The sequence below is a fragment of the Phacochoerus africanus genome, chromosome 9 (assembly GCF_016906955.1).
Source record: "Phacochoerus africanus isolate WHEZ1 chromosome 9, ROS_Pafr_v1, whole genome shotgun sequence".
NCBI lineage: Eukaryota > Metazoa > Chordata > Mammalia > Artiodactyla > Suidae > Phacochoerus > Phacochoerus africanus.
The window spans coordinates 31,535,721-31,648,216 of NC_062552.1; the positions used below are offsets into that span (position 1 = coordinate 31,535,721).

At 47.5% G+C, this 112,496-nt stretch overlaps 3 protein-coding genes across 7 annotated transcripts; 1 reads left to right on the forward strand and 2 right to left on the reverse strand.

Moving 5' to 3' along the window:
• Positions 1–11,244: 11,244 nt before the first annotated feature.
• On the forward strand, positions 11,245–20,299 carry HMGA1 (high mobility group AT-hook 1). 3 transcript variants are annotated; one of them, XM_047795688.1, is made up of 6 exons: positions 11,245–11,374; positions 11,622–11,729; positions 14,943–15,121; positions 16,818–16,901; positions 17,590–17,640; positions 18,905–20,299. In XM_047795688.1, the coding sequence occupies exons 3-6, from the start codon at positions 14,987–14,989 to the stop codon at positions 18,956–18,958; spliced, it is 324 nt and encodes a 107-aa protein (XP_047651644.1). In that variant the 5' UTR covers positions 11,245–11,374; positions 11,622–11,729; positions 14,943–14,986; the 3' UTR covers positions 18,959–20,299. The 3 variants fall into 3 exon arrangements, with proteins under 3 accessions (XP_047651644.1, XP_047651646.1, XP_047651645.1); XM_047795690.1 differs by having other exon boundaries at positions 14,943–15,088; XM_047795689.1 differs by having other exon boundaries at positions 14,940–15,121; positions 18,905–19,126.
• A 136-nt stretch (positions 20,300–20,435) lies between these two features.
• On the reverse strand, positions 20,436–22,945 carry SMIM29 (small integral membrane protein 29). Of its 3 annotated transcripts, none has more exons than XM_047795685.1 (5): positions 22,835–22,945; positions 21,625–21,748; positions 21,375–21,513; positions 20,968–21,073; positions 20,436–20,818 (listed from the first exon to the last, which is right to left on the reverse strand). In XM_047795685.1, the coding sequence occupies exons 2-5, from the start codon at positions 21,673–21,675 to the stop codon at positions 20,605–20,607; spliced, it is 510 nt and encodes a 169-aa protein (XP_047651641.1). In that variant the 5' UTR covers positions 21,676–21,748; positions 22,835–22,945; the 3' UTR covers positions 20,436–20,604. The 3 variants fall into 3 exon arrangements, with proteins under 3 accessions (XP_047651641.1, XP_047651642.1, XP_047651643.1); XM_047795686.1 differs by lacking the exon at positions 21,375–21,513 and adding an exon at positions 21,349–21,374 and having other exon boundaries at positions 21,565–21,748; positions 22,835–22,943; XM_047795687.1 differs by lacking the exon at positions 21,375–21,513 and adding an exon at positions 21,349–21,374 and having other exon boundaries at positions 20,615–20,818; positions 22,835–22,944.
• An 11,126-nt stretch (positions 22,946–34,071) lies between these two features.
• NUDT3 (nudix hydrolase 3) lies at positions 34,072–111,996 on the reverse strand. The gene is made up of 5 exons (XM_047797015.1): positions 111,599–111,996; positions 90,178–90,288; positions 48,943–48,987; positions 47,220–47,304; positions 34,072–42,275 (listed from the first exon to the last, which is right to left on the reverse strand). Exons 1-5 carry the CDS (start codon positions 111,695–111,697, stop codon positions 42,097–42,099), a joined length of 519 nt encoding a protein of 172 aa, XP_047652971.1. The 5' UTR covers positions 111,698–111,996; the 3' UTR covers positions 34,072–42,096.
• Positions 111,997–112,496: the final 500 nt, after the last annotated feature.

Here is a 112,496-nt window from a genome sequence, read left to right on the forward strand (position 1 = left end):
AGAAAAAAAGGGATGCATAGGAACTGTGGGCAGAGCCCAGGGAGCAGAGGTGGAGGAGAGAGGCAGGAAGGGTTGGGGATCACCTTGACACCCCCCTCCAGGGCAGGAGACCCACAAGCCAAGGGGAGGATCAACAAGCAGCCAGTTCCCCAGGGCCTCTGGGGCTCCTGAGGCCTCAGCAAGGCTGGAAGGGGGGGATGGGAGCAGGGCCCAGAAGTACCCAGACAAAGGAGGCAGCGGGGGTCTGGGCTACAGATGCAGACCCACCCTCACTCCACCCCACTCCCAAAGCCTGGGAACTGGCAGGGCACCCTGGATGGTGACCCAGAAACCTGGCTGTCCGCAGCTCCTGCCTGGCACTGCCCACATGGAGCTCCACTGCTTCCGGCAGAAGTCCCTGGCGGCTGCCAGCAAAGCAAGCCTTTGGTTTTCTTTGCTCACAGGCTCACCCTCTACCCCTCAAGACCCACCCCAGACGCTCCAAGGCTGCCCAGATCCCAGCAGCAGGATTTCCCGCCATCAGGACCTCAGAGATAAGGCCGGGTGGGGAGAGGGGAGCAGGGAGGAGGGCCTAGGCCTGCGATCGCCCGTCGGAATGACAATGCCCCCCACCAGGGGCCACTCAGGTATTCGAGTCCCAGAGGGCCACCGACCCCCTAGTGGCTGGAAAGTGAGAAAGTAAGAAAACAAAGCAGCGGCCACTCCGTATACAGTGAGCACAACGCCCTGGAGGACTTAAGACCCCCAGGATTCGGTTGGTTGGAGACGACCCGGGGGCTGGGTGAGGAGGGAGTAGCCAAGTTGCACGCCAGGCCGGTGGTGCGGAGGGGAGCCGCCTGGGCCCCTCCCCGCCGCCACCTCCTCTTAGCCGGATTCTAGCCCAGCAGGCTCGCCCAGCTCTGCCCGCCTCCCGCCTCCTCCGCTCTCCCGCCAGTGGCTACCTCCCCTCCCCCACCGCGCTCCCCTCCCCTCCCCCAGCTGCCCGCTTCCTCCGCCCCTCCCCCGGCCCCCATCGCTCTCATTCATCCATCCATTCACCAAACTTTTGCAGAGCGCCAAGGCCCCCCTTAGGCCTGGTGCGAGGCTCGCGGTGTGGAGAAGAACCAAACAAAGCCCTGGAGGATGCCGGCGGATCCCGGGCCTCGTGTGGGCTCCTCCCCCCACCCCCAGCCCACCGCCTCCTCAGCCCGGGCCCTCCGCCCTTCGACCTCCGTCCACCCTGCCTTCCCGGGCACGTCGACTCTGCTGCGCGGCCCCGTGGGGCTCTGAGCCCTGCGTGGCGTCCCACGTGCTTCCGGGTCGGGCGGCACCCTCTCCTGCTCGTTCCCAGTGTGGAGACCCAGAGCCACGCTCTTAACCCTGAGAAAGGTTCACGGGGCAGATTCAGAGTTGGCCTGGAGGAGACAAAGCCCCGTGAACCAGGGCAAGTCTCCCCCTCAGAGGCAGAAGGAACCAGGCAGGACTGGGGCAACTCCCAACTCCGGAGAGCTAGTTATGGAGAACAGTCCCTTCTGAAGGCCCCAGGGGTCACTGTTCCCCTTCCTCAGCCCGCGACATCATCCCACTGGGAAAGCAGGCAAGGAATGGACAAGAGAAACGGAAATCAGAGCAGATGAGAATCTCCTGAAACTTGCGGGCCTGTTCCTAACGTGTGACATGGGTGGGAGCAGGTGACAAACCACAGGACTTCCCAAGTCAAAGGACTTGGTTAATGAGTTGACGTGGACATCCAATCTGTGGCTGAGGGAAGCAAACCCAGAGAAGGCCCTCAAGGACTCAGGAACACACCCCAGCGCCCAGGTAACGAAGTCACAGGCCCAAAGTCACTACACTTCCTTCCAGCGGCTCACATGCACAGGGCTTTTAAAGGCTGCGCAGCATCTATTTATTTGTATTGCTTCTTAGGGCTGCCGCCAGCATATGGAAGTTCCTAGGCTAGAGGTTGAATAATAGCTGTAGCCGTTGGCCTACACCACAGCCATGGCAACCCCAGACCCTAGCTGCATCTGCGACCTACACTGCAGCTCACAGCAACACTGGATCCCCGATCCACTGATCAAGGCCAGGGATCGAACCGCATCCTCGTGGATCTTAGTCGGATTTGTTTCCGCTGATCCACAAGGGAAACTCCCTCCACAGTCTTTAAAGTGTGTGTGTTTACAGCCATTCCTGAGTGGGAGGAGGCAGCTTGCGTGGGGGAGCATTCTACCTGCAGAATCGGTTGCACTGGACATTGTCAGAAAGTTGTTTAGGGGAGTTCCCGTCGTGGTGCAGTGGTTAACGAATCCGACTAGGAACCATGAGGTTGCGGGTTCAGTCCCTGCCCTTGCTCAGTGGGTTAGCGATCCGGCGTTGCCGTGAGCTGTGGTGTAGGTTGCAGACGCAGCTCGGATCCCGCGTTGCTGTGGCTCTGGCGTAGGCTGGTGGCTACAGCTCCGATTAGACCCCTGGCCTGGGAACCTCCATATGCCTCGGGAGCGGCCCAAGAAATAGCAACAACAACAACAAAAGACAAAAAAAAAAAAGAAAAGAAAGTTGTTTAGGCCAAAGGGAAACCATTTTGTTCCATGCAAAGCATAAATCTTACAGAATCCCAAAGCACACACTGGTGAGCTGCCACCACTGCCCAGTCACCAACAAGCCACCCAGCCAAGGGGCCAAGATGGTTGTCAGGGAGCTGCCAGTTTCTGATGACTAAACCTGAGATCGAGGGGGGAAAATCCCACACTTTCCCATGGTTGGTGGCAAACTATAAAACCCAAAGGTAATGCCCACTAGAAATGAGTCTGGGCCCCGGGGGAGCACTTGAAAATGATGGTGCAGCAATGTTGACTTTCTGAGACAAAATAAAACAGGTGGGCCTATAAGGAGCAAAAGCCCTGACTCCCTCTGTGATGGGCCACTCCATCACTACTACGAGGATCTGCTGGATTCCTTGCCCTTTTTTCTGCCTTGAAATCTGGGGACAGAACCTAAACCCCTGCCCTGTGGCCTGAGGCCAGGCCAATCACTGGGCTAATCGTTCTTTATTCAACACTTTTTTTTTTTTTTGTCTTTTTGCGATTTCTAGGGCTGCTCACGCGGCATATGGACGTTCCCAGGCTAGGGCTGTAGCTGCCGGCCTACACCACAGCCACAGCAACTCGGGATCCGAGCTGCGTCTGCAACCTACACCACAGCTCATGGCAACGCTGGATCGTCAACCCACTGAGCAAGGGCAGGGATCAAACCCTCAACCTCATGGTTCCTAGTCAGATTCATTAACCACTGTGCCACGACGGGAACTCTTTTTTTTTTTTTTTTGTCTTTTCAGGGCCGCACCCGTGGCATGTGGAGGTTCCCAGGCTAGGGGTCTAATCGGAGCTGTGGCCGCCAGCCTACGCCAGAGCCACAGCAACGCGGGATCCGAGCCGCGTCTGCAACCTACACCACAGCTCATGGCAACGCAGGATCCTTAACCCACTGAGCAAGGCCAGGGATCAAACCGTATCCTCGTGGATATTAGTCGGATTTGTTTCCGCTGCGCCACGACGGGAACTCCCATTCAATACATTTTTTGAGCTTGAATACTGTGCTAGGCCCTGGGGATACCCAGTGAACATAAAAGATAAAATTCTCTACCTTCATGGAGCTGGCCTTGCAGTAGGGAGAACTGAAAGAAAATGTAATACATTATCACTTTTATTGATAATAGTTCAGTAGAAAAGTTAATTATATAGCACGTTAGAAATTGGGGTTCTCCTGTGGCACGGTGGGCTAAGGATCTGGCATTGTCACTGAAGCAGCTTGGGTCACTCGGGTCACCAGCAGCTGGGTTCAATCCCTGGCCTGGGAACTTCATGCCATTGGCCCAGCTAAAAAAAAGAAATTGCTAAGTGTTACTGGGGAAAAACATTCACCCCACTTTACAGGAGTAAAGTAGGTGAAGGATTATTGGAGGAGATGTGGAATTTTAAATAATACGGACAGATAAATTTTTTTTTTTTTGCTTTTTTTTTAGGGCCACACCCACAGCATATGGAGGTTCCCAGGTTAGGGGTTCAATTGGAGCTACAGCTGCCGGCCTACACCACAGCCACAGCATCGTGGGATCTGGGCAACATCTTCGACCTACACCACAGCTCACGGCAAAGTCAGATCCTTAACCCACTGAGCAAGGCCAAAGAGGGAACCCGAAACCTCATGGTTCCTCGTTGGATTTGTTTCCACTGCACCACGATGGGAACTCCTGGACAGGTAATGTTGAACAGAGGGTCCTGAAGGCAGTGAGAGGGCAGGCCCTGAGGATGTCCAGGGGGTGAGCACGTCAGGCAGGGGGCACGGTTAAGTGCAAATGTGGTTCTGAGGTGAACTCATGCCTGGCATGTCTGGAGAACACCATCAAGGCAGTTCCTGTGGCTGAAACAGAGCAAGCGGTAGGAGAGGAAGAGGGTGAGAGGGGGTCAGATCTCAAGGCCTTTGTGAGGACTTTGTTTCCACACTGTGTTAGGTGGGAGCCCTGGAGGATTCTGAGCAGAGGAGGGACATGCCCTGTGTTTAACAGTGTGAATTAGGAGCTTACAAAACCACTGGAGGAACTGGAGGAGTGGGCTCTGGGCTGAGCCTCCTGGAACAACACAACCAAACTGCCCCTCTCCGTCCTGATGGAGGTGGGTGGGACATCAGGAGGCCCCACCTGAATGGCTGAGCAAGAGGCCTGCCACCATCTCCGCCTTTTTATTTTTTTCATTTAATTAAAAAAAATTTTTTTTTGGCTGAGGAGTTCCTGTTGTGGCTCAGTGGTTAACAAATCTGACTAGGAACCATGAAGTTGCAGGTTCGATCCCTGGCCTCATTCAGTGGGTTAAGGATCCGGCGTTGCCATGAGCTGTGGTGTAGGTCGCAGACGCGGCTCGGATCTGGCGTTGCTGTGGCTGTGGCGTAGGCTGGTGACTACTGCTCTGATTAGACCCCTAGCCTGGGAACCTCAATATGCCTCGGATGCAGCCCTAGAAAAGACCAAAAAAAAAAAAAAAATTTTGGCTGAGCCTGTGACATGTGGAAGTTCTCAGGCCAGGGATTGAACCTGCGCCACAGCATTGATTTGGGCCGCTGCAGGGACACCACCAGATACCTAACCCGCTGTGCTAAAGGGAACTCCCCCATCCCTCCCTCCTGACCCTCACAACACTGGTGGGGAGATCTGTGCTGTAGAAAACATCACATCTCCAGGGACCACACAGCAGTATCTCCGTCCCCCAGGCTTCCTCCCTCCAAATTTCAGTCTTTCAAAGGGGGACCTAATTCATCTCCCAAACTGCAGCTTCAAAGGAGTGTGGGAAATGGTGCCGAATGCCAGCCCACCGTATCTGCCAGATGCCCTGCTCCCCCACTCACTTTCCAAGGCCTCCCGGGATGTTCCAGCCACAACCCTGTGCTCCCCAGGCTCCTTGTACAGCAGGTACCACACTGATGAAGCCATGTATTTGTCTGTCTCCCCAACTCACTCAAAGTAAGCCCTCTGAGGACAGGAAATGTAGCTACCTAGTTCAAGGTCACATTCCCTCTACTGGTGCTTGAAGGATCAACCTGGCCGGCCTGGGAGAAGGCAGCAAGCCTACCCAGCCTAGGAGAAAAAGCAGTGAAGAAAGTGGTAGAAACCCAAGCTATTTAATCTCCCTGAGCCTCAATTTTAAAACTGTGGCTACAGCATTACTGACCTGATAGGGGTTGAGGGATCTGAGAGAACCTATGCATTTATTTTCATTACTTTTTATTTTTATTATTATTCTTAACCCACTGAGCGAGGCCAGGGATTGAACCTGCGTCCTCATGGATACTAATGAGATTTGTTTCCGCTGAGCCAAGACAGGAACTCAAGAACATATGCATTTAGTGTGTGCTCATCAATTCCCCCTTCTCCTGAGTTTTTTCTGGAGGTTGGAGAGGAGCTGGGCTTCCTTGGGTTCCAGCCCTGAAGAGGGCTGATGAAGCTCATGGTGTCCTGGGGCCATGCAGGGTGGGCTGCTGGCTCAGGGCAGAGGGATAGAGAGGTGCCCGTCTCCTGGGCCCTCCTATTCATTGGAGAGTCTTTCCCTCGAAAGTTGGAAGCAGAAAAGGCCCTCCTCCACTCTAGGCCTGCCAGGCTTCCTGGCAGCAGAACTTGTGGTCAGCAGGGCCTGGAGGCCGGATCCTGCCAGATGACCAGATGTACTAGTAGCTGGGTGACTCTCCAGGAGAGTGGTCAAACACTGTATCACGCTTCCCTGGGCCAATCCTGTTGATACGGTCCAGGTCAACCTCGTTAAGCTGCTAGTCTAGTCCTAACTAATAGTAGCTGCTTTCGTTCTGAAGTGCTCTGCTTATCTGTAACAGCTGGGCATACAGATCCTATGATTCAGAAATTCCTCTCCTAAGCATGGACCCAACAGAAGTTTGCATATCTCCTCACGAAGGAATACACTGGAACATTCACAACAGCACTGTGTGCAATAGCCCCAAACCAAATGTCCTTCGGCAGAATGGACATGTAAACTGTGGTATATTCAGGCCACGTAACTCTGCAGCAATGAGAAAGAACATTCTGCAGCCACGTGCAATAATGTGAATGAACCGCAGACATAACGTTGAGCAAGGGAAACTAACCCACACGAGTACCTGCTATATGATTCCATCCATATAATGCACCTGAAAAGTGAAACCAGAAGATGCTATTAGAAGTTGGGACGCTGGTGACATAAGAGGGTCTGGAGACAGTCTCTTCATCTGAGTGCTCATGACACAAAAGTGATCACTTTATAAAAAGGCCTGAACTGAACAAAGCATCTGTGCATTTCCTTTTTATCTTTTTAGGGCCACACCCACGGCTTATGGAGGTTCCCAGGCTAGGGATCCAATCGGAGCTATAGCCACCAGCCTACACCAGAGCCACAGCAACTTGGGATCCGAGCCGCGTCTGCAACCTACACCACAGCTCACGGCAACGCTGGATCCTTAACCCACTGAGTGAGGCCAGGAATGGAACCTGAAACCTCATGGTTCCTAGTTGGATTTGTTTCCACTGCGCCACAGCAGGAACTCCATCTGTGCATTTCCTGTATGTATAGTTTCCATCAGTACAAGGTTTACTTTAACATGTATCCTGGTTTGGACAATGGGTTAAAAATTCCTGGAGTTCCTGTCATGGCTCAGTGGTTAATAAATCCGACTAGGAACCATGAGGTTGTGGGTTCCATCCCTGGCCTTGCCCAGTGGGTTAAGGATCCGGTGTTGCTATGAGCTGCGGTATGGGTTGCAGACGTGGTTCAGATCCCGTGTTGCTATGGCTCTGGCACAGGCTGGTGGCTACAGCTCTGATTTCACCCCTAGCCTGGGAATCTTCATATGCTGCGGGTGCGGCTCTGAAAAGACAAAAAAAAAAAAAAAATTCTTGTCCTCCTCTGCCCACCTCCTCCCACCTACCATCCATGTTGGGCTGGACACATGCATTTTGGGCTGGACCTCATACCTCACCTCTGTGCCTTTCAGAAAATCCCAACTAACCCAAACGCTAAATGGAAGACCCACTCATACCAGTCTTTTTTTCTGACCTTTTTAGGGTTGCACCTGCAGCACATTGAAGTTCCCAGGCTAGGGTTGAATCAGGGCTGCAGCCGGCAGCCTACACAGCCACAGCAATGCTTGATCCTTAACCCACTGAGTGTGGCCAGGGATTGAACATGCATCCTCACAGATACTAGTTGGGTTTGTTCATTACCCCTGAGTCACAATGGGAGCTCCCACACGAGTCTTTTCCTCTGCTCTTCTAAGAGCTGCAGTTGACTCGGAAGCAAAAGGTGAACTGATAAGCAACTATACTGACTGCAAGGATGAAGACATGAATCCCCAAAGAATGCTCAGGGACACCCCAGCCTCCCCAAACCTCTGCATTTCCAAGCCACAACTGAGAGACTATCAGGCTCTGCTACTCTACTTAGCAAGGCAGGAAAAGAACTAACAGACATCAGGAAGAATTTTCCTTTTTTTTTTTTGTCTTTTTGCTATTTCTTGGGCCGCTCCCGTGGCATATGGAGGTTCCCAGGCTAGGGTTCCAATCGGAGCTATAGCCACCAGCCTACACCAGAGCCACAGCAACGCAGGATCCGAGCCGCGTCTGCAACCTACACCACAGCTCATGGCAACGCCAGATCGTTAACCCACTGAGCAAGGGCAGGGACCGAACCCGCAACCTCATGGTTCCTAGTCGGATTCGTTAACCACTGCGCCACGACGGGAACTCCAGGAAGAATTTTCAATAGCCCAAGTGAAAATGAGCTTAACCTTCAGCTGTCCTGAAAAATAACGTTGACCCGAATTCCCCATTCCCTGGACATTCCTGTTGGGTTCACTGAAGTTCATTGGGTTGTCCTTGTGAAAATGGTATAATCCAATTTGGACAGTAAGAAAATGCTTCCTGTGGGGAAGCCTCCTTCTGATATGACCGATTCCCCTGGCACCCCTGGCTTAGGCCTTGACCAAAGGGGTGGATGCCCCAGGCCTAGAATAACTCCCTCTCCCAGCCTGCTCCCCATGCCCACCACCCCAGTCCCATTAAAGCCAGCCCAAGTCCATCTCCTCCAGACTCCTCTGACTACCGGAGCTCCCCTCGTCTCTCCTCCTGCAGCACCCGAGTCTCTCTTTAAGCATCCAATCCCTGAATTCAAATGTCAAGAGTGTAGGAAACATTACTTTGTTCACTGATTGTACCTCCAAGAGCTTGGACTAGTCTTTGGCACATAGTAGGCCCTCAATAAATACTGACTGACTGAAAGCTTTCCCCTCACAGCATCTCAGGGACTGTTACTCAGCTTTCTCTGGTGTTTCTGGTTTTGATTCCTCTAGATAAGAAATCTGCTGGGGCAAGAACCAGGTCTTATTCATCTTTATCCCTGCCAATCACCCTTCTGTTTAATATATACTTAGAGCGAAGGAAAGGAAGCCGGTGCCCAGCATTTGCAATCCAGAAAGAATGGAGGTGGGGGTCACTGGGTAGAGCTATTTGGATTCAAGGGTGTGGGTCATCCTGCAGAGGCACAACCTCCTATATTTGCCTATGATTTATGAGTTATTTATACCTGCCTCCTTCCAGAGGGTTTGAGCTGGCTTACAAAAACGGACATGACACAAGGTAAAGAAACGAGTTGGGGAAGAAATCAGAACGAGAGGAAAATAAGATCAAGTCAGATCCTTAGACGTGGGCCAAAAAGTTGGCCAAGTTTTCCCACAGCCATCGGAGGGTCGGACGTCCCTCCTGCTCAGAGACCACCACTGGGCACGCGAGGCCTGGAGAGAGGTCCCGAGGCCAGCAGCACCCAAGGGAGAGGGCCTTGGAAGGACCGCCGGCCTAGAAGCCCGGGCGGCCTTGGGGAGGGCTGTGGAGCGGCGACGGGCGCTCGCTCTGGGCGGCCTCTCCCCGCCCAGGCGTGGAGGCCCGGGGTGGCCGGCAGGGGCCCGCGAGCCGAGCAGGTAGGGTAAGAACTTAAGGATCGTTCTTCCACTCAACGCTGCAAAGGTTCTCCAGCCAGCAGCTCAAGGCCCTCCGGGCACATCGCCTCGCGGCCTACTAAGCGCGCGCTCGGCACACGGGGCACAAAGATGGAGGGAGCAGCGCGCCTTCCCCACCGCCCCACCCCCACCCTGCGCTCCAGACAAAGGGGCAGGCCGCCCCTCCCCCAGCCTCGCCCTCGCGGTTCCCCGCCACCCTCCGCTCCCTTCAGGCCGCCCTTCTGTGACTTCCTCTCCCCTCCAGGGGCAGCCCGGGGACTTCAGAGGAACTGCCTTTCACCTGGGCGCGGGGCGGGGAGCCGGCGCGCGGAGGGCGGCCTCCCGGCCCACCCCCTAGCCCGGTCCGGCCCCAGGCCCGCGCCCTCCTCTTTGAACCCACTCCATTGGCCCCCAGCGCCTTCCTGCCCCGGCGTCCCCGCCCCCACCCGGCCGAGCACGTGCTGCCCCCGGCCCCGGGTGGGGGCTGGGCCCACTCCCGACTGGGCTCCCCACCCCCACCGGAAACATTCCTGAAACATTCCTGAAACTTGGAGGCCCGGCCCCTCTGGTTCCCCACCCCGCCTCCACGCCGCGCTCAGGGTTTTCCTGGCGTTCCCCCTCCGCCGCCGGCTCGCCCCCTGAGGAGGGGGCTGGGCCGGGGCCTCGGCCGACCCGGGAGGAAGAAGGGGAGCAAAGAAAAACATGAGTCACAGCCGTGTGTCACTGGGCCGCGTTGCAATTCCCTGCCTCACGGGAGGTGTGGAAGGCCGCCTCGGGGATCAGGGGCGGGGAGGTGCGCCCGAGGAGCCCCCGGCCCGGCCTGCAGGGTGCGCCTCTGACAGCGCCCTTTCTTCTCCCACCGCCCTCCCCGCCATCTTCCCACTTTGGTTTCCTTCTCGTTCGTGCAACAAGTCTTTGTTGCGCCGGGCGGGCCAGGCGTGGCGGGTACCGCGTGCGTAGACCCAGTCCCTGCCCTCAAAGCGCTTCCACGCGACCACCGGCTCCCGCTATTTTAAAAATGAGTCACGGCGGAAGGGGCCAGGGCACCAAGTAGGACCGCTTGTATCCCAAACACCATCCGGGTCACCTAAAGGAATGACTCCTTCAGGTTTGCCTGCAAACGAGCCAATCGTTTGCCTCGCTTTTAGGGCTGCACCTTGATTGTGGTTCACTCGGGCCCATTAAAAAATTTAAACTCTGGATTTCACAAGTTTCACGTGTCAATTTCACAAGGCCCCTATTTCACCAGCCAGCCAAACGCGGATTGGCCCCGAAATGCACAGGCTGACACCTGTCCGCCCAGGGGAAATCTAGGAGCCGCGTATCTGGGCGAAGGTGGCAGCGAGTAGGCCGCGGAATTCTCCAGCCTGCGCGATTCTCTCCACCCTTGCCACCCGCGCACGTCCACGCGCCCCGCGGGCGCCGGGCCCACACGCCCGGCAGGCCCCTAGAGGTGACTCTCCCCGGGACACCGTTTCCACGAGTGAGGACGCCCTCCCCCGGCAAAGGGCTCCTTGGTGATTCCTCTCAACAGCCCCCCACGTCTCCCGGCCCGGGTCCGTGAAGACTGGGCCGTGGCCTCGGGTTCGCAGCCCAGGCCTCCCGCGCGCCCGCCCCCAGACGCCCAGCACCGCACGCCCCTCCCCGCAGTCAGCACCCACCCGCGCGACGGCGGCTGGCTGGCGGCCGCCCTTTTAAATCTCCGGGCTCATTTGCATGGTCCCGCCCCCTCAGTGACACGGCTGGCGCGGGCGGGCCCGTCCCCCCTGCCCCTGGGTCGCTCTTTTTAAGCTCCCCTGAGCCGGGGCTGCGCTCCTCTAATTGGGACTCCGAGTCCGGGCTATTTCTGGCCCTGGCGCGGCTCCAAGAAGGCGTGAGTTCGCGGCCCCTTCGGTGGCTTCTTTTTTTTTATATCTATCATTTAATTAAATTATTTATTTATTGAGGCCGCGCACGGGCCGTGCCTAGCTTCCTGCCCCTCGCCATCCTTCGGGGGAGGGGGAATATTTTTGTCCTCCTGCCTGGATGTGACATATAAATACCCCGCGGGGGCCTGGGCGGCGAGCACGCGGCGGCGGCGGCGGTCTCTTGAGCGCCTCTGCTCTCTCTCCCGGTTTCAGATCCGCATTTGCTACCAGCGGCGGCGGAGCCAGGCCGGTCCTCAGCGCCCAGCACCGTCGCTCCCGGCAGCCCGGAGCGCGCACCGCAGGCCGGCGGCCGAGCTCGCGGTGAGTCGTCCCCGGGGCCCGCGGCGGCGGCGGCGGAGGGGGGCGCCCGCGCCCCCGCTGCACGCCGCCCCTCCTGCGAGCCGCCCGGGGCTGCAGCGCGCGCCTCCGGCTTTATTCCCAGGCCGGGGCTGCGCGAGCCGCCGGCGGGGGAGGGCCGCGGGGGCGGGCGGCTGGGCCCGGCGGCGCGGGGCGGGCGCCCGCACCCCTTCCCCCGCGCCGCGGGCGCCCTGCGGGGGGCGGGGACCCGGGAAAGGCGCGCGGTGGGGGAGGGGGGGCGCGCGGCTGCGGCGAGCGCGAGTTCTGCACCCGGCAGAGCCCGGTGCACCTCGCGCGGCCGCCGCTCCCGCCCGAGCCCGAGCCGGGGCCCGGGATGTGGGGGGCGGGGAGAGGAACAGGCTGCGGCGCCGCAGGAGAGCGGGGGGCCGGGCGCCCCCCGCAGCCTTGGGAAGTTCTAGAAGTGAGGCGGATAGGCAGGAACCCCGCAATTCGGCCTAACTCCAGTTCGGCCTTACTCCGCAGATGAGGCCGAATCGTAGGAAAGGGGGGTTGGGGCTTCACCCCGACCCCACCTCTGGCCCGGCCCGCGCCTCTTCAGCCCCCAGGGCCCGGCCTGCCCTCCGCCCCCACAAACTGGTTTCTCTGCTTTGCTGGGCTCTGTTGGAACTAGTCCCTTTGACTCCCCGTTTCCATTTTTTTTTTTCTGGGGCTTTTATTTTGCGGGGAGGGCGCAGAGGGAGGTGGCTTTCTTCCTCTCTGCGCGCGCCAGGTTTCCTGCCCCAAGGCGGGCTTGGGTGCCCCCTCTGGCAGGAAGTGGGGCCGGGTGCACCCGCGTGGCGGTGCATGCTGTCGGGGTGCACCGATTTCCCGCGCCTGCAAGAGCGGCCTGTGCCCCTCCCCCCGCGCGCGCTGGCCCCTCGTCCCGCCGGCCGATCTGCAACCGCCGGGCGCAGACACTTGCAGAGTCACCCTGGGCCAAGGTCTGGAGCAGGGGCCACAGGGACTTAACCAGCCCCCCGAGGGGTGAGGAAAGCGGCGGGCTAGGAGTGTCGCCGGGAATCCATTCCATCCTGCTGGCCAACTTGCTCCGTGACCTTGGGCAACTCAGCAGCCCTCTCTGGGCTACTTTTTTGGGGAAAACAAGGTAGTTCCAGGCTGGTTTCCTAGGGTCATTCCTGCAGATGGCCCTGGCATTTGTGGAGCCCACATTGCCAGCACAGTGTGTAGGGAGGACAAGCTGGAGGCCGGAAAGGCCTTAATGTAAATCAATAAGGATTTAAGGAAGGATCGAGGTTGGGCCCTAAACGTGGCTTCACCAAGCCAGGCCTCTCTGATGTTCAGAAACAGGTGGAAGAGACAGAGCATTTGTCGGTCTCACCAGAGAGGGCCTCAGGCCTTCCTTCAGTTTCCTGGAAGCCTCCATCTGGGGTGAGGGCGAGTGGATTAAAGGGTCCCCAGGAGCAAGAGGTGGGGGAAGCACCAGATGATGCAAGAGCTTCCAGGGACACCCACCAGGATCCCCAGGCAGGCCGGCCCAGCCTTGCTGGGATTAGGGGCTGGCTTCGCCCAACTGGAACCCCCTCTCTGAGGGGGCCTTCAGCAGACCTCATGTGAGGTCAGCACTCATTTAGCTGATTAATTTTGATGTTTAGTTCTGAAGGGGGTCCTGTGGTGTAATATAAGATTCTAATCACTGCCTGTAATTACAGAGCAGGCCAAGCCACTAATGATGGAGCAGGGTAAATCACCAACCACCTTGTTTAAAAGGGTCTTCAAGTCTTGAAATATTATAAAATAGAATAATTACCAGACAAAGTCTCACCGTCTGGAGCATTTCGAATCTTGAGGATCTGGGCCTTGGGCCCTGTGAAAATCACGAGTTTGCAAAAACGGTTTTTCCTCTCATTGGGTTAAAATTGGAAATTGTCTGAATCTGAAAAGGGGGAAGAAGTCATTTTCAAATGTTGGCCTTCTCGTTTTGATTGGAGTGAAGATTTCCCTTGTTTAAGAACTTTTAACTTCTACTTGGTTTGACCTGCAGTCTGGAGAGGGAGTTGAGGCAGGTGCATTATCGTTCCCCCCATTTGACAGATTGAAGGGTTTTCAGAAGTGGAGCCATTTGGGCCCACCCTTCGTCAAGGGCAGGAAGGGATTGGTTATCAAGGAGGAGTGGGACCGTAGGCCTCCCCAAGACACATCTATCTGTAACTGGGGCTAACTGGGAGGACAGGGATGGGGGTTGGAGTCGGGAGGACCCTCACTGTCCTTTCTTAGCCTCTGGAAGAGACTCCCAAACCGAGAGATTTTAGGTAAACTCCGCTAGTAGAGCTGATTAAGCCCAAACAGGCCTCTAATGAGGGAGAGGATGCTAGAAAAGAACCAGGAAGCTTTTAGGATCAGGCCTGCTAGGGCTTCCGGGGGCCAGCTAGCATCTTTTAGGAGGGTCCCTCTCAGGAGAAATCCCCACCCCGCCTGTAAGCTCGCATCAAGGAGAAAGATCTTGCCTGACTCCACATGGGTGGGGCGATGGGCAGGAGGAGACTGTTGTTTCTTTCCTCCCCTCACCCACTATGTTTTTAGCCCCCTCCTCCCTTCTCAAATTGTCCCCACCTTTGAATCCCCAAGGCTTTACCCAGGGAGAGGGCAGCAGAGAGAACTGGTGGGGCAGGCCCCAGCCCTGGCCGTGCTGTGGTCCTGAGGCTGGGGCCCTGGCAGATGGGCGGTACTGTGGACAGGGTGGGCTTGTGGTTGATGTCCATGGCTGCGGGGGGTGGTCCCGGGGCTCCCCCTCTGCTGCCCCCTTGTTCCCTGTGAGCCACCCAGGCTCGGCTTTCTCTTAAACAGGAGGGGCAGCTTGGTGGAGGGAGGGGGCTCTGGCAGTGTGAGGACCCCCATCTCACCCACACCTTTGCGGGGGGGGGGGCGCCCACCCATGGCCAGATCTGAGCTGGCCCGGGCCCTGTGGGGGTGGCAGGACAACAAAGAGCCCTTCTGAACAGGAGATAAGGAGCTGATTAGGGCCAACGGCCGGGCCCGCCCTGCGGCTGCATTCTGGGACTGGGCAGACCCCCCCCATCAGCCGGAGTGGGAATCAAGGGTCCCCTTGGGAGCAGGCATCCTGTTGGGTGTATGGAAGATGGGAGTGGTGAGGGGGTGGGTAGGAGGTGGTTAAAGCAAGATGCTTTGTTTCAAACAACTTTTCCTGTCTCCCAGCAGCATCCCAGCCGTCGCTCCTCCACCTGCTCTATAGACAAGGGAAGATGAGTGAGTCGAGCTCGAAGTCTAGCCAGCCCTTGGCCTCCAAGCAGGAAAAGGACGGCACTGAGAAGCGAGGGCGGGGCAGGCCGCGCAAGCAGCCTCCGGTGAGTCCCGGGACTGCGCTGGTAGGGAGTCAGGTGGGTGTCAAACCTTTGCCTCTGTTTACCTCTTTGGGCTAGGGAGGTGCTAGGCGTCTTGGCAGCTGAACTGGCGGGGTGCAGAGTCCTTCCTATACACGTGTGTTCCTTCCACACGTGCACGCACCTCTCAGAGGAGTGCGAGCCTCTGCCAGGGTCCAAGCCAAAGGGACCCTGTGGTCAGGCAGGCCAGTGCTCACACCGGGGTAAAGCACCCAGCCTTTGTTTCCAGCTCATCGGGGCACAGTGCATTTGTGAAACGTGGTAAAGGTGAATTACAGAAACGCGAAATGACACACGTGTAAGCCCGGGGTTTTCACTCGTTATATTCCTCACATGCAGTATTAGCCTATTAGTTTACTCCGAAGGTTTCTAATTACTTAACTTACTGTCCATTTCTCTAGTTCCTCATTCCAGTACAGTAAAAAGTTTCTGGGCTAGCACCTGTTCATGGGCCTCCTTGAGTGGCCCTGGGTTGGGCTCTGCCTCCACTCTCTAAAAGGAAATTGAAGCCCAAGAAGTTGACAGTGTTGAGGAGTTGCTGCAGAGTGACTCAGAGCCCTGGTTCTGTCCCACCCCTCCCCCCAAAGGTCACGTGAGGTTAAAAGGCCACCCTGGCACTGTGTGCGCCCCAGGGAGCTTGGCCCGTCAGGCTGTGGGGACCACCTGTTATATGGTGGGGATCTTGGTGTCTGTTACAGGGGGGCAGCTGTCCCCAAGTGAGGGGCAGCGGCTGGTGGTGAAGCCCAGTTACTTCCTTTTCAGGGGGGAGAGAAAAGGAATTGAGGTCGACCCCTGGCTTTTAGATGGCAGGCAGTTTGTGTACCTGGGCCCCGTAGGTGGAGAGGCCTGGCGGAGCCAGGGGTCATGAGAAGTCCAATGGGTGCTGGACTCCAGCTGCCTCATGGAGGGCCCTCAGCTCGTGGGGAACTTGTCCTCTTCATCTGGTCCTTTGGCCTCCCCCAGCCGCCTGTTAGCTGCAGTCATGGTTGGGGGGGGATCAGAAGGGGTGTTGGGTTACTGGACCACGCGCAGCCTGGGGAAACCATAGCTGACGTGCCTTTGCTGCCCAGCGCCTGTGCTGCATGTAGCAGCTTTTTATTCTGTCTTGGGCTTAGTACAATTTCAGTGGCACTAATGGGCAGGGATCTGGGGCTCCAAGATCTGGACAGAATCCTCTGGGGGAGGCAGCCTGGAGGGTCCCTGGTAGAGGCTGGCGGTCCCTTCTGTTTGGGGGGATGTCCTCTCCCACCTCCTGCATCGCCCTGGACACTGGCACATCCTTCATTGTACATTGTTCAGTTTTCGTGACTCTGCAAGGTAGGTCTTGTCACCTTTGACAGATGAGGGGAACTGTAGCTCAAGCATAAAGCGTCTTGCCCAAGATCTTAGACCTAGGCAATGGCAGAACTGGGATGCGAACAGAGCAGCCTAAGAAGGGGTTTCTGTCCCCATGACACCCTTCCCAATGGGCTTCTAGCCTCTTGTCATTTTACTGTCACAGGGAAGCAAGGGGAGAGGCCTTGCAAAGGCTGTTCAGACTGGGAACCTGAATCCCCAGGGCTGTGCCTGCCATGGTTCCTGTGGATTCTGGAGTGGGGCTGTGGGGGTAGGGGTGGGGTGGGGCAGAGACTGTCTGGTGAAAGAGACGGGACACTGGTGTCTATGTCCCTGACCATTCCATCTGTCTTTGCAGAAGGAGCCCAGCGAAGTGCCAACACCTAAAAGACCTCGGGGCCGACCAAAGGGGAGCAAAAACAAGGGCGCCGCCAAGACCCGGGTGAGGCTTGAAGGGGTGGGGGGTGGCTCCTGGTGGAGGGAAGTGGGAAGTAACCCCCCTGCCCCCCCGCAAGCAGCTGAGGGAGGTCTGGGAAGGGGTGGGCTTGTCCTGATTCTCTGCATGCCCTTTCTCTGGTACGTGGGCCCGATGGGTCTTTGCTAGTTGAGGAAAGTGGGGTGATGGCCGAGGCCTAACTTCTAGGGCCTTGTCTTGCCCAGGACACTGGGGAAGTCAAGTCAGATGTCCCAGAGCTTTCCTGGTCTGGAGGGAGGCCAGTTGGGCAGAATGGAGGGCTGTTCCCCCTGGGCTGAGATGTCGCCTCCCCCCCCACCCCAGGCTGCCTGGGTCCTGAGGGCGGGGGAGCAGGCAAGGCCAGATCTACAGTGGCATCGGCCTTTGGAGAAGTTGTTTTGTTTTTTATTTTATTTTTTCTAAGACACGACTCATATCCTCTGAGTCACGGGTGAAGGAGGGAGTGGGGGCGTGTGTGTGTATGTTGGGGTGGGGGGCGGTGTGGCGGGCCAGTCATCCCCAGCTGGACTCCGGTGGGCCTGCTGGGCTGAGAGTCCCGGCTGCCCCTCCCTGCTCGCCCTCGCCCTCCAGGGCACTGGTCAGTGCGGGGCACCCGCCATTGGGTGAGCACTGTCAGGGACATTTTTGACAATGGATCTTTTCTCTGACCATCTAGAAAACCACCACAGCTCCAGGGAGGAAACCAAGGGGCAGACCCAAAAAACTGGTAGGTGAAGAGGCTGGGAAAGCAGTGGCGGCAGCTTGGCTCCTCTGGGGAGGCTCTTAAGACTGGGTGGAGCCCCCCGTCTTGTGTGTCCGATACAGAGAGACAGACTTTTCTGACCTGTAGGGCCAGGAGCGCTGGGACTTCGCACTTAGCCAGGCCCGGGAGGGAGGATCTGCCCAGGCCCGGGCTGTTGGGGGGCTGTGTCCACGAGCAGTGAAGCGGCCCAGGTGCAAAGCAGCCCGCAACTCCTTGCCCTGCCCCACTGGGCCTGGTCTCACGCTCTCTTCCCTCGACTTCTAGACCAGGCTCAGAACTTCTAGGGCGAACGAAATGAGGGAGGGATCAGGTCCATTTTGACCCTGGGGCAGGAGGAAGCAGCAGCAGTGGAGCCCCATCCTGGGGCGGGTGGTGTCTGGGTTGGGTGGCAGCTGAGGTGGGACACCTCCTCACCAAGAGGCACCATCCACTTCTGGGCCCCAAATAGCTGAGGCCGGAGGCTGCCTGCAGGGGGCGTACTGCAGTGAGGGCCACCAGGGCCTTCCTCTAGGCCTCCCCTGCTCCCCACCTGTGCTCCCTGGGGCCTTCTTTCCTCCACCGCCACCACCATCACTGGGTGCAGGGGGTGAGGGGGTGAGGGGATGCTGGCAGGGCCCCAAGAGTGAGTAACAGGAAACAAGTTGTTTTGGAGTTTGTGCCTGGCACGGGGGCCCCCATGTGGTGTCCCAACATTCCGGCCCAGTGAGTGAGCCCCACACTTCCCCTTCCTCCCCGCCCTGGCCTGGGGTCAGCCCGCGGCCAGCCTGTTGTGGCCGCTCCACAGCCCAGCAGCTGCCCCTGCGGGCCAAGGCCACCTGGGTCCCCGGCACCCACCAGTGCAGTGAGGGGGCTCATTGCACCCTCCAGGCACCCTGTCCCATTTCCTCCCCTGACCACCTCCCTGCTCCCCCCACCGCCCAGCCAGTCACTTCCTCCAGCCTAGTGCTGCCCTGGGCCCTGCCAGGTCCCTGCCTTGGGCCTGGGGGCCAAGGGCCTGGCTCGGTGAGAGCAGCCCATGTGTGTGGTTTTTTTCCCTCCCTTTAAATTCTTCCTTTTTTATGAATGAAACTGGGCCGTGGAGGTTGCTGAGTCACCCACACACTCAGCCCTGACTCATCCCCCTTCTGGAGAGCCAGGGAGTGCAGGGAGGGGTGGGGGCCAGCTTGGCCTCTGGGGGTGGCGGGGGGCAGGCCTGGCATTCCTGCTGATGGCCCTGCCCACCTCGCAGGAGAAGGAGGAAGAAGAGGGCATCTCGCAGGAGTCCTCAGAGGAGGAGCAGTGACTGCACCGCACCGCCTGCTCCCCCGCCCGAGGAGCAGTTTCCTCCTGGGACTGGACAGCTCCGCTCCGCTCCCACTGCCCCCCCTCCCCCCAGGCCCGCGCATCCCCGCCACACACCTGCACCCTCACCACCACACTACACTGCACACCAGCCCGGCCCACCAGCCCACCAGCCGCTGCAGGGCCCCGGCCCAAGAGGGAAGCAGTTTTCCTTGGAGAGATTTCGGTTCCCGGCAACCCCTCAGCCACGCGTGCCACACCTGCCCCCGCCCCACCCCAAGCTGACTTCCCACTTAGCCACTCCCTGTGCTGCTGCCCTCCCTGTCCCTCCCTCGGCCGTGGGGACATTGCTGGCTGGGCTCTTGGTTTGGGGGCCCCTTCTATCCCCAATTCTTTCCTCTGGCTTCCCACTGAGGGGCCTGGGAGGGCTCCCCTGGCCTTAAAAGGGGCCCAAGCCCCATCTCATTAGACATGCCCCACTCCCTACCCACAGCAGCAGCAGCAGGTGTGGCCACTGCAGAGGGGGGACTGGCCCCAAGATGCCCCCGGCCAACCTGGGTCTCCCCAGGTGTGGCTCACCCACTTCCTTCCTTCCCCGCCTTGCCTAGTCCCTGTGCTAGGCTGGGCAGCCCCTCTGGGGGCGCAGGAAGGCAGGCAGGAGGGGTTTAAGCCCCCTACCCCTGTCTAAGCAGGCTCCAGCCCACCCTGCCCTCCCCTCCCCCTGGAATCTACTGCAGTGATGGAAGTGCAGAGTCATCTGTATCCAGGGGAGGCCCAGGTTCCCGGGGCAGCCACTGAGGGTGGGCTTGAGTCCCTCCCAGTCCCTGTCCGCTTCTAGGCCTCCATTTCCCCTTCCCTCACGGGGCACTAATAACAAGGAGCTAGCCTTGCCCACTCCCACCCTTCTGCTCCTCCCCCGCCCCCCAAGGTTCTGGTTCCATCTTTCCTCTGTTCACAAACTACCTCTGGACAGTTGTGTTGTTTTTGTTCAATGTTTCATTCTTAGACATCCGTCATTGCTGCTGCTACCAGCGCCAAATGTTCATCCTCATCGCCTCCTGTTCTGCCCACATTCTCCTCCCCCAAGACCCTCTTAGGGGAAGGGGCCTGGGGCAAAGCAGGCTGGGTCACAGACCACCCCGGTCCCAGGGAAGGTGGGGCCCTGCCCCTAGGATGCTGCAGCAGAGTAAGGAGGGGGGCCTGTGTTGACTGTCAGGTGTAGGGGCCGCCTTCTCCCCGTTCTGTCAGGGAGGAGGCAGCCGATATTTGTCCCAGCCTGGGGGCCCCCCCCCTCTGGTTTCCTATTTGCAGTTACTTGAATAAAAAAATGTCCTTTTCTGGACTGAGTCTCTTATGTCTCTGGGCAGGGGTCGCTCCTGAAGGGCTCTGCCCAGGATGGGGGAGGAAGGGGAAAAGCACTGGTGTTGGCTCCACAGAAGGTACCTTAAGCCCCCCAGAAGACATCAGCTGCACCCCTATAGCCACAAAACATTTTATTTACAAAATATACATACAGAGTTCTATACATGAGGCCCTGTCACCACAGAAGTGGCTCCACAGCTGGGTCAGGGAGGGCGAAGCTCTGCCCTTCGGCCCCAGACAACTGAAGGCCTAGCTGAGGGTGAGATGATACTTGGGGCTTGGCTGCTATGTGGGGCTGAGGGAACAGGTGCTGCCAGGCACAGGGGGGTGGGGGGCGTGGAGACCCAGGAAGGTGAGCTGGGAGTTGGGGGGAAGCAGCAGGCTGCAGGGTCCAGGACCCCATGGTTCTGAAGATGAGGGCAAGGGGCTTGGGTCACGTCTTGACATCCAGCAAGGGCATCCGCTTGTGCTGGTAGCCACTCTGCCAGCCATGTACCACCTGTGAGGGAGATCATGCCACGGGCTGGGTGCCAGGAGTCTGCCGCACAGCCTTGGAGGAGGTAACCCTCTAGCCACAGCAAGGCTCTGGCTTCAGGGGTGCAAACCGTGGGCCCACCTCTCCTGATTGTGCCTGTCCCAAGTGCTCACCTTGGGGTCTCCCACGTCAGAGAGCAGCTCCTGCTCGGCCTCGTGCAGCTCCTCGGCGGGGTCATAGCTGTACATAGGGAGCAGGTGATGGCGAAGCCGGTCCACCCTGGGGAGCATGGGATGGGTTCAGCCCCGGGGGTCCGCAGACACCTGACTGCCCCGTCTCTACTGCTCCTGGCAGGGGCGCTTCCAGTGGGTGCCTTTTGGGGTACACTAGAGCTCTAATACATGTCTGGGTGTGAAAACCGAACAGTGGAGTGTAGGGAATTCCAGTGGAGTGTAGGGAATTCAGAATGGCTGAGGGGCGTCTTAACCTGCGCAGGGAGCTGAGATGCCATGGGGAGAACTTTAAGCAGAATGTTCAGGGGTGGGGACACTCACCGCTTTTTCTTCTGGACATACATTACCTGTAACAGAGACACAGCACTGTGGAGGCAGCTGAGCCCAGCATGGCCCACGAGTGAGTGGGGCCCATCTCCACACCCTCCGCTCCCGTAACAGGACAGCTGAGATGCCCTGTGCAGGCTGGGCCAGGCCCACCCAGCCCTGCCTTAGCAAAAGTGTGGGTGTTTATGAGTGGATGTGGGGGCTCCTTACCACAGCCACCACCACCCCGACCAGGGTGATGAGGAAGAAAGGCCCCAACACATAGCCCACCATGGAGTCGCTGTTGGCCTGGGGGGCATTGGGCACTGTGGTGTTACTCATGACATCGGCAGCTGGAGGGCTGGGTAGTCAGCATGGGCAGTGCTGCCTCGGGAGGGCGCCTCCACTGGGCTCCCTGGGGAGGAGGAAGGAGGTTGTCAATGTCACCCAGAGAGACACCTAGGCTCTGGATCCCTCCCCAAGAGCCAGTAATGTGTGAAAACTTAAGTCAGGCGCTGGGACAAGGGATCTTCTAGGTCAGTGTGCTGGGGTTAACCCTCCAGCAACTCTGCAAATCCTGGGTGTAAAGGGCACCCAGGGAAGGCCCAGAGTGAGGGCCTGAGGCCCTTTCAGCTCCTATCCCCAAATCAAGGTGAGGCCCAGCTCAGGGTGCTGGCCAAAACATCTACAGCTATCAATTTCTGGGGAAAGGTTGGGTGTATGGTCCCAGCCCCTGCCCAACCTTCTAGGGCACTGGGCTGCCAGCAGCTCCAGGGGAGCAAAATAAGGAGGTTAAGATTAAACTATGAGGGTCCTGGACTGTAGCCTAGGGGTGAGGTAGGGGCTTCTGAAGGGGCGCATCTCCCTCAGTCCCGGTCCAATTCCCACACTTCAGGCCATAGGTCCTATATGCCCTCTTTGTCCCTGGTGTCACTCCAGACATATCTCCTGGGCACCATTTCCCCCACTGGTCTCGTGCCAGGGTAGACACAAGTGGGCAGGACTGGATTGCATCTGCGAGGTGATGTCACCTTCCCCTGATCCCCACTCGGGGCTCCGCCCTAGTCCCTCCCCTCCTGGCCCGGGTTTGACAGGCGGAGGTGGAGAGGGTCAGTTCCCATGACAGAGGGAAGGAGATTGCCCGTGGAGGCTCAACGCCGATGCCCCGAGGTCTGCGACCTCGGTTCGCCTCGGTTCCCATCGGAAGGCAAGGTATGAGCTTGGGCCTGTCCCGGGGCCCGTGGGGGCTGCGGGCTTGCCCAGTCGCATCGCACCGTCCCACAGTCGAGGGGACATGCCGAGATAGGGAGAGTGACAGGCCGTTCTTAGGACGCGGACCAGCAACGGCGTGCGGGAGGTAGTTGCCATGGCGCTGGGAGGCTCAGGCCGGGGGAGGGGAACTTGGGAGCGCAGAGGGGCCCGGGTATCCCGGAATCCCGACACCCCGAGGCGTGGACTTGTGCCGGCGCTCTGCAGCCCATCCAACCCGGCCATGCCTTACCTCCCGCCGCTGCAGCCCGGAGTGGAACGCCCTCGGTTGGCTCCCGGGCCCCGGAAGAGCCGGCAGGCGCGTGATCAAAGGACCCGGGGAAATGGGCGGGGCCACAGCATCGGAAGGCAGAAGGCCCGGAGACTCCTGGAGCGGCCAATCAGGAAGCGGGGAATGGGCGGTGCGAAGGCGGAGATGGCCCGGGCTGCAGGGACCACCACGCGACGGCAGGGGGCAGCCGAGGGCTGCGCAGCGGGGAGGGGCGGGGCGCGCGCGGCTTCCCGGCGTCCCCCGGGGCGGGAGCGCTTGGGAGTTCACGTTCCAGGCAGAGCTTGGTCTCCTTCACGTGCTGATCTGGTTGGAGCCCTGGCCCCACAAGCGCCCCCGTTAGTCTTTTTTTTTTTTTTTTCAATCTTTTGGCCTTTTCTAGGGCCGCTTCTGCAGCATATGGAGGTTCCCAGGCTAGGGGTCAAATCGGAGCTGTAGCCGCCGGCCTACACCAGAGCCACAGCACCGCGGGATCCAAGCCGCGTCTTCGACCTACACCACAGCTCACAGCAACGCCAAATCCTTAACCCACCGAGCAAGGCCAGGGATCGAACCCGCAACCTCATGGTTCCCAGTCAGATTCGTTAACCACTGCGCCACGATGGGAACTCCGCGCCCCGTTAGTCTTTATAGAACTCCACAGACCGTAGTATTGCAGCCTGGCCCTCTGTGCTCTGCCCAGAGGGTAGAATATGCAGGTCTAGAGTCGCACCTGCCCATCCCATGGACCTTGGATACACCCACCCAGCCATCCTCTCTGTGCCTCAGTCTTAAAGTTGGCAAAACAGGCTGCTGTAAAGATTACACAGTGACATGGGTAGAGCCTAGCACATGGCATACCCTGTATTTTAAATTCCCGGTTAACCTCCTTCCAGTTTTCTGAGGCACAGACGGAGCTATGAGGTGAAGTCCCCCTGGGTCACAGGTAACTTGATCAGTAGGTGAGCTTGGTTTGGTAAGTAAAATGTCACAATGTCACACACTTAACTGGAGAAATGTGAATAAGATTGTTGGATTTTACCAGTGTCAGTGTCCTGGTTGTGGTGTTATACTACAGTACTGCAAATGTTAGCACTGGGCATAGCCGGGCAAAGTGTATGAGGGATTGTTAATATTTCTTACAACTGCATGTGAGTCTAAAGTTAAGTCAGGGGTTCCTGTTGTGGTGCAGCAGAAACAAATCCGACTAGTATCCATGAGGATGCAGGTTCGATCCCAGTTCTTGCTTAGAGGGTTGGGGATCTGGCATTGCTGTAAGCTGTGCCGTAGATCGCAGAGGTGGCTGGGATCCCATGTTACTGTGGCTGTGGTATAGGCCGGCAGCTGTAGCTCCAATTCAACCCCTAGCCAGGGAACCTCCATATGCCGGCAGTGCGGCCCTAAAAAGTAAATAAATAAATAAATAAATAAAGTTATGTCAAACTGTGTGTGTATAGTTTATACCACACCCTCCTCTCCACCACCACAATCACATGCAATTGGGAAAACTCCAGATTGGCAGGTGATGGAAAACATCCAAGGACATAAAAGTTGTGGCAGGTTTAGGTCTCCTGAATCCTCAAGTGCTAATGGAGATACAGGGGTGGCATGGGTCATTGTTCTTGCCAGGGGCAGCCAATGGCATGGACATGGTTGAGCCACCTCACTTCCTCAAGTCCTACCAGCGGCAATTAATTGAGGGCAGATCTGAAGGAGCAATACCCAGTTAGGAACCAGAGGACAGGTGAGAACTCTGGCCTTTTGCTTAGAATTGCCACCATCTGACTGATGGGGAATCAGACAAAGGGAAAGGAATGAGAGAAAAGCTTGGGTTTGGAGGCTGCAGGTAGATTTCCTGGGGTTCTCAGGCTTTTGAGTGTGGAGAGTAGGGAGACCACTCATGCCAGGCTTTTATCAGAGCTGAGGGCAGAGGAAGGAGGCCCCTACCCATGTAGTGCCTCCTTCATCTTACAAGGAAGTGGGAATTAAGTAGTAGGTTTTAGAAACCAGGCCCCCTTGTCTGCCCACACACCCAACCTTTGTCCCTGTTCTCAGGACTTCCAACCACATAAACTGAGGGTCTAGTGATACTGGGATGATACTCAGCATGTATTTACTTCCTTTACCCCAGAACACTATTCAAGGTAGTGGGGGCAACTTCAATTTAAGGAGTTCCCGTTGTGGCGCAGCAGAAGCGAATCCAACTAGGAACCAGGAAGTTGCGGGGTCAATCCCTGGCCTTGCTCAATGCGTTAAGGATCTGGCATTGCCGTGAGCTGTAGTATAGGCCGGCAGCTGTGGCTCTGATTAGACCCCTGGCCTGGTAACTACCATATGCTGTGGGTGCGGCTCTAAAAAAGACCAAAAATAAATAAATAAATAAATACAAATGAACAAGCTGAGGCCCTGAGCAGCTCAAAGACTTTTGAGAACCCTTGGTGTGATAGACAAGGGTAGGGCATAATGGGAGGATGGGTGGGGCGCCTCTTTCTGACCAGCTGTGTGCTGGCAGCTGCTCTAGGGCTGCATTTGAGGCCTGGTTTGTTCCTATGATGACATAAACTGCAGTAAGTTAAATCCACATACTGTAAACCCTTGCAACTAGTAAAATAACAGAGTTATAGCTTACCAGCCAACAAAAGAGACAAAACAGAAGAGTTCTCTTTTGGTGCCTCAGGTTAAGGATCCAGTGTTGTCACTGCAGTGGCTTGGGTCACTGCTATTGAGTGGGTTTAATCCCTGGCCTGGGAAATTCCACATGCCATGGGCATAGCCAAAAAAAAAGAGATAAAATAGAGTAAAAAATTCTCAGAGTTCCCACTGTGGCACAGTGGGTTAAGAATCCGATTGCAGGAGTTCCTGTTGTGGCTCAGTGGAAATGAACCTGAACCTGACCTAGTATTCATGAGGATGCAGGTTGGATCTCTGGCCCCACTCAGTGGGTTAAGGATCTGGCATTGCTGTGAGCTGTGGTATAGGTCGCAGAGACAGCTCAGATCCTGCATTGCTGTGGCTGTGGTATAGGCCAGCAGGTGTAGCTCCTATTCAACCCCTAAACCGGGAACTTCTAAATGCTGCAAGTATGGTCCTAAAAAGCAAAACCAAAACAAAGAAAAACTGACTCAAGAAGAAATAGAGACTCTCAACAGACCTGTAATAAGTAAGAAGGTTGGATCAGTATTCGAAAACCTCCCAAAAAAAGAAAAGTCAGGACTAGACTTCTCCACTGGCCAATTCTACCAAACATTTAAAGAATTAATATCAATTCTATCCCAACTTTTCCAAAAATTAAAGGAAGGGGAACACTTTCTAGCGCAGTGTGTGAGGCCAATATTATCCTGATACCAAAGCCAGAGAAAGATTCTGTAAGAAAACTAAAATAGGCGAATATTTCTTACAAATATAGATACAGAAATCTTCAAAAAATACTAATAAACAACATCCAATGGCACTTTAAAAAGGATTATACACAATGACCAAATGGGATTTATCCTAGAATGCCAGTGTGTTTCAGCTATAGGAAAATCAATACCACACAGCACATTAATAGGACAAAGGAGGACAAAGGAAAACAGCCACATAACTCAATGGCTGCAGAAAAGCTGACAAAAATTCAACATTCGGAGTTCCCTTCATGGCTCAGTGGTTAATGAATCCAACTAGGAACCATGAGGTTATGGGTTCAATTCCCTGGCCTTGCCCAGTGGGTTAAGGATCCAGCATTGCTGTGAGCTGCAGTGTAGGTTGCAGACGTGGCTCGGATCTGGCATTGCTGTGGCTGTGGTGTAGGCTGGCGGCTGTAGCTCTGATTCGACTGATTGGACCCCTGGCCTGGGAACCTCCATGTGCCATGGGTGCGGCCATGGAAAAGCCAAAAAACAAACAAACAAACAAAAAATCAACATTCTTTCATGATAAAATCACTCAGCAAACTAAGAATAAAAGGGTAGCCTTTTCAGCAAATGGTGCTGGAACAACAGATATCTATATGCAAAAACTTGGAGTCCCTGCTATGGCTCAGCAGGTTAAGAACCCAACTAGTATGCATGAGGATGCGGGTTCGATCTGTAGCCTTGCTCAGTGGGTTAAAGATCTGACATCGTGAGCTGCAGTGTAGGTTGTAGATATGACTCGGATCTGGAGTTGCCATGGCTGTGGTGTAGGCTGGCAGCTACAGCTCTGGGAACTTCCATATGCTGCAAGTGCAGCCCCAAAAAGAAAAAAAAAAAAAAGAAAGAAAAAAATTATCAACTTGAATTTATACCATGCAATATGGTATATACATTATGATGCATGATTTTATTATATGAAATTCTAGAAAATGCAAACTAAATTATAGTGACAGAAAGCAGATTAGTGTTTATTTGAAGAAAGTGGCATGAGGGTCAGGAGAGACCCTCACACACAAAGAGGCACCAAAAAACTCTTGGGGGTGATGGATAGGTCTCTTTGTATGAACACATATGTCAAGCCTTATTATACACTTTAAATATGTGCAGCTTATTTAAGTTACTTATATCTCAATACAGTTTAAAAAAACATGAGTAAGGAATGCCTTAATGGGGAGTTCCCACTGTGGCTCACTGGGTTAAGGATCTGGTGTTCAGTGCACATTTACCTGATAAACGAGATAATGGACTGAGTGACAGGTGGGACAGTGGGCCCCTATCCAGGGCTTGGGAAGGGGGAGACACATAAAGGAGGAACCAAGACTGTAGCAAAATCTGTCGGCCACTACCATACCGGCCAGGTTCAACCTTGCCAGGCTGGCCCAACGTGTCCTGACCTCATTACTAACTACTCTGTGGCTTCAAGTAAGTCAATACCTTGGAATATCAGCATCCCTAACTCTAAGATAATACCCACCTCAAAAATAACAACGTTTATGAGATTAAGTATTAGGTAAATGATAACATGGCCCAAAAATGTAAGGGACTATTTCCTTTTGACTACAAAAATCAAATTGCTATCAAGAGGTGGAGGAGTTCCCTTTGTGGCACAGCCAGTTAAGGATCTGGTATTTTCTCCATGGTAGTGTGGGTTTGATCCCCAACCCAACCCAGTGAAGTGGGTTAAAGGATCTGGCGTAGGATGCAGCTGTGGCTTGGATTCCGTCCATGGCCTGGGAACTTCCATATGCCTTGGGTGTGGCCATAAAAAAAACAAAAAACCCCCAAAGAGTTGGAAAAAATACAAAATCACAAGAAAATTCCTCATAATCCCAACTTCAGAGGGTACTTCCTTCCCAGCCCTGTCTCACACAAGTTCACTTACTTTTGTGCACTCACCTGGTGTTCTGCATGCAGCCCCTGTCTTTCCAACTCCAAACCTTTACTCCAGCTGTTCCTCCACTCCATCCAGAAGCCCACTGGCCTCTTTCAGGAGGGCGGGGCTGCTCCACAAGCAAGGAGAAGTGGGGGACGAGCTTCACTGAGACGTTGCCCCCTAGAGCCGGGGGGCCCCCACACCATTCTGGGATAAGGGTTAGTGGGGTTGAGGAACCATAGTTCCCACGGCTGCTGCTCCCATCCCGGCAGTCTGAGGAGGGGAGGCGTGGGGCTCTCTCTACTTCAGGGTACCTTGGGGTTGTCATGGGTGTTGCAAGGAGTCTTAGGAGCAGGGTCCCTCTCCACGGGGCCCCCAGCCTCTCTCCAGCCCTGAGCTTGCCCTGACTTTGCCTAAGTTCTTCCATGGTGGTTCCAGCCCAGGGGTCCCCTTCCACCCCGGTGGTTTTTCTATAACAGGAGGCTCACCTTCCTTCCAAAGCTGGGCAGGGCCAAGGACAGCAGGGGTGAGGAGCGAGGAGCTCCCCTTCTACCCCCGTGGGTCTGCATATCCTGAAGGAGTAAGTGAGGAGGGCCTAAGTGAGTCCTGAAGAAGGTGGGAAGGAAGGGGTGGCTGATGGGGAGGCCCTGCTGACCAGCCCCTGACAGCAATCTGAGGCCTGACCTGCAGCTTTCCTTCACCTGCTCAGTGTGACCCCCGCCAATCCTACTTTCCTCTTGGCCTCTCGTCTCCTCCAGGCTTCAACTCCCTCAAGAGTGAGGTGAAGATCACAGTACCTGCCTCTTAAGGTAGATTCCGGGGTCAGGGCCCTGGTCCCTAGCCCTGTACACAGTAGGGGGTCAAGGAATTGTCTGATCTGATGAGAGGACTCGCTAAAGCGGAAAGCACTAGTCAAACAGTATTAGCTGTTATAATTGGTCCACTCCACTTCTTCAGATCCAGTCCCCTCCAAGTAAAACAAATTCCCCTCGACTCCACCCCAGCAAACTGCAAACCGCACCCCCCCTGCCCCCGCAACGGCTCCTCCCTTCTCCAGTCTCAGCCCCAGTTCGGCTTTTCTCGCCTGTCTCACTCAGGCCCTGCAGGAAGTGACCAGCCTTCCACTAGCTCCTGCCCAGGCCTGGGAAAGTTCACAGGCTCCTGTGCCGAGAGATAAGGGGGTGGAGGAACTGGGGCTTCCTTCCCACTTCCCCTCTCTCGGACTCAAGGCAGGAAGAGAGAGCTGCAGAGGGGCCTCGGACAACAGGCTTCCCTGTTTGTTCGGACTGGTCCGTGGGCACCAACAGCCTTACACCAGAGGGAAGAGGCTCTGCCCCTCTACCTGCTCCCCAGCTCCCTCCCCGGACCCCCAAGGGGACATTTGCTTCTAGGTTTTGGGGGACAGTGAAGGTGTGAGTGTGTGGCTGTGCACTGATGAGAGGACAGAGTGACACTAGGTATACGCTCTTTGGGCTGTGGACACTGCCCCAAAGCCATGGCTCTCTGCTCCCTTCAGCCTGCACTCCTAGGCGCCTGCTCTAAACCACTCAGCTGGAGACCAAGCAGTCTCCCTGCCTTCAGAAGACGGGCTCTTTGACCTTTCCAGAAGGATGCATAGCACATGTGCATTGTGAGCCGTGCAACGGTATATGGTGCATTCAGAAAACCGCAAAAAGTCTACGAGGCTCAGGGAAAAGAAAGGCAAGGGTAAGTGGTAAGAAATGAGTCTACTGAGGTGGGCAGGGGCCAAATCCCAAAAGGTACTGGGTACTACTCTAAGGTCTTAGAGCTTTACTCTGAAAGTTGTGGGTACGAAGAACCAGATTGTGGCCAGGACTCTGGTGGCTGGGGCGGGGGGTTGTCAGTGAGCCACAAGGGGAACTCCAGGACAATCATTTTAAAAAAGGTATTTTTGGAGTTCCTGTTGTGGCTCGGTGGTAATGAACCCAACCAGTATTCCTGAGGATGCGGGTTCGATCCCTGGCCTAGCTCAGTGGGTTAAGGATCTACTTGCTGTGACCTGTGGTGTACGTCCCAGATGTGGCTCAGATCCTGCATGGCTGTAGTGTAGGCCAGCAGCTGCAGCCCCGATTTAGCCCCTAGCCTGAGAACTTCCATATGCTGTAAGTGCAACCCTAAAAAATGGCAAAAAATAAAAAAGATATTTTCATGTCAATGGAGCCAGAAGAGCTGGCTATTTACACATGGCCAGAGATCCACATTCTTTGCTCAGGGTTCCAAACTGGAATACTGGTGCAAAGGCCCTTCTCACTGTGCCTGTTTCCCAATCTGTAAAATGAGAGGAATGGACTCCATGATCCCTAAAACCCTCCCAGCCTACCACACAGTGATTCACTACTGTTGCCTTATTTTTATCCTCTTTACACCTCCGCCAGTGCATGACTACTCATACACCCTCGATAAATATTCATGGGGAGTTGCCATGAGCTGTGGTGCAGGTGGAAGACGCTGCTTGGCTCCCATGCTGGCAGCTCCGATTAGACCCCTGGCCCGGGAATTTCTATATGCCGCAGGTGTGACCCTAAAAAAAAAAAGGTGGTTTGCTTTCCTAGGACTTCGCTTTCTTGACCATACAAAGGCGATGACCACAGGTCCTCTATGTCACAAGGATGGCAAAGACTAAATGTAAAGCAGTGAACACCTCCTGGCACCGTGGCCTGGCACACAACCCGGGAGCGCTCAGTAGGCAGTAGTGTCGTCTTCCCCAAATGCCCAACCAGATGTAGTCACTGCTGTTTTAAAACCTTTGTTGGCTTCCCAGTCATGCGGAGTAAAGTTCAAGCAGCCAGCCAAGCCACCTGACCCCAGCTGACCTTTTCTGCAGCACCTCCTGCCCCTCCTCCTCCCTCTCCAGTACCCCTATCATGTTCCAGCCCCAGCAAACTCACTGTTACCCGAGCGCAGCGCCCTTGCACATGCCGTCCCCGTGGCCGAGAATCCCTTCACCCCTCGTGAAAGCCTTTCAGATGGTGGTGGTGGCTCCTCTGGGAAGGGGTTAGTCACTCTCTTGGCCTTTTTTTCCCCATTTCTTGGCCATGTCCGTGTCATGCAAAAGTTCCCAGGGCTGGGACTGAACTGGCACCACAGCAGTGACTCAAGCCACATTGGTGACAACCCTGGATCCTTAACCTGCTAGGCTACCAGGGAACTTCCTGGCCTTCTTTTGATTGCATTTGTCACTTTGCACTGTGCTTGCTTGTGTCTGTTGTGAATTGTCTTACTTAGTGAACTCAGTACAGACCTTGGCATTTCCCAAACAAGTGTTCACTCACAGCCACTCTAATGATCACACACACTCCTTCACTTATTTAACGCTCAAGACAGCCCTGCGAAGTGGACTTCTTCCACCGAATAGGGAGGAACACGGACAGTAACTTCTCCAAGATCACAGAGCTTGCCCACGGCTGAGCGGAGACCTGAACCCTGGTCTTGTTCCAATGCTCACAGCTTCTGTTACGGCGGGCGGTTTGTCCTGTCCTTCCTCGCTTTTCTGAACCCTTTACTCATCTCGCCCTTCTGGGTCCTCTGGCCCAAGCTCTCTCCTTTGGCCCCTCTTACCCCACCCCCTAAAGGCTCACCTCCCCAGGCTGCCACCTCCTCCACTGCGTGCCATCTGTCACCCAAGCTGGTGCCTCTGTGAGGACTGCATGTCCTGGGCTTAACACACTGCTGGTATTCAGGACACAGAACATGGAGCCTCATGGCAGCATCGCAGATGCCGCGATGTTAGCTGGGTGTCACAAGACCAAGGAGATAAAATAAACCTTTCACACCTCAAACGTGTCTGAAACCAGAAAGTAAACAAATCCATGGTTTATAACAACAGGCTTTCCTGGGCATGATTATCAGGTCTCCTGAGAGGGTGGGAGCCAGCCTGACTGGGGTTTGAATAGGAATTCTGCCAACTCAGTCTGGCTTGGGTGGTCAAAGCTGCCACCTGCAAATGACAAAGGGTGTAGGAAGTGCAATGCATGTTGCACCACTGTCCCTGGTGCTGGTTCCAGCAATGTCAGAGCTGCATTCACTTTCTTTCTTTCTTTTTTTTTTGTCTTTTTGCTATTTCTTGGGCCGCTCCTGCGGCATATGGAGGTTCCCAGGCCAGGGGTCTAATCGGAGCTGTGGCCGCCAGCCTACGCTAGAGCCACAGCAACGCAGGATCTGAGCCGCGTCTGCAACCTACACCACAGCTCACGGCAACGCTGGATCGTTCACCCACTGAGCAAGGGCAGGGACCGAACCCGCAACCTCATGGTTCCTAGTCGGATTCGTTAACTACTGCGCCACGACGGGAACTCCTGCATTCACTTTCTTTAGGCTAACTTCCTCTTGTCACTCATGCTCAAAGCTTTGGGGCCTCTTGAGTCTTTCTCTCTCATTTGTTTTCTTGCCACAAGTCCTGCAGGCAGGCTGTTGGGAGACTGGGCTGCAGCGAGATAATCCCAAAGTTTGCATTTACACTCTGAGAATGAAGAGCAATCAACATTAGAGAACGTGCTGGTGGTGGGCCACCTTTCGAATGGCCCACGATGGTCTGACATGAGCCAGTGGAGTTTCTGGAAATCCAGACCCCAAGCAGAGGTGGCTTCCTGATTCACTTGCACCAGCATTCAGAAGCTCATAGGCTCATTACACACACTAAATCCGGCAAAACAAAGGGTCCTTTGATAGAGGAAGGAAACTCATCATAGGATAAAGGAATCAGAATTTCAGGAGGAGAGGGCGCCCTGAGCAGCTGATAGGCAATTTGCCCTGTGGCAGAATGAAGTCATCAAGTTGTCACTGTTCAGCAACCCACTTTCTGCTTATTTTTGGCCACCCGCACAGGCAGCTGGTTCACTAACCAGATAACTTGGTTTGACATTTATCATCATATAAATGAGCCAACTGTCATCCAGGCACATACACTTCAGTCTCCTGTGAGTTAAACTCATGTGAATCTTGCCCTGGTCCATGGACCATTAGGTTTCTTGGCCCCTGGTGGTGCCCATTGGGGTCCCCAGAGGTCAGCTGCCCTGGGTAGATGAACATGTTCATCTGAGTGTGATACCCCTTTTATTCTTGCTTCTCTAGCCTTCTCTTCATCCCCAGGCCTACTCCTTGAGTCTGCATGGCTGGCATCACGAGCTTCCAGAAGGCTCCTTTCTAACCTCTCCTGCTGCCTCCTCTCCAAACACAGCGATTTTCCATGATGGCCTTGCTCCAGAACACGTCACATGTACGCAGCCAAACTCTCTGGCCTGGCTTGTGGGGTTTTCCACAATTTGGCCTCATCTTGCTTTATTTTTCTTCCAGCCCATAATGCTTGTCATCCACCTCTGGCCTGGGGGAAACAGCTCACTCAGTGTTGCTCTCCCTCTCCTGCCTGTTCTCTGCCTGCAAGTCCTACCAGTGTACATCTTTAAAATGCCACTCCAGGGAGAGTTCCCTGGTGGTCTAGTGGTTAGGATTTGGCACTGTCACAATTGCCACCCAGGTTCAATCCTGTTCTGGGAACTGAGATCCCACATCAAGCTGCTACGTGCTGTGGCCAAAAAGGCAAAAACAAAACAAACCAAACTCACCACCAACACTGTCCCAGCCCTTCATGGCTCTACCACGTCTAACTCCTGTTTCTACACAGGGGAGCAACCTCTTGTGCTCCTCGTTGTCTTGGGTGTGGCCCACCTTTGTTTCCCCAGCACTGGGCATCTGCTGAGGGCTCCCTGGCACCTGGCGGCAGTGCTGACCAGAGGAAACGACACTGACCCTCACTGCCTGCCTGCTGCACTTCATTCCTCACTTGAATTCCCTCAACAGTAAATCTTCTGTGGGGCCACCTCTGACCTCTGCGGTAATCCCAAGAACCCAGCAGGGAGTGGGGGTAAAATCAAAAGGCGGCTAGTGAGAAGGACTCGAGCAAAACTTTTAGAAAGAAGAGACCAGACACTGAGCAGGAGTATGTGTGCAATACTGGTTTTTATTGGTTGGCACAAAATTACAGCCTACAATGCAATGCCCTCCCTCCCACACAGCTCCACTGGAGAGACGCCGACGCACACAGAGAGGACGAGCACACTCACGGGTGAAAGCATTTGTTTTTACAAAAAGGTGGGGTATGAGGTGGTGGAATTGCAGGCGGAGTACCAAAGCTCCACATGGTCTACAGGCGAGGGCTCTGTCCTCTACTGCTGGCATCGGGGCGGGGGGGGGGGGGGGGGGGGTTGGTGAGGAGAATGGTTACATATCGCTGGCGTGTTACGGAAGGGGGAAATGGGACGCGCATCTGTTGTGCACGTCTCGGACCCAAACCTGGACCTTCTTTCCAGCCCTCCTCCTCCACAGCCTGCCTGTGCCACGGGAAGAGGTATGAAGGGAGCCTAAGCACACAAGAATATTCTCCTCGGGACAGGGACACGGGAACACTTTCCTTCTACCTCCTCTGAACCAACTCTGCCCCCATCAGCACCTAAGAGCCCCGGGCAGGCCTTCCTTACGAGCGCTTTGGAGATGACGGGGAGAAGCCAGGCCTGCGCAGAAGGCTTTGAGTGGGCAGGCAGGACAGTGTATTTCCCATACAATACCAAGCAGGGTAGTTTCGGAAATTGAAGAATGGAAAACAAGACCACGCACCCATGGGCTGCAAGACCCTAGTCCTGGAGGGGCTCTGGACTGCAGGAGGGGTGGCATTATTCCAAACCCTGGCTGCATGACACAGTACCAGGGCCTAGGAGGTTAAAGGACCACCACCAACCCCTCTTCCCACAAAAATGCCATTCCCTGGAGTCGCCAGTTTTGTTGAGCTCATTCGGAGTTGTTTCTGCCATGCTCGCTCTCCAAGGATATGCGTATTCAGCCCACTGGCTGTTCCATTTTCTACCCTTTCTACAAATATAAAGTGCCTTGTCTAAACTGGTGACAGCACCTCATTCTGCAGAACAGCCACCAAGGAATGACGTGATGGTGGAAAGGCCGAGCTGTTAGCTTTTCGGAGTGGTCCTGATGGAAGCGGACAGCAGCAGAGCTCTGGTGGGATCACAACAGTCTAGTCTGAGTCTGTGAGGTCCCCAGGGGACTGGTCCCAGGTGTGCGAGCCCCCGGCTCTCGGTCTCAGTTCTGGAGACTTGGTCACTTAAGCCCGAGCTAAAAATGTATGAGCATGAGGGGGAAGGTGCAAAGACGTCTGTCCTTCAGAACAAGGTAAACTCAATTCATCTTGGCTCCTTTGCCTCCATCCAAAGGGTTCCCTGGAAATACCTGTTGACCTTGGCCAAAGGGAGACTGCATCTGGACAACACACTTCAAACAGGGGAGGAGGAACATCTAGTTCATGCGTTTTAGAACCAGACTGGTCCCAGGCCTTTCGGATGCTGATGAGCGATGAGTGGAGTGGAGGTGATCACAGCGAGCAAAGCCCTCAGATGAGCCTTATGCTGTTTGGAGACCACACACTGCAGCTCAGCAGACAGAGCTGGGGCCTCGCTGTTTCCTCAGAGCCCACCCCGACCAAGGCCACTGGATAGGATGGGAGAGAGGTCCTTGAAACAGACTGGGCTCCTTACACAAGTTGCCACTAGTGGGCTTCCATTTCCTCTCTCTTGACGCTGACACACTTGGGCAGGTGGAGACACCTGCTCTATCTACCTTTACAACAGCTCCCAACGTCCTCAAATGCTCCCGATTGCATTAAACACATGGCAGACTGGCAGCTATCTTTCTTCAGAGGCACTAACTGGAATTTTACGTATTCTAATCACCAGGTTTTTCTTCAATCATCAGCCAGTTTGAATGCTTTCAGACCACGAAATAAAAAGACCCGACATTTATAAAACTGCACCACACACTCTTCCTCTTTCACAAGAGAGCAGACCAACTATTTTTCTAACTACGAAACGCAACACTATGCTCCTGCAGGGCCCCGGACTTCCTCATGCATCTGTGTCCTGCTTGTGCAGCATGTCTAGGCCCATGCAGGGTGAGTGAAAGAGCGAGGTCTTCAGAGGTTAAACAAAACATCTGAAGCAAACTGGATTTTGGAGGAGAGAGCTGCCTTGGATTCTGAGCAAAAAGTACCCTCATCATATGGGAGGAGGCAGAAGGCAGGGTTGTGTCTGCGCCCCGTGGCTTAGATGCTCGCCGCTCCCCTCCAAATCCTTCCTGTCCTCACGGCCCTCCCCTCCCCCAGCGTGTGGAAGCTCTCTAGGACCTAACGTCCACCTGCCCCCATGGAGGCTCAATGTGGGGCAGGTCTGTCCACTCCGGTTCTGAGGTCCTGATAATCAGCCTCTATCTTCTCTGGAAAAAGTCCTATCTGTTATGTAGCCGGAAACGAGGAACCAAACTAGGTGTTTTCTTTGGATCATTTATTAGTGATATATTTTCTCCACAACGAACAGATACACAACAGACCAAGGTTTAACCCTGAAATGCTGTTTGTTTGTTTGTTTGTTTCAGTGGGACAGTAATGAGGTGAAAGAGGATACCTGATCTTCTATTGCAGCTTTAGGTTAATATTTTCAATCTAGCACAAAAGTGTTCAGAAAGATAGGCTTACTTCTCGTAGGGATTTATGGTCAATCTTAACTGGAAAAATGATTTCCTTAAGGTGAGGCACCCCACCCCACACTACGAAGAGGGGAGTACAATCTCAAGGTCCAGTATTGAGATTGAGGCAGCTTGCTTTTCTCCTAAGGAGTTCCAAAGACTTTTAAGATTTTGATCTTAATGCCCGATTGGGACCTCAAACTCAGAAGAGCGATTTCACTGTATCGCTAAAATATTCTCTGAAAGGTGCACCCCACAGATGGTAAGCAATTTAGTTGGTAATTGTTCCAGAACCCAAATTTATGTTTCCCAATTCAATGATTAACAGAAACTTCACATCTGGCCTGGCTGCAGTGGGGAAAGGATGGGTAGCAGAGCAAAATGGTGATGAACCTGGAAAATGACAATGCTGCTGTTTCTGTATCTTTTAAAGCCCATCTTCAGGGGTTTAAATGCCTTTTTTGGTGTTCCAGTGGCCACTGTTTGGGGTTAGAATTGGGAATGTAAAGCAAAGGAAACCTAGAGTATTTAATTAAACAACTCATTGCTGGCGGAACAGAAGCAATGACTCGCCACCTTCTAGATATTAATCTTGCTTTTCCAGCCAAAAGCACTTCCTTCTCCAGCAGAGTCCCCCCTGGTGTGCTGACTTCTGAATTAAAGTGGCTTCCCTTTGCACTCCCCTAGCCAAATGGATGGGCTCATTTTCTAAGACAATCTCAAGCTCACCAAACCATCACTATAAACAAAGCTTTAGGGGAGAGAGATGCCTTTTCATCTGGAAAGCTTCATACTGCAGGGACAGAGAAAACCAGATCATGTGACGGCCAGCCTCTGCTCAAGGGATCTGTTCAAAGCAACACCAAATGGGATACTCTCCTCTCTCTAATTTTTAAGGGCACTAAGAGAATTGATTAACCTGAAGGTGAGAGGTATCATTTTTTCAGATGTCCTGATTAGGCTTCTCATATCCCTGAAAGGTTATCAGCTAAAGCAAAAATATTGTCAAAATGTGAAGCTGCCTTTTCAGAGGCCAGAGTCCTTTCAGAGGCTTCTGGCCTCCAAAGAAGAGTCTGCCTAAGCTCTCCAGGTTCCCAGGACCCCTGGTGACCTCAGTCAACCTGATGCAGTATCTTCTAACGAACTGCAATCAGTGGATAGCACTTCATGGTTACCTGAAGAAAGCAAATGTCTCACTGCTTTAGGTAACAAACAAGGTGACATGGAAAACACAGCTCTCCTGGAAGGTGGGGTCTCCCTCACCAGGCTCACTCCAGAGCACCGAGGCTGACTCTGGGGTGCTTTCTCCCACATTCCAGTTGAGGTGGGTGCCCTGATGACCAAGGCTAAGGCCACGCTGCCAGCTGCACAGCCTTAGGGAGATAGGCTCCATCCTAGCCGGGCTCAGAAAAAATGACCGCCACCCTGCTGGACACTATGAACCACAAGGCCTCAGGTCTGACTTGGAATCTTCAAGAATGAGAACTAGAAGAGGCATTTGCATTATCTAATCATCATTAAATAATCTCTCCCCAGGGCTGCTTGGGTTGACTGTCTTGCATGTCTCCTATTTTTTTGTGAAATGCGGATGGGACCAGGATGAAGCTGTATTATCAGTCATAGCTAACTCTCATTTCTCTTAAAGCAAAAATTCATCCTACTATGGAGATTTCACCAGGTATTTCTTCTAATTCTAAATCTACTCTCAACTCAACTAGGTCGGGCTTAGAGAATAATTCAGAAATCTAAAAATCATAAAGTCGTGGCAAAAATCACATTGTGGTTATCAAATCTTCTTTTAAACTAAAAAAAAAAAAGTGGCTCAGGCTAAGCTCTTTTAAAAAAAAGATCAAAGTAGGGAGGCAACAAAGGTATTAACGCACAGCACTGAGACGGAAATGACAAATACATTAAGTTCAATGTGTGAAAAGCACACTCAGGTGCAACAGAAGACTGATGACTTGCTGGTGCAAGAGGTTTAGAATAAACCCCTGCACAGGGTATGGGAGGAGGAGAAAGGGGAGGGCGAAGGAGCAAGCAAAGTTCCATTGGGAACTTTTTCCTTCTAGAATTCTGAAAACAAAACGTGACCTTTTTTCTTCTAAGCAAGTCTAAGAGACTTTTACATGGGCCAACTCCTAATACCAAAAGAGAGAACAGTTCTCTGCCATGAAGGAAGCTGACTATGTGGCAACGCGTGTGCAAAACTTTAAGCACTCTCTGAGGGCGGTGACCCGCTCTGCTCCCCGGAGGCCACGGGTAGTAGCAAGGCCTCAAGTGCCTCACTTTGCACAGGACTCGCAATGCAGTGCAGAGGGCAGAGGTCCTGCCGCCAGGCCACTGTCCAGGCCTTCCTCGGCCTCCCAGGGGGTGATACCCCCACCCTCTTTGATCCCTCCAGATGGCCTCGGCTCAGACTCAGTGAGGGAACTCTCCGAGCAGGGCACAAAACAATCCATTCATTAACTTTTCCATCCGGTTATGTCTGCTATGAGAAAAATCAAGACTCCTGTGTCACGGACTGCACTGTTCTGAGAGCCTACCTAAAGATCTAAACCCTTGGAGCCCTTACCCACCCCCCACCTCCCGCCACAGTCCTGGTCCAACAACAACAAAAAAAGAAAGGCATGATCTCACTAGTGTTTCCCAAAGGGCTGTAATTTATAAACTAAAAACAAATTTTAATTAAAAAAGAAATCCACAGCTCTCTTTCTCTATCCTGAGTATGGTGCACTTTGAAGGACACTCCGGTAACAACCAAGAATCTACGACATGCAAATTCACTGTGGGAAAGACTTTATATCTGCCCTGAACACAGGAACCTGCTTCTGTCAAGCCCAAATAAAATGAGTACTTACAGGATTAATGGCAAATCAGTGTCACTGGAATATTCTGCAAGTAGGGTAAACTTTGTGCTTTCTTTTGTCTCTCCTCACTTTCTCCAGGGGAGACAGAAAGGTTGCTGCAATCACGGGTCTAAGCAATCTACCCCGGAAAGTGGTGCCTGCTACGCCGGTAAAGATAGCCATGGTGTTTATGGTGCCAGGGAGGGAAAACACCAACCCCTGCTCCTCAGGATCCCAGTGCAACAGAAAACAGCACCAGTTTCAACAATTCTAGTGTTGGACAAAGCCTCCTTTTGTCAGTTAGGAAAGCATCAGCACAATCTCTCCAGTAACTGCATTAATGGGATCCATTCACGTCACTAAAAAATACTTGGCACAGTTCACTTTCCTGACCCAAAGACGCCAACAACAATCCAAACTGGATTCTGTAGGGTGGTATACTGTTACACCAGCCCAGTGAAAACATCTTCAGATCATTAAAAAAAATGCACAAACTATTATTAACACTGCAATTCCTATTTCAGGACCACTGACTGTTTTCCTGCAAAGCACTTTCAATTCATATCACAAAGGAAGAATTTGTTTGGAAGAATGTGTTTTTGGGGATTGCATTTAGTGCTCAGTTGAATTTATTTTATTTTCCTCTTTATTTGGCCAGAACCTCAGAATGCCCTACATCAGGTAATAAGCAGCAGTGTGTTCGTTTTAAAGTAGGACATGGGAACAGTGAGCTGGCATTTAGACTCAAATCCCATGGTGCTATCTATCCACTGGGACCCTTCCTTGGGAGCAAAATTTCATTCCCAGAGGTAGAGCGGTGTCCTAAGGAAACTGCTGGCCCTGTTTCTGGCTCCGTGTTTCAAGACTAGGAAAGAAGATGCAAACTGAGAGCAGAGAGCAAAAATTAAAAAGTTCATCAACTGATGTCCCCCAAAATGCTGAACGTTAAATGACACAGGCCTACCACATACATACATTTTAGTGGGAGGGAAGAGCAAAAAAGCTTTTCAAAGTCTGAGTATTTATTAGAATTTTTAAATAAAGAGAACTACGATTTTAATTTCACATCTTGGCTATGTTCTGACAAAGGAGGTGCCACTAAGAGTATAGCAACAAACTCCTGTCCCCAGCCAGGGACCGATCAGTGCCCCCCTCCCGCACCCGCCCCACCCCAAGACCCTTTTCTGCATATTTTTCAACTAAACAACACAACTGGCAAATGAAACCAGCATCAAACCTGTAGCAAAAACCAACAAGACAGTTTGCAGTGAGCCAATGCACTATGTAGCTGTTCTGGAAAGGGATTAAGCCTCCTCCCATACCACTTCTCAGTGGAGGACGGACCTTTCACATCCCAGGGGGGAGACAAATTTACTATTTCTGAGCATGCTCCATGGTGCAATTACAAGTGTTGTATACCTGACAAAGGCAAGCAAAGACCTGAATTCTCCTCCTGTGTACTCCTTAGGAACTTAACACGGTTACTCAGAATGCGGACGGGACTGTACAGCTGCACTCACCAGGTACAGCCGGATGCTTCGGAGCACAAGGACAACATCCAGTTCAGCACGATGTAAGGCATGTATGTACAAGGAGAGAGGCCGCTGTCAGCGGTAAGTAGCATTATGGAAAAAATTCCAAACCAGCAGGATAGAAACAGTGCTCGATGCTCCAGTTTTTTAGATAGTAATTCCAAGAATCCAGTTCAAATCCCTATGGTCAACACGTAGGGAGGAATACAATTTCTATCATTGTTTCTCCAGATCTGAGCTGAGGCTTCGGAATAAAAAAGAAAATGGGTTTCTTCCTGTTTCTTTCTTGGCGTGGAAACAGCGTCGGGAAGAGAAGGCCATGAGTCCTGGGAGCACCTACATGAAGGTAGCGAAGCTCTCCCTGCACCCACATAACTACGGCCAAGGCCGGGGGAAAAACAGAGGACGGGGAAACTCACCTAGCCACTAGCATCAAAAACAAAAAAGGTGAATTAATTGTGAGGCTCTCCAGAAACACCCCAAATGTAAAAAACAAAACCTTTAAGAAGTAAACAGTTAAATTCCCCTCCTACAAGCCATTTATTTACATATTATATGCCCAGTATATAATGTGTAGATAAATGTATCCTGCAGTGAAAGTGACCAACCTACCAGACTTAAGAGCACATTATAGGACAAATTCTTGAAAGGTTTCATCTCATATTGGTATCTTTTAATTAAAAAAAAAAAAAATTAAAAATCAAAGAAAAATATCTGGCCAGGATTGGAATGAGGCAAACAGGAACACTTCAGAATCCAAGGCAGAAGGAAGGCTGTTTGCCTCTTCAGAGGATTGAAGGGGTGTGGAAAGGGAGACAGATCATGCACAAAAGTACTTACAAATTACATACCCAACCCCCACCCCCTCAATAAAAAGAGAAGAAAAAGCCCAATCACTTAACACCAAACAGCAACGTTATCAATAAACCCTTTCTCTGCTGCCCATCATGCCTTATTTGAAAGAGGAGGCCTGTGAGGAGAGGTGAAAAGAGCAAGGGTGAGAGGGAAGATCTGCACTTCAGTCTAGTTTCCAATTTCCATTTCTCTTACAGGAAGTCTTCAGTCATCTAATGCCTGGCATCGAGCTCTGAGCAGACACTGAGTACGTGGTGGCCACGACCGGGGTGCCGTTGTTGGCTGAGTAGCCTTGCCTCAACGTTTCAAAATACGACGCCTGCACCGGTTTGTGATACTGCAACACTTTTATGGCATCTTCTATTTTAAACCATTCCCTCTTCCTTCCTGTAGAGGCAGTGAGAAAAAGAAGTTAGTACAAAAGGGAAGCAGTGAGGGAGTTCCCCTTGTGGCACAGTGGAAACGAACCTGACTAGCATCCATGAGGTCTTGGGTTTGATCCCTGGCCTTGCTCAGCAGGTCGGGGATCAAGCATTGCTGTGAGCTGTGGTGTAGGTCACAGATGCCGCTCAGATGCTGGATCCCATGTTTCTGTGGCTGTGGTGTAGGCCAGCAGCTGTAGCTCCAATTTGACCCTTTGCCTGGGAACTTCCATATGCCGAGGGCGTGGCCCTATTTAAGGAAGGAAAAAAAAAAAAAAAGGGAAGCAGTAAAAGGGTTCTGATCTGATAACACTTCCCCCCCCCCCCCCCCCCCCCCGCTTTTTAAGGCCACACTCTGCATGCGGAGGTTCCCAGGCTGGGAGTCTAATGAGAGCTACAGCTGCTGGCCTACACCACAGGCACAGCAACTTGGGATATGAACCGCATTTGCGACCTATACCACAGCTCATGGCAACACCGGATCCTTAACCCACTGAGTGAGGCCAGAGTTCGAACCTGTGTCCTCATGGATGCTAGTCAGGTTTGCTAACAGCTGAACCACTATGGGAACTCCTTTCTGATTTTATTTTTATTATTATTATTATTTTGTCTTTTTGTCTTTTTAGGGCCACACCTGCAACATGTGGAGGTTCCCAGGCTAGGAGTCGAATAAGAGCTGTAACTGCTGACCTACACCACAGCCACAGCAATGTCAGATCCGAGCTGCATCTTCGACCCACACCACGGCTCACAGCAACACCAGGTCCTCAACCCACTGATCAAGGTCAGAGATGGAACCCGCAACCTCACGGTTCCTAGTCGGATTCATTTCCACTGCACCATGATGGGAAATTCCTCGATATTAAATTGAAGTATAACTGACCAACAACACTGTTAATTCTAGGTGTATAACATAATGATTTGATATTTCTCTACATTACAAAATGATCACTATGATTATTAACATTTAAAAAATATGTATTATAAATACATTTTTCCTTATGTTCTTTTCTTACAAGAGTGATGCAAGCACAGTTTTTTTTTTTTTTTTTTTTGGTCTGTTTAGGGCCGCACCACAGCTTATGGAAGTTCCCAGACTAAGGGTCGAATCGGAGCTGCAGCTGCTGGCCTACACCACAGCCACAGCAATATGGGATCCGAGCCGCGTCTGCAACCTACACCACAGTTCATGCAACACCATATCCTTAACCCACTGAGCGAGGCCAGGCATCAAACCTGCATCCTCATGAATACTAGTCAGATTCATTCCCGCTGAGCCACGACAGGAACTCCTATTTTCCAGTATATTTAAAAAATTTTTTCAAATGTATGCTTTAAAATCCTTTATTATTTTTTCTCTTACAAAAGTAATAAAAGAACATAGGTTAAAACTGAGAAAACAGGGAAAAAAGGTGTAAAGAATAAGATAATTACCTGTAATCTTATAAACCAGAATACCTTAGTGTATTTGCCTTTCTTTCATTTTACTTGAAGACACAGTAAATCAACAACTATGACTAGGATCATGCTGTAAGGTGCTCCACATCCTCGGAGGCTCTGCTGATGGAGTGTTGGTGCCCGAAACATGGACACTGAAGCCAATATGCTGGGCTCCGATCATATCACTAGATCTAATGAACTGTGTAGCTTTGGGCAAGTTACTGAACCTCTCTGTGCTTCACTTTCCTCATCTAAAAATAGAGATAATTATTTCTATCTTGTGAGATAGGACCTATCTCACAGAACTGTTGTGAGAGCTAATATGTAAAGCATTTGAGGAATTCCCGTCGTGGAGCAGCAGAAATGAATCTGACTAGGAACCATGAGGTTGCGGTTCAATCCCTGGCCTTGCTCAGAGGGTTAAGGATCTGGCGTTGCTGTGAGCTGTGGTGTAGGTGGCAGACGCGGCTCGGATCCAGCGTTGTTGTGCAGCTATAGCTCTGACTGGACCCCTAGCCTGGAATCCTCCATGTGCTGCGGGTGCAGCCCTAAAAATAAATAAAGCAAGCAAGCAAGCATTTGAATAACACCAGGCACAGAGTACAAGCTGTAAGAGTTTGCTTTATTATTATTACTGTTATTGCTTCTTTTCTCCTTCACACTGTTCCTCAGGCATTTTTCTATGTTGTGAGAGTATGACATTTAATAGCTGCATTACATCATAATATCTAGCGTGGATGTTATGTCATTCACTTAACTATTTCCCTATCACTGGAAATCTATAGCCTGCAACTTTAGTTATTATTTTTTTTTAAAGCTCTCAGGGAAAGATCCCTAGAACTGAGATTATAAGAAAAAGACATCTGAACACTCTAGGGCTTGTATATAAACTGCCAAACTGCTTTCCAGAAAGGATCTCCAATCCTGACTGTGTGTGTTGAAATGTAGGTCTCACCACACTCCTGCCAGCCCTGTTAATTTTCATTTGTCATGGCCATTTCTTTCTTTCTTTCTTTTTTAGGGCTGCAGGTACAGCATATGGAAGTTCCCAGGCTAGGGGTCCAACTGGAGCTACAGCTGCCAACCTACACCACAGCCACAACAACACAGGATCCAAGCTACATCTGCGACTGATACCACATCTTACGGCAATGCCAATCCTTAACCCACTAAGCAAGGCCAGGGATCGAACCTGTATCCTCCTACTGGCAGTGATTGTTACTGCCACAACGGGAGCTCCCACTGTCATGGCCAATTAGTTATGTGAAAATCAATACCTCATCTTTGTTTTCATTTCAAGTTTCTATTCTAATGTAGCTTTAAGTAACGTATATATAATTCTATATGCTGTCTTCATTCACCAACACAATTGCATAAGCTCTTTCCCGTGGTATAGCGCTTTCATAAGTATGTATTTAATAGCTGCATAACATTCTATCAGGTAAATGGAACTTAGATCACTTATTTCGCTAAGATATACATTTAGGACCCAATTTCTCATCTGAAAAAGGCTTATCTGAAGGAAGGTTCACAGGCTTATTCCCCATATTTTAGAATATTTCATTAGGGTCAATTCTCAGAAGTGGGAGTTCAGGCGAAAGGCTTGTTTGGATATTAAAAGAGTAATGGTACCTTAAAAATTAGTATCACAAGTGTGTGACTCCTGCCTGAAAGAGCACTCTGAGGACAGGACCATGCCACACTCATCTCTGTCACTTTTTCAGGCCCCAGTACCAGCTGTCAAGGAGTCTATTTTTAATACCCTCACTGAATTTATTTATACTTAAGCTTACTGCATTCTTAGCAAATACAAAGCAATTAAGAGCTGAAGGGCTAGGAAATAACCAGATCAACAGAGAGGCATGGTGGCAAAGCACATACTAACAATAAAGGGAGAGGTTGGGCAAGTGAATTACATCTGTCTGCCAATTTATAACATCAATTAAATATCACACCTTTCTAGAATATACTTTCCTTCAGAGCCAAAAGATTAAACTATGAGCCAACCACTAAATCACAATTTCTGCCCAAAAGACAAAATACACATACCACATAGTGATCCGAGATCAAAGAAAACAGCTCCTTGGGAGTTTCTGTCATGGCTCAGCAGAAACGGATCTGACTAGTATCCATGAGGACGCAGCTTCCATCCCTGGCCTTGCTCAGTGAGTTAGGATCCGGCGTTGCATAGGTGGCGGATGTGGCTCGGATCCCATGTAGGCTGGTGGCTACACCTTCAACTAGACTAGACCCCTAGCCTGGAGACTTCCATATGCCACGGGTGCAGCCCCTTCCAAAAAAGAAAAAGGCTCCTTGGGAGAAAGCTGGGTGCATCTGAGGAGTAAAATGAATACAGCTGGAAACTACTGCCACTGCTCTGTACCCGCTATGCAGCTCTGGAGGGACGGGCTATACCACCAGACCAAGAGTTTTCTCCAACAATATGAATAAGCATAACAAGGAACAGCCAAGGTTCTGCTCTCACTTGGGGTTGGTGGCCAGTGGGGGGCCCAGCATTGTGGAGGCCTTGAACAGTTTCTGCTCAGGGGGACCCAATTTATTATTTTTATTATTATTTGTCTTTTCTAGGGCCGCTCCTGCAGCATATACGGAGGTTCCCAGCCCAGGGGTCTACCTGGAGCTGTAGCCGCCGGCCTACACCAGAGCCACAGCAACGCCAGATCCGAGCCGCATCTGCAACCTACACCACAGCTCATGGCAACGCCAGATCCTTAACCCACTGAGCTAGGCCAGGGATTGAACCTGTAACCTCATGGTTCCTAGTCAGATTCGTTAACCACTGAGCCACGATGGGAACTCCCCAATTTTTTTTTTTTGTCTTTTTGCCTTTTCTAGGGCCACTCCCACGGCATATGGAGGTTCCCAGGCTAGGGGTCTAACCGGAGCTGTAGCCAGTGACCTACACCAGAGCCACAGCAACACGGGATCCGAGCTCATCTGCGACCTATACCACAGCTCACGGCAATGCCGGATTCTTAACCCACTGAGCAAGGGCAGGGATTGAACCAGCAACCTCATGGTTCCTAGATGGATTCGTTAGCCACTGCGCCACAACGGGAATTCCCTCCCCAATTTATTATTATATTTTTTGGCTGCACCCACAGCATGAGGAAGTTCCTGGGCCAGGGATCAAACCTGCACCACAGCAAGTGACCCGAGTCACTGCAGTGACAACACCAGATCCTTACCCTGCTGTGCCACAAGAGAACTCCCCAATTTGGCTTTAGAAACTACAGGTCTTACGTTTATGGGCTGTTTTTCTAATTGTTGACTATGTTCCCAACTTTTAAAGACTTCAAAAGACCACCTTTCAGCAAGTTCAAACATGGATACCCTTCTGTCACGTCTTTTCTTTATCAGGCTCCCATCCATGGCTCTGGGTAATGGCTGTGTCATGGCAAGGGCTGGTTGCGGGGAGCTCTTTGGAGGTGATCTGGGGACGACTTACCGATGTTAACTGAATCTTCCCAGTCTTCCAGCACTTCCGTGACAATGAGCACATAGACATACGTTCTGTGCTTCCTTTCCTGGTTCTGAAGGGCAAAGAGAGAGGAACAGAGATGTTTTTCTTTAGAGAGCTGAGATTTTGTCAATGGAACTCACTCTAATGCATGTGTCCAGAGAGCTTAGGACCAAGGACTCCTTCTACTGCCCTACAATCAGCTATGGAATAGTGCCAGCTGGCCTACTGAAAACATGCCACACTTGAACTTGAGGGTGTGCTCTTTCGCTGGGCTTCTACGGTGAAGGCTTTACTCTCTTTTTTCTTCTCCTTCTCTAAAGTGCAACTTCTCAGGAAAACTGACAGAAGGATTCAGGACTGCTTCAGAAAAAGGCACCAAGTAAATTTAACTATTTAGAACACGGGAAGGAGAAAAGACTGGGTGGGCAAGGGCCCCGTCGATGCAGGCAAGCTGATCATCTCATATACCTCCTCTTTTCCTGCTAACCCTGCTCATCTCTAGTCTCTGATTTCTTACTTCCAAACCTCTACTCCAGTCTACATCCCTGTTCCCTCTTTTGTTATAGTTATACAGCTTTTATTTTTCCTCTGTTGCCCCTACACTTACCTACCCCTCCTCACATCTTTTTTTTTTTTTTTTCTCCCTTTTTTGGCTGCCCCGAGACATATGGAGTTCCTGGGCCAGGGATCAGATCCAAGCCTCAGTAGCGACCCAAAGTGCATCTGCAGCGAAGGATCCTTAACCCATTGTGCCAGGCCTGGGATCGCACTTGCGTCCCAGCACTCCCAAGACGCCACCATTCCCATTGTGCCACAGCAGGAACTCCTACCCCTCCTCATATCTTAGGAGGAGAGAAAGATAGGTAAGGATGGGAAAAATAATCCATACAAATAATTTTAGCCATTTTGAGGAGATTATGGGGTTTTTAAAAAAGAAAGCACGTTATTCTCTGCGGATGCTGCGATGTTTTGAAAACTGGGTGAAGATGGCATCTTTCCTAGACTGAGACTGAAATCAGAGTTCCGGTTGTGGCTCAGTGGTAACAAACCTGACTAGGATCCATGAGGACTCAGGTTTGGTCCCTGGCCTCACTCAGTGGGTTAAGGATTTGGTGTTGCCATGAGCTGTGGTGTAGGTTGCAGATGTGGCTCAAATCATGCATTTCTGTGGCTGTGGTATAGCTGCAGCTCCGACTGGACCTCTAGCCTGGGAACTTCCATATGCCACAGGTGTGGCCCGGCAAGAAGGAATAAAGGAAGAAAGGCAGACAGGCAGATAGACAGACAGGCTGACTGAAATGGACAATGTTTATGCTCCCCCTCCAAATCCAATGCTGAAATCCTAACTCTTGAGGTAATGGTATCAGGAAGTGGGGCCTGTGGGAAGTGATTGAGTTATGACAGAAGATGCTCATAAAATGGAATTAGTGGTCTTACAAAAAAGACCTCAGAGACACTCTGCCGACAGGTGAGAAGACAGAGAGAAACAGCTGTCTATGAATCAGGAAGTGGGTCCTCACCAGACCATGAGTCTGCTGGCACCTTGATCCTGGACTTCCCATCTTTTAGAACTACAAGAAATCAATTTCTGTTGTTTATAAGCCACCTGGTTTCTGTGTTTTGACAAAAGCCTTAACAGACTAAGATGAAGATATATGCGGTTACTTAACATGATACCAATTGCACCAAAGATTTTTAACGGACTTACCTCAAAAATTCCAACTAATCTTCCCAATGTCCCTTTTACTCCAGCCTGAAAAGTAAAAACGAAAAATCATACATTTGTAGAACAGAAATTAAAAAAACACGAGGACACAGCTTGGGTGGGCTGGAGGTCTGTGGAAGTCACGCCAGTGTTTCCTGTGTCACAGACTGCTAGGAGCAGAGTACGCTGGGGGGAGACAGAATTCCTTTCATCTCTTGTCTCTCTCACCACTGCAACCTGGCCAAGAGAGCAAGATAATCGAGGTCAGAGCCATGCCAAAGATTATTTTGAGGTATGAATTACTTCTCTCATTTACTCATTCATTCAACCAATATACACCGGCTGCCTAACTTGAGCCAGATAACAGGTGCAGGTGCCAGAGGATAGTAATGAACAGGCTAGAACACAAGGTACACGAGAGCAAGACCCTCACCTGACTCGTTCTTGGCTGTCTGCACACAGTATACCCAGAACGGAGATCAGAACTCTGTAGGAGCTCAGTAAAGCGTAAGTTAACTAAAACATAAACCTGGCAAACTTCTGCTAAATGACAGTTTTTTGGTTTTTTTTTTTTTTTGGTCTTTTTTGGTATTTCTTGGGCCGCTGCCACGGCATATGGAGGTTCCCAGGCTAGGGGTCGAATCGGAGCTGTAGCTGCCAGCCTACGCCAGAGCCACAGCAACTCGGGATCCGAGCCGTGTCTGCAACCTACACCACAGCTCACGGCAACGCCAGATCCTTAACCCACTGAGCAAGGCCAGGGACCGAACCCGCAACCTCATGGTTCCTAGTCGGATTCATTAACCACTGCACCACAATGGGAACTCCCTAAATGACAGTTTTTATGACAGAAATGCACAGAGCATGTGATGGAGAGAATGATGGGGAGAGGGGCAACTTTATACAGTGGCTAGGCCTCTGTAATATATACTCTGTATATTCCTTCAGCCCTTTGGTGTCTTTCTGATGCATTACAGGTGAATTTTTTTTCTCCTCCCTCCCTCCCCCCCACCCCCTGACCATTTTTGGCTGCCCTGTGGCATATGGAGCTCCCTGGCCAGGGATGAGATCTGAGCCAGAGTCTCCACCTAAGCCTCAGCTGTGGCAACACCGGATCCTTAACCCACTGTGCTGGCCCAGGGATCAAACCTGAGTCCCAGCGTTTCCAAGATGCTGCCAATCCTGTTGCGCCACAGCAGGCGCTCTGTTGAATTTTTCACTTCACTCCAATTTACCAATTTTCTTTTCAATCATATCCACTCTGGAGTTACACATTCTTAGCCCACTTTATTTGATATTTTTCATCTCTACTTTTTCTTTACATATCTATTTCCATTATGTACACCTTTATTTCCATGATTTTTGTCTTTTATTTTAATTAATTAATTTATTTATTCATTTAGTCTTTTGTCTTTTCAGGGCCTCGCCTGCGGCACGTGGAGGTTCCCAGGCTAGGAGTCTAATCGGAGCTACAGCTGCTGGCCTACACCACAGCCACAGCAACGCCAGATCCGAGCTGCATCTGTGACCACAGCTCACGGCAATGCCGGATCCTTAACCCACCGAGCGAGGCCAGGGATCAAACCCAAAAACCTCATGGTTCCTAGTTGGATTAGTTAACTACTGTGCCACGATGGCAACTCCTATATGTATTCTAAAATAGAAGTTATTCCTTCATTTACTTCTTGAACATCGTGAACATATTTAAGTTCTTTGTCAGGCCATGCTATAAAATTAGACCAAAGTCAGGCCTTAAAAGGATAATTTAGGTTTGCTCCAAGGCAAACTGAGGAATAGTGCAGCTAGAGCTGCACCATCCTTTATTGAGCACTGCACCTGTGTCCTCTTCCTACCTGAAAGTCTCAGCTCCTGGTGTCCTTTCCACTTGGCATGTGGACTGCCCCTTGCTCCAAAGGCTCCAACCATCAGCTACCCAAGGCCACACAGGCCGCAACTTTCCTGTGCTATTCTGTAGCTCTGCTCTGTTTCGGCTCTCTGGAAGTATCCACCTTGTTTCTGAGTCAGGCTATGTCTTTTTTCTTTGTTTTTTAGGGCCACACCACTGGCACACGGAAGTTCCCAGGCTAGAGGCTGAATCAGAGCTGGAGCTGCTAGCCTACACCACAGCTCACGGCAACACCAGATCCCCGACCTACCGAGTGAGGCCAGGGATCCAACCCGCATCCTCATGGATACTAGTCGGATTTGTTTCCACTGAGGCACAATGGGAACTCCCAGAGTCAGGCTATGTCTTTTTAACCTTTGTCTTTTATGTCTGTCTCTGCTAAGAGAAGATGGGCTGAGAGGCAAAGGAGAGTTCTCTGGAAGTGCTTGGGGGATGCAGGTACTCGTTTCCTCTTACTACTGCCACATTATTTTGTATAGTATGTTAAAAAAATAAGCCAAATATGCTTTCTAAAGACAGTAGGTGCTCAGTAAGTTTGTACAGAATGAACAAAAATTTTAGATAAGTACTCCAAAAGTTCTTTAGAAATACTTAATAGAGACAACAGATGCAATTTAAAGGTCTAGATTCCTGGGTGAGCTGTATTTTGAAATTAATTTTTGCTAATTATCTGTCAAGGAATTCTTTTTCTTGCCAACATACCTGTTTCTTTTCCCATTTTTCCCCATCTATTCTTTCTTCATGTGGTTTTTGGGCTACTTGAATGGAAATGTCTACCTTTTCTTATTTACATTGTTTTACATTTTTAAAAATAATTGCACTCCACAGCCAGCTAAGACTAGCTAGATTGTACTTCATGAATTAACCAATGAAGCTGCCTGAACTAGTGGGATGAGCTGGCAGGCTGTCCTCATTTAGAAAAGCCAATTCCATACTCTGATCCAAACACACTAAGATCAGCTCCTGAGATGGTGTCACTTGTGCTCCTGCCACAGGTCTCCACAGACAGGGCCTGGGCACAGAGCTGTCAGGCTTCTGTGGAGGGAGGCCTGGAGCAGGGAGAGGGAGAGGCACAAAGAATGATTTATAGAGGCTCACAGAAGACATTGTTTACATTTCTATACTGCACAGTGGAGGAGGTCTCTTCAGCAGGTATTGTCCAATTATTTATTTTTCTTAAGCCAAAAGTGCAGAAAAGGGAATAATCTCCAAATTTTAAGGGCATAAATAAACTCAATATTATGACAATACAACTTATTTAAAAATTTTGGCCACAACCATGGCATGTGGAAGTGCCTGGGCCAGGGACTGCACTCACACCACAGCAGAGACCTGAGCCACAGCAGTGACAAACGCCAGATCCTTAACGTGCTGAACCACCAGGAAACTCCTAAAACTTTTAATTATAGTGATTTCTTTCTTCCTCTTTTTTTTTTTGCTTTTTAGGGCCACACCCGAGGCATATGGAGGTTCCCAGGCTAGCATTTGAATCAGAGCTGCAGCTGCAGGCCTACACCACAGCCACAGCAATGCCAGATCCAAGCTGTATATGTGACCTACACCACAGCATACAGCAACACTGGATCCTTAACCCACTGAGGGAGGCCAGGGATTGAACCTAAAATCTCATGGTTCCTAGTTGGATTTGCTTCTGCTTCGCCAACACGGGAACTCCTAATTATAGCACTTCCTGCATCAATACCAACACATACCTATGATGTACTGGGTATCAGAGGCAGCTTAGAAAATATAAAAGCATTTTTCTTAATTAAATAAATGCATTTGATTTATTTAGTGTAAGTCAAATAATACTGCCATCTGTACACTGAAACTCAGAGGCATTTAGTTTCACTTTTTTTTTTTTTGTCTTTTTGCCTTTTCTAGGGCCACTCCCGCAGTATATGGAGGTTCCCAGGCTAGGGGTGTAATCAGAGCTGTAGCCGCCGGCCTATACCAGGGCCACAGCAACGCTGGATACGAGCCGCGTCTCTGGCCTACACCACAGCTCACGGCAACGCCAGATCCTTAACCCACTGAGCAAGGCCAGGGATCGAACCCACAACCTCATGGTTCCTAGTTGGAGTCGTTAACCACTGTGCCACCATGGGAACTCCTATTTTCACTTCTAATTAATCACTTCTAATCATTAATAGTTCTATTTGTTCTTTAATATTTCTTTCAAATTTTATTTTAATATTTGGGGGATCTACTTGGGGAGAATGCTAGAGTGATTTTACCAATGATTATCTATGGTAAAAAGCGAAAAAAAATTTACTACATTTATCAGTTTTTAAAATTGGGGTTTATGGGAGTTCTCTAGCAGCTTAGTGGGTTAAGGACCTGGTGTTGTCATTGTGGTTCAGGTCACTGTTGTGGCATGGGTTTGATCCCTGGCCTGGGAACTTCAGCATGCCATGGCCAAAATAAATAAACAGGAGTTCCCACTGTGGCACAGGGGGTTAAAAATCTGAATGCAGTGGCTTGGATTGCTGCAAAGGCATGGGTTCAGTTCTTGGCCCAGTGCAGTGGGTAATGATAAATAAATAAGTTAAACTGGGCTTTAGTAATTTTCTTAGGAGTTTACTCCAGTAAGAAAGAAGATTTCAGTTCTTTAAAGCCACATTGCTGATAAGAGAAAGATTCCTCATAGGTAAACATTCTCCAGGACAGAGTTCACTGTAACCATTTTTACTTTTTCACAATCTTCCACAGTCCAACTTTGGTCTCCCAGCTCTGTCTCAAATGCTGCCACCAGCGACAGGAGAGATATTTTTATCTCTCACATGACTCTTGCACACAGGTTGGGGTAGGTGTCAGAGGCACAGATGACAGATATTTGGCTCAGACATTTGGCAATAAGATTTGATTCAGGGTATATATAAATTCGGTCCAGTGGGGGTGTTGCCATAGACCTGTTTTTCTCAGAATCATACAAAAACAGTTACAATCAATCTGTATGGCAGAAGTCCCTACTCCAGAGACTTTATTTATATAAAATCCCATCTTAGTTGTAAGGATTCCAAATGATAATATCTACTGCCCTTCATTTGTCAATCATATGTAGGCGACTGCTTTCTTTTTTCTTTTTTTGGCCTCTCCCGCAGCACAAGGAAGTTCCTGGGCTGGGGATCGAACCTGGCCGCTGCAGAGACAATGCCGGATCCCTAATCTGCTGTGCAGAAATTCTGGGGAATGCTTTCTTGAAATTCAAAGTATGAAATACAACATCAATTCTTTTTTTTTTTTTTGTCTTTTTGCTATTTCTTGGGCCGCTCCCTCGGCATATGGAGGTTCCCAGGCTAGGGGTCGAATCGGAGCTGTAGCCACCCGCCTACGCCAGAGCCACAGCAACGCGGGATCCGAGCCACGTCTGCAACCTACACCACAGCTCACGGCAACGCCGGATCGTTAACCCACTGAGTAAGGGCAGGGACCGAACCCGCAACCTCATGGTTCCTAGTCGGATTCGTTAACCACTGCACCAGGACGGGAACTCCCACAACATCAATTCTAACACTTGAGGTCTAGTTAGCAAAAATTATCTAAGCAATTGCCTACTTATTTATTTATTTATTTATTTATTTAGTCTTTTTGCTATTTCTTGGGCCGCTCCTGCGGCATATGGAGGTTCCCAGGCTAGGGGTCGAATCGGAGATGTAGCCACCGGCCTACGCCAGAGCCACAGCAACACAGGATCCGAGCTGCATCTGCGACCTACACCACAGCTCACGGCAATGCTGGATAGTTAACCCACTGAGCAAGGGCAGGGACCGAACCTGCCACCTCATGGTTCCTGGTCGGATTCGTTAACCACTGCGCCACAACGGGAACTCCTGCCTACTTTTTTAAAAGAAAAAACCCACAAATGTCTTTTTTGCTTTTGAAGTGTTTTACTGAGATTGCAAGTACTGACCTCTAGCAGACTCCTGGGGTGTGTACTCGCGGCCTAGGCAGAGGCACTGACTTGACGTACCCTAAAATGATATCCCACCACAAAGAACCTGCGCTTTGTTACTTACTTAGGACGAGCATAACGCAGATCATGCCCTTCTGAAACCAACTCTTCACACTAAGGTGGACACTGTGGCAGACACTGAGGGCGATCTAGCCCACAAGCTTTCTCCCTCCTGGCTACCTGAAGACCTAGATTCTGTTCAGGTGAGGGCTATGGCACACCTGGATCTGCACAGGGAGTTCTGCTGCCCTCTGCAGTGACAGATTCAGGGGTGCTGTGTGACCCAACTCTGGGTCAATGGCTCCTGAGAGGATGTCTCTTGGAGGCTTCTGGGAAAGATTTCCCATATGATAAAAAGAGCTGCATAGAAAGACACCCTATCCCTGCTTGTCAGGTGGAGACCTGAAACTTGGAGCTGCTCATCATCTTGTGATCCTAAGGATAAGGCCAAGAGAATCAATGAGAAGCTGAACCTAACTGCTACGCTGCTGAAGCCATGGGGTAATGGCCAACCTCTAGACTTTCTATGTGAGAAAAATAACCAGTGCTATGAAGCCATGTGCTGGTACCTGTATCTGAAAGCTCTCTGCTACTTGCCCTGATTTAAAAGGCAGCTCTATGCGCAAAACTGCTCATCCCCAAACAAAAACTCTGAATATCTGAGGGGGCTGTAGAATAAAAGTTTCCTCTACTAAAGCAATAAGCCCAGGCCCAAAAGCAGCTTGGCAACAACTCTCTAATGCCACTGTCTGTATGAGGCAACCCATGAAGAAAAACCAGACAGTGTTCAATACAAGTTACTTTCTGGAATCCACCAAACTTAGCACTTATAGAAGGAAAGGATCACAGTGAAGACGGATGGATGTAGATAAGGAGATAGTCCAGTGAAATCCTATCCCAGGATTTTTTGTTTTTTTCTTTTTTCTTTTTATGGGCACACCTGCGGTATAGGAGTCGAACCTGAGCTGTGGCTGAGGTCAATGCCACAGCCACAGGGGTTGAACCCACATCGTCACAGACACTATGTGAACCTGCTGAGCCATAACAGTAACTCCTTGTTTTATTTTTTAAATGAAATACTTTAATATCACAAAAGTAAAGAAAATGATAAAATTCAGGTAGTCACTAGCCAGCTCTAGTTATGTATCATTTTGTGTCTTTTTTTTCCTTAAGAAATAAATCTACTAGTACAATGGAAGTCTCTCATGCACTGCCCACCCTCTGCCAGCGGTAACAAACTACTCACTCCCCGCCCCCCTTTTTTTGGCCACATTCATGGCATGCAGACATTTGGGGCCAGGGATTGAACCCCACACCACATCTGCAATCTCAGCTAAAGTAGTAACAATGCCAGATCCTAACCTGTTGTGCCACTAGGGAACACTGCTACTCACCTCAATTTGGTGTTTATCATTTTCTTGTATGTTTTTATACTTCCACTACCTAGGTATATATCCACTAGTAACAGTATACAGTATTTCTTGCACATGTCTCTACTTGATTAAAAAAACATTATAGGAGTTCCCGTCGTGGCGCAGTGGTTAACGAATCCGACTAGGAACCATGAGGTTGCGGGTTCGGTCCCTGCCCTTGCTCAGTGGGTTAATGATCCGGCTTTGCCATGAGCTGTGGTGTAGGTTGCAGACGTGGCTCGGATCCCGCATTGCTGTGGCTCTGGTGTAGGCCGGCGGCTACAGCTCCGATTAGACCCCTAGCCTGGGAACCTCCATATGCCACGGGAGCGGCCCAAGAAATAGCAAAAAAAAAAAAAGACAAAAAAAAAACCATTATATGGGAGTTCCCGTTGTGGCTCAGTGGTTAACGAATCCAACTAGGAACCAAGAGGTTGCGGGTTCAATCCCTGGCCTTGCTCAGTGGGTTAAGGATCCGGCGTTGCCATGAGCTGTGGTGTAGGTTGCAGACACAGATTGGATCTGGTGTTGCTGTGGCTCTGGCGTAGACTGGCAGCAACAGCTCTGATTACACCCCTAGCCTGGGAACCTCCACATGCTGCAGGTGTGGCCCTAAAAAGACAAAAGACCAAAAAAAAAAAAAAAAAGATTAATTATACTTTCAACTTTTTCCTCAATATCATGTTTCTGAGTTTCGCTTATTATTGATACATGTGGTTTTAATTCATTCTAATTATTGATCAATAACCTTTTTTTTTTGCTTTTTAGGGCCACACCCATGGCAAATGGAGGTTCCCAGGCTAGGGGTCTAATCAGAGCTACAGCTGGCGGCCTACACGACAGCTCACAGCAACATCCGGATTCTTAATCCACTGAGCAAGGCCAGGGATAGAACCTGCAACTTCATGGTTCCTACTCGGATTGGTTTCCATTGCGCCATGACAGGAACTCCCCCCCCTTTTTTTAAAGGCTATACCTGAGGCATTATGGGAGTTCCCAGCCTAGGGGTCAAGTCAGAGCTGCAGCTGCCAGACTTCACCACAGCCAAAGCCATACAGGATCCAAGCCTCGTCTGTGATCTACACCACAGCTCATGGCAACATTGGATCCTTAACCCACTGAGCGAAGCCAGTATTGAACTTGCATCCTCACGGACACTATGTTGGGTTCTTAACCTGCTAAGCTACAAGAGGGACTCCCAATAATCTATTTTAAGACTTTATCACAATTTACGGCTCTGTCCACTTGTTGGCAGACATTTAGTTATGCTATTATAAAACGCTGCTGAAAAAAACCAAAACAAAAAAACACGCCACCTTTTCTTATAGACATCCTTGTTACTTACCATGTGTGGGAGTTTCTCTACGATCTATTACTAAAAGTCAAATTTCTGGATCACAGGGTAAAAGTACCTCCAATTTTCCCACTTATAATCAGATTACTCTGTCCAGTAGATCAGCTGCAGAAATGGTTGCAATTCTCCTCTCCCTGGGTCCACGTCCTCCGAAATGTAATTTTACAGCTCCTCCTATCAAGAGATAGAATCTATTCACGCATCCCTGGTCTTGTGACTTGCTCTGGCCCACAAAATTCAGAAGGATATACACCAGTTCCAAGCCTTGGCCTCGAGAGGCCTTGAGATTTCCACTTTTTCTCTCAGAACTCCACTACTGCCATCTGGTCTCCTAAAGGATGAAAGACCAGTCTCAGCTGAGGATATCACAAAGCAGCCTACAGCCAGCTAATCTCCAACTGAGACAACCTAGCCAAGATCAGCACAGCTGCCTCGCAGACGCAGAGACGGCTGTAGACAGCTGAGTCGTCCAGCCGACACAAGAGGCTGACTCATGGGCTTGTGAGCAATAATTAATAATCAATAAAGTTCTCATCATTCTTGTTCCTCTTTAACATTTGGTGTTTGGGGGAGTTCCCGTCATGGCGCAGTGGTTAACGAATCCGACTAGGAACCATGAGGTTGCGGGTTCGATCCCTGGCCTTGCTCAGTGGGTTAACGATCTGGCATTGCTGTGAGCTGTGGTGTAGGTTACAGACGCGGCTCGGATCCCACGTTGCTGTGGCTCTGGCGTAGGCTGGCAGCTACATCTCCGATTTGACCCCTAACCTGGGAATCTCCATATGCCGCGGGGGCGGCCCAAAAAATGGCAAAAAGACAAAAAAAAAAAAATTTGGTGTTTGTAATCTGTCTTTTCTGTTTTGGGTCAATATAATCAGTGTAAAATTATAATGCAGAATTTAAAGGTTGAAATTGTGTACTTTTTCTATGTTAAATGGACATTCAGATTTCTTATTCTGGGAATTCATACTCTTCATCTATTTTTTATGTGATCATTGACCATCTGAATGACCTTTAGAAATTATTTATATTTTATTCTCTGTGGTATATACCTTCTCCCAATCTGGCACTTGTCTTTTCTCTCTATTTTTTATTTTAAAATTTTTATTCTGGCCATGCTCACAGCATATGGAAGTTCCTAGGCCAGAGACTGAACCTGCACCACAGCAATGACCCACACCGCTATGACAACCCCTGATCCACATGAGAACTCCTATTTTTATTTTTATTTATTTATTTGTCTTTTTACCATTTCTTGGGCTGCTCCCATGGCATATGGAGGTTCCCAGGCTAGTCTATAGCCGTTGGCCTATGCCAGAGCCACAGCAATGTGGGATCCGAGCCAAGTATGCAACCTACACCACAGCTCACGACAATGCCGGATCCTTAACCCACTGAACAAGGCCAGGGATCGAACCCGCAACCTCATGGTTCCTAGTTGGATTCGTTAATCACTGAGCCACGACGGGAACTCATTTATATTTTATTTATTTTTTATCTTGTCTAGGGCTGAACCTGAGGCATACAGAGGTCCCCAGGCTAGGAGTCTAATCGGAGCTGCAGCCATCTGCCTACACCACAGCCACAGCAACGAGGGATCTGAGCCGTGTCTGCAACCTACACCACAGCTCACGGCAATGCCAGATCCTTAACCCACTGAGCAAGGCCAGGGATCGAACCCACAACTTCATGGTTCCCAGTTGGATTCGTTAACCACTGAGCCACAACGGGACCTCCCCATCTTCATTTTTTATGTCCTTTGTTAAACACTTTTTTTTTTTTTTTACCAGATGCTGCTGATTTTACCTATGTTTTCCTTTGTGTGTGTTTAATACGGTTTTAAGACATCTACCCCAATCTCAAGAACATAAAGTTAGTTTCCCATATTTTTTCTAATAGTTTGATAGTTTATAACTTTGGGAATTTATTCCCAAATAGCCAATAGTCTAAAGACTCCAAAAGAGACCCATGGATATTATTCTGTTTTACTGATATAGTGGTTAACTTATATACTAATATCACATGGTTTTAACTAATACAGCTTCATACCTAGAAAGATAGTCTCCACCTCTGTTCTTCTGCAAAAACTTAAAAGCCATTTTATATCTTTCTTTTTTTTTGGCTGCACTTGTGACTTATATAAGTTCAGCTGTGGCAACGTTGGATCCTTAACCTATTGTGTGGGGCTGGGATCAAACCCGTGTCTCAGCAGCAACTTGAGCCACTGGAGAGACAATGCCAGATCCTTAATCCACTGAACCAAAGTGGGAACTCCTATACCTTACTCTTCTATACAAATTTCAAAAATCAGTTTGTCAAGATCTCTTGAAAAATCCTTTTGGGATGTTTGTTTACTTTTTAGGGCCGCATCTGTGGCATATGGAAGTTCCCAGGCTAGGGGCTGAATCACAGCTGCAGCTGCCAGCCTATACCACAGCCACAGCAAGAACAATGCCAGATCCAAGCCATATCTGCGACATATGCTGCAGTGCTAGATCCTTAACCCACTGAATGAGGCCAGGGATCGAACCCTCATCTTCATGGATACTAGTTGGGTTCTTAACCTGCTAAGCCACAATGGGAACTCCAGGATATTTTTATTATTGAATTTTTGGATTAATTTGAGAAAAACAGATCTTTATGACACAATCTTTTCATTCAAGAACACACACTATCGCCTATGGAAAGCAGTATTGGGGGTTCCTCAAAAAACTAAATATATCCAGCAATCCCACTCCTGGGCATATATCTGGACAAAACTTTCTTTCAAAAAGATACACATACCCCTATATTCACTGTAGCACTACTGACAATAGACAAGCCATGGAAACAAATTGTCCATCGACAGAAGAATGGATTAAGGTGTGGTACATATATACAATGGAATATTACTCAGCCATAAAAGAACAAAACAATGCCATTTGCAGCAGCATGGCTGCAACTAGAGATTCCATACTAAGTGAAGGAAGTCAGAAAGAGAAAGACAAATACCATATGACATCACTTATATCTGGAATTTAAAATACCCTATCTACAAAATAGAAACAGACTCACAGACATAGAGAACAGACTTGTGGTTGCCAAAGGTAGCAGGCAGGGAGTGGGATGGACTGGGAATCTCAGATTAGTAGATGCAAACTATTGCATTTAGAATGAATAAGCATTGAGGTCCTACTGTACAGCACAGGGAACTATCCAGTCTCTTGGGATAGAACATGATGGAAAATGATATAATATCTCTCTCCATTTGCTCAGGTCTTTTTTAATTCCTTTAATGAAGTTTTATTATTTTTATCATAAAGATTTTACACCCAAGGTATTTTAGTTTTAGTACACTTCTGTTGGTATGGTGAATAACATTTTTTAAAGTTACATATTTTCTATCTGCTGGTTTAAAGAAACACGCTGGTTCCTGTGCATTTGTCTTGCAACCTTTTAAAATGCTCTTACTAGTTTCTGTTGTGTTTTTTTTCTTATTTTTTAGGGCCACATGCACAGCATATGGAAGTTCCTAGGCCAGGGGCTGAATCAGAGCTGCAGCTGCCAGCCTAAACCACAGCAACACCAACACAGGATCTGAACTTTGTCTGCAACCTACACCACAACTCACGGCAATGCTGGATCCTTAACCCACTGAGCGAAGCCACATCCTCGTGGACACTGGTCGGTTCATTTCCACTATGCCACAAGGGGAACTCTAAGTTGTTTAAAACATTTTTTCTGTTCTTTTCTTTTGTCTTTTTAAGGCTGCACCCGAGGTATACGGAGGTTCCCAGCCTAGGGGTTGAACTGGAGCCACAGCAATGCCAGATCCTTAACCCACTGAGTGAGGCCAGGGGTTGAACCTGCATCCTTACAGATGCTACTCAGATTCGTTTCTGCTGAGCCACCGAAGGAACTCCTAAAACATTTTTTTGTTTCCAAATATGTTTCTTTCCGTCAAACCATCTCTAATTACTTTTTTTGATTTTGTTTTTTTTTCTTTTTGGCTGCGCTCACCGCATGTGGAAGGAAATTCCCGGGCCAGGGATCAAACCCAAGCTGCTGAACTAACAATACCAGATCTTTAACCCATTGTGCCAAAAGAGAACTCCATGCTGTCTCTATTGCTGATTTCTAATTTTACTGTATAACTGATGCTCTAGGACTTTTAAGACAGACAACTTTTATGGCTTTATAGGGTTACTTTTTTTGTAATCCTTTCATGTGTTCTTAAAAATTTACATATTCTTTGTTGAATACAAAGTTTTCCCTCAATAGAGCTCTTTGCTCAACCCTGTTAATTGTGTTACTTAATCCTCTTTGTCACTTTTTCCTTTCCTTTTTTTTGGCCAGGCCTGGGGCATGTGGATGTTCCTGGGCCAGGGATCAAACCTGTGCAACAGCAGCACCCTCAGCCACTGCTGTGACAATAATGGATTTTTTTTTGTCTTTTTTTTTTTTTTTTGCTATTTCTTGGGCCACTCCCGCGGCATATGGAGGTTCCCAGGCTAGGGGTACAATCGGAGCTGTAGCCACCGGCCTACACCAGGGCCACAGCAACATGGGATCCGAGCCACGTCTGCAACCTACATCACAGCTCACAGCAACGCCAGATCGTTAACCCACTGAGCAAGGGTGGGGACCGAACCCGAAACCTCATGGTTCCTAGTCGGATTCGTTAACCACTGCGCCACGACGGGAACTCCACAACACTGGATCTTTAACCCACTGCACTACAAGATAATTCCCTTTGCCACTTTTCTCACAGTTTCTAAATGAGATGTTTTAAAGTTTGCAATATGGTTGTAGATTTGTCAGTGTTTCCTCATAAGTGTCAATTTGCTTTATGCAGATGAAGAGTTTGTGAGGTACACACAAGTTCATGACTGCTATACTGTTTGGCAGACTGTTCCTTTTATCAGTATTAAATGTTCCTCTTGTACCGCTAATGTTTTTCAGTTAAATTCCATTTTGCCTGATATTACAATTACTAGCCCAGCTTTCTTTTGGTTAGTATTTGCCTGATCTATCTATTCCCAGCACTTCATTCTTAGTCATTCAGTATTACTGAGTTTGAAGACAACATATGGCAAATTTGATTTTCTTTCTTTTTTTTTATGGCCACACCCATGGCATATGGAAGTTCCTGGACCAGGGACTGAATCTAAGCTAGAGCTATGACCTATACCCCAACTGTGGCAATGCCTGATGCTCTAAGCCACTGCACTGGGCCGGGGACTGAGCCCACACCTCCCACCTCCATAGTGACCCAAGCCACTGCAGTCGGATTCTTAACCCACTGTGCCACAGTGGGAACTCCTATTTTCTTTTAAGTCCAAGTATGTGTCTATTAATTAGAAAGGTAACCAAGTTACATTTATTGTAATTTAACCTGGACTCCCTAAGTATAATTTTAGTGTTAAGCTGAGCCACATGGGGTATCTTTGAGATGAGTTAAGAATCACAATCCTTAAATTTACTTCCTGAAATAGGCAGTTTGCATTTGTAAATTCACTGAATTCAGAGCAAGCTGGTTTTTTTCCATTTGTTTGTTTTTGGCTTCGCCCACAGCATGTGGAAGTTCCTGGGCCAGGGATAGAGCCTACGCCAGAGCAATAACCTGAGCCATTGCAGCATCTCAAGCCACTGTAGTGACAACGCTAGATCTTTAACCCTCTGAGCCACTTGGGAACTCCAAGAGCAAGCTGTTAAATGGCACTTCAGCCATATAAGATAGACCTGCCCAGATCCAGTGGCTGTTGGTAGTTTAAAGACTGAGGAGTCTCCAGGTGCAAGGACTGAACTTAGTATCGGCTGAGGTCACTGTAATTTGTATTGGAGTCAATGGAATATACTTTCTTTTCTTTCTTTTTTTTTGTCTTTTCTTGGGCCGCTCCCGCGGCATATGGAGGATCCCAGGCTAGGGGTCGAATCGGAGCTGCAGCCACCGGCCTACACCAGAGCCACAGCAACATGGGATCTGAGCTGTGTCTGCGACCTACACCACGGCTCACGGCAACGCCCGATCTTTAACCCACTGAGCAAGGCCAGGGATCAAACCCGCAACCTCATGGTTCCTAGTTGGATTAGTTAATCACTGAACCACGATGGGAACTCTTGGAAGATACTTTCTAATGACTAAAAATCCTTTCCTGGAATGTGGAGCTGGATGGGATAGCAAATACAACTGTTTTGGGAAGAGTCATCTGGAATTAATTCATGGCAACTGGCACCTATCCCAGTAATTCATCTCTACTCAGGGTTCCAACACAAACCAGCTCAAATACAGTATTATATTCTCTAACCGGGCAGATTCTAATTTCCACATTAAACCACTGAATTAACTATTCATCAATGTGTAGCATTCAATTATGTGTGACAATGTAGACAGATAAATTGAGTAAAAAGATACCTTCTTAAATTCCAGTTTTAAAAAACAATAGTTGAAAAGATAATTTAGGAGTAGTTATTTGCAGCAAGACAGTTAACCTTTAACTTAGGTTCTCCTAATAAGTTTAATATAAATAAATTCCTTGACTAGAGACTAATTCTTTTAAAAAGCTGCTAGTGTTTAGGATAAGTCATAAATAAAGATAACTGAATTTAGGAGTTTCCGTTATGGCTCAGCATTAACGAATTGGACTAGTCTCCATGAATCTAGGGCCATACCACCCTGAACGCGCCCAATCTCGTGTGGCTAGTCTCCATGAGGGTGCAGGTTCAATCCCTGGCCTTGCTCAGTGGGTTAAGGATCTGGTGTTGCCGTGAGCTATGGTGTAGGTTGCAGACATGGCTCAGATCCCATGTTGCTGTGGCTGTGGTGTAGGCTGTCAGATGCAGCTCTGATTCAACCCCTGGCCTGAGAACTTATGTATGCTGTGGGTGCAGCCCTAAAAAAAGACAAAGAAAAAAAAAGATAACTGAATTTATAAAACCATGACCTACTTGCAATTTTTTTGAGGAGCGATATATATTGAAAGCAAGATACTCTTGCTTATTAGCATCTTAGATGATTAGCATAAAGAAATAAATATATTCATAGTATCACTTTAGAGTTAAAGGAAAAGAGAAAAGACAGAATCCTAAAAATAATTTTTTAAATTGTCAGAGTTCTCTTGTGACTCAGTGGGTTAAGGATCCAGCATTGTCACTGCTAAGGTGTGGGTTTGATCTTCGACCTCGAACTTTTTTTTTTTTTGGTCTTTCCAGGGCTACACCCATGGCATATGGAGGTTCCCAGGCTAGGGGTTGAATCGGAGCTGCAGCTGCCGGCCTACGCCACAGCCACAGCAATGTGGGATCCAAGCTGTGACTGCAACCTACACCCCAGCTCATGGCAACACTGGATCCTTTAACCCACTGAGCAAGGCCAGGAATCAAGACTGTGTCCTCATAATTGCTAGCTGGATTCATTAACTGCTGAGCCATGATGCGAACTCTGGGAGCTTTTATTTTATTAAAAAAATTTTTTTATTATAGTTGATTTACAATGTTGTGCCAATTTCTGCCATACAGCAATGTGACTCACTCATACATTTATATACATTTTTTTCCTCATAGCATCCCCCCATTATGTTCTAGCTCAAGAGATTGAACACAATTCCCTGTGTTATACAGTAGGATGGCCTGGAAACTTTTCATATGCTGTGGGCACACCCCCCAAAAATTGTTAATGTACAACCACATCTTGTTTTATTGTGCTTTGCAGACACTGTTTTCTTTACAAAATGAAGGTTTGTGGGAACCCTGTGTGAAGCAAGTCTATTAGTGACGTTTTTCTAACAGCATTTGCTCACTTTGTGCCCTCTGTGTCACATTTTGATAATTTTTGAAAGATTACAAACTTTAAAAATTATTATTATATTTGCTATGGTGATATGTAATCTTTGATGTTGCTCCTGCACCTCACTGAAGGTTCAGATGGTTAGCATCTTTCAGCAATGAAATATTAAGGTCTGTACATTGTTATTTATTTATTTATTAGGGCCACACTCTGGGCATATGGACGTTCCCAGGCTAGAAAGTGAATCAGAACTATAGCTGCCAGCCTACACCACAGATGCAGCAACAAAGGATCCAAGCCGTGTCTGACCTACACCACAGCTCACGGATTGCAATGCTGGATCTTTAACCCACTGAGCAAGGCCAGGGACCGACCCTGTATCCTCATGGATACTAGTCAGATTTGTTATTGCTGAGCCACAACGGGAACTCCCCATACATTGTTTTTTAAAAGACTACAAGACAGTATAAACATAACTCTTACATGCACTGGGAAACCAAAAAACCTGTGTGACTTGCTTTATTGTGACATTTGTTTTATTATGTGGTCTGGAACTGAACCCACAGTATCTTTGAGGTATGTCTGTAGTGGGAGACTAAGCACAGCATTACTTCTTTTTCCTCAGACCTCATTACAATGGGCGCAGGGGAATATACTGGAAGGGAGCTATTGGAAGAAAGGCAATTAAAAAAAAAATTCCAAAAAGGTGAAAGTGATGAATAAGGGTTGAAAATGAAGGAAAGCAAAAGAAGTCCGCTTAGATTCCAAACTGTGGAGAGGTTCCAGAATAGGACATGGCAGGAACACAGATAATGGAAGTGAGAGGGGGTCTTGAAAAGCCAAATGTCTAAATACCACACAAGTATCCCGTACATGGAGAACCGTCTGAACCCAGGCACCCCTGACAACTCTGAGGGCGCTACTTAAAGCAGGAAAAACAAAACAAAACATAAAAACTGGGAAGAACTACTGAAGCTTATATATCTATAAACATCCCCAGAATAAAGTCCTCCTATTGTGGCACTCTTTCAGAAAGGCCTTGTCACAACTGCTCCACTTCCTTCCAGGTCACCCCACACAGCCACCTATTTACACAGAGCCCCCCACTCAGTGCTGCTACAGCCTCAGCTCTAACTGTGATGTGACAACCATGGATCACCAGACATCCAAGGAAAGTGGCAAAAAGAAAGATGAAAATAAGCAAGTGAAAATTAGCTCTGGTCAAAAGAAAAATCTAAGGAACAGAAGAAAACTTGGGGAAAATTAGTTATCCTTTAAAGAAATATGAGGAGTTCCGTCATGGCGCAGTGGTTAATGAATCTGACTAGGAACCATGAGGTTGCAGGTTCGATCCCTGGCCTTACTCAGTGGGTTAAGGACCCGGCGTTGCCGTGAACTGTGGTGTAGGTTGCAGACGCGACTAGGATCCCATGTTGCTGTGGCTCTGGCTATAGCTCCGATTAGACCCCTAGCCTGGGATCCTCCATATGCCACGGGAGTGGCCCTAGAAAAGGCAAAAAGACAAAAAAGACAAAAAAAAAAAGAGAGAAGTTAAGGCATCCTAAACAAGAATAAAATGTATGTAAAAGCAAACAAGAAGCAAGCACAAAGTATGATTGCTGAATTAAAACACTGATTAGAAGGGTGGAGTTCCCATTGTGACTCAGTGGTTAACAAACCTGACTAGTACTCATGAGGACGCGGGTTCGATCCCTGGCCTTGCTTAGTGGGTTAAGGATCTGGTGTTGACGTGAGCTGTGATGTAGGTCATGGATGAGACTCAGACCCTGCGTTGCTATGGCTGTGGTGTAGGCCAGCAACTATAGCTCCGATTCCCCACCTAGCCTGGGAACCTCCATGTGCTGTGGGTGCAGCCCGAAAAAAAAATTTAGCAAAATCCTCAGTGAAACAATGAAAGTGTGAGGTAAGAAATAAGATATTACTTACTGTGTGTTTTTCCTTAGGAAATTACTTAAGGAGTATTTCTTTTCATTCTAAGTCTTCCAGTCCTATTTTATTTTGAATCATGTACCAGGCACAAATATTATTTTGATACAATTTTAGAACTCAAGGGGAAAATCTACCTTAAAAAAGACATTCTAGATGGACAGGTATATTATGTCCATCATATATTTGACTCCGTCAGTCTTTTTTTTTTTTTTGGTCTTTTTAAGGCTGCATCTGAGGCATATGGAAGTTCCCAGGCTAGGGGTTGAATCGGAGCTGCAGATGCTGGCCTACACCATAGAGACAGCAATGCAGGCTCTGAGATGCATCTGTGACCTACATCACAGCTCATGGCAAAGCCAGATCCTTAACCCACTGAGCGGGGCCGGGAATCAAACCCGAGTCCTCAAAGATACTAGTTGCGTTCTTAACCCCATAAGCCACAATGGGAACTCCTTGACTCCATAGGTCTTAATCTCCTTCTATAATAAACAATATAAAAAAAACACTGAATCTTAGCCTTGTATAATGGGAATACGAGAAGAAAGACAAAGGAATAGAAGCAATATTTGAAGCAATAATGACTGAGAATTTCCCCAAATTAATGTCAGACACAAAACCACAGGTCTAAGAAGCTCAACAAGGACAAATACACAAAAACCTACACCTAGCTAGACATATTATATACAAACTACAGAAAATCAAAGACAAAGAAAAAAAGATCTTGAAAGAAGCAGGGGTGGTGGGAGTAATTCAACTATAGAGGAATAAAGTTAAGAATTATATCCAACTTCTCCTCAGAAACCATGCAAATGAGAAGAGAGTCAAGAGAAATATTTAACCTACTGAAAAGAAAAAACCATCAGCCTAGATATCTTTTAAAATGAAGGAGAAATAAAAACTTCCCCCTCAGACAAACCAAAGTTGAGAAAATCTGTGGCCAACAGACCTGCCTTGAAAGAAATTATTTTAAAAAATTCTTTAGTGAGAGGAAAAATGACATAGATCAGACACTCAGATCTAGGTGTTCCTTTTATTTTATTATTGGTGGCATCTTTGCAGTGCCAGGAAGCAGGTTTGATCCCTGGCCCAGCACAGTGGGTTAAAGGATGCAGTGTTGTTGCAGCTGGAGCATAGATTGAAACTGCAGCTTGGATTTGATCCTCCCTGGCCCAGAACTCCATATGCTGCGGGGCAGCCAAAAAAGAAAAAAAGAAACTTAGATATACATAAAGAAAGAAAAGCATCAGAGAAGGAGTAAGAAGTAAAATGAGTTCTGGTTGTGGTGCAGTGGGTTAAGGATCTGGTGTTGCCGAAGTTGCAGCAGCTCTGATTCAATCCCTGGCTGACTTCCATATGCCGACGGTGTGGCCATTAAGGGGTGGGGGGGGTTTGCAGAAAAAGGGTGGAAGACAAAAAAAGAAATAAAGAATAAAGGCAACAAACAGAAAGCAGTTATCAAACATGGTAGCCATTAATTCAACTACATCAACAATAACTTTAAACATCAATGATCTAAATATATCATTAGGAGATCCCGTCGTGGCGCAGTGGTTAATGAATCCGACTAGGAACCATGAGGTTGCGGGTTCGGTCCCTGCCCTTGCTCAGTGGGTTAACGATCTGGCGTTGCCGTGAGCTGTGGTGTAGGTTGCAGACGCGGCTCGGATCCTGAGTTGCTGTGGCTCTGGCGTAGGCCGGTGGCTACAGCTCCGATTCAACCCCTAGCCTGGGAACCTCCATATGCCGCGGGAGCGGCCCAAGAAATAGCAACAATAACAACAACAACAACAGACCAAAAAATAAATAAATAAATAAATATATCATTAAAGGACAGATTGTCAGGATGAACCAAAAAATAATACATTGTCTCCAAGAAACCCACTTTAAATATAAAAACACAAATAGTTTAAAAATAAAGGGATGGAGTTCCTTGGTGGCTCAGTGGGTTAAGGATCCAGAGTTGTCACTGCTGTGGCTCAGGTTCGACCTCTGGCCCCAGGAACTTCTGCTTGCCATAGGATGTCCATATTAAAAAAAAAAAAAAAGTAAATAGATGGAAAAAGATATCTCATGCTAACACAAATCAAAAGAAAATATGAGTAGCTATATTAATTTCAGAGAGCAGATTTTAAAGCCAAGGAAGATTATCAGGGACAAAAAGCATTTACATAATGCTTCATAAGAGCATTACATAATGATAAAGGGATCAATTCTCCAAGAAGAAGGCAGACAATTCTTAAAATGTATGCATCTAACAACAGAGCATTAAAATATATGAGGCAGGAGTTCCTGTCGTGGCACAGTGGTTAACGAATCCGACTAGGAACCATGAGGTTGCGGGTTCAGTCCCTGCCCTTGCTCAGTGGGTTAACGATCCGGCGTTGCCGTGAGCTGTGGTGTAGGTTGCAGACGCGGCTCGGATCCCGAGTTGCTGTGGCTCTGGTGTAGGCCGGTGGCTATAGCTCCGATTCAACCCCTAGCCTGGGAACCTCCATATGCCGCGGGAGCGGCCCAAGAAATAGCAACAATAACAACAACAACAACAAAAAAAGACAAAAAAAAATATATGAGGCAAAAACTGACAGAACATCAAGAAGTAGATGAATCCAGTATCACTATTGGAGACTTCAACACTATCAGAAATGGACAGATCAGCAGGTAGAGAGGCAATCTGATATAACTGATATCTACCAACTACTTAATCCAATAACAACAAAATCCACATTTTCTCAAATTCACACAGTACAGCCACCAAGACAGAAAACATTACGGGCCATAAGTCACACCTTAACAAATTAAAGAGTATAGAAATCATACAGTATGTTTTCAGATTACAATAGGATTATATGAGAAATAATAGGAAAGATAACTGAAAAAACCAAAATACTTGGAGATTAAACAACACAATTCTAAATAACACATGGTCAAGAAATCACAAGAGAAAATTTAAAAATACTCTGAATTAAATAAACCTATACACACAACTCACCAAAGTTTGTGAGACGCAGTAAGAGTAGTGCTTAGAAGGAAATGTACAGCACTGAATGCACATACTAGATAAGAAAAGAAAATCTAAGGAGTTCCCACTGTGAAACAGTGTGTTAAGAATCTGACTGCTGTGGCTTGGGTTGCTGTGGAGGTGTGGGTTTGATCCCCAGCTTGGGACAGAGGGTTAAGGATCAGGCATTGCCACAGCTGCTGCATCTCTGGTTTGGTCCCTGGCCTGGGAACTTCTATATGCCACAGGTTTAGCCAAAAGAAAAGAAACTTAAAAAAAAAAAAAAAAAAAAGATCTGGAGTTCCCATAGTGGCTCAGTGGTTAATGAATCTGACTAGGAACCATGAGGTTGCGGGTTTGATGCCTGGCCTTGCTCAGTGGGTTGAGGAGCCGGCATTTCCGTGAGCTGTGGGTGGGTCGCAGACACGGCTCGGATCCATGTTGCTGTGTCTCTGGCATAGGCCAGCGGCTATAGCTCCAATTAGACCCCTAGTCTGGGAACCTCCATATGCTGTGGGAGTGGCCCTTAAAGGACAAAAGACAAAAAAAAAAAAAGATCTAAAACCAATAATCTAAGCTTCCACACTTCAGGAAACTAGAAAATGATGAAGAGCAAATTAAATCCAAAGAAAGCAAAAGAAAACGCACAATAAAATTAGAGCAGAAATCAATGAATTTTGTTCACAACAAAAGATCAACAGAGAAAAAACAAAACTGAAAGCTGATTCTTTCTATTGGAAAGATCAATACAGTCAACAAGTTTCTAACTGGGCTAACCAAAGAACAAAAGAAGACTCAAATTACTAATATTAGAAATTAAAGAGAGGAGTTTCCGTCATGGCACAGTGGAAACAAATCCAACTAGGAACCATGAGGCTGCGGGTTTGATCCCTGGCTCAGTGGGTTAAGAATCTGGTGTTGCCATGACCTGTGGTGTAGGTCGCAGATGCAGCTCAGATCTGGCATTGCTGTGGCTGTGGTATAGGCAGGCAGCTGTAGCTCTGATTAGACCCCTAGCCTGGGAACCTCCATATGCCGTGGGCGGCGGCCCTAAAAAAAGGCAGTTTTGTATATAAAATGGATAAAATAGATAAACAACAAGGCCCTAATATATAGCACAGGGAAATAAATTCAATATCCTGTGATAAACCCTAATGGAAAAGAGTATACAAAAGATATGTATGTATAACTGAGTCATTTTGCTGTATAGGAGAAATTAACACATCATTGTAAATCAACTATACTTTAATAAAATTTAAAACAAATTATTTCTCTGTGACAATATGCCTGAAAATTGTTATAATGAAATATTGGAAGGTGTTCCCATTGTGGCTCAGTGGTAACAAACCCAACTAGTATCCAAGAGGATGCGGGTTTGATCCCTGGCCTCACTCAGTGGGTTAAGGATCCAGCATTACCACAAGCTGTGATGCAGGTCACAGATGTGGCTCAGATCTGGCATTGCTGTGGCTGTGGCTTAGGCTGGCAGCTGTAGCTCCAATTCCATCCCTAGCCTGGGAACTTCCATAAGCTGCAGGTGTGGCCTTAAAAACCAAAAAAAAAAAAAAGGAAAAACTTCACAAATGAAAATTTTCAGGACAAATAAAATCATTTTAGAATTGAAAAATAAAGTATTCCCCTTTCCACTTCAACCCAGCTCAGATTTGATCCCTGGCTGGGAACTTCCATATGCCGTGAATGTGGCTGAAAAAGAAAGAAAAGAAAAAAAGGAAAAAGGGCTTAGGAAAAGCTGGTCTAGCAATTTTAAGCAGTTCTGTTATTCTTTACTTGATAGGCCCCTCAATTTTTTAACAATGATCTAGCTTTTATTTTAAAGGCAGAACTGGCAATATCAGTTTGCAATGACAAAAAATCTCATTTTGGCACTGTAAAGGTGATCTTGCTCTTTCTGAAACACTTAACACTGCATATATTTAATTCACTCAACAGAGATGAACAATTTGAAAGCAACAAGAACCTACATTTTTTACTCTCAATCTGCTGATGAATGGCATGCATTTTAATTAATTTATTTATATTAAAGTATAGTTGATTTACAATGCTGTGAAAATTTCTGCTGTACAGCAAGATGACCCAGTCATTCATTCATACATACATACATACATTCCTTTTCTTATATTATCTTCAATCATGACCTATCCCAAGGGACTGGATATAGTCCCCAGTCATTCTTATTCCCCCCCTCCCCGGCTTTTTTCAGCCATACCCACAGCCGTCATTCTTATCCCCCCCCCCCCGGCTTTTTTCAGCCATACCCCAGGAGTTCCTGGGCCAGGGATCTAAGCCAAGCCACAGCTACGACCTATGCCACAGCTACAGTAATGCTGGATTCTTAATCCACTGCACTGGATGGGGATCAAACTGGTGCCTCCAGAGACAAGCCATATCATTAACCTACTGCACCAAAGCAGGAACTCCTGCTTATGCATTCTAAATGTAATAGCTTTCATCTACTAACTCCAAGTTCCTAGTCCATTCCACTCTCTGCCCCCTTCCCTTTGGCAACCATGAACTGTTCTCTATGTCTGTGAATCTGTTTCTGTTTTGTAGACAGGTTCATTTATGCCATATTTTAGATTCCACATATAAGTGATATCATATGGTATTTGTCTTTCTCTTTCTGACTTACTTCTCTTAGGATGAGAATCTCTAGTTGCATCCATGTTGCTGCAAATGGCATTATTTCATTTTTTATGGCTGAGTAGTATTCCACTGTGTATATGTATCACTTTCCTTAAATCCATTTAGCTGTTTTTTTTGTTTGTTTTTTTTTGTTTTTTTGTCTTTTTGCTATTTCTTGGGCAGCTCCCGCGGCACATGGAGGTTCCCAGGCTAGGGGTTGAATCGGAGCTGTAGCCACCAGCCTATGCCAGAGCCACAGCAACGCGGGATCCGAGCCGAGTCTGCAACCTACACCACAGCTCACGGCAACGCCAGATCGTTAACCCACTGAGCAAGGGCAGGGACCGAACCTGCAACCTCATGGTTCCTAGTCGGATTCGTTAACCACTTCGCCACGACAGGAACTCCCCATTTAGCTGTTGATGGACATTTAGGTTGCTTCCATGTCTTGGCTATTGTGAGCAGTGCTACTATGAACACAGGCGTGCATGTATCTTTTTGAATTATAGTTCTGTCCAGACACAAAATGGCATGAATGTAAAAATTTCAGCTGTTCTCAGAGTTCCCGTTGTGGCTCAGCAGTTAACGAATCTGACTAGCATCCATGAAGATGCAGGTTTGTTGGCCTTGCTCAGTGGGTTAAGGACCTGGTGTTGCCGTGAGCTGTTGTGTAGGTCGCAGACATGGCTTGAATCCCATGTTACTGTGGCTGTGGTGTGCATAGGCCTGCAGCTACAGCTCCAATTCCACCCCTAGCCTGGGAACCTCCATATGCTGCAGGTGTGGCCCTAAAAAGCAAAAAAAATTTAAAAAAAAATTTTTAGCAATTCTAATGTATGTAGTGGTTATTGCACTGTTGGATGGCATTAACGGTAATTTTAAAAATTAAACAAAAAATTTAAAAATGGAGCATGAAATTACTCATTTAGATAACGTATAACAGTATCTTTTAAGCATACATATTAAAAAAAAAAAAAAGAGGAGGCTTGAATGATTTCAAGGCTTGGCTCTGCTTGACCAAAAGTGCAGATTTAAACCAGATAACCTCTTAATGTCCTTTTCAACACAGTGATTCTATAACCCTATAAAAATTAATTCCACTTAACATCATAGTCCCTACATAGACAGGCACACCCCCGGTTAAAGAGCTTCCCAGAGAGGTCCTCACTCAGTTTCGCACCCAGAACTTTGCTGGTCATACAGCCATAAATAACTAGTTGATCGTCTTTCTTTCAGATCTCATAAATCTCAACAAAAGCACGTCATGGAGGAGCTCTTGGTTGAAAATGATACTCTTCCGCTCTTTAACTGCCTCACTCTCCATTCTAAAAACCCACTTCAAAAGCTCAGCCCTTCTCGGTATTTTTATGGCTTACTTTGAAACCAAAACTATATCTATTCTAGGGTCTGACATGGAGTCCTACCAAATCTCAACTGATAAAACAGGCTATTCAGATCGTGTCCGAGATTGCCCACTAGTCACTCCTCAACCCAAAAAGAGAGTAAAGAGAAACAAAAAATCAAGCCAAATGAAAGGAACAACTGCCTCCTCACCCAAAGGACAGGGCTGTTTAGTCTGTAAGAGATCTAAATAAGCAAGAATGGCAGGAAGACAGATGGAAAAGGTATTTCACTTGGCACAGATGTAAATGCATAAGACTTGCTGGCTATGATACAAACATTACATCAGTTTTTTGAAACTATTAATTTCCCATCCTCAATATCATGGCATTTCTTCACCAACATAAGACAATTACTACATAAGCCATTAGGAAAAGCCAGTAGGATGGAGTTCCCTCTCCTTCAGATTCAATGTCTAAGACTGTATATACCATGGTGATTAGGCAACAGGAATAGCCAGCAATTCTGCTGTTAGAGAAGCAGCAACGGTGTTACCATTATTGATGGAGGACAGAGAGCAAGAGAGAAATGAGAGATGAGGTGACAGAAGGAGCCGAATCACAGGCCACTCTAAGGGCTTCAGCTAAGAAGGCCTACAAGTGACAATATCCGATCTGGTTTTTTCAACAGGATCATTCTGCCAGTTGTGTTGAAAATAAACGTAAAGGGATAAGAGTGCAGGGAGGAGCAGAGGAATCTCTGTGAGAGGTGATGGTGGGCTGGACCAAGGTGGTAGCGACAGAGATGGTGAGAAGTGGCTGGGTTCCACATACCTGTATTTTTAAAGTACAGCCAACAGAACTGGCTGATGAAATAAATACTGGATGTAAGAAAAGAAAATAAATCAAGGATAACTCCTAGAGTTTTTGGTTTTGTTTTAAATTTTTTGGCTGCTCCCGTGGCACGGCATGTGGACGTCCTTGGGACAGAGATGAAACTCTTGCCACAGCAGTGACCCGAGTCACAGCAGTGACAATACCAGATTCTTAAGCTACTGTGCCACAAGTAAACCCTGCTAACTCCCAGTTTTTTGAGTTAAGCCACTGAAAGGATGGAGCTGACATTTACTAAGATGGAGAAGACTGTAGAGGAGCAGCTGGGAGAAGATAACGGGATCACAGGTTTAGTTTTATATATCTTAAGTTTCAGATGCCCACCGGACATCCAAACAGAAACACCAAAGGAAGCAAGTTAGGGTAAACTTTGTTTGGGGAGGAATGGGGTCATCCATCCGCCATCCATCTATCCGTCAATTTACCTACCTACCCACTAACCCAACCACCCACCTGCTGTGTTTAAATCCTTGAAGCTGGATGAGACCACAAGGGGTAGATGAGAGACAGACAAAGAAAGAAAAGGACTGAACTTTAGGATAGTCAACCTTTAGGAAGGAATCAGCAGGTAACTCAGACGCAGAAGAAAAACCAGAAAAGTGTGGAGTCCCAGAAGCCCAGTAGAAAAAGTTATTCAAGCTTTTGTTCCCCAACAACATTCTGTTCCCAGTCTTTGGTTCTTCCTGCTGAGGCACCAGACATAATGGACAAACCATCCCTGCTATACTTGGTCTGCATTCGTGTCTCACAGGAACTATGAGATACCATGATTATTCTTGTTTTAGGTTGTGTGAGGCAGCAATAAGTAACTCACACTGTTTCTGAATACACAATCATGTCAGCATCACCAATAAAAGAGTTCATATAAATATGTCCAAATGCAATACGCTTTAGCTCTCAGGGAGATTAGCACACTTGATGCTTCTTCATGGACTACTTCTAGTCATCCTCCTTCGAGGACTAAGCTAGGTAGTCATCTGCCAACAGTACAGTGCCCTGATGGTCTCCATATGAACCATCCCTCGCTCCACTAACCTTATCTCCACCAGTCATTCAAATTTACGCTAAAACAAACCAAACCAAAACAAAAAACAAATAGCAAGATCAAGTTTCATAGCTAAAAATAAGTTTGTATCAAAAGGAAAAATAAAAACTGTTAACTGAAGCTTTGCCATCTGCCCCCAGGGATGGCTTTGCTTTCATTTCCTTGTACCCAAGGAGAAGACAACAAAGAACAAAATTTTAGCAATTCTAATTTTAACTTTTCTAAACTCAAATATATCCCCTTAGAATTCCTTGGTAGACTGAGGCTAAACCATAACGTTCTTTTTTTTTTTTTTTTTTTTGCCTTTTTAGGGCTGCACCCATGGCATATGGAGGTTCCTAGGCTAGGGGTCAAATCAGAGCTGTAGCTGCCCGCCTACACCACAGCCACAGCAACAACAGATCCTTAACCTACTGAACGAGGCTAGGGATCAAACCTGTGTCCTCATGGATGCTAGTCAGATTGGTTTCCACTGAATCATGAGAGGAATTTTTTTTTTTTTTTTAATGGCACCTGCAGCACAGAGAAGTTCCTGTGCCAGGGATGGAATGTGAGCTGCAGCTGCAATGTGAGCCAAAGCTCCAGCAACACCAGATCCTTTAACCCACTGCGCCAGGCCAAGAATCGAACTTGCACCTCCATAGCGACCTCAGCCGCCACAGGTGGATTCTTAACCCACTGAGCTACAGCAGGAACTCTTTTTTTTTTTAACAGCCACACCTATGGCACATAAAGGTTCCCAGGCTAGGGGTCAAATCAGAGCTGCAGGTACCGACCTACACCACAGCCACAGCAACACAGGATCCAAGCCGTGTCTGTGACCTACACCACAGCTCACAGCAACGCCGGATCCTTAACCTGCTGAGCAAGGGCAGGGATCGAACCTGAGTCCTCATGGATGCTAGTCAGATTTGGTAACCACTGTGCCACGACGGGAACTCCTCTTTTTTTTTTTTTAATTAAAAAAAAAAATGTTTTAACCTCCTAGTTGACTCTCCTATCTGATATTTGAGGATACTGTTGAGAAGTCTACAATCAAGTAGGAAGGCTGACAGGCAAAAATAAAGAATACACCAAAATGTTACTAGTAGAGAATATGATGATTTAAAATTTTGTTCTTTCTATTCTGTTTTTTAAAATGTCCACACTGGGAGTTCCCATTGTGGCTCAGCAGTAATGAACCCGACTAGGATCCATGAGGATGCAGGTTCGATCCCTGGCCTGGCTCAGTGTGTTAAGGATCCAGTGTTGCTGGGAGCTGTGGTATAGGTCGCAGATGCAGCTCAGATCCTGCGTTGCTGTGGCTGTGGTGTAGGCCAGTGGCTGCAGCTCCAATTCAACCCCTAGCCTGGGAACTTCCATATGCCATGGATGAGGCCCTAAAAAGCAAATAAATAAACACAAAATAAAAATAAATAAAATGTCCACACAGAATAAAAATACTGAGAAAAACATACTTGGAACTTATGTTCCAACTTATGGGATGGTGGAAAAAAACACTTACGTATCAGCCTGAAAGTCACACAAGCATTCATAAAATGTGGTAACTGAGCTGAAAACTCAGAGATGTTCCCAGGGAGCAAATAAAGGAAGGCTTTCTAGCTGGACGGAACCATATGCCCTGTGAGATATGCAGGGTGTCCTAAAGCGGACCGCAGTTGGAATGACTGGTGTGCACTGTCCAAATAATACAGACACTCCTTCATCATCATGAATACAGTTATTCCATCCCAAAGGTTCATGGGCAGCTGCAGCACTGATTCAGCCCCTATCCCAGAAACTTCCATATGCTACAGGTGTGGCCCGAAAAAAAAAAGGGCATGAACCCTATGCCTGGCTTATAATTTCTTTAGGAAAACAAAAACTTCAAAGAATTGTAGATGAGTGTATCAGTTTTCCATGCAACATAATCAGGCTTCGCTCAGTGGGTTAAGGATCCAGCATTGCTGCGAGCTGCAGCGTAGGTCACAGATGGGTGGCTCAGATCTGGCAATGGTGGATCCTTAAACCACCGAGCGAAGCCTCGGATTGAACCTGCGTCCTTCGTGGATACTGCTCGTGTTCTTAACGCACTAAGCCACAACGGGAACTCCAGGTTTGTAGCACTTTTATAACACCAAGAAGTGCCTTTTTGGAGAAGGGTGACTTTCAACAGTTTGCTAACTTGACATCTCTGTCATTTTACTTTCTGGGCACATGCCATGTATCAATGTCGCCTACCCGCCCTCCTGTTTCGGCATGAATCATAGTGTTTGGTGGAGGTAGAATCTAAGTGTGTATGTGTTCATTTTGCTTTGCCTGGACAGCCCGTAGCTGCTCCCGATCAGCATTTGGTGCATAATTGGACCTTGAATCAATAAGTGTAAAAAAAGCTTTGGATCTATTATGCTTTTATACAAAGTTTCTTATTTTAACAATAAAACATTTTGTTAAAAAAAAGGAAAATCACTGTTTTTCAGTTTCTCGTGTAATATCTGATTTGGTAAGGTTCAGCAGTAGATGCTAAAACTATTAGTTGAAAGATTGTTGGGAGATAAGATATTCATATAGTGTGGAAGAAGTGTTCAATGGATTATTTACAAATTTTGCTGCATAAGGAGAAATGGACATTTACAATGGAAAGACTGTCAGTTATGACCTGATTAAACATTTTATTACTAATGACAAAGCGACCTGACATTAAGTGCCTCCTGACATTAAGTATTAGCACATGGCATCACTTATGCAGCAATTTGTTAAAAATGCTTATCATGGAGTTCCTGTTGTGACACAGCGGAAATGAATCCGGCTAGTATCAACAAGGACTAGAGTTCGATCTCTGGCCTCACTCAGCAGGTTAAGGATCCTGTGTTGCTATGGCTATGATGCGGTTCTAAAAAGCAAAACAAAAACAAAAACAAAACAAAAAAGGCACCTGTATATTTATTTATTTTTGGTTTACAGGGCCACACCCATGGCATATGGAGGTTCCCAGGCTAGGGGGTAATCGGAGCTACAGCTGCCGGCCTACACCGCAGCCACAGCAATGCAGGATCTGAGCCACATCTGCGACCTACACCATAGCTCAGGGCAACGGCAGATCTTTACCCCACTTAGCAAGGCCAGGGATGGAACCTGCAACCTCATGGTTCCTAGTCGGATTTGTTTCTGCTGCACCATGATGGGAACTCCAGCACCTGTATATTTAAACTAACATGGTTACTAACATAAATATGTAATAACTTTTTTTTTTTTTTTTAGCTTTTTTAGGGCCGCATGTGCAGCATACAGAAGTTCCCAGGCTAGGGGCTGAATCAGAGCTGCAGCTGCTGGTCTACACCACAGGCCACAGCAACCCAGGATCCAAGCTGCATCTTCGACCCACACCACAGATCTCGGCAATGTTTGATCCTAAACCCACTGAGTGAGGCCAGGGATTGAACCCACAACCTCATGGATACTAGCCAGGTTCGTTACCAGTGAGCCACAGCAGGAATTCTGGTAATAAATAATACTTTGAATATCACTTTTCATAAAGCCAAGAGTATGCATTAAGTATTTTTACAAAAGCCAAAATGACAGTCACACAAAACTCTCAATCATTTTAGGGCTGATTCCAGAAGGAACTGTGGAGCAACCTCCCCACAGCCATTTGCTACTGCATGACAGTGCCCAGCAGAGAGGCCCTCCTCTGAAAGAAGAGCAGGGCCTCCCCTGCTCTGGGGCCATAGCTGAATTACCCTCTCGGTCATGTGAGCACAGAGCAAAAACTGAGCACGGGGATTATCGCAGCTGCCTCAGGCAACCCTTCACTGGAGGCGGTGTCTATGTCAAGGTCTCCTTTCATCCCTGAACTGTAACTGAGAGGAAAGGCCCTTTCTAAGTTCTCAGCTGCCAGAAACAGGAGATTCAATCCGGATTTACTCAGGGCCTTTGCCAAAGATCCACAGGATTCAATCTGTCCTCGAACACAGAGCGGCCTCACACCAGCTTCCATCTAAACACATGGTGTCTTTTCTCCGTTCACTTTATATATTCAAAACGATTTTTCCTGAAGAAAAGCTCTTAACTTCTTTTGTTTATATTTTTGTTGTATGTACTTTTCTAAGCGGGCAGAATAAATACGTTTCCACACAAACATGTTATGTTCATGTTAGGTGAACAAAAGGCTTTCCTGAAATGTTTTATCACTCAGCCACGTTTCCTATTAAATTCTTAAAGAAGAATAAATTACCAGAATACGATAATTATATGTAATACATTAAGAGACATGAATCTTACATTTTATAATGCTGTGACCAAAGAAACAAATATATCTATCTTCTTACCAAGTAAAAATAAAGGCATGTTAGTACCTATAAAAACACAATTTATTCTAGGGAAAGTGGCATCCATCATACTGCTGTACTTCATAGTTTGCCCCTGAAGATTCTGAACGTAGTTGGCAAATAATAAGTATTCGTGTTTACTTTCTTCCCAATTTTTTACTTAGAAAAATTTCAAACATACAGAAAAATCCTTTGCCTATTTTTGTACCGATTTTAAAGATAAATCTATATAGTTGCATATAGCTGTACATGTACATTATTATTGATAATTCATATTCATGTGATTTTTAAATTCCTCAAAAAGTAAATAATGGAAATTCAGAAAATGCTATCTAATTAAAGCCTGCTTTTCGACAAAAATGGAGTTGGTTTATGGTCTCTGCTGATTTCTAGTAATTGACATCTGGATATATTTCCTCATAGTAATAACACTTCCAGTAAACAATGCAAATATTTACTTGCCTTCGTTTATCATTTAGGAGACTAAAAACTGCTACTGCTGTTTAATCTATTATGAAATACTATCTTTAACTTTTTTTTTTCAAATGGCCACATCTGCAGCCTATGGAAGCTCCTGTGCTAGGTAGGGACTGAATCTAAGCTATAGTTGGGACCCACACTGTAGGAGCAATGCTGGATCCTTTAACCCACGGCACCAGGCCAGGAATTGAACCCACACTGCAGTCTCTTTTTTTTTTTTTTTTGGCTTTATAGGGCGGCAGCCACAAGATATGGAGGTTCCCAGGCTAGGGGTCTAATCGGAGCTATAGCTGCCAGCCGACAACACAGCCACAGCAACTAAGGATCTGAGCCGCGTCTGCAACCTACACCACATCTCATGGCAATGGTGGATCCTAAACCCACTGAGCAAGGCCAGGGATCAAACCGGCAACCTCATGGTTCCTAGTCAGATTTGTTTCCGCTGTGCCACGATGGGAACTCCTGTAGTCTGATTCTTAACCCACTGTGCCTCAGTGGGAACTCCTTGATTAACATTTTAAAAGCAATCTTAAGGAGTTTCCTGGTGTTTTAGCAGGTTAAAGATTTGGCATTGTCACTGCTCTGGTGTGGGTTGGATCCCTGGCCCGGGAACTTCCTCAGGCTATGGGCGTGACTAAGGAGAAAAATTTATTTTAATTAGTAGCCTATATGTAATGTATTAAGAGACATGATTCTTACATTTTATGATGTAAATATCAGGAGAACTCACGTAAGAATCCACTTCACGCTTCTCTTAAAACATTATAGACATAATGGGTCTAAACTGCCACATGAAAACTATCGGCTGGAGAGTTCCCACTGTGGTGCAGGGTTAAGGATCCAGTGTTGCCACTGCTGAGGCACAGGTTGCAGCGGTGGCATGGATTTGATCCTGCAACTTGAGAACGTCCATATGCCATATTCAGAACGTCCATATTCAGAAAAAAACTGAAACCACTGGCTGGGCCTGAGCAGGGCAGCCACTGGACTAAGGACTAGGGCAGTCTCTTTCCCCTTTGTAGAGGCACACCACCATCAGCTGCCTGTCTGCATCCCTACAAAATTATGAGCGGGAGGCCCCTGATCTGTATTACTTCCCCCTGTTTTATTTATCATGTTGAAATGACTGAAAATATTCTTAATATATGTATTTGATGGTTAAAGTTCTGGATTTTTTTTTTAATTTATTTTTTTTTTGCTTTTTAGGGCCACACCCACGGCATACAGAAGTTCCCAGGCTAGGGGTCAAATCAGACTGTAGCCGCCAGCCTATGCCACAGCCACAGCAACACCACATCTGAGCCTTGTCTGCGACCTATACCACAGCTCACGGCAATGCCAGATCCTTAACCCACTGGGCAGGGTCAGGGATCGATCCTGTATCCTCATGGATAATAGTCAGTTTCATTATCACTGAGACATGATGGCAACTCTGAAGATATAAACTTTTAAAATAAAGTTCACTATGGCATTTTCCATATTCTTACCTGAAAATACAAATGAAATCAAGAAGGATTACAACAAATTCTTGATAGTAAGGCTACAGATCATCAGGAAGCAGCTCTGTGCTCTTGAGGCAACCATGATCCTTGATACTGTATCAAGGCATCTACACATTCAAAAAACTTTCTTAAATGAAAAATGCTGTGAATGTTTACTTTATGTAAGACAGTACATCAAAAGCTTGAGAAAAGATACAAACTATTGCCTTTGGAATGGATTAGCAATGAGATCCTGCTGTGTAGCACTGGGAACTGTCTAGTCACTTAGGATGGAGCATGATAATGTGGAAGAATAGAATGTGTACATGTATGTGTAACTGGGTCACCATGCTGTACAGTAGAAAAAAAAATTGTATTGGGAAAATAACTATTAAATAGTAAAAAAAAAAAAAAAGCTTGAGGGACCGAGGGAACCACCTTATACCAGCCAGAATGGCCATCATGAAGAATCTACAAACACTAAGTTCTGGAGAGGGTGTGGAGAAAAGGGAACCCTAATACACTGTTGGTGGGAATGTAAATTGGTGCAACCACTGTGGGAAACAGTGTCGAGATTCCTCAGAAAACTAAAAATAGAATTACCATATGATCCAGCAATCCCACTCCTGGGCATCTACCCAGAGAAAACCATGACTCGAAAAGACACGTTGTACTCTGATGTTCATTGCAGCACTATATACAATAGCCAACACATGGAAACAACCAAAATGCCCATCGACAGAGGAGTGGATAAAGAAGATGTGGTACATACACACAATGGAATATTGCTCAGCCATCAAAAGGAAAGAAATGACAGCATTTGCAGCTGTTATTGGATGGACTTAGAAATTATCATGCTAAGTGAAGTCAGATAATGCAACACCAACATCAAATGCTATCACTTCCACGTGGAATCTAAAAAAAGGACACAATGAACTTCTTTGCAGAACACGTACTCACAGACTTTGAAAAACTTACGGTTTCCAAATGAGACCGGTTGTGGGGTGGGGGGATGCACTGAGGGTTCGGGACAGAAATGCTATAAAACTTGGTTGTGATGATCATTGTACAACTATAAATGTAATAAAATTGAGTAATTAAAAAAAAAAAAAGCTTGAGGGAGAGCAGTAGGTACAGGAAAATCTGAAGAGACATCATTGAGCTGAAAAAATTTCCAAGGTGGTGAGTTTATAGGCAGCAACAGGTGATGAGAGACAGAAGAGCAGCAGAAAAGTATGATCATTAGGACCCAAGTCAGGAAATCTGAGAACATGATACTTTCTTTTTAAGCTAGGCCTATGTCACAGGTTAATTACCAAGCTTCTACAAATACTCTATAGTTTATATGCTAGAAATGGATATGGATCTGGGCCTTGCCCAGACAGGAGGCAACAGAGAAAAGGAACTGGCATGTGGCCACATTCTCCATTATCGTCACTGGCTACATTTCTCTAAAGCCAGAAGGAGCCTGTCTTGGTCATCCTTGAAGACAATGCCGACGAAGGTACACACATAATTTTCTCCTGTTTCTGTTCTCATATGTTCTGTATCTCTGTGATAACTCTTTTGGTTTAGCTGAGGTGAGAATGGGTGAAAGAAATGAAAATGTAACAGCTGAAGAGAAGACAGAACAGGTTCAGGTCCAATCCAACTTCTCTCTTTCCTGTCAGCCAACAGTCTTACCTTTCCCATTGATTTAACAAGAAACAGCTCTGAAAATCGCATCAAGAGGGGCTTTTCTTTTTTACCTCAGGGAGAGCATGACACGGCTGGCTCATATAAGCCTTTGCTGTCCTCAGCTAGAGAGGTCCTGTTACCAAGGCCTATGGCCCGCCCTGGGAGACCACCCTGTCCCTCTCCCCCTTGGAGGGGTCACTATCACAGGACTTTAACTATAAGCAGCTAAAAAATGGAAGGGAGTTTCCACAAGGGAGTATTTCAGCCCTTTAAATGTGACTGCTAATGCTTCAAGTGCTACAGACTTACCTCTTTCTGAAATTCAGCCAATACGCTAATTTTTTTTTTTTTTGGTCTTTTTGCCTTTTCTAGGGCCACTCCCGTGGCATATGGAGGTTCCCAGGCTAGGGGTCCAGTCAGAGTTGTAACCGCCAGCCTGCGCCAGAGCCACAGAAACGCAGGATCTGAGTTGTGTCTGCGACCTACACCACAGCTCACGGCAACGCCAGATCCTTAACCCACTGAGCGAGGCCAGGGATCAAACCCACAACCTCATGGTTCCTAGTCGGATTTGTTAACCACTGAGCCACAACGGGAACTCCCAATACGCTAAAATTTTTTAACTGAGTTCAACAAAACTTCAAAAAAGGTTGAGTTTTATGGTACCCAGGACTGTTAATGCCATGATAAACTACTTAACAATCTCATCCCATTCATCTTTATATAGAAAGTTTTCTAGTAACAAAATAAATACATGCTCAATGAAGAAAACCTGATAACCTAAGACATAACCCAAAGATAACTGTGAACATTTGGTGATCCATATGCCGTGGGTGTGGCCCTAAAAAAAAAAAATTTGGTGGACATTCTTTCAAGGCCTGAGGAGTGCAGGTGCTAAGACTACACGTTCTGGAGTCAAGTCTCCCCTGGAGCACTTGAGCACACTGAGCTGGGCACAATGCGTTTGGACAAATTACTTGATCTCATTGGGGCTCAGTTTTTTCTCACCTGTAAAATGTAGACAATAACAGTTCCTATTTCACATCATCAGGCGAGGAAATGAGGCAACATATGCGAAACACTTAAACGGAGCTTGGCACATAGTAAGTGTGCAAGTAGTGTTATTTGTTCTTTCTGCACAAACAGACGCATATGTTTCTTCCCCACTAAACAGTTCTATACCGTAAACACTGTTACATAACCTGTTCTGATCTGATCACTTAGGAATGTATTGTATTTTTCTGTGTTAGTAAATATCTTTTTACTACACACACAAGACCTGCAGTAAAACTGCTGAAGGCGGTACTTAAGCACAGGTTGCCCTGCTTTCACAGCACACGAACTCGCCACTCTGAGTGCAGTTAGAGGAAGAAGAAACCAGCAACTCATGCAAGTTAAGGCAGACATCTTCAAAATGACTAGAAGCTCTGGCCACAGGTCATAAGTGGGTAAAAGTAATTAAGGCCTCTCTTGGGAAGGCTGAAGGTGAGTCAACAGAAGATTAGTGATGCACAGGGAGGTAAAACATAGAACAGAAAGTAAGAAGCAGACACCCAGAGGCTGAGAAGAGGTTAGAAAGGCAGCTCCGGAGTTCCCGTTGTGGCTCAGCAGGTTAAGAACCTGACTCATGAGGTTGTAGGTTCCATCCCTGGCCTTGCTCAGGGGCTTTAAGGATCCAGCATTGCTGCAAGCTGCAGCACAGGTCGCAGATGCAGCTTGGATCCCTCGTTGCTGTAGTGTAGCTCAGCAGCTGCAGCTCCAATTCAACCCCTAGCCTGGGAACGTCCATATGCAGGGGTTTCCCTGAAAAGAAAAGAAAAGAAAAGAAAAGAAGGAAGGAAAGAAACAAAGGCAGGCAGGCAGCTCCTCCACAGCAGATGAGAGAGGCTGGGCTGCTGGTATGGTGACCAGGCTCCTGAGCTACACACTGTGCTCCCAAGGTCCATCCACCCACTGCGAGTGAGGCCTGCCTGGGCGCTGTGACCAAAGTTTTCCATTCTGTAGCCTAACCGGGCAGCTGCTGTAATACTGTCATGTCCTTCTCCCTCAATTAACTGAGGGCCCTAGAGATGTTTATCTACTCCCGACAACCCAAAAGGACCTACCTCAACTGCCTTTATGTGGCTGCTCTAGTGGTCACGCCAGAAACTGTAGCACTTACTCTGTCAAGCACTTGTTATGTGTTAAGCACTGGGAATTCAACAGTGAGTAAAAAGAATGGTACCCAGCTATGCAGAGTGTAAAGCCTAGTACAGAAGACAACTAGACAAGCACTATCAATAAAACATGATAAAAGTCTGCTACAAGTACAGACTGCAAAGGAAACACACAGGAAGAACAAGTCTGCAAAGAGGAAGCCACAAAAATCAAAGACTTCATGGAGGAAAAGACCTGAAGGCTGGAACACAGTCAGCCAGGTGTGCCAGACACACCAGACCATTCACTCAGTACCACTGCCACCCACGTGGACTCCCTGACGGCCAGTCAGCCTTGTGAGGGTACAGTCTTATTCGAGCTACGTGAACTGGATCAGCGTTCCCTATCAAGCCACTTGTGAGTCCTGGCCTCATTTAACAGGAGGGGTGAAGGAGACCAGACATATTTTATGATTTGGTAATGTTTAAAATAATTATTAGCGGAGTTCCCATCGTGGCACAGTGGTTAACGAATCCGACTAGGAACCATGAGGTTTCGGGTTCGGTCCCTGCCCTTGCTCAGTGGGTTAAGAATCCGGCGTTGCTGTGAGCTGCGGTGTAGGTTGCAGACGCGGCTCGGATCCCGCGTTGCTGTGGCTCTGGCGTAGGCCAGTGGCTACAGCTCCAATTGAACCCCTAGCCCGGGAACCTCCATATGCCGCGGGAGCGGCCCAAAGAAATAGCAAAAAAACAAACATAAAAAATTATTAGCTAGTAACCTCAATTTTGAAAGTATAATTGAATAACTTATTTCTGACTTGTGATGATAAGTTGAAAATCTTAAGTTTATCCACACAATGGGAATATTTAAAGACTCCAAGACTTGCCTTATTTGTAAGTTTAATATATGACATTCACAGTACTTTTATGTCAAAGAGCTTCATAAGATCTTCATTTTTTTAAAGTCAGATAATTGAAGTTCCTTAAAAAGCAATCAAATAAATTTATAAATGCAATCTGAAACACCTGAAGTCTTCAACAAACTAGTCTAGGCCCCTTAAAAGTGACTAGTAAAATCTCTGATGCTTATAACAGTCAGATATGTAAGCATTAGGAAAAAAATTAGTTTTTGACTGTGTGCTTTTAAAAAGTCATAACTTTTTTTTTTTTTGCTTTTTGCTTTTTAGGGCCACCCCTCGGCATATGGAAATTCCCAGGCTACGGGTCGAATTAGAGCTACAGCTGCCAGCCTACGCCATAGCCACAGCAATGCAGGATCCCCGACCCACTCAGCGAGGCCAGGGATGGAACCCGAATCCTCACGGATAATAGTCAGATTCATTTTCGCTGTGCCACAACGGAAACTCCAAAAAGTATAACATTTTGAAAACTAAATAAACCCCTGAATAGTGGCTTTCACTTACAAAAGCTACCCTACAAGTGCAATAATAACATCTATCTTCATCCTCTCTGATTCCAAGTCTTCTTCTCTGTTGACAGACATGGAACTAGGAAAAAAACAAACACCCCTTCCATTTCTTTTTGATGTAAGTCACGGAAATGCCTCTCTTTGTAATGACACACTTCTCTAATTTTTATTGTTTGTACAAACATTGAATTTATTTGGTAGCTTATTCTTTAGCCTCTCAATAATGCTGGAATAAAATACAGTATATGGTATGACTCTCTTTTGAAAGGAGGGGAAAAAATTTGCTCAAAGTCAGGCAGGATTTTTCAGAGCTGAGAATGGCAGGCAGGGTTTAATTTCAAGCTCACTGTCCCTTTCAAGTCAGGAGGTCGGTAAGATACTGAACACGTGAAAAGTATGCTTTAATTACTCTGCTGCATTGCTCACCCTCTCACATCCCAGCACTTTATTCCAACTCCACTCTAGTCTCACTTTTATCTCCTGAAGGGTGGTATGTAAGTTCCTGGAAACAAAAGGGTAACCCCATATCCTTTCCCATAGCTCCTTTTGCAATCATCTAGTTTTCTACATCTTAGCTGCACTTGTATAACCCAGGGACAATTCAACCATCACACTCAGAAACAAAACCGCAATGGTAACAACTGACATAAGCCCTCCTGAGACAAATTGCAAACCCAAAAGTGCTCTATGGAGGTAAAGCTGGCAGATTTCCCCACAAATTTAAAACCAACCAGCAAGTTCTGCCCAAGGTCTCTGAATTATTTCCTTCCTCTCTATTCTAAAACCATCAGCCTGTTTCAGGTCTTCCAATAATCTATCTGAATCCAAAGGGCCTCAGTAACTCGGCCAAACATCACTGCTGCCTTAGGTGCCTTAGAGCCCACAGGAGTCAACTGGATTTATATCAAAATTATGCAGCTTAGGTCCACCAACTGGCCCTGCCACACTTATGTGAACGGTCAACCTTTTGAGATCCTCCAGAAAAAAACACTGATAATTTCCAATTAGGGTATTTCTTCAGGACTTTTATGTCTCATCCTTTGTTCCATCTGTCACAGAGCGTACATTAATTACTTTCTATTCACTTCACTGTATACTGGGCATAAGAAGGGAGAATTTAAAATAGGAAACATAGGAGTTCCCATTGTGGTGCAGGAGAAATGAATCTGACTAGTATCCATGAAGATGAGGGTTCAATCCCTGGCCTCACTCAGTGGGGTGGGGATCTGGTGCTGCCATGAACTGTGGTGTAGGTCGCAGATGAAGCTTGGATCCTGCATGGCTTGGATCCTTGGGGTGTAGGCTGGCAGCCGTAGCTCCAATTTGACCCCTAGCCTGAGAACTTTTATATGCTGCAGGTTTGCTTCTAAAAAGCCAAAGGAAAAAAAAAAAAAAAGAAACACTATCTTCATCCTCTGAGGTTACAATCTAATTAAACATACCAGATATATGATAAAATGAGAGTGATACAAGCCAACATGAGTCTGCAGGAGTTCAGGGCAAGAAAAGAATTCCTTGGGTGTTCCCAAGTAAAATTAGTGTAAGAAGACTTCAGCAAGGCCTTAACCCAAAAGAAATGCAAAATTTAGAGTATTTCTAGGCTCTGTTTTATGTGCCATTAGAATCAGCCTTAAGTCCTTCTGGAACAAGGAAATGAATCTAAAAAGCACGTGTGGCCAGGGCAAATTCGCATGGGTAGTGAAACTTACACACTGAGTTAGGACTCCTTAGCAAGGCAGCAGAGCAGACATAGCACCATGTTGACACAAGAGGCTATGGAGAAACATTAGTTCCTTCACCCTGATGTGAATTGTAATCGATTTCTCAGTTTCCCCAACAAAACTGTAAGCTCCTGAAGTAAGGGAACCAAGACTTGACTTTTTCTGTTTACTTTCGAGTATCTAGGAGGCTACACTGGGCACGGCCCAAGAACTCAATACGTGTATGTCGAACATCATGTGACTAAATAAAAAAGATACTATTTTCTCTCAGGCTGCACCATTAATGGCTGCTGGCTATGAGAAGTGTTGCTTTAGCCACTGCTCTATTGCCAGGACCCAGAAAGCAAAGGAGAACAGCGCTGCCTCCTCCTCATCCAAAGGTTAATGAGAATAAGCCACTCACACCAATAATGCCTATTCCTCTTACTTCTGAGGGCTGAGGAACTATCTGATTCTCGATCTTCTGCCAGAGGTAACAGAGGCGGTGTTGGAAGAGATCAATGGGTGACTACAAAGGACTGTCTGGCACAATCACACAGTCACTGCCACGAGCCCTCCCCACGCAGAAAGGGCGGGACAAACCTTACCTCGTCACAACCTGCTCACCCCTTTAAGCAAGGAGGCATGTGGTAGCTGTAAAGTGCCTTCTTTCTATGAGCATGAGTCCGTTCATCATTCAGTGAGTGGTGATGAAGAACTACACAGACACGACAGGTTCGAGATGACAAGGGACAGTCAGCACATACCTCCTCACAGACTTCACGGACTGCTGCCACACCTGGCTCCTCCTCGGGCTCCATGCCTCCTCCAGGGACAATCCATCGGTCTGGATGGCGACTACTGCTCACAAGTAGCACCTGAAAGTCACAGAAGTCATGTAGGCAGTTTAAAACTCAAAGACACATTCATACAAATTCAGAGTTTAAACACCACAAAAACAGAAGTGCCTAAGGTCCATTCACTTCCTGAAAGGTAGCTTCATTTCTTTTGAAAAAGCAGTCTGCCTGGTAAAAGCAGAAGGGCATCTGCACCAGTGGCCACTACATGTACCCCCTAGACGCTCAGTCACTTGTCTTATCTATCCCTCTTCTTTGTTCCTTTCTCTAAAGCCCTTTGAACACACAGCTGATAGACACTCACAAAAACAAAGGACAAAGATTGTCAATGATGAGCCTGTGAGCACTATGAAGAGCTGGCCTTGGCCCTAGTTGGCACCACAGTCCCAACTTTCCCTCCAAGGTTCTCACTTCTGTGTGTCCCAGTTCCTGCTCATCAGATGGCTATAGGCCAACACTACACATCATCCTAAGCTCTGAGCCTGTGCTGAGAACCTACCTCTCTCACTGAAATGAGAAAGAGAAAAATTTCCCTTTGTTGTGCTTTCAGCTGAGATAAAAGTAGAATTCTTGGAGTTCCCTTTGTGGCTCAGCAGTAACGAACCTGACTAGTATCCGTGAGGATGTGGGTTCAATCCCTGGCCTTGCTCAGGGGGTTAAGGATCCAGTGTTGCCATAAGCTGTAGGCAGGTCGCAGAGGCGGCTCAGGTCCTGAGTTGCTGTGGCTGTGGTGTAGGCCAGAAGCTGCAGCTCTGAGATGACCCCTAGCCTGGGAACTTCCACGTGCCACAGGTTCGGTCCTAAAAAGAAAAAAAAAAAAGGAGTTCCCGTCGTGGTGCAGTGGTTAACGAATCCGACTAGGAACCATGAGGTTGCGGGTTCGGTCCCTGCCTTGCTCAGTGGGTTAACGATCTGGTGTTGCCGTGAGCTGTGGTGTAGGTTGCAGACGCAGCTCGGATCCCAAGTTGCTGTGGCTCTGGCGTAGGCTGGTGGCTACAGCTCCGATTCAACCCCTAACCTGGGAACCTCCATATGCCTCGGGAGCGGCCCAAGAAATAGCAACAACAACAACAACAACAACAAGACAAAAAAGACAAAAAAAAAAACAGAATGGATAAGCAATGAGGTCCTACTGTACAGCACAGGGAACTTCATAAAGTCACTTGTGATAGAACATGATGGTAGATGGAAGATAATATGAGAAAAAGGGTGTGTGTGTGTGTGTGTGTGTGTGTGTGTGTGTAAAACTGGGTCACTGCTGTATAGCAGAAACTGACAGAACACTGTAAGTTAAGTATAACAAAAAATTGATAAAAATAAAAAAGTCCTCTAAAAACTACAAAGGCATAAAGTCATATCTATCCAATCTGCAAGGAATCTCCAAGAAGGAAAAGTAGAAAAATGGATTAATCCTTCACTGATTTGTTACCTAAATAACATGCAGTCTTTCTTCCTAGAGTTCTGCCACTTCCTGGCAAAGTGTTTACTAGCCATTCTAAACCTCAGCATTTGCTTCAAAGGCTGACTAGGGCCATCCAATTAGGTTATAGACCGAATGAAAGACCTTTACAGGGACATTTCAAAGCTAAAGCAAAGGAAACTTGTACCACAGAGTATAATTTAATTTGTAAATATCAACCAATGTGAAATATTAACTAGTAAATCTGGCCAGTGTTATTGCTTTGTATATTCAAAGCATGACTATATGAGGTAAGACTACATATAACACTGAGGCTGGAGAAAGCAAGCCACATTACTTTGTAGTCATACTTCAAAGCAAACACTATTACCAGCAAATAGTTTTTCTCCTCAGTAAGTTTCCTTGACAACACATTGAAAATTTACTGCAAAAAACAAAACAAAATATTCTTTAGCCAGAGGCTTTACTCCTTTCTACCTTATAAAATAGTTAAGTAGTATTCTGATGAGGAAATTTTTATTCTTAAGCTTGATTAAAAAAAAAAATTTTTTTTTAATATTTTTTCTCTTTATGGCTGGACCTCAGCATATGGAAATTCCTGGGCCAGAGGTTGAATCAGAGCTGCAGTGGCCAGCCCACAGCACAGCCACAGCAACACAGGATCCAAGCCACATCTGTGACCTATGCTGTGGCCTGCAACAATGCCATATCCTTAATAAGAGGAGAGGCAGAGATTAAAACCTCTGCAATTTTAGAGAGATCAAGGTTGGGGGCTGGCTCTTCTCATCAGGAGAGGTGATATCCATGCAGAGATGGATAAACGAATCCACAGAACACACCCACTCATGTATGAACACCTAGATTCAAGAGACTGGTGATCCTCCTGGAACAGCTTGATATCTTCACTACACAGAGCAAAATCACTACACTGATTAGAGACAAGTGTGCAGTGAAAGAATAAAGAAATGTGTGGGAATGAAAAACCTAATGTGGGAGGATTTACATAAAGGGTTTCAGCTGAAACAGTAATGTTTTATTTCTTAAGTTTTTAAGAACTGCTTTAAAATTGCTTAACACAGGGAGTTCCCATTGTGACATAGCGGAAACAAATCCGACTAGTATCCATGAGGATAAAGGTTTGATCCCTGGCCTTGCTCAGTGGGTCGGACGATCTGACATTGCTGTGAGATGTGCTGTAGGTTGCAGATGCGACTCGGAACCTGCATTGCTGTGACTGTGGTGTAGGCTGGCAGCTGCAGCTCCAATTTGACCCCTAGCCTGGGAACTTCTGCAGGTGTGGTGTGGCCCTTAAAAAAAAACAAAAACAAAAAAAAACAAGGAGTTCCCGTCGTGGCTCAGTGGTTAACGAATCTGACTAGGCACCATGAGGTTGCAGGTTCGATCCCTGGCCTTGCTCAGTGGGTTAAGGATCTGGCGTTGCCGTGAGCTGTGGTGTAGGTCGCAGATGTGGCTTGGATCCCATGTTGCTGTGGCTGTGTTGTTGGCTGGCAGCTATAGCTCCTATTCGACCCCTAGCCTGGGAACCTCCATATGCTGCGGGAGCGGCCCTAGAAAAGGCAAAAAGACAAAAAAATAATAATAATAATAATAAATAAAAACCAGTGGATAAGATCATCAACAAGAAGGCAAATGATTATATTTCAGTGATTGTGCTACAGACCATAATGCTCCCCAGATATTTCATGTTCTCCCCTAAAGTATCCAACTTCCCCTTGCTCTCAGTGGGACCATTTGACCACTTCTGGGTAATAAAATATGAGAAGGGACATGCGTCACTTTTGGGCCGAGACAGAAAGAAGCCCATCCCATCTCTCCCTCTGTCCCAGTGCCAAAGGATGCAGTGAGTTCCAGGTGGTGTAGCTACAAGCCTGAGCCCCCAAATGCAAGAGAGTTCCTGTGTGGAGTGGAGCCTCTGAAATCTCATGATATACAGGCATCAACACAAGTAATAAAACTCTGTTGTGTTAAAACAATGAGATTTCAAGGTCAATTTGTTATGTTAATATAACCTTGTCTATCCTGATTAACAGTGTGAAAGGTCTAAGAATGCTTCTGCTGACCCCCTTACACCCAATCCTTAAGCATAGTGTCTAAACCATACAACTGGACAACAAATGTTTTTGAGCAAATGAAAGAATGGACCAGTGACTGAGGGAAGAAACAATCGCTTTAAAAAAAAAAGATGCAGAGAGCATATAGACAGGGTTATTTAGGGAGGCTGAACAAAAAGGCAGAGGTCCAATTATAAAGAATTTGGGGCATTCCCCTCATGGCGCAGTGGTTAACGAATCCAACATGAGATTGCGGGTTCACTACCTGGCCTCGCTCAGTGGGTTAAGGATCCACTGTTGCCGTGAGCTGTGGTGTAGGTCGCAGACACGGCTCAGATCCCGAGTGGCTGTGGCTGTGGTGTAGGCCGGCGGCTACAGCTCTGATTCGACCGCTAGCCTGGGAACCTCCATATACGGCGGGAGCGGCCCATGAAAAGGCAAAAAGACAAAAATAAATAAATAAATAAATAAAAGAATTTGGATCAAAACCTGAAGGCAATGGGTAACTCACTAAAGTTGTTAAAGAAATGACAGAACCCAACTTGAGTTTTAGAAAGGTCACTCTGGGAGTTCCTGCTGTGGCGCGCAAGAAACAAATCCTACTGGTATCCACGAGGATGCGGCTTCAATTCCTGGCCTTGCTCAGAGAGTTAAGGATCACAGCGTTACCATGAGCTGTGGTGTAGGTCTCAGGTGCAGCTCGGATCCCGAGTTGCTGTGGCTGTGGTGTAGGCCGGCCTGGGAACTTACATAGCTCCAGGTTCGGCCCTAAAAAGACAAAAAAAAAAAAAAAAAGTTATGGCAACTGAAGGCAACTGGAAATCCTCCTCAGTTTCTGAGGAGGAAAACGGCAATCTATCTGGTCTCTTTGAAGTCTGAATCTGGAGGCTAAATGAGCGATGGGAGATGGGACAGAGTTCAGTTAGAGAGGATAAGGGAGTTGGACATAATCAGCCTCCCTGGGGATGGGGAGCAGCAAGTGGATTCAAGTCTCATTTAGGAAACATTTACATGAAAGGGATAACTGAGGTCATTAGGTGGACAAAGATACCCATTTCTCAATAGAGAGAAATACAAGAGAGAAGCAAGTGGGAAAGGAAAAAAGTTTCAGATACTACAGACAAAGTTAAGCTTCCTACACTCTCTGTATATTATGGGACCTTCAAAACCTCAATTTAAACATGTATTTGAAAACACTCATCCAAGAAACAATATTGCCTCTGTACAGTACAACTGGCGGTGCTAAGGAGGAGGTAGCATTTCACTTTAAAACCTTGTGTACAGCTTGAATATTTTAGAACAAGTATTTCAGATTTTTATAATTGGACAAGAAGAATGCCAAGCATTATTCCCTAGGAAATTTCTGAAAGCCAAATGAAATGAATGAAATATTTAGAATGTTCAAGTTTCTTGAGGCCATTAAAACAAATAAAGCCACAGGAACAGCATTCCTGACATCCATAAACTACATTATTTTCCCACACACAGTCTTAGAACTAAAGGAATATACTGTAAAAAGGCAGTTATTGGGAGTGCCTTTTTGTGGCTCAGCAGTAACAAACCCGATCAGTATTCATGAGGACCCGGGTTCAATGCCTGGCTTCGATCAGTGGGTTAAGGATCTGGAGCTGCCATGAGCTGTAGTCACAGATGTGGCTTGGATCTGGTGTTGCTGTGGCTATGGTGCAGGCTGGCAGCTGCAGCTCCAATTCAACCCCTAGCCTGGGAACCTCCATATCCCAGATGTGCAGCCATAAAAGAGCAAAAAAAAAAAAAAAGGGCAGGTATTATATCCCCAAAGTAGATCAACATATTAATCACATTTCAACTTAATTTAATTTAAGATGTCAAAGTAGTTTTTTTTTTTTTTTGGTCTTTTTAGGGCTGCATCCAGGCATGTGGAAGTTCTCAGATCCAAGCTGTGTCTGCTGCTTGTACCACAGCTCACGGCAACACTGGATCCTTAACCCAGGGATTGAACCTGTAACCTCATGGTTCCTAATTGCTATTGCAGCATTAATCAGATTTTTATATTTCATGTGTTTCAATCAACTGCAGTCATTAATCTCTTAACTCACTGAGTGAGGCCAGGGATCAAACTCGCATCCTCATAGATACTAGTAGGGTTTGTTTCTGCTGAGCCGTGCTAGGAACTCCTACACTGATTTTTTAAAATGAAGATCCAAACTAAGTCCATACATTTCATTTGGTTGATATGACTCAACCTTAGTCTGAAACAGTTTCCCCTCCTGGCCCTTTGTTTTCAAGCCCTTTATTTGTTGAAGAAAACAGGTCATTTATCTTGTTGTATTTCCTACATTCCAACATTTGCAAGTACGGTCCTTTGGGGGTAATATTCAACCTGCTCCTTTAGGCCCCATATTTCCTGTACCTAGGTCATTAGATCTTGAAGCTTGGTCAGTTGTGGATTTGGTGTTTTTTGTAAGGAAACTTCCCTGAAGGTGCTACATACTTCCTGTAACATTATAGTGTGAGTTACATAAGATCTGACATCACTTTTTGTGATGAGAAAACGAAACTGGCATTTAGTGTTATCACCTGATCTGTCCATTACAGAGCTCACCACTAGCCATTCATTTAATGGTTTTATCATCATAACTGCCATCTTTATCCATGGGCTTATTAGGGAATGCAAGTGGCGATTTTCTAATTCTATTGGCCCGTCTGTCTGTCTGTCTGTCTGTCTATCCATCCATCCATCCATCCTTCTATCCATCCATCCTTTTATCTATCTAACTATCCGTATTTTTTTTTTGTCTTTTTGCCTTTTCTAGGGTCGCTCCCACAGCACATGGAGATTCCCAGGCTGGGGTCTAATCGGAGCTGTAGCCGCCAGCCTACACCAGAGCCACAGCAATGCCAGATCTGAGTTGTGTCTGCGACCTACACCACAGCTCACAGCAACGCCGGATCCTTAACCCACTGAGCAAGGCCAGGGATCGAACCCGCAACCTCATGGTTCCTAGTCAGATTCGTTAACCACCTCCGGCCCTTCTATATTTATAAATTAGCTAGAATTCCACAAATAAGAAATTTCCTTCCTTGACTGTTTAATTACAAGTAAATATAGGAAAGGTAATGGAATGTCTGATTATTTTTTCCTCCTTTACTAATTTTCAGAATAACAAGACAGTGCCGGAACAATCCCCAAACACTGTTACTGTTACAGCATTAATTTGATTTTTATATTTCATGTGTTTCAATCAACTGCAGTCATTAATCTCTTGATGCTCCCACCTTTAACTAGCAAGAGCCACTTTAGGGTGGCTCCTTTTCCTCCTACCCTTTTTTGGCTATGCTTGCAGTATGTGGAAGTTCCAGGGCCAGGGATCAAACCCATGCCACAGCATTGACAACACCAGATCCTTAACCTGCTATACCACCAGGGAACTCCTCATGTCTCCCTTTTCTCCAGCACTTCATTATAAAAATTTCCAGGGAGTTCCCTTGTGGTGCAGCAGGTTAAGGACCCGGCATTGTCACAGTAGCAGCTTGGGTCACTGCTGTGACAGAGGTTTGATCCCTGGCCTGGGAACTTCTTCATGCCTTGGGCACAGTCAAAAATTTTTTTCAAGCACATAGCTAAGTTGAAAGAATTGTACACCAACCACCCATATGCCTGCCACCTAGACTCTACCAAGTCTAGGTTTTACGGATCTTGTTTGTTTTTTATCTTTTTAATAGACATCTCTAATCTTGGAGTGTTTTCTTGCTCTTTGTCATTATAAGATATCTCAGGCTCACTTTAAGTAATTCCTGCTCCAGATATGAATTCAGCTGTTCAGCTGTTTCTCTAAGGAGACTTGGCTCATTTTAGTGTAAAATAACATTTAGAGACCTCAATTTAGGTACTGGCTGCAGTTGTGTTATCATCGTTTCTAGGGCTGTTCAATGACAAATAAAAAATATATATTATTAGAAGGAGTTCCTGTTGCGGCTCAGTGGTAACAAACCCGACTAGTATCCATGAGGATGCAGGTTCGATCCCTGCCTTGCTCAGTGGGTTAAGGAGCCTGCGTTGCCATGAGCTATGGTGTAGGTTGCAGATGTGGCTTGGATCTGGCATTGCTATGGCTGTGGTATAGGTTGGCAGCTGCAGCTCCAATTAGACCTCTAGCCTGGGAACTTCAATATGCTGCAGTTTCTGTCATGGCTCAGCAGTTGACAAACCCGACTAGTACCCCTGAGGATGCGGGTTTGATCCCTGGCCTCGTTTATGAGTTAAAGATCTGGTGTTGCCGTGAGCTGTGGTGTAGGTCGAAGACGTGGCTTAGATCCCATGTTGCTGTGGCTGTGGCATGGGCCAGCAGCTGTAGCTCCAATTGGACTCCTAGCCTGGGAACCTACATATGCCTCAGGTGTAGCCCTAAAAAGACCAGAAAAAAAAAAAGGAAAGAAAGAAAGAAAGATAAAGAAAATGATTAAAAAAAAAAAGTAGTAACTGAGGAGTTCCCACTGTGGTACAGTGGGTTAAGAATCAGACTGCACCAGCTTAGGTCACATGGGTTTGATCCTGGCCCAGGCTAGTGGGTTAAAGGATCCAGCATTGCAGCTGTGACATAGGCTGCAGCTGAGACTCTGATTCAATCCCTGGCCCGGAACTTCCGTTTGCCATGGGTATAGCCATTAAAAAAAAAAAAAATTGAAAAGAAAAATAAATTATGGGTCATACTGAAATTTCCATTCTACATTTAAAATTACTAAGATTTTTTTGTTGTTGTTCATAGCCACACCTGCAGCATATGGAAGTTCCCAAGCCCCGGACTGAATGTGAGCTGCAACCTACAAAGCCACAGCTACAGTAATGCCAGATCCTTTAACCCACAGTGCCAGGACAGGGATTGAGCCTGTGTCTCATCAGTGGCCCCAGCTGCTTCAGTCAGATTCTTAACCCACTGTGGCACAGCAAGAACTCCATCTTTGTAGCTTTTTCTAGACTGAGGATAGCTCTCACTAGGGACAGTAAATCTAAATTCGGGGGGGGGGGGGTTGTTTTGTTTTTTTGGTCGTGCCTATGGCATGTGGAAATTTCCAGGACAGGGATCAAACCCATGATACAGCAGCAATCCAAGCCACTGCGTGATAACACTGGATCCCTAACCCACTGTGCCACAGGAGAACTTCTCTAAACACTGTTTTTTTGGGGGAAAACACTATTTTAAAGTCATATGACAGATTTACTTTCTGTATAATGCTGCTGCTAGGTTGATATGCAGTGAAATTCATCTGTTTATGTTGTTTTCCATTTTAGGAACTGTGCTTTGTTGTAGCAAATACAATTCATGCACACTGGAATGTATAGCTCAACAGGGGACAGTTTGATAAGTCTGACTTGTGCATGTACTTGAACCCATACCCCATAAAGATACACATTCTTCTTCTTTTTTTTTTTTTTTTTGCTTTTTAGAGCCACACCTGCGATATATGTAAGTTCTCAGGCTAGGGAGTCAAATCAGAGCTGTGGCTGCCAGCCTACGCCACAGCCACAGCAATGCCAAATGGAGCTGCATCTGTGACCTACACTACAGCTCAGGGCAACGCCAGATCATTAACCCACTGAGTGAGGCCAGGCATCAAACCTGCATCCTCATGGATACCAGTCAGGTTCATAACCCGCTGAGCCACAACAGGAACTCTCAAAATACATACATTTCTATCTCCCCAGAAAGTTCCCTGTATCTCTTTCCTCTCAATGTCCCTGACCCAGAAGCAATGACTATTATGAATTATACTACCACAAATTAGTTTTGCCTGTTCTGGATCTTCGTATAAATGAAATCATACAGTAACCATGGAGGTTTTCTTTTGTTTTTTTCTGGTCTTTTTAGGGCTGAATTCGTGGCATACGGACGTTCCCAGGCTAGGGGTTGAATTGGAGCTGCAGCTGCCGGCCTACAGCACAGCTCGTGGCAATGCCAAATTCTTAACCCACTGAATGAGGCCAGGAATACTAGTCAAGTTCATTTCCACTGAGCCCCAACAGGAACTCCCCACCAGAGATTTTTAACCACACAGATATACCGTAATTTATTTAACTAGCCCTCTTTTTTTTTTCCTCTCTTTTTTGGTCTCCCTGAAGCATATGGAATTTCCAGGCCAGGAATCAGATCAAAGTCACAGTTTGCGACCTATGCTGAAGCTGCGACAACATCAGATCCTTCAACTCACTGTGCCAGCTAGGGATGGAACCTGTGACTCAGCACTGCAGAGACTCTGCCAATCCTGTTGTGCTACAGTGGGAACTCCTCACCAGCCCTCTTCACTTTGGGCACTTCCAGTTCTGCTATTAAAACAGTGCTACAGGAGTTCCTGCACAGTGGGTTAAGAATCCAGCCCAGCACAGGGGGTTAAAGTATCTGCCATAGGTCACAGCTGCGGCTCGGATTCAATTCCTGGCCAGGGAACTCCCATATGTCATGGATGCAACCATAATAAATAAATAAATAAAACAATGCTACAATAAATAGTCCTATACATGAACCATTTCCCACATGTGATATGTAGAGCTCATACATTCATTCTCTCACTCCTTCATTCAACTAATATTCACTTGATGCCTACTCAGTGCCAATCACTGTTCTAGGCATTGCAGATAGAGTGACAAATAAAATAAAGATTCTGCTCTTGTGGAACATATAATCTAATGGGAGAAGACAGACAATAAAAAAAATAATAATGTCAGATGGTATGTACTAACAGGATAAATAAGGTCAAATAAAGAACAAGAAATTAAGTACTTTTTTTTTTTTTTTTGCTTTTTAGGGCCGCACCCGTGGCACATGGAAGTTCCCAGGCTAGGGGTCAAGTCGGTGCTACAGCTGCCGGCCTATGCCAGAGCCACAGCAATGCAGGATCCGAGCCTCATCTGCGACCTACACCACAGCTCATGGCAGTGCCAGAGATCCTTAACCCACTGAGCCGGGCCAGGGGTCAAACCCGTAACCTCATGGTTCCTAGTCGGATTTGTTTTCACTCCTCCACGATGGCAACTCCAAGAGTACTTTTTTAGATAGGAAGATCTCTCATAAGAGGTAACATCTGAGCACAGACCTGATCAAAGCAAGGAACAAGGCTTTGGCTTTCTAGGGAAGGGCATCTCAGGCAAAGGTACCCTCAGGAGCAAAGGTCCTGCCCTGAGGCAATGGGATATTTGGGGCAAAGTAAGAAAGCCAGAGGCTAGAGCAGAATTAGCAAAGGAGTAAGAGGAGGCGAGAAGTCATAGAGGGCTCCTCAGAAGGAGTTGCCCAAGTGAAGAAGCACGCGCTCCCAGGGGTTCTAAGCAAATATGTTAACAGTCACTGGGGTTTGTCGCAGAGAAGAGACTGCAAGGTACACAAGGATGGGATAAGGAGACTAGTTAGGAAGATCTGTAATAGTCCAAGGAGAGAAATGATGATGCTTCAGACTAAGTGATAAGGTTTGACTCTACTTTCAATGGGAGAGCCGAGAGAATTCCTGATGTGGGCTGTGAGAAAAAGAAGGAGTCAAACATGACTCCAGTTCCTTGGCCTGGCAAATGCACAAAATGGGAAGACAATGGGAAGAACAGATTTGGAGGTTCAATTCAGTTCAGTTTTGCGTGTGTTAAGTCTGAGGTGCCCATCCAACTCACAAAGGGAGCTGCTGAGAAGGCAGTTGGAGAGGGGTCTGCAGCTCAGCAAAGTGGTCAGAGATCAACATGTGGCAGTACGTGGACCCTGCGGCTGGATGAGATCAGCCTGTGGCTACGTTGTGCTTTAAAGGATCCAACAAAGAAAAGAAGAAACAGTGAGGGAGAAAGAAAACCAAGCATGGGGCATGCAAGAAGCCAAGCCAAGTGTTTGAAAGAGGAAGTAATGATCGACTAGGTTAAACGTTACTAAGAGGTCAAGTAAGATGAAGAATGAGAACTGACCACTGGATTTGGCAACAGAGAGGTCACTTGAATTGTGGTAAAGGCAGTTTCTTCATAAAACCCAAGACAAGAACTGCCATGTCAAAGATAGACACCTTTGTAATTTTAATAAATAATCACGAAGAGGTCTTGTGGCTCAGTGGGTTACGAACCTGACTAGTATGCACGAGGACTATAGGGTTTGATGCTGGCCTTCCTGAGTGGGTTAAGGATCCACTGTTGCAGTGAGCTGTGGTGTATGTAGGTTGCAGAGCGGCTCAGAGATGCACTGCTGTGGCTGTGGCAGGCAGCTGCAGCTCTCAAATTCAACCCCTAGCCTGGGAACTTCCATATGCTGCAGGTGCAGCCCTAAAAAGCAAAACAAAACAAAAAAGGTATCTCCTATTTGATTTTAATTCATTAGTGTATTTATTTACTTATCAATAAAAGGTTCCAAGTTGCTGGCAAAACAGAAATCCTCTTCCCTCAAGGTATTGTCCCACTAGGGTTGGGGATCAGTACATTAAATGAATTACCCAACATAAATTCTGTGAGATGGCAGAGACTCTCAAGTTCAATATCTGAAAGAAATCCTAAATGTTCTATCATGGGAAAACCCAGTAAGATTCTGAAAGGGTTCACAACCAAATACACACACACTTTGGTTGGGCTAATACTCAAGGTTATCACTTGTCACTAAGATTGGGAATAAAGAACGAGCTGGTGTCTCTGTGAAAGCACTGGTCCGATCCCTGGCCCAGTGCAATGGGTTAAGGATCCTGTGTTGCTGCAGGATTTGGATTCGGTCTGTGACCCAGGAACTTCCATATGCCATGGATTCAGCCAAAAAAGAAAGAGCTGGGAGACTTGTATGAAATACATCTGTCAACACATTACTGATAGACACTAGCATTTAGTATATTTTGGTTACTTTCAGTTTCTCCACTAGATTGTAAGCTTTTTTTTTTTTTAAGCGAAATTCGTTTATTTGGTTAAACATTCTATATACAAAGAGATTATTTTTTTTAATTATTTTAAAATAAATTATAACAGGAGTTCCTGTCATGGCTCAGTGGTTAATGAATCTGACTAGGAACCATGAGGTTGCGGGTTTGATCCCTGGCCTTGCTCAGTGGGTTAAGGATCCGGCGTTGCCGTGAGCTGTGGTGTAGGCTGCAGACGTGGCTTGGATCCCGCATTGCTGTGGCTCTGGTGTAGGCCGGTGGCTACAGCTCCGGCCGCGGGAGTGGCCTCCATATGCCGCGGGAGTGGCCCAAGAAATGGTAAAAGACAAAAAAAAAATTAAAGTATAACGGTGTATGATTTACAATGTTGTGCCAATTTCTGCTGTACAGCAAAGTGACCCAGTCACACACACACACACACACACACACACACACACACACACACACACACATATATATATACATTCCTTTTCTTATGTTATCTTCATCTTCCATCATGGTCTACCCCAAGAGATTGGCTAGAGTTCCCTGTGCTATACAGTAGGACCTCATTGCTTATCCATTCTAAATACAATAGTTTGCATCTACAAACCTCAAACTCCCCTTCCATCCTACTCCCTCTCCTCTCCCCCTTAGCAACCACGAGTCTGTTCTGGATCAGACTGTAAGCTTTTTGAAAGTAGAGATTATGCGTTCATTCATTCATTCATTCATTCGCACAGTCAACAAATAATATTGAGCTACTACAACTCTAAGCACTGAGGACACAGGAGTGAATGAAACAGTCAAAAGAGATAAAAATTCCTATCCTCATGGACTAGCCTGCATTCAATTGAGGAAAGACAATACACAGATGAATACATAATGTCTTGATGGTGGTATGTGCTGCCAAGAAATAAAGCATAAGAGACATACAGTAACGATGAACTGGTGTTATTTTATATAGGGTGACCCTTTTAAAGACCTGTCTGATAAGGTGAAAATTAAACAAGTGAGGGTGCAAGCCATGTAGACTATGTGGGAGAGAAAGTACAGAAGCCAGTGTGATGAAAGAGAGGGACAAGGAAGAGGGAGAGTGGTAGGGGATTAGGTCAGAGACATGGCAGGAAACCAGATCATCCAGAGCACTGGAGATCATGGTTAAGGACACCACTGGAGCCACTGTGTCACCACTGTAGTGACATGATTTCTGTTAGAAGAATCACTCTATTAGCTGTAGCAGTGAAGACTGGAGGAGTAAGGGCAGAATCAGGGAAATCAATGAGGAAGACAACAACAATCTAGGCAAGAGGCGATAATGGGTTAGGCTAAAATGGCACAGAGGAGGTTGAAGAGACAAAGTCACTCAGGAATTGCTGTCATATTAGACATGGGTATAAGAAATGGAGAAAATGGAGTTCCCGTCGTGGCGCAGTGGTTAACGAATCCGACTAGGAACCATGAGGTTGCGGGTTTGATCCCTGGCCATGCTCAGTGGATTAAGGATCCGGTGTTGCTGTGAGCCATGGTGTAGGTCGAAGACGAGGCTCGGATCCTGCGTTGCTGTGGCTCTGGCATAGGCCGGTGGCTACAGCTCCAATTAGACCCCTAGCCTGGGAACCGCCATGTGCCATGGGAGCTGCCACAGAAATAGCAAAAAGACAAAAAAAAAAAAAAAAGAAAGAAATGGAGAAATTGTGGATAAGCAATGAGGTCCAGCTGCATAGGAAACTATATCTAATCACTTGTGATGGAACATGATGGAGGATAATGTGAGCAAATGAATGTATATATACGTACAACTAGGTCACTTTACTATACAGCAGAAATTGACAGTACACTGTAAATCTACTATAATTTTTAAAAAATTTAAAAAGAAAGAAATGGAGAAATCAAGGATGACTTCAAAGTTCCTAACCTGAGCAACTAGTACAACAGAGATTTCAATTACTAAAAGAAGAGAAACTACAGGAGAAGCAGATTTTTTTTTTTTTGTCTTTTTGCTATTTCTTGGGCCGCTCCCGTGGCATATGGAGGTTCCCAGGCTAGGGGCTGAATCGGAGCTGTAGCCACCCGCCTACGCCAGAGCCACAGCAACTCGGGATCCGAGCCGCGTCTGCAACCTATACCACAGCTCATGGCAACGCCGGATCGTTAACCCACTGAGCAAGGCCAGGGATCAAACCCGAAACCTCATGGTTCCTAGTCGGATTCGTTAACCACTGCACCACGACGGGAACTCCCGAGAAGCAGATTTCTTTGCTGTTTGGTTTCTGGTGGATGGAATCAAGAATTCAGTTTGGGCATTTTAAGTTTGAGATCCTATCAGATATCCAAACGGGAATACTGGAGTTCCCATCGTGTTGCAGTGGAAACGAATCCAACGAAGAACTGTGAGGTTGCAGGTTTGATCCCTGACCTCGCTCAGCGGGTTAAGGATCTGGTGTTGCCATGAGCTGTGGTGTATGTCGAGATGTGGCTTGGATCTGCCATTGCTGTGGCTGTGGTGAAGGCTGGCAACTGTAGCTTCGATTAGACCCCTAGCCTGGGAACCTCCATATGCCACCAGTGTGGCCCTAAAAAGTAAAAAAAAAAAAGGGGGGGGGGGGAATATTGAGTACACTACAAGATATCCTAGTCTTTTTTTTTTTTAATGCTTTTTTTTTTTTAATTTTTATTTTTTTAGCCGGGCCTGTAGCATGTGTAAGGCCCCAGGCCAGGGATGGATCCCCAGCAACAGCAGTGGCAATGCTGAATCTTTAACTACTGGGCCACTGAGGAACTCCCAAGATATCCTAGTCTTGATTTCAGTAGATAAGTCAGGGCTAAAGATAGTCATTTGAAAGTAATCGGTATAAATACCATACACATTTAAAGAAGGGGCTGGTGGGATCACCCACTGCATGAATATGGGTTTGGGCAGGTGGTTTTCAAAGACTGTGCCCTCATGAACTGCAATGAAACGGAACACCAAGAAGAATACAACAGTACCAAGGAGCAACCAGAGAGGGTGAGAAGAGTAGAGAGATGCCCTACAGATGCAAGGTGAAGAGAGCGTTTCAAGAAGAAAGGAATGATCAGGCAACACAAGGCTTGAGAAGTAGATTTGGACACTTGTGGGATCTTGGAAGAGTGGCTTCAGCAGAGTCCTAGGGAGAGAGTGCCTAACTGGAGTGAGCTCAAGAAAGAATAGGAAGAGGACTTCACTGGTGGCTTAGCGGGTTAGGGATCAGGTGTTGTCACTACTGCAGCACAGGTTCAATCCCTAGCCCAGAATTTCTGCAACCAAAAAAAAAAAAAAACAAAACGGAGACAGAATGGGAACAGGAAAAGTGGAGACAGTAAGTACAGAAAAGCTTTTCTGTAAAAGGGAAGAGACAAATGGGATGGTAGCTAAAAGGAATATAGAAGTCAAAAGAGTTTTTTTTAAGATGGGAAATATTATAGCCTGTTAGCTCTTTGAATCACACTGTAGAGAAGGAAAGGCAATGAAACAGGAAGGCAGTGACAACTGGAGGAATGTGGCAGCTGGGGAGGCAGGAGGGATGGCTTCTGAGGGGACAATCTTATGTATCTGTATGGTCCCAGGATCTTGCACAAAGACTAGTCCGTAGCAGGGCTCTCAAAAAACATGTGAATGGGGAGTTCCTCTTGTGGCACAGGAGAAACGAATCCAACTAGTATCTAGGAGGATGCAGGTTTGATCCCTGGCCTTGCTCCGGTAGGCTAAGGATTCAGTGTTGCCGTGAGCTGTGGTGCAGGTTGCAAACACAGCTCGGATTCCATGATGCTGTTGCTGTGGTGTAGCCCGGCAGCTGTAGCTCTGATTGGACCCCTAACCTGGGAACTTCCATATGCCTTGCATGTGGCCCTAAAAAGTCACAAAACAAAACAACACAAAACATGTGAATGAACGAATGAATAAACAAATGTATTCCTGAACAAGGGCTCTTCCTTTCTGTACTACTTTGTGAAAAAGAATATAGATTGTTTCACACCCAGTCAATAAACAATACTCTACTGAGAAATGAAAGTCACCCAATAGCAAAAGATTAGGGCAAGGAGAAAAAAAGAATGAAGACTGAAGTACAATTTCAGGCCAGAATTGAGATCTCAGGAAGCAGGTTAAAAAAGGAGGTAACAGGAGAAACGTCCAAATGACTAGCCTGTATTTACTAGGCAGGCACAGGGAAAGTGCACGCGCGCACGCGCGCACACACACACAGCCTCAGAAGATTTAGAGAGACAAGGACCAGAACTGTGCAGATGACTGGATCCATGCACACGTGGTGATCCTAGAGCAAGGTAATATCGGGCAATGACCAAGATATGCCATAGAAGGGCTCCCAGCCAGCCAGGGATCTACTGGAAGCCCTTTGTCATGGTTATCGCCCCTGGGATTACACCTGGGCCTCTCTAGGGCCTGGGGGAAGGTGTGGTCTGCAGTGACGTCCTTCTACCTGCTCCTCTGGGACAGTTTTACTGAAAAACACTCAGGCCACCAGAGTCTTCACTCACTGAGGATCTTCAAAGTCAATCACCTCCCCAACCAACCTAGTGAGCTCAAGCATCTGAGAAAAGGAGAAGCAGGAACTCCTTACCAAGAGACACAGAGCTCCTGACAGAAAAGCTCAACAAGCAAAACTAAGACCTTTGAGGACAATTTTGGCCTTTCTTTTTAAAAACAATTTTAGGAAATCCCGTTGTGGCTCAGTGGGTTAAGAACCCAACTAGTATCCACGAGGATGCAGGTTTGATCCCTGGCCCTGCTCAGTGGGTTAAGGATCCAGTGTTGCTGCACCCATGGTGTAGGCGGGCAGCTGTAGCTCCAATTAAACCCCTTGCCTGGGAACTGCCATATGCTGCTGCTGAGGCCCTAAAAAGCAAAAATAAATAAATTAATTAAAATAAAATAAAAATAGTTTTAAGGTATGGGGAAATCTGATCCCATCCTCACTTTTCTCCCTGAGTAAACACAGACCCTTTAGGAGCAACTTTAAATTTCCCAGGCACTGTGATATCAACCCATGTATAGTCCTTATCACTGGCCTTTCTCTACTTTTTGCTTTTTAGGGCCGCACCCGAGGTACATGTAAGTTCCCAGGCTAGGGGTCAAATCAGAGCTGCAGCTGCTGGCCTGCACCACAGCCACAGCAACACCAGATCCAAGCTGAGTCTGTGACTTGTACTACAACTCACAGCAACACCAGATCCTTAACCCACTGAGAAAGGCCAGTGATCGAACCCGTGTCCCCATGAATACTAATCAGATTCATGACTGCAGAGCCACAACGGGAACTCCTCACTGGCCTTTCTGAGAGGGTATTTCACGCTGTTAGATATTTCAACCATTTAAAATGCCTGTATTACACTCCCCTACCCCAGTCCAGGGAGGACACACAGAATTACAAGCAATCCCACCCCTAGTATCTCTCACCATCCATAATCACAACAGCTCCAAAAAAGGAAAGGAATGGGGGAGGAGGGAAAATTTCACTGGAAGTGCTTTAGGAAGGTCCAAGGTGAAAAACATGACAAAGATGAATGTCATATTACTCAAGTCAGTAAATAAAGTCTTACTCAAGAAAGATGTTTCAGTCTTCTGTACTGTTTATGATAAAATATTAATTGGAAAATATAGTAGATAAAAAATATAAATGTATATTTATTTGCTAATCTTTGTTAGCAGGTCCACAATCTTATGTGGGTCTATTGCTGAAGTGTAAGTTGTCGTTCATATCCTATAGCCACCATGTATGACCTATATTTTCCAGCTCTAGTTTCCACAAAAACCTGAAAACATGAAGTGATCTATACGCAGAGTCCTAGACTTTTAAGACTCCCTCTCCATTTTTTCTAGCTTGCTTATCCATATAACTGAGCAGCAATTTCTTTTAGTGACTTGAAATTATTAGGTCATTTCAAAATATTTGAAATACTTCTCACAAAACCATTCTTTTTGAAAACAAATTTCACCAGCTGATGTCATATTTAATTACACTGTATAATTACAATAACAAGACAATGAACACAAATAGACAAAGGGATAAATACAACTAACTCTTTGTAAGCACACATGCAGGAGGCCACCTGGTCTAGGGCATGTCAGACCCAGTGGCCCGCAGAGTAACAGCAAGCTGGCTAAAGCGAGGGTCATGAAAGAGCTTGTCCACTGTGCATCAGGTTCAAAGCACTGTAATAAATGTTAGCTATGGTGAATACCCCAAACTTAAAGATTTTAACTTATCAAAATGTCACCTTTACTAGTAAACATCTAAGGAGGGGGACTTTCCTGCTACTGATCCTTGTTTATCAACAGGAAGAGCAGCCAGAAGTTTGAAGGAAACAGAATTCAATGTCCTCATGTTGGTGAATCTGTCCCACTGGTCTCTAAGCGCTAATGTCTGTCTTCTTTGTAACTATATCACAGAGCCTGACACTCTGTGAGTGCTCAATAAACTCCCTCGGGGAAACTTGCTGAATATGTTCACACATCCTAACCTGGATCAGTATTTCGGCTATCACTGTTGGCCTATAAATAAAATTTCCCCGGGCTGAAAAAATGGAATGTTAGAAGATTTGACTCATGGTCTATTACTTGTTAATATTTTCCAGCTCCCTTTTACTTTACATTGTATGTATGCTTCCTGAGACTAGTTAATTAAATTTATAAATCAGGGGCATATTCATACTGACATTATTACTGTATTAATGCTAATAGTACTCTGTAAACTAGTCTATCTTGATTAAAATCATTAATGCCCATTAAAAAATAAAATTGGTTTGAATGTTGTACTGAGTTTGAATTTCACACTTGCACAATGTGTGGCAGCTAATACTTCCAGTTTCTGGCACTACCACTGAGAACATAAAAAGTTCTCCTGGAACTAACAAATTACTTCCCTTGCAACACAATTATATAATCTGAGAGTTGAATGGCACCCTAGAGATTATTTTGTGGTCCAAAATCCCTCCCAATTAAGGGTTCCAATCAAAAACTACTCAACTTTTTTGGGCAAGGAGGGATATTTATCTTTAAATCCCACACTACAGAATGCTGCACCTATAGTAGGCTCTTAATACATATCTGTTTAACTGAACAAATCTAAAATGGGCCCATCTCATTAATTTTCTTATTTTTCCTAGGCTTTAGATGTACCCTCTACTGAATCTGTAATTAAAGATTTGCATGAATCTTCTGTTCATTAACCAATGTTCAAAAAGAAACTCAGTAAATGAAACTTCATGATCAGTCACACATTTTAATATTACTGCTGTGTGTGCCAGTTCATAATAAAACTTTTAACAGAAAATGGAAATTCAAGTCTTTGTTAGTTTGCTTATGATCTATAAAGGATTTCCTATTTATCCAAAATACTCATATGTTCTCAATTTCTAGTATGATTTTTTAAACAAATAAAGTCTTACACCATTCATACAAGTAAATTATACACCCTTCTACTTATAATTGGGGTGCTCACAGATTTAACCCTGGTACTGTAGTAAGACATGCTATTATGCTAATTAGTGTTCTCTCCAGTTAACAGCCTGTGATCCCATCTGATTTCCCATAATATGATATGATAACTGAAGAGAACAAAGCCTCTGGAGCAGTAAACACCACCAATAATTTTACTTGACTCAAGTATGTATTCCTAAACAGAACATAATTTACAAGGCCCTGCTTAGCACCAGAATTACAATGCAAGTTTCAAGGACTTTCACAATATATTCTAGGACACAAAGTACACATTTCCAAATCCAGTTTCTTATGTTTTGCTAAAAAGGAGCACACAAGATCCTTCAACAGCACAATTACAGTACTTTATTAACTTTTTTTTTTCCCAGGCAATAATTTAAATTCCCACTTCCTCCTAAATGTCTCTGGACAGCAACTCCTGGCAACCCATCTGTCTCTTTCATCACAGCTTCTTTTCATAACTAATGGGTCAAGTTCTTTTCTCCCCGTTTCAACACGACGCACTGTACTTGCAGCCCTGCCACCACAGCCCACTGCTGAATGCCGGAATATAGCATATTGAATTTCACTGTCCTTCATTGTTTCCAGTATAACTGCCATTTTACCACCATACAGACGAGAGAAACGCGTTCCCACAGGCATCTTATGAATTTCCAAAGCAGCTATTCTTTGAGGATTTACAAAACACTTGCCTTCTCTGAATTCCCTTTATCACCACAGAAACGGCTTTGGGGAGCTGAGATTTTTTTTAAGTACCCCATGCAAAAAGAAACATTCCAAGCATTTCGATTTTGCTAGCAAATTTAATCCTAAGGGCCTTCCTATAGGACAGTGATGGAATGTCAAGGCAAAGATCTTAAATACCGCTTTGGCCTTCCCAATTAAAAGAAAAAATTTTCAATCCACAAAGATTATTTTATCAAGTGTCCTCTCTTCCCAGGCTACACCCTAAGGACTACCCAGCGCACTGTAAAATAAACAACTGGTTTTGGCTTTTGCACGACGCCCTAAGTCTTCCTTGGGCTCAGAGCCGGACATAATCCCCCAGCAAACCCCAAACCTGCCAATGAAGCGGATTCTTTCTCTGCCACAAAGGGCCGGCCCGCGCCTCGTGCACGGCGGCCTCTGCACACATGTGCTGGGCTGACAAGTGTGGAGCTGCCCTGCCTGGATCCAAGGCTGTAGGCCTGGACCGAAAGCCGCACACTCCTCCCCATCCACTGCCTCCTGCCCGCAGCCAGTCTCCCCGGTGACAGGCGGTCCGCTCTGGGGTGCCCCTACCGCGCGCCGGCGTCCCCGTCCCCCGGCCAGGGCGGTATGGCCACGCTCAGACCCACTTCCCCTCCGCCCACCGTTCTTTTTCCTTCCCCCTCGTCTTCGTCTCCGTCGTAACTTCATTCTTGCAGAGAGGAGCGGCCCAGCCCCGGGCCCGGGCACACCCTCCCCCGGCGGCCGCGCCCCCCGCGCCTCGGCCCGAGGCGGCCGCCGACCCGGAGGACCCCGGCCCGCCCGGCGCCTCACCTCCTCCTCACTCTCACTGCGGAAACACAGGCACGCGGCCCGCTTCTTGTAGCCGTCGCCGTCATAGGTGCGGGTCTGGTTCGACTTGAGCTTCATCATCCTCCGGGCCCGAGTGGGGGTGCGGTGCGGGTCGCGGGAGTCGAGGGTGGAGGGGGGAGCCCGCTCCGGACGGCCACGCGCGCGCGCCCCCGGCTCGACCAAGGGAAGCTGGGAGGGGGAGCCGCTTCTCCGCTACACGGCTCCGCCGCTGGCCCGCCGCGGCCGCCTCATTCTCCCCGGCCCAGGCCCCGCGCCGCCGCCGCCGTCACGGCTGCCGTCGCCGCTCCCGCCACGGCCGCCGCCCCCTCTGCCGCCGCCACCCCCGACGACGACCGCGCCGCCATCTTGGGCGCGCTGCGTCAGCGGCGTAAAGCTGCGCCGGCCTGCGGGACGACCGCGCGCTCGCAGCGCAGGCCGCGTTCGGGAATCGCGCCCTCCCAGGCCGCGCGGCGTAAACGAGCGTCTGGAATGAGTGGGCCACGGGACTGGAGGCGGCCACATGCCAGTAGCGAAGGGGTGGGGAAGGTGGGGCGCGCTAGGAGGAAGCTAGGGGAGAAAGGGTTACCTTTGCAGGACCGCCCGGCTCCGCTCTGCTGAGGAAGGGGAAACAAGGATTTGCCCAAGGTCACGCCGCCCGGGCCTTGACCCTGCCAGTCCTTCTGGGAGTGGTTGAGGGGGAAGGTCTAGAGGTAAATGTGGGATGCAGTTAAAGGCGACGGAGAGTGCCTCCTGAGATGCTTGGGCTTTAGCACTGAGTGAAAACGGGTTAGGGGGTGGTGCACGTTGCATTGATATCCAGAAGTTCTGAAGTCATGGGTTGGAGCATAAAGAACAGATGTTTATACTACATAACCTTTAT

Coding starts and splice junctions, on each gene's coding strand:
- HMGA1 (XM_047795688.1), top strand. CDS start 14,987: ATGAGTGAGTCGAGCTCGAAGTCTAGCCAGCCCTTGGCCTCCAAGCAG. Junction 15,122..16,817: donor CTGCGCTGGTAGGGAGTCAG/GTGGGTGTCAAA, acceptor CTGTCTTTGCAG/AAGGAGCCCAGCGAAGTGCC. Junction 16,902..17,589: donor AGGGCGCCGCCAAGACCCGG/GTGAGGCTTGAA, acceptor CTGACCATCTAG/AAAACCACCACAGCTCCAGG.
- SMIM29 (XM_047795685.1), bottom strand. CDS start 21,675: ATGAGTAACACCACAGTGCCCAATGCCCCCCAGGCCAACAGCGACTCC. Junction 21,514..21,624: donor AGGCCAACAGCGACTCCATG/GTGGGCTATGTG, acceptor TTGCTAAGGCAG/GGCTGGGTGGGCCTGGCCCA. Junction 21,074..21,374: donor GTGCTGTGTCTCTGTTACAG/GTAATGTATGTC, acceptor CATGCTCCCCAG/GGTGGACCGGCTTCGCCATC.
- NUDT3 (XM_047797015.1), bottom strand. CDS start 111,697: ATGATGAAGCTCAAGTCGAACCAGACCCGCACCTATGACGGCGACGGC. Junction 48,988..90,177: donor TCCGTGAAGTCTGTGAGGAG/GTATGTGCTGAC, acceptor TTTACTTTTCAG/GCTGGAGTAAAAGGGACATT. Junction 42,276..47,219: donor GGAAGATTCAGTTAACATCG/GTAAGTCGTCCC, acceptor CTGCCTCTACAG/GAAGGAAGAGGGAATGGTTT.